The 121,896-nt window shown below is 34.8% G+C and overlaps 1 protein-coding gene across 5 annotated transcripts; it reads left to right on the top strand.

Moving 5' to 3' along the window:
- Positions 1-17,515: 17,515 nt before the first annotated feature.
- On the top strand, positions 17,516-113,044 carry LRRC4C (leucine rich repeat containing 4C). Of its 5 annotated transcripts, none has more exons than XM_031553516.2 (5): positions 17,516-17,595; positions 18,748-18,885; positions 59,755-59,887; positions 90,934-91,042; positions 109,669-113,044. In XM_031553516.2, the coding sequence occupies exon 5, from the start codon at positions 109,711-109,713 to the stop codon at positions 111,625-111,627; it is 1,917 nt and encodes a 638-aa protein (XP_031409376.1). In that variant the 5' UTR covers positions 17,516-17,595; positions 18,748-18,885; positions 59,755-59,887; positions 90,934-91,042; positions 109,669-109,710; the 3' UTR covers positions 111,628-113,044. The 5 variants fall into 5 exon arrangements, with proteins under 5 accessions (XP_031409376.1, XP_010709571.1, XP_010709570.1 ...); XM_010711269.4 differs by lacking the exons at positions 17,516-17,595; positions 18,748-18,885 and adding exons at positions 24,559-26,484; positions 77,206-77,274; XM_010711268.4 differs by lacking the exons at positions 17,516-17,595; positions 18,748-18,885 and adding exons at positions 24,559-26,484; positions 77,206-77,313.
- Positions 113,045-121,896: the final 8,852 nt, after the last annotated feature.

The following is a 121,896-nucleotide window of genomic DNA, read 5'->3' as shown; positions in this document are numbered from 1 at the left end:
AGAAAGTTCGCATGCTGCTCTTGTGGCTCTTCTTTGATTTGCTAGTGGTAAAAGACCAAAGTTTCAGATGTCACCACCATCAAACAGCAGGAATGAACATCTGCTGCCCTCATAAAGTTCTATTTGATATCTTTGCTGATGCCACCGCCAGTAAGCCTGAGTATGGCTTTGGAGATGTATTATACTGAAGAATTGTCTACAGCAGGTGGCCAAATTAAAATTATTTACTTGTATAGCACAGACACATTCTTAAATATACATAAATTATTTGAATGAAATGCATAATGTGGAGGAGGAGGAGGAGAACTGTGTCTTAATTTAAAAAAAAATATTTTTAGAAAAGATCTGCTTAAGAAGAAAAATCTGATAATAGTAAACTTTTAGTGTATTCATGTAGTAAAGTGGCTTTTTTTTGTTTTGTTTTTTGCGTAAGTAGGAGACTAATTACGTACTGTGCTAGTAATTCTCCATACACTTCACAATATATAGATATGAATATATATGCAAACAGTCTGCGTGTGAATTACTACATATGGGCTATAAGTAATAATGGAGAAATTTTAAAAAATGATACATATGATCTGATGTTTTACATTCCAGAGAACTTTCATAAATCAATCTCCTCACCTTATTCATGAGTATAACATATGTATTGTTATGTCATTTGACATCTTAGTCAGACTCATATATCAAGCTTATAAGGAGCCTTGATGAAAAAATAGAAATGAATATACCTTATAAGTAATTGTTGCCTTGGCTAATACTTGATTAAAAAAAGATATGTGTGGAGATGAAAGATTGGTCTATGTATTATTGTAATTAATTGCACTTATCTTCATCTGCTAACAGAAATTATTATAAATTGAGCCAAAATAAAATTCTGAGAGAATGTTCTATGGAAACATTCTGAAGCAGTGTGTTCTTGGACTTCTTGAACCATGTTCCCTTAGCTAGTCACTCGAATACTGCCATTTTGAGACCATATAAATCAGGTCTTCAGAGAAATGTGTCTTTTTTTTTGTTTATCAAGTGCTTTTTCCCTTTACTAAATCTCAACATGAAATAGTGTTTAACATTAATAGTCATCAGCCACTCTGCATACAGAGAAATGTCCCTAGTTCTTATGCAAAAAATCCTCCCACTCCAGTATTTTCTGTGTCCACGTACCTTAATAGTGCTTCTGGTTTTTATCCCTAAAATTTAGCATTTTGACAAATGTGCAAGAGATCCCTTGACCATCTGATAGTCACAGTCAATTTGACCGTCAGACTTTATAAGTTGCTGACTTTAGCTGGTATGAAAGCAGGAAAAGTAACTGAAAACAAGTTCTAATTTGATTTTTTTGACTCCTTAACCTTTCCAGTGAGTTTCACCTGTGAATTCCAACTAGCACAAAGAAAGCCCAAGTAATTACTTTGTGATAAGAAGAGCAGCACTGAAGAATTTGCCTGGGGCTCAGAACACTGACGGTCTGATAAAAGCCAACAAAGTCCATGGCCCCGAAAGGCTGCTGAGGCTGGATCTGCTCTAGGATAATACGCTTAGAGGAAAGGTCAGGCAGTTGTGCAAAGCTGAACAGCAGATTGCCTCTCAGCTCTGTGGCAAGTAGTTTCAAAAACTGAGTAGGAGGCAGAAAGGGATTGATATAAATGAGTTAACAGATTCCCCTTTTCTTTAGACCCTCATTCCTCAGACGTGTGAACAGGTGTCAGTGATGTCAGTACAAACAAGTGAACTCTTATGTGAGCTTCATGCCTAATTGCAGTGGGACAGGATGATATGGAGCATCAGGCTTCAGGTCTGAAAGCTTACTTCCACCCTTCTTTTAAACAAAGTCATGCATTTATAACCAAATTAGTTCTTCATATCAGAAAGTAATTCTTGCTTTCTTCTCATCTTGATACCAGCATATTTCTAGGGAAAAAAAAGAATGTTCTTGGTAGCATCCTTTTACAAATCAGCCGTCCAACCTGACATTGTTTCTATTGTCAACTGCTGAAAAATCATACAACCTTTTTAGCTTTGATTTTTGACAGGATAACACCTGGATAGTTCTAACAGGTGAAGGACACAGTAAGTGGATTTAAAACATTTTCAGTAATTCTCTATTCTGAGTGAAGTCAGGAACATAGCCAGGTGCCTTCAACACAGCCACAGCTTTCAGTACTAGCTTCCACAAGTAGTGATTGTACAGTAAATAATGGAGGATTATGGAGGATAATGGTGGAATTTTTCTAGAACTTGCTACATGATCTGGTCATGTGTGGAGCCAGGAACTGAACTTGATGATCCTTATGGGTCCCTTTCAGCCTCGAATAATCTGATTCTATGATACAGTGGCCTTCATTTATTTGAATGTCCTAAGTCTATGTAACCAAGGAAGAGGGATAAACTAATTAGAAAGATTACCAAGACTCAGTTATCTTTTAAGACTTATCTCTCCTTAATAATCTTTCTTTAACGGTGTATTTTTTCCAAGACAGAAAAAATTACTTGGAAGAATTTTGACTGACAGGGAAATTTTGTAACTTTTTTTTTCATTTTTTCTGTTTAAATATGGTGATTGGTAAGAATTGTCTATTAAAACCTGATTAAACTCAGACCATAAGAATATCTTTCTTGAAAGAAATATGAAAAAAAGGTTTCATATACTATTATTTTCCTTCCAGTACCCTCCATATTTTCAAGCAATCTTGCATTGTTGTTCTCTGTTTCTTCTTTCTTCATATGAGTCAGGGCAGATATTTTAAAAACTAGAGACTGAAGAAAGTTTCCTTTTCTACTGAAATAACTGAGTCAGAAGGAATCACATTCAGTGGGTGAGTTGTGACCCAACCAGTCACCATCTTCTTTTCTGAATCAGCTAAAAGTAGATACCTCTAAAAATTTTAGAGAAATCATGAATTTGACATCACCACTGCTTTTATGTTAGCTACTAAACAGTCACCATCAGACAGTGAGCGCTTAATCTACCAGGATTTACTGAATAATGGTTGTGACTGTAAATGGGAAAAATACCTTCAAATGGGTTAAAAAATGTATTTTTCATGTAAACCCTCCTGTTTCCCAGTGACTTTAAGGGATGAAGGGAAAAATTTGTGGTAGTCTGGGTTATTGTTTGCCTTTATTTCTGTCTTGAAGATCAAATAATAAGTTCTGTTGCCGATTCAAATTACTTCAGAATGGAAAATTCTGCTGTTATTTACACTGTGAAAATGATTTAGTTCCTATGAAGTTCTCTTGAGTGTAAATGAAAGCAGAATTTGGATAACTCTTAAACAGTTTCTGTTTGTACAATCAGAATTTCAGTTTTACTAGTATTATCTCAACACGGAGCTCTGAAAAAAGCTGAACCGACTGGGAGAATGTTGTCTGTGCTTGACTGAAGAGTGAAAACAAAGTAACATAAGAGTAAAATGGGGGCAATGATAAGAGTAGTTGGTAAAGGAAAAGCTGCACTTCCTTGGAAACTTTTTATTTGTGTTTGCAAAATATACTGATTATTCACACAGAGTAAAGAATTCATTTTCAACTACATTTCAAACATTTGTTGAAATTTGTTCACTATGACTTAGAAAGTTAAGGCATTTAATTTGCATGAGCAATCTGTAGATGACCTAAAATGGTACTTTTCTTCTGCACATACGGGGCATTGCTGATGTGTGGGCAAAGAGAATGTCACTGTTAATGCTCCAGTGATTGTGAGGCTTTTTTGTATGTCTGAAAAAATAAAGGTTGGTATGTCCACAGGTTAGTGTATATGTCAATAATGTTGAAGTGACAAGGTGGGACTTGGAAGTTGAAATAGCATATCAGATTAGTTGTATGTATGTTGTGAAATCTTCACTGGACAGAGTGGATCACAGAGCTGTGATATTCTGTTTTGAATTAGTGTGATGTATATAGGGAAAATAAAACCTCAGACTTAGAAGGAAAAGTTTGTTTTGTGTAAAATTTGAACGTGGTTAGAGGTGTTCTGTCAGAATAGAAGAATTGTACTCAAAAGCAGCAGTGAGCATTGTTTCATTTCTGTTGTCACCTCTAGGTCAGTGTATTTGAGATCATGAGTAACTTCTAATAGTGACTCTGCAGATACTTATGGACTCTAGTGTTCATGCATACACAGCAAAGATTTTAAAAAGCACTCTGGTGTCTTGAAATGACTTCTTCTCGGAATGTGTGTCTGTGTCAGTGCTAAATGTTCCTTTCCTAGCAGAGAAGTGCCATGGGCATTTTTAATTGAATTTAGGAGCTGACAGAAAGAGCCAAACTGTTTGCTGAAATCCTCCTATCTGCAGCACAAGTCTAGCAGTCAGGAACAACAAAAGCTTCTGACATTCAGTAAACCCTGAAAAGAGGGCTCCAGAGGGATTGCTTCTTGGAGTTGAACTGTAACCTTTTTCTCTATGGGTGTCACAGTGTTTGTCTCACTTCAAAAAAAATGCTAGTCCATGCAACTTGATGTTTCCTACAACACAGGCATCCTTCCCTTGAGAGGTAAGCTAAATCTACTAATTTATTTTATATATGAATTAAAAAATGCTGTGTTCTTGCTGGGATAAATAAACTAACCCCTCTCACTGGTTTATTAGTAAAGGTCTTTCTATATTACTAATACTACAGCAATGCATATAGTAACACACTCCCAACTATCAAAATGTGATTGTTGGATTGCCAGTCTGTATTGTAAACTGCTTGAGAGAAAAGCATTAGTGCTGTAATTGTTAGGGGAATAACAGGTGCTATCCTAGTTGCTGCAGGTGAATGGTAAGAAAATAATATGGACGGGTTGTTGCCTGTGGGAAGTTTTCAGTTGCCTGATATTTTCTTAGAGGATTTGGGAACATTCTCTCAGAAATATTGTTTACGGATTCGTTTTTAATTAATTTCTGTACAACTGAACTAAATAATCAGCACTTTTTACCAGTTGCATTATTTAGTGTAAAACGATCAGATCATCATTCATATCACTTATCTGTACCAAAAATTGCATCAGAAAAACTGCTTCACAAGGGAAATGAAATATTTTCATGTTTCCTGCAAAAATAAATATATCAGTGTCTCAAAGGTAATTTGCCTATTCATATCCTGTAGACATTAACCCTGGTAATCTGGAGGAATCCTTCTGTCTCAGACATCGTACCGGGAAGATTTCATCAGAATTACAAGAAAATTTAATATTTTCCATTAAATGCTGTAATTTCGACCAATTTATTAATACTACTGTAAGCTTGGCAATTTTTTATATCTTGTTTCAATGATGCTGGTCTATGAGATTAAAAGAATCAACTTCCTATATTCTTCCTTACTTGGTTTAAATACTTCTGAATAAATTTGAGTATTAACTCCCAAGATTTTCAGAACAAGAAGAAATTACTGATCTTCCTAAGTGGACTACAGAGAGGTCAGTTTACTTTCCAGTTTACATTGTATAATTTTGATTAAAATTATCCCGTATAGTGTAGATATCCATGTCCCAGTTGGTATTTATTCTTGCTTTAAGCCACACACTACTCGACTGAAAACTTTTTACCTATACATTCTGCTGTTTTGATTGTAATGATGGTGAACATTTGCCATCTTTCCTGTGCACTTCAAAGTTGGTAACTTTATCATCCCTACATATGCCAGATACTGCTCCGCAGCATCTGGCTGTTAAGCTGTTTAATCTCACTGGGAGAATCTTGGTTTAAATCCATGGCTAACAATCATATAAAAATATGTCCAAGCCAGATGCCTTTCAACTTGTGTAGTTTTTGATACTGGGTTGTCTACTTCTCAAAAACTCTCCATGTAAATCTATCCCATCTTGAAGATTTTCTGGAAACAATTTTTGTTTAAATAGATAAAATATTTAATTGGCTTTCTGATCTTAATAAAAGTTTGAAGATATTACTTATTTCTCTGGCTTCATCTTGAGCTCTTCTAGACACAAGATTTTTGGCATTAGCTATTTGATATTTCAGAGTATTGCTGATTGAGCACTTGTGATTATGGTGACCAAAACTACACATGTTAACATAATTAAAAGGATAATTACAAACAACTACAAAAACGTACTTGTATGTGCATATATTTGGATAACTATATTAAGTTGCTCAGAAATTACATGAACATAGGAAAAAAAAAGTCAGGATCTTGTATTATTGCTTCCTCTGTAATGATAGTTCTTAGAAAACCATTAATGCTGGAGTATTTAACATGTTGCTGTAATCTAAAATTCCATTTTTCCTTTTAATAGTATTCTTTATAATTTTTCAAAAAGTGTTGCAGAAATTCTTCTGCTTCACAGCATAATCAATCATTCAATGCTAGGAAAATTAATCTCTTTTTTCCATTTAAAACAACTACAGAAGTTGAGAGAAAATTAATTATATTTATTTACATAAGTTTGTTTACATTTTAAAATATTTTAATTTTAATTATTTTGGTTATTTATTATCAAATTTTTGACTTGAAATTTATCTGTGAAGTCAGTAAATGGCTTTTTTGTTGTTGTTGATGTGTTGATCTTCATTTCTAAAACTACATAGCTTTTACATTTTTAATTCATAGATGTTCTCTGCTTAGCTTTTACTTCTCAGAAATTTTCCTAAATAATTCTCTGAAACAGATTTTCATTTTTTCTTTACAAAAAGTCAGATTTTTTGGCTTGTTAAATTGGAACTGTTTTTCCCCCAATGGTGAAAACTTTTTCACTGCAAAAATGAACAAATATTAATTGAATAAACAAATAGGACATCATTAGTTTTATGATCCAAACATGGAAAGTGAAGAAAACAAAATTAAATGCACTTACTGAGTTTCCGCAGTAGCTCTGAATCTTTATCTTAAGGCAACCATGTCTGTTCTTAACATATTTCTGGCCTGTGCTTGACTATCAGCAGGAAGTAAATACTAACCTGTGCAACAGAAAATCAAAGCAGTACCCCCGGGGTCTTTGAAATGTGTATAACTTTAAATTTAATTAGATAATGTTGTGTGATCCCAAGCTGTTGCTTATTCATGAAAGATTTGCGAAGTGTTCAAGTCATATGGTAATTCTCTGCTTGCCTATTACACATAATATGCATAGGTAGCTCTGAATTATGTCTCTTGAACATACAACAGACAAAGTTATATTCAGATGAACGTAAGAATTCGCCTTTGCTTTCTAGCTGATTTCTTTTGCAAAAGATTTTGGGTTAGAGGAAAAAAAAAATTAAGGAAAGAAAAAAAAAAAGGTGGAATAGGATGGGAAGGCTTTAACTTATACAGGTTATATGTAGGTTTTTAGTAGAATTTAACTACCTAAAATTGAACTGTGACCATACAATGAGCCATAACATCTTTTCTTGTAAAAGGTACTGCAGCTTTACTACACAGCTCCTACTGCTGGGACAAAGAACAAGCAACACAGTATAATATTCTGCAAAGCCATCACTTTGCAAATAATTTTCTTGTCATATAAGTCAGTTTTTGAGGGAGAATCAGAAAAAAAGTTTTTGCTATGAAAAAGTTTCCAAGAGAGACACCTGAGATCTGGCCAGACCATCGTTTGTGTATTGAATGACAGTCACAACATACAGGTGTTTTTTATTATTATTATTAATTTCTTTATACTTTAAATTGGCAACGTTTCAGTATTATAAAAAGTTTTTTTAAAAGCATATTTTTTTTTAGCATATTTTACTACAGTTATTTGTCCTCCAATGTTGTCTCTCATAACTTCCCAACATAACATTAGTACCTTTTTCAAAAGAGCAAAGAGTGAAATTGAAGAGAAACGAGCAAGGATCATTTACTCCTCTATACCAGTAGCTTTTTGGCTTTATTTTTTAGAAAGTTACATTTTCTATGGAGTACTTTAGAGAAAAAATCATTTTAAATACTACTAAAGATGTTTTTTACTTTGTTTTTACAAAGCAATAGAAAGAGGTATACTTCTTTCTGCAGTCACTGGGTTTTGAAGTGAAAGATACAACCTCAAAGTGATCATTAAAAGAGTTAATATTAATCATTTTACTTACTGGGTAGCCTTCGTTTTTAATTCACAGAATGCCAGCTGAAGTTAATTCTCTCTTTTTTTTTTTTTTTTTTTTTTTTCTTCTCAAGTACATTTGTGATAGCTTTGTGTTGGTTTTGGTGGTGTTTTTTTTTTTCTCTTTCTCTCTCTCTCTCTTTTATTTATTTATTTATTTATTTATTAATTATTGTACTAGGTATTAGAAGCTCGTGTTATGGATTTTAATGTGAGACTTACAAGGCTCATGCTAATTCTGTCTAGACTGTTTCTATTCTAATTGTCAGAATGTGACCTACTGTCATCTCTGTCAGTACCTAAGCAGATTCTCCTATTCATGTCATATTAATTTATACAAATTTAATGATTGTCCTGCTTCAGTAACTGGACTTGCAAGACACATATGGGAGATCTCAACTAAGCCAAAACTAATTTCTCATCCAAGTCAAGAATATATCAGCATGTTTATTCAGCTCTTTGTAACCCAATGAACTCAAATAAATATATTTTATTTTAGTTATCATTAATGTGTTCTAAGATCTATTTTGCAGAGTTTAACAAAATTACTCAGTGGTGGTCTACCATGCACCAAAAGTGGTGCTTTTAATGATGAGTGACTACAATACATTTTCATGCATGCAAGCATAGAAACAAAAATTGTATTTGAATCCTGAATTGCTTTTAGTATTGAATAGGGGAAAATATTTTACTTTCAATCCATTCCATGATGCTACATTTTATTTCAACTCTTGCTAGAATCTAATGCTTTTTATTTCTTTGTAAATGTAAGCATTTTTCAAATCTTGTTTGTTGCTATTTACTATGTTTCCTTATTGTTTATTAGCTAAATAATAAAACAGTTAACTAAAAATACTGGAGTGATTACCAAATGTTTCAGACAGCTATCTATAAAATCAACTGTACTTCTTGATTATTTAGATCCTCTGGAGTACCTCAGCTATTTCATAATGAAACTTCCTCTAAGTAATGCAGCTTCAATTCTTCTATTGTTTTCATGATCAGTATTGTTTATGAAAATAATATTAATGTCTTTATGGTATAGGATATAATATTTCTTAATCATTGCTAGAGGAGAAAAAATGCCCTGAGTTACCCAGTTTGTAGGTAAGTTTAACAGCAACAGAATTATATGGATAGCTTCTTATTCCACTGTTGGAATAAGCTTGTCCTGAAGTTTCTCTGTGCTTATCTTGTATACTTAAGGGTGATTTTCAAGGAGTTGAAGACTAAAACAAATGCATCCAGAGATGGTAAATTTTTCTTTCTGGCATACTTGTCGAAATGTTACATGTTTTATGGAGATTATGGTTCTGTAGCAAGATTTGGTTATAGTTTGTTTCTGGTTATTCTTGTCACAGTACAATTCAGTGAAATCTAAACACATTACTTCTGACAAGGAGCAATGTATATACAGGATCAAAAAAAGCCTTGAAAATTAGATGCTTAGGCATTTACTCAGTCTTGATAAACATGCATAAATGGATTGTGAAAAAATTCAGAATGACATTTATGGGACATAAGTTGTAAAAATACAAAATTAATGTAGAGATTCAGAAAGCACCTAGTTGTTAAAGTCTTGAATATTCCTTGCCTACTCAAATGTTCTATGTATGTCATGATTTTATTTGTTACAAATTATTAGATTTTAATTAGTAATCTTTAAATTAGAAAGTAAGTTTTACATAAAAATAACTTGGACTTATTCAACATGTAGCCTGCTACTGACTTAGCAGTAGGAAATCTTGTTCAACATCTTCGTCAGTGACCTCAGTGAAGGCATAGGGAACACCCTCAGCAAGTTGCTGATGATACAAAGCTGGGACGATTAACTGACACACTGGAAGGCTGTGCTACTGTTCAGCAAGGCTTGGACAAACTGGAGAATTGAGCAGGGAAGCACCTGATGAGGTTTAACATGAACATGTGTAGAGTCTCACACCTGGGGAGGAATAACCACTTGCATCAGTACAGGTTAGGGGTGACCTGCGGGAGAGCAGCTCTGTGAAGAAGAACCTAGATGTTCTGGTGGACAACAGGTTGGCCATGAGCTGGCAGTGTGCCCTTGTGGCCAAGAATGTCAGTGGTATCCTGAGATGCATTAAAAAGACTGTGGCCACCAGGTCGAGTGAGGTGATCCTCCCCCTCTGCTCTGCCCCGGTGAGGCCACATTTAGACTTGTGTGTCCAGTTCTGGGCTCCCCAGTCCAAAAAAGATGTGAGTCTCCTAGAAGGAGTCTGGCAGAGGGCTACAAAGATGATAAAAGTCCTCGCTTTGATGTTCAAATTAAGGACAAGTAGAGAATACTAAAAACAGCAAATTCTCAAACAGATGTTTTTATACTTCAAAATTCCAACTCTTTACGCTGAAATTTATAATTCTCCTGAATTTTTTTTGTTTGTGTGCATAAGTGAATTTAATCTGAATATTTTTCATAGAAATCTGTTTGAATATGAGAAAGAACTGCTTTGAACATAAGTGAATGTCTCATTTTATGAGGGTTGTATTTGGACTTAATTTTCTGAAAGTGAATGTACATTTGCAATTAGCTATGACTCACAGAACGTTAAAACTCTGCAGATTAGTTTAATTGTGTATAAAAACTGAGAAAATGTAAAACTTAGAATAACTTTTCTAATAGCATTAGAAAAGATTTCCTCAGTTAAAAAAAATACAACCTTCTGTCATGTTAACACTACCACATTAGGTAAAGCAAGAGAAATCTTTAAAACATTTGTTTTAAAAAGTTTATTTGAAGTGAGAGCAAGCAAGTTTCTGTGATGAGGAGGTGGAACTGAACCCCAACCAAGTTAAGTGATCTATTCAAATAGTTTAAAGAAATCTATTTTTTAGTAGGAAACTGAAGAATTTCTGAATGCTAACCTACGATGCTAATTCAAGTTTTTGAATATTACAGTTCTCAATACAAATCTTTGACTTGTGAGTTGGCTTTTACAAAATTTTAACTTCTAGTTTGCAAATATTACTTAAAAAGACTTGTGGTAAAGAAAGGAAGTGTAAGAGTAAGAAAATTTGTAGGCTGACCTAAAAAATTATTTACTAAGTAAAAGAGAAGTGAAAGTAGAGAGAAAGGAGAGAGAAAAAAGACCGTCACTGACCATCTACCATAAGTTGATTGATGTCCAACTGGTTCCTCAGGGAAAGGTGGGTAACCTCCGCAAACACCCTTCCCTTCTCTTCCCCTCCCCTCCCCGCATTTTATGTCTGAGCATTAAGTTTTATGGCATGGAATCTCTCTGTCATTGGTTTAAGTCACCTACCTGGTTTTGACCCCTCCCATCCTCTTACATATTCCTCAATCTGTTCACTGTGGGGGGCAGAATGAAAAAAAGAGAATGCCTTGATGCTGTGCAAACTGTTCTGCAGTAACTAAAACATAATGTGTTAATGGCATTGTGACTTATCATTGCAAAGAATTGAAGACATGGAAATAGAAGAAAGATAAATGTTTCCTTCACGTGGAAAGAAGTGATTCTTATTGAAAGTGGTCATGATGTATAGTGGATTTAGGCTGTAGCAAGTTTTTTAAAAGTTTAATATTGTGTATCACTTTATGATAGACTGAAATATCAGACTGTATATATCTATCACTGAAGTCTTTCTGAACAAGCCGGGAAAAATATCTATCAAAAACTATGATTGTTGACCTTGTAAGAGAGGCAGAATAGTTAAAATAATAATAATAATAATAATAATAATAATAATAATAATAATAATAAAATTACCTGCTGGATGTCCTCATTTTTTGAGTTCAGAATAAGGCAGACAAGTTGTAGAGTCAAGATAATCTATCTTTCTATTGCAACATTGCAGACTTTCAGTATGACTTTCTAATGGTGTATAAATATAGTTATACTGACAATCAAGGTAAAAATCCATTCATAATTCTGAAATTGTGAAGCTGACTGGTTTGCTCTCTCACTTGGAAATTATTATATATTTCTGCTTTTTTCTCGCCTGTCTTCACACTCTCAAATTATACAAAAATGCAATGATTTTCCCATAGATTGCAATGACAATAATAGGATAAGTTAATTAAACTGGCCACTTAAACTAAACACCATAACTTTTGAGAGGAAAATAAACTGCTTGTGGTTATCTGGGAGCTGATCTATGAAATAAAGTGCAAGTGTAGCACAAAGCCATTCTGAAATAAATATTCTGTTTTATATATGTGTGTGTGTTTGTGTGTTTTTTTGTTTGTTTGTTTATTGCCAGAGGAAATGAATTGGTTTTCTCTTGAGATCTTGAGATTGGCTTTATGCCAATTGTTAGAACATGGTCAGTCCAACAAGATGTGTGCAAATCCTGCAGTTCTAGTGACAAGATCTGGAAATTTGAAGGCAGATTATTGTTCTGCACAGGCAGGAAAAAAATGTAAGTTTATGATATGTCCTTACATGTGTTTTTATCCTAACACTACATCTTGTTCATTTGAGTGGCAGTTGAATTGCAAAGTAATATACTGAATTAAGTGAACGTCAAAATGAAGTTGTTCTTTCCAAGACTATGAAGCTCAGTTGAGAAGAGATATTGACTTTGTTTTCCTTTGTCAGTCAGAGCAGGACTGTGATTACAGAAGGCTAATCTTTGTTCCTCTTTTCAGGCTCTTGAGCTGAGGCAACCTTGTATAACTTGTATAATATTTACATTTCCTTCTGGGAAGTTCTAGAGATCTTAGGAAAGAAGGAGACATTGTTCTCTTCCTAGTAATCTTATTATTGAGATTGCTATCATAGCCAGATGACCACTATGCTTGGTGTATATCAGCCTTTCCCTTACAGTAAGCCACAACAGCACCCTGGTATCATGCAGAGTACATATTAACTAGACAAGATTCCAAGGAAGAATTTTGTTTGCATTAGAACTGTAAAGGAGCAGGTAGGATTTTGCCTGAAATCTTCAGGGGACTTGCTAAAATCCCAAGAATGGTGACAGTTTATTTCCTAAAGTATTACTGGGCAGCTTTCATTTGTATTATTGCGGTAAGTATTGCAGATTTTGTGTTTTGTAGACATACTTACGTGTGTAGAAAGTTAATAAGAACTATGTGTATGTTGGGAACTGTAGTCTTCAGAAGTCTCACTTCATATTAACAAAGAGTATGACTGCATCTATTTTACTCCTCTACAATGTGACTCATAATACAGTGAGGATCTGTAGGAAAATAACTGTACTGCTCTTAGCAATGTCACTGATACAATTGTTTTGTTTTCAATCTATGAATTTGCAGCAAAATCATTGGCACTTGCATTTCTACATTTTGTCTTGTGTTCTCCCAGTAACTTCAACTTGATTTTCATACATAATTAAGACAAGATAAGGATGGAAAATATAGGAAATGCATGCATAGAATGCGTGCTTTATAATTCGAGGTTTTACAAATATAAACGCTTGGAGAAGTTTGTGTTTAACCTTTTTCTGCTGCAAGGTGTTACCCCATAAAACCATATTTGCCTTCCGGAAAGTTTTGTTAGAGTGGTTATTGAAAGCAAGAAAAAAAAATCAAGAGTTGACTCATACATTTGCTGAGCTTACCTGGAATGGTAGACACAGAAGTTCATAAATTAATGTAAGACAAAAGACTACTTTTAGATCTCACAGTGTTCCATGAGTCTGTGTTCGTGTCTTACATATATTGGAGAAAAAGTCATACATAGCTAGGAGTTTATTCAACTGAAATTTATACCAGTGTCATCTTTAATGAAGTGTGTACAGAAAAAGCTCTCTGATGAGTCAACATGAAGTAAATGATCCTTTGGTAATACAGTACGGTACACAGTTGCTTTCATAAACAGATAATAAGAAAGGAAACAATTTGGTCTCCTTTAGTTGTAGCATTATACTCAGTTCTATTTCAGTTTCCTTAATGCTATGATAGTGCTGGCAAGCGGCATTGTAAGACCTCAGCAGAAGGAGAAATCTCTACTGTTTGTCTGTCCTTTGGCAGATAGTTTTTGGTAGTTGTTGGGGAAGGCTTGAATTTATATACTAATCCATAATAGAATTTTCATGTCTTCTGATTATTTCATTTTTTTCTCAGATGAAATCTGCTAAATTTCATATTTATTTATTTTCTCTAGGTTGATGCTTAAAGCTATAATTGCAGGGAAAATTGTTCTGACTCTGCTTGACAGGAGCAGACAAAAATGTGTGTACGCGTGTGTATACAAATGCATACTTATGTGTAAATATAAGTGCGTAAAAGTACAGCAGGCAGTCATGTTGTATAAGAGAACAAATAATTCAACTTCTCTAGTGAAAGTATTTCTAGCAAACCCAATGTTTATACTTTCTTGTCAAATAGGAACTGACAATTAATAGTTTGAAATGTTAGAAACCTTTTGGAAACAATTCTTCCTATTGCAATGCAAATGCACCATGCACAGCCATAAACTATCTTACATTTTCTGCTATTTTTCAAGCGTCTGTTGAAATCAGAATATTTTAATAATATATTAATAGTTTTATATTCATATTCTAAAATTGCCTATAACTAAATTTCACTTTCTTTCATTTTATCTGGATTGGTTCTGAATTAATCTGAGATGTTATACCCAACATGCTGAAATAATATAATTTGTCTCTAAAGTTGCTTCTTTTTTCCATTAAAAAAACAGTCAATTTTTTGTTCTCGTTGATTTTTTCTTAACAAGTTTTGCTGAGAATCACTGAATAACAATTCTGAATATATATTAAAAAAAAAAAAAAAATCATAGCTATTGCTATTGAGAATATGAGTATACAAATGTTTTCTAGTTCTCTGTCCAGCATTTATCCTGACCTTCTCTTACCACCTTTGCCAGCAGCATCATTGTTCTAATATATTCTCTCCCTGCTCTCCAAGTATTCACTGATCTAGGAAATGGTCAGACTAGGAGGGACTTATTTTGTGTTGTTTAGAACATTAAATTTCTGATTAAATTATAACATTAATTCAGGTTCCTTGGTATGATAGTCTTTTGCTGACACCCAGTTGATAGCTTGTGTTGCCAGAACGATTCAACAGCAAGCAAAAAACCTGTGCTTGAATCCTGACAGAAGTATTTCCCCAAAATGACCTGTGTCTCCGCTATCCCTCTTGGTACTGTTCTCAGAATATGCTTTCTGCTGTGCATGGTTACAGTTAGAGTGACACACCATGCAATGAATAATAGCTTCAAGTAGTTAGTACTTACTTCCCTCTCACTCTTAGCACCTTACCTAACAAACTCTTCTACTCCCACACTGTTGTGTGACAAAGGCCTTCAGTGTATATACTTGCTCTCATTTAACAAAAGCAGAAATCCTTGCCATTCTAGAGCTTAGAATACAGGTCTTCATTAGTACGATTGCTCTATAAATATCTCATTTAAATGTCTTACAGAATCAAATCCCAAAAGTTTGCACGAGTGAAATACAGAACTAGCCCAGAGCAAGCATCAGTCAGCTTGTTAAAGGTGGAATATATAAGATGCCAGTATTTCAAGTTTTCTGCAGCAAGGTTTATATCTCAGATATTCTCTGTATCTTAATATTATATTCTGTAAATAAATTTGAAGCTGTGAATATATTATCTATTGTATTTTCTTGTCTGCACAGAATAACCTCAGTTAATATAATAACCTAAATTACAGGATTTGGGGTTTTCATTACTGACCAGCAGGTTTAATAACTGACTCATCCTGCCATACTCAGCCTCCCACCTAATACCATCATGACAAGATGCTGTTTTTCTTCTGTTGAAAGGAAGTAAGAAATAAAAATTAAGACTTTTTGAAAATGGAATAGCCACAAATAACTTGGTGTAATTAAGTTGAAATGAATGGTGCTGACTACCTGAAATATTCCTTAGCTTTGTAAATTACACATTTTCTTTACACATTTAGGATGTGTTGTTTTCTCATATATTAGCAAACAAACAAATGGTGCTCTTGCTTGAAAGGCTTTTAAAGATGAAGACATATGGAGTTAGATGATTAATGCACTTAGACAAACTGTAAATCCCAAAATGTTCCAATCTACTTATTTCAGCAACTGAATGCCACTTAAAATCTGTCCTAGTGGCTTTGTTGGTAGAACAGACAGATTTTGTAATGTTTTGCTGTCTTTCGACCTATACTTTAGCAAATGAGCTAACTTCAGCAAGCTCAAGTTATTTTCTATAAAGCATTAGTTTAACAGGAAACATGACATTCTGCCGATAAACTAGAAAACTTTTAGGCTAAAATAGTCACAGACCAGTCTGCATCTACTTCTCATTGTAGTATATTCATTTACATATTTAATAAGTACGTTGTAATAACCAGAGGTAATGATATTTTATAATAAATAAATTAGAAAGATGTCTGTATTTTAAATGTCACAGATGTTTGAAAAACTCTTTTATGAAAATATCCACTTCTGTAGTGTTTGGGACTATTAAAAAACAAATCCATACTAAGCAAGGTTGAAAATAACAACATTTAAGTCTTACCGTGTCATTTAATAATTATTTTAATTCTTAATTGAATGCTAAGGAGAAATACTTGTGTAAAAATAATCACTTTGGAACCAGTTATTTATTGCTACTTGTGTTCATTTATTTATTTTCTCCTATCAGTGATATAAATTGAGGAGGGAGGGGGCAAAATATAAAAATAAAAGAAAAAAGAAAAAAAGCAAAAAACCTTTATTTCTACATCAAATTAGGAGTAGTTTGATGTTATCAGTGTTTTTGTTTTAAAATTATTAATTTTAATACTAATCTCAGGCCATTTCTGGGAAAAGTTTTTAATACAAAATTAAAACAACTTTATACCGTTCTTTTTGGTAGTATTTGCATTACATTTGTACTTTGGACCTAAATATCTCTTCTCTTCCAAATTTCTAGAATAGGAATTCTAGTTAAGTGAGCTTTATGTACTTTAGAACCACAGATGGTTAAGTCTTGCTTTTGTGAATGTGCTTTTCACACAGAATTACTGAATGGCTCGTCCAAAACTCGTATTTAATTTTAGCTGGCTCCTCTTAGGAGAACCCATTTTAAATGGAGCTGGATTAACAAAGTGAGCTTTTGAGAATAAGTTCCACTTGAAATACTTTTAATGAAAGACCCTGTCCCCTGTCCTCCCAATTTTCACTGAATGTATTTGTATATAATTTTTGTAAAATTTGAAAACTTCACCCTAGTATCCCAGTTTTCTTGTTATTACCCATAGTTATTGCCCAAAGCCGAAAACTTTGACACCATTACCACTTCTCCCTTAAATAACAGTTTGTGGGTTTTTTCATAATGTTGGAGATAATTTACATAAATACAAAGGAGATTAAAGCAGGTAATATTGTTAGGAAATGCATTAGCTGGGAGAAATGTATAGGAAAGAAAGAAAACTATTGTGATAGATGTTCAACAAAATCAAACTCTTTACATCACTTTTATTTTTTTATTCTTCCAAACAATCCTACATCATCACTGTACAGCTCCTTAAAGTAATGTTTCATTTCTTGCAGGATTTTTACCTTCTTCATCACCAGAAATCCCCTTTAAAAGACACTCCTGCATAGATCTTGAAGATCAGATTTGATTCAGTAAGGTAGGTTTCAGTTTAAAATTCCACCATCCACACTGGGAAAGAATGTTGGAGAGATTACACAAAAACTGAGTCTGAAGTGTAAAAAAAACAGATAAATATATAAAATACACACTTTAAATAATCATTATTCTAATAATCATTTTCACCAGTCATGACAGAATTTTTAAATTCTTATGAACATTTCCATCATACAATCAATAAATCATTAGAAATATTTTCTACACAACTTTCTTTAGAATTTCTTGTGGAATCCTATCCTAAGGGGAACAAAGATGTATAATAAACCTATTTGCTCTTATTGTCTCCATAACATGTTTACATATTCCCCTTGTAACTTTTTTAGTACTTGAGTGTAAATCTATTCTTTTACTCTTTCACTTTTCGATGAAGTGAATATTGTGGAACTAATTACTATGGAATACTTAGTCTTTATGGAAGTGATGCTGGAATAGACTAGAAAGACCATTGGTCTGTTCTAGTGTAGCAGTAATCAGGTAAATTCCAAACTAGATGATCTTTAAAGTCTCTACCAACATAAACCATTTTATGATTCTGTGATTCTATGATTTTTAATCCACTTAATTACACTGATGCTGAAAGATCATTAGGTACTTCAGGTTTCATATGCTCTTTAAAACATCATACAACTTTCATGGGAATTAACGGGAATGTGGAGATAAAAGTGAGAGATGGAAGACTGCATGAAAAAATTTGGAAAACTCAGGTGAAAGTTGTTTTTTTTACCAACTTATACCATATTTCAGAGCACTTATTAGCATAAATATGGTGCTTACTGCCTTCATTCTTTGCTAGATCCTAAACTGTTCTCTCACTTTTTAATTCATCTGATTAGGGTCAAATCAACATCTGTCAAAGTACATTTGTATCATACCACATTCAGAAATCTTAAATTATTTAGTATCAGCTATGGATTGCTCAGATACTGAAAAGTATGATAATTATTTTTAGTATTTTTTTCCTGTTGGTTTGTTTGTTTTCCTTCTACTGCTACATTTTTTTCCAATTTGCTTTGCATGTTATGTTACACATCATATGTTGATTTGGTGTCATATTTCATGCACTCAGGCTGTGGAACTCTTCATATTCCGAGTCCTTTTAACACATTCAGTAAATATAATTTCTATTTTACAGATAGAGTGACAGGAGTACAAGACATGGAATAATCTATCCTGAGAGCATGCAAGCACTCTGGAAATACAAAACCTGTGGATCCTGTCTATGTATTTTTTGATATTCTCACCAGTGTCCACAGTACTTGAAGGATTGATGGTAAGAAAATAGGTTATTATGTACACTATGATTGACATAGTAGAGTTAAGCAGAAAATGCATTACAAGAAAAGTGTAGCAGAGTTAAATGATAATTTGAGAATTAAGTGCTAATTTGTCTTGTATTTACAAATTATATCCAGATTTACTGTGTAGAGGAAACTGAAGATATTTAATTGGAAGAAATTTATTTGAAACTTATAAGTACTTGAAAATAGACGTTGAAAAGAAGAGTTATCTTATTTACTACAGTAATTATTAGTAACAGTTATTTGTACTGTGAGCTATGTTTTTTTCCTCTTTCATTTTGACAGTGTTCTCTATCAACAATGTCATTGCACAAACCATTTCTTCTCTTACCCGCTTGTTGAAAAGCTATAATTAAATTTGCTTTAGGATCTTGCATGGTTAAAGCGTGTCATTACCCTTTTTCTTGCAGTAAAAATTTAGAAATCTGCTATGTTAAATTTTCCTTGTCTGGGAGGTCTTTTCTGAAGCTCTTTTCCCCAAACTAAAATTTCACTTTGAATTTATCTAAACATGAGAATGAGGCGGTACAATTTTGCTGCTATTATTTTATTCATTATGTTTTTGAGGCATATATAGTTAAGATTTTATTTTCAATAAAATCAAATTGTGTTTTCCAGTCACAGTAACCCCACAGTAGAAGAAATTAAGATGTCTGATGCATTTATCTTGATATCAGAATGTCATAATCTTGGTATTTAAAATTCACTGAAGAAAAAATTGCTCTCATGATGTACAGATACTAATTCCAGAGTGATGTATCATTTGTGTCCATGTCTAGTTGTCTATATTCTTAAATTTTAAAGTCTTAAAAAAGTAACGGTAAGTTACATGTGTTTTTCATTTTATTGACAAAATTGAGGTATTAGATGGGTCATGACAATAAAATGAAAGACCATGCTCTATTGTCATTTACAGTTGCATTTATAATTGAAATCAAACAGGTTATCCTTCCCTGTGAATTTACAGTCAGTGATACTTTGTCCTGGTGAGGAAATAGTTTGTCTATAATTGAATTCTATGCCTGGAATTAAAGCTATAGGAAAATGTCAGGATCTTCAGGACTGTGTTAGAGGGAAGTGTGTTGCCTAATGGTCAAACAAAACCTCTGTGTTTCAGTTTGTACCTACTGCTTCTTGTCCTATCAGTGGGCCCTAGAGCCAAAAAAGAGACTGGCTCAGTCCTCTTTGCACTCTCCCTGTAGGTATACTTTGATGAGATTTCCTCTGGGCCTTCTCTTCGCCAGATCTCTCAGCCCTTCCTCAAAGAAGACATTCTCTATTCTCTCCATCTTTGTGGCCCTTTGCTACTCTCTCTTGCACTGGGCAGCCCAAAACTGGACAAAGTACTGCAGATGTGGACTCATCACAGAGATGACACAGCAGAGTAGAGGAAAACCTGCTGGCAGCACTTTGCCTAATACAGCTCAGGATACCATTAGCCTTCTTTGCAGCAATGACATGCTGCTCACTCATGCTTAGCTTGGTGAATTGGTTGACTCTGCTGTAATGGAAACACTGACAATAAAGCGAAAAACAGAAAATCTAGAATGCTTTTCTATATAGAATGTTGCCTTTTAGTGATGAGTTGTTAACATCAAAGATGTTCCTAACTGAGTTTGTTCAGTAGAAGTAATTATAGAAGCTTGTTCTGTTAAGCCAACTGGACAATTAACAATTTCTTTCAAATTTACACAACAGAAAACAACATTCAGTTCTATCTTTACCAGAAATAATAGATACTATGGTATTATGAAAAGATGGGCTTATTGAACAATCAGTTGAACTTTCTGTGTGCTAAAAGCACATATTGTGGTTCTACCCAGATCTTCCTGAAGGAAGGATAAACTTATTTTTTCTAAGACTCTATGACCAAGTATAAATTTCCTATCAACTAAAACTTAAAACTAGAACTGCAAACATCAGATCAAATATAAGTGAAGATTAATACATGAGCACTATATTCATCTGCTAATTTTCATGATTTTATTTTCATTTTTTCCTATATCAAAACAATTGAACAATTATCAATAAAATTTCATACACATGTAAATATGTACCATGAGCTTAAATTATATTACAAAAATCACATTCTCCATGTGACATTATTTTTGAGATTTTTAGCATCTACTAAATCCGTTAATTAATTAGTGAGCTATACTATAGATCTCCACAGATAAAAGTATCTTTGTCAGCATTTTTTTGTTCTCCTTTGTAAGCAGTAGGCTAAAAGATGATTGAAGCTCTGTCTCCACATGCAAGTAGATTTTTGTCAGCAATGTTTAATAAAATAGAAAGAATAGTATGTTCTACAGCCTTGTTTATGATTTTTTCATATTTATTTAAATGAAGGCAGGGCTGCTATTGGCTTGGAAGAACTTGGGAACTGCTTTTCTCTTTATATAAGCGTAGTGGTCTGACTTTTCCTTGAACTTTGTTTATTCTTATTCAGTTTTAAGATTTTTCTTCTCCTTTATTTGAAACTAGATGTCACTTTTCTTAGACTTGAGTCATGTTTCTCATTCACCAAATGACTGACAATTCTGTATCCAGTCTTTTGCATTAGTTACTTTCAGTGCTAATCACAGTCAGAAATTTTGTTCTTCAACTCTTATCACTTATCAATAGGGAATTGTTATGACAATTGGTCATTGTCCATGTTCGTTGTGTGAACATTTGCCAGTAATACATTTGAGATTTCACACTGTACTAAGGATCAGAGAATCTTACTCCATTAGCTGAAAAACAACCAAAGTTTCCTTGCTAATCTATGCTTATCTTTTTTCACTCTTTCACTGTTTACATTTTTGACTCATGATGATCTTGGTCCAGAGGAAGAGCCAGAACCTAGTGACCTCCACTGTGTGACTGGAATTTTGTACCATAGTGTCCAGGGCACTTCCCAGGCTGGGAAGACTAGATAACAGCTGCTTTTCTTAACACTCACCTTCACTCGAATGTGGCCAATAATGGGGAAAGAGCATGAAAAATAGCAACTACTCAATTTAGGAACAGAACAGAAGCCCTCAGGATATTTCCTTTTTCTCACCTTGGCACTGCTTAGAAATATTGTGTCACATGTGTTGTCCAAAGATTTCCAGGGTTCGTTCTTGTTGAATATCAATACATTGTTAAATGAAGTTTGTGAACAGATATGTATAGAATTATTTTGATTACTCAGAAAGCCTTCAAAATAGAAGATTGAAAGCAATGTACAAATAATATCATTTGAAGGCATCAACATGCAATGAACTACGTAAAGTCAAACAAACAATTTAGTCCAGACCCAATGATAGCTTTTTAATATCTCATTAGTGAATGATGTATTGTGATAACGCTTACAGATTTGCTTTGAATAGGTTTGATGCATAGGTGGCATTTGTGCTTGAGAAACAGATAATAATTATAATTATTTGGATTGTTTAGTAAATATCATGCACCTTTTCATATAATATATAGAGTCATCTTATGATGTCCCAAATAAGATTGCTTTAAAAGTATGTTAAAGGTATGCTAGGAGAATGTAATCACTCTATTTTCTATGCTTATTAGGTGATAAAAGCATAGCTGGGATATTAAAAATAACAAACTTCAGGATAGAAGCATGTTGCAGTCGATATTAATTTTGTGTTTAGTCCTGTCAATGCAAGAATATCTTCATATATATTGCTTAACTACTGGCAATTTGAATGGTATCAAAATGCAGAATATGCATATTTCTGACAGAAATGAAATATTTTGTAGCTTTTTGTGAATATAGTAGTTTGTATGCACAGAGATGCTGTAGATTTGCAGGTGCTTGTGTCTTAAATTCTGATTGGATCCTTAAAAGCTTTGTGTCTTCTGGTTTCACTGCCTATATATATATATTTAAATTCAGTTATAGCAACCTTCATATTTACTCGCAAGTTCTTTAATATTACCAGGAAGTTGTTAAGGCACTTTTTAAAGAAAAAGTGGAGCTGTGATGTTAGGCTGTGTTAGGCTGTGATGATTTTATCATTCTGGGAATATTCTTTTCTTTTTTTTTTCTTTTTTACCCACTCCCTTCTTTTTTACCACCCCCCCCCCCCGATTTAAAACACGAAAAAAAAAAAAAGTCATAAAAACTTTGTAGGCCCAAAATACATCATCAGCATCAATGAATCAGACAGGAACAAAATAAGCTCAACATCTGAGAAAAAAGATTGTTAGTTGTCAGCAACCTTATCTCATATCACGTTCCCAAAGTCTTTTTTCAGTGTACTTGAAAGATGATTTTATTTGGAATATTTATTATAGCTACACAGCCTTTCACCCATGGTAGGAAATTTGTTGTTGTATTAATGTCAGTGATAGTAAGATCAGATGCTAAATGATATTATGGTGGTTAAAGACTTGGTTTCATTTCCTCATATCATAGAACTTTCTCACCAGAGAGCCCACTGAGTCAGTAGAATAAATCTGAAAGTCAATGTTAATGATTCAGTAAAAGTGTTATTTACTGAATTCAGCTAGTTTATGGGTTTTTTAATTCTACAGAAACTTTATGATATGGCATATAAGTTATTTTTTTTTCCTTTATTTTCAAGTATGCCAGTTTCACACCATAGATTGCAGAATGAGTAAGGATATCAAACATAATTTGACTTCTTGAGAGAGGATTCAGAAAGTTAGCTGTATCATTATGTGCATGGAATAACTCTGAGTTACTGCTTAATATATGAAGTTTGCTATAATTACCATGAAAGCGCCTGACTAATTCTTTTTTGGGGGTTGTGTGGAGGAGTTTGATCTATAAATAATTTCTTTCTAATTTTGAGAGAAATACTGGCACATACATCATCCATATTCTGTTTCCTTTGATCCTGCAGAGGGTAGCACGTCCAACTTTATGCATGCAAAGTTTTCTGTAAAAATTATTTAGAATTTAGATCCCTGTAAATATAAGGCATAAGCCCAATTCCAAGCACTTTATGTAAACATATCTTGGTTAAATGACAGCAAACATGTCAGCACCTTAGGAGCCCAGATTAATGACTTAGTTTAGAAAACTCAGAAACCTTGGTTAGAAGTCATGGTAATCAACCTGCAGTAGATTTGCTAGGTGAGCCTAGGCATTGCGCTGTTGTGTCCCCATGACTTAGCAACTAGCTGGAGCAGTTGGACCCACTAAAACCTTAAGGCACTTTGTAGGGCTTTTGACAAGGAGCATCTGCCAAAATGGAGTTTTTAGTAACTTTTTTGTACAAGGTTTTATGTACAAGTTTTAAACAAATATTTATTCCTGTAATTAGAAAGCTGATTGTCTCTATATACAAATGATTTCCACTGTTAATTTTTTTCTCTTTTTTTGCAAAACTATATTTCATTTCATTTCACTGTCATACTTCTATCTCTGTGGCTATGCTGGTACCTGTGAATAGTGGTTGATCTGTCAGAATCAGACAGGCTTTTAAGAAAATGAGTTTTGACATTCCATTCCTTAAGATGATCCCTTGCTTTTCAATTACTGATTTCTGACTTGGAGGTTTCTTAAGGTAACTCGGAGCTTGTTCCCACACTGTCAACCAGGTGGCAGCAGTGCCACGTCAGAATAGTTCCAATACCCTTTCCCTGACATCAAGTGTTAATGCAATTGACCAATCAGTGCTAAGATGATGGGAGGTAATTGGGTAATTGTATTTTACTGATCACAAGCAGAGAAAAGAAGGGGAAGGGGGGAGGAAAAAAAAAAAAAGAGAGAGAGAGAGAAAGAGAACGGAAGGGGTGAAGGAGGAGTATAGCGAGGAAGACTGGCCCCGGGACATTTGCAAATCCTAGTGTGCCTTTGAAAGGTGGGGAGTCAGACAAAGCCAGAGCGACAGAAAAGCGGATCTACTCCCAGCTGCAACAACAGGAGCTGCCTGGAACTGGATATCTACATAGATGTGTACGTACGTGCACACACAAGAAGAATTCGAGCTGAAGCTAATGGTAGGGAGAAAGGATTTTGGCTGTGCAAAAAGCTATGCGTTTCAGGCATGAAACTAAAAACTGAAAGAAGAGGCTGTGCTCCCGGGGATGTGTCATCTTGGAAGGGAGAGAGGCAGGAAGGAAGGAAGAAAAGGGGGAAGATAACTGGCATGTGGAAGACGATGGGATTCTAACTCACTGCTGTGCAGAAGGGAAATCCAACTTGTAGATCTGAAATACACCGGGCAGAGATTGCAAATGTGATCGGAGCTGCGTTGAAACAGAGAAAGAGAAGAAAAGGGAGGCAGAGGCTGGAGAGCTTTTATCCTTCTCCCTCTCTCTTTCCCTCTCTGCTCAAAGAAGAAATAGAAGTTTATCCGTCTTGGTGCTGCTGGATCTTTATAGCTGCTGGACAAAAGATGGAGAGGAAGCTGAAATGAAAAGCAGAGGGAAATCAGTGCTTTCGAATCAGAGCTAAGAAGACAAATCACGCCTCCCCAGGCTTCTTTTGTGCCCCATCGGGGGAGTTTTAACATCAGAAAGATTTTGAGAAGTGTGGGGAGCAAAGGGGAGAGTGGGCGTTAAAAACACCCATCCTGAGTGTTTAAAAAATAACAAGAGGATGGATTTATTCTTGACAGCTGGTGGGAACCTTGAATTTTTCTCTATTCCCTCCCTCCTTCTTTCCATTTAATGTGAGATTATGAAAATGCAGAGGAGTTGGAGAGAAGGCAAAAGGATATAATGTGGAGTTGGAAGCGAGGAAGAGAGTGCTGATGCTGTGGATTGCTGACTTCTTGCTGAAATCAAAAATCCAATTGCGCACTGGGTTGTGATTGGAAATCTAATCAGATCTCTGGAGAGAAGGGAGAGACACTAAAAGTTATTGTATTGACATATACAAATAAAAATTTAATTGCAAACGGAGATTCTATCCTAAAGGAGTGTGGGGGATAGGGAAAAAGAAGAATGGGAATCCCCATTCTAACGTGGAGACACACAGATTGGATAATTGATAGTGCAGCAAAGAAGGGGGAACAAGAAAATTGCCTGGCAAGACCTGGATCTTAACAGTCACAACAAAATTGCATTAAAATAATACAAATGGAGGGCTGCTTAAACAGAAATACAGCTCTTTCTGCTCTCCAGAGAAAAAACAAATAGTGAGCAATGGAGAGCAGAGAAGCTAGAGTGGCAGAAAACCTCATAAAAAGGGAAGTAGGCAAAGGATCCACTGTGGAATGAAAAGTTTCAGAAAGGAGAAAGACCATTCATCCTCTGCAATAATTTTTCTTTTTTTTTCTTGGTGTTTTAAACCCCTCTTCTCCAGTGGAGCAAACATCATTATTACCACTACAGCAATTTTAAACAGAAAAGTTGAACACAACAGAGAAAATAAAGGACAGAGAAGAAAAAAGCAAAATTGCTGGTGGGAGATAGTTCAGCAGTGTTGGGTTGGATTGGTACCTGCATGGACTGAAATTGCTTGGAAATTGCAGTTGGATATCTTTTATTTTTGTTTCCTGTCTTGTTTTTAATTTTGGTTTGGTTGCTGAAATGAAATAGTTTTCATAACCCCTCCCCCACCCTGTTTTTTCATAACCACTCGGATTTCCAGCTGGATAGTCTTTGAGGATATAGTAAGTACACTTTCCATTTTATTATTATTTTATTATTTCTTACAGGGAAAAAAATAATAATAAAAAAGCCCCATTTCCTCTTTTTCTTCTACCTCTTTCTTTGCTCTCTTCCCCAACCTGAGTAAAGAATCCAATTGAATTTTGGTAATGGCAGGGGAGAGGGATGGGGGGGAACTGGCATTGGGAAGGGAGAAAAGGAAGAATGAGAGCAGAACTGAAATCTCACAGTAGCTCAAATATTCTTGCTCGTAAAACTCCAGCCTTGGTAGTGTGTTGCAGATACCTGCCGATGTGGCTTTATGGCATCTATAAATGTTCACTAGCAAAGAAATCTTTTGAGAAAGCCCCTGCAGTGAGTGATGAGTGCTGCCTGATTGCCCAATCTGTAAAAAAAAAAAAAGATGCAAGTTGCATTTAATTGTATGCACAAAGGAGGTTTGTTTATTTATTTATTTACTTGTTTAGTAAATGTTTAAAATAAACTCTGATTTCAGTGCTGGCATCCAGTCTGGCATTGCAGATCAATATGGTGTATTAACAGGAAAATTTTATAATCAAGCAAGGAGGTGAAGTATGGCTTTTGGCAGGAGCGGGGGCGTGTAGGGCAAGGGGTGGTATAGGGAGTGGTAATGGTTTTTGAGGAGGCAGCTCTGAGAGAAATGGAATATTTTACACTCCATTGCTGAGAACAAATAGTAACAGGCAGAGAGAAGGCATTCTTCTGTTCAAGGGGAGTTTAGAGAATGGCTGTACTAGCCACTCATGCCCTCCAGATCTCCTAGGAAATTCTTTGCAATTTTGTGGTGAATCCTCCAGTCTCCCCTAGGACTTTCCTGACAGTTGAAAAAGATTTACTTTGATTGACGTGCAGTGAGAGGATACAGTTGTGTTAAGAGATTTTTGCTGTTATGTTGATAATGAAAATAATAGAAAGTGGCTTGTAGATGGTGGTGTTAACAGATTAGCAATGACATGTAAAACTCCAGTAAACATCTCTCCCTTTCTTTAGAAATCTGATGTGGGGGTGTGGAATGAACTCAGGATAACTTGTAATTTGAAATAAAGATCCTGTTTTCCTGTGGAGGATCATGCTACTTCTGTCCACTCTTTTGGCATGACTTTCTACCTTGTAGATAGGAAGTTTTTCTCCTTATATCCTTCTTTTCTTCCTTACCTCCACCATCCTCCTTCATAAGCAGAGCCTTGAAATGAAAATATTAGGCCAAAATTGGTATAGAAGGAGAGAGAAAAGCACATAGTTAAATGAACCACCAAAGTTACATGGATGTTTCTCTCAGGCAAGGTAAAGAACTAGCTTTGCAACTAATTTTACTTTTCTCTAGCTGCAGTATTCTGGAGGAGGGGGAAAGAAGGAGCGATGGGCGAGATGCTGATAAAGATGGATCATGATTTTACCTTTTTTTTTTTGTCTGGCAGCATTTCCTTCTTCTCAAGCTTTCTATGTGGAGCAACACAATCCAGAGCTTCAGCTTCCCTGGATAAAAGCTTTAATAAATTCTTTTCTTTTTCTTTGCATTTCTGCATTTGTGCATGTCACCACTGTTGCTTCACGTAGATGTCTTGAGTTTTTTAATGTAATGGAAATGAAACCTTCTGCTTCTCAAATGTGCCCATGCACTTCTGTTTGGAGGTCATGCTTCTGAAGTGTTAGATACTTGTAAAGGATTAAGATTTAGTGTCCAGTTCTGCTCCTAAGGAAATCTCTGGGAATATTTGTTCAGCTATATGAATGAATCAGACCCTTTGTGCTCTTGTATTTAGAAAAAGAAGGAAGCAGGCACAGCAAAAATTGTTTCTTCCAGCTCCAATTTCTCTCATCCTTCTCAGTAGCTAAATCAGTTTAGTATGAAGTACTTTAGCCTCATTTATTTCTCTGGTCACGTTTCCTGGTGGGATACTAAATGGATAAGTTTGTCAGCATCTGAAAATAAGTACAAAATTCTGTTCTTCACTCCTTCATGTATCATTATAAGCCTGTGCCTTATTGTGGGCTACACTTAGACCAGCAGTTGCTGTAATAGAACAGCTAAATTTATGTTAAGCTGCTGCTCAGTAATTACTGAAGGGAAAAGAAGCTGGCTAAGGAAAAGGCATCTCCAAGCTTTTCCTTGGATTGCTGTCAAGTGAACACATAAACAGAAAATCTGATAGAAGAAATCTGACTTTTGACAATAGGATGCTGCCATAGGTGCCACATTCATTTCTTACAATAACTAACAGGAGGATTTTCTTGATGTGATAAAGAAACACTGGAAAAATTAGGCACCAGTTTGGGCTGAAACAGGCAAATTTTGTCAACATTAAAAAGCTATGGATGCTTCTAAGTAGGCAAGTTTCACACTTCAGTGAATCATTCATTTAATACAGTAGCCAAAAGACACATGGTACAACCCAGAATTTAACTCATTCAGTCTCATAATAGGAATGAGTACAGCATTTCTAAGCATTTGCGCTTTGGCTTATCCAAAAGCATCAAACTAAGCATCCAACTAAATGAGGAGCAACACATCTTGTCAGGCAGAGTTAAGAACTGGCTGTCTCTGCTACTTCCCCTCCATGTGCAGGGAAGTACAGATGTGCCACTCAGCAGCGTGTGCTGAGTCTAGAGGCTGTTTCTTCTTCAAAACGTGGACCATCCATTTGGAAATAACCCTGGACTCTTGGACTGTTTTGGAATTTGGTGCTGCAACCAAAGCTTTATTCGAGACTCCTGCTTCACTTGTAATTGTTCTCCAGAACAGTTTGAAGTCACAGATCTCAGACTTCAAGTTCTCTTGACAAACTGCATGTTAATACTGTATGTAGTCCATGCCTTTTCACATATCAGGAATGATTCACACCGATCAAGAATAGGAGCATACTCAGTTTGCTGGAGCAGCAAATTATGTATCGCAGTATCTCTCAGCCTGATAGCGCTGAGTGAAAAATAAACGTTCACATTGGCTGAGACCAAAGAAAGAATGCTGTAAATGTGAACAAATGTAAGAAATTGTAAGGAAATGGAGGAAAAGAAGGGGATTTCCAAAACATTGTCATAGCTCCTACACATAGGAATTAAAATGATTTGTCTGTGACCTTAAAAGTTGAATCTCTTTCCACATGAAGGTTCTAGCTGTGGTGATACGAAATGGAAAGATTTTGCACAGGACCCAGAACAGGCTTTTAGCATATTTTGAGAGCATGGTTTGGGTGACAATTCACAAGCCAAACTGTCCAAGAATGAAGAGTAAAGGAGTGCACTGTGCACAGCAGCAGCATGTGAGAGCCTCCATCTCACTTGTGCCACTGTGCTTTCACTTTGCCTTTTTCAGATCCCTTTCTTTCTGATTGTCTGTGTGGGAACAAGGGGAGATAAATGAGTACTAGAATTAGTGCCACTTGCAGTCTGGGAGGGAAATGATTCTGAAGAAATGCAATTAATTACTACCCATTAAATTATTTCTGGAGTAGTCAAACTGACTGGACTTTTGGCCCACGTTCTGCATCTCCATCTGTCCCCTTGCCACTTGCCTTGTGAAATTGATAATGAAAAACAAGCCTCCTTCAGTATAAAGTGCTGCCCCTCCAGGACAACTCAGTTCAGGAGGATTTAGCAATAGCAGCAGTCATGGTGACCTGGAAGGCAGCCTTGCAGTGTTCTTTTAATTCTAGGAACATGGGCAAGGAGCTGTCCTGAAGAGCTATTCATAGAAAGTACCTTGCCTCTGCTTGTAATTACTTGCTGTAATAGCAGAAGAAATTGAGGCTCAACTTATGACTTTTTGAACGGTTTATTTAATGATGCTATTTAGAAAAGCAAGGTGCCTGTTTTCAGCTTTTCTATCACGGTTGTTTCTCCTCTTGGGGCTGGAAATAGGGATGCAAAAGGCGAGATGAGTGTGCTAGTGGTGTGTTTCAGTTGGAAATGCTGTGATGCACGGAAATGAATTGATGCACAGTTCCTGGTATGGGGCCTGGATAGTTTGCAGTCGGTTAGAGGAAAAGGCAAAAAATCAGGCGCTTGTGCATGCACACAATAAAAGAGAATCAAGATCTACATTTGGTATCCAAGGAGGCGGGAGCAGAATCCTGCAGGGCTTTCTGTTCATTGTTTAAATGTTGCCATAGCAATATCTCAGGGCACAAGTTACATGTTTTCCACTTCTTGAGTTGTGCTTTTCTTCCCCCTCTCTTCTCTCTCTTTCTGTTTCTCAATCTATTTACTCAACAATTAGGAGTATCTCTGCAGAACTTTGCAAAACAATCAGAATAGGATGTGAAAGCTGCATTGTCTGTCCACTTACATCCATTCCTTGTCATTTGCTAATTCATTGAAAACACAATTAGGTTAAAATTGTTGGATGGAAGAGAAGTGGGAGGCTCTTGTTGTTAGGACATTGAACACATTACAATATTTTGTGTAGTGGTGATATGTTAATTGGATAGCTGCAGGCAAGTGGAGTGTAGCAGTCACTGACAATTAAAAACAACAATGGACTTACCAGGACTGAATCTATTTATTGGGCATTTCAGATATATACCACAGCTTCTGTAATTTGAAATATTTGCACCACCTAAGAACTCTTGAAATTCTGAATTCGGTATGCTGAGACAAAATATACCCTTGTTGCTTGTGAAATGGAGAGAGGCAGTATCAAAGCACGGAATAGTCTCCCATAGTATTTGCTGCAGAGCTTGTACTTGTTATGTCAGGGCTGAGGGGGTGCAATGTAGCAAGAAAACCAAGAGAATTAAAAACAAACAAAAAAAACAACCTCAAATCAAAACAAAGATAAACAGACTTCCAGCCATGAGGCTTTTGCATGCAAGTAGTCAAAGCTTACTTAGGAGTATCACAGGAAAATAAATAAAATGATTGTGTGTTTTTCTGCAAAGCCAATTCAGGGTGTTGTTTGTGTCTGAGGAATCTTTCAGTTATTTGGCTATGTGAGATCCATCCAATTCCTTTGCAGTAAAACAATCTTCAGAAATATGGATGCAGTTTCTCTTCATGTTTGTGTAGGCAGTATAATACAAATTGACTTCCTGGAAGCCTAGGAGTCAGTGCTTTTTCTTCACTGTGCATGTAAGAATGATTGCGTTAAGGGTCAGATCTAATTCCTAAAGCCAATGACTAACTTTTAAAAAGTATTAATGTTGTTCAAATCTCTAGCACGTTTTCATTTTGCTTACAAACCTTTCTCTGCTTTCATGTCAATAATCTCTTTGCTTGTATTAGAAAGGAAATAAAATCAAGAACATAAATAGGCTGTCATTAATGGGGTGAGTGTAATGTAAGTAGTAACAGTGCAGGTTTCCTCACACTGCTTATCATTATACCTTAGTAATGATCTTAAGCAAAAGACTGCCTAAGACCTTATGTAGGCACTAAATCTGGAGTTTCCCTGGTGTGGATTCCTTAGCATCCACACCAAAGGGTGGCCAGGTGTGGTGGGGATGGAGATAATTATGTCACTTCTAATTCACTGTGCTACTGCCCACTCTTCAAATTACTGAAGCCCATAAGATTCCACTGGTTTCAATTAAATATGTAGTAGGTAGTTTAGGATGAAAGTTTTGACATAATTGGGTCTTCATCAGCTATATACCAGCATTTTGATTTCCTTTTAATCTCCAGAACCAACAATTAGAAGGGAGATGAAACAGGCTGCAGTGATAATTTCTCTATAAAGAGGGAATTTTGTTTTTCAGAGAGTGTATTAAGAGGAATGTTTTGATTTTTATTCACTAATGCCCATTTTTCTATTTCAATGCAACACTACAACATGCTGTTGTGTAGCAACTCTTCCATGCAAACAATTTCATTTCCTTTACATGGTGGGTTTTTTATTTTTCCTTTACCCAAGTATAAAGCCTGTTCCAGTTCCAGAAGAAAACGACAGGGCAAAGACTCATAGACATAGAAAGGGGATCTGAACGCCATTTTGAATTCATATTCCAGAAGCTCCACATTTCTCTCTGAATTTCTCAACGTTTCACATTTCTTTTGTAGTTCCTGATGACATTCCAAGTAGGAATGTTTTTTGTTTTTTTTTTTTTAATCCATGTATGAGATGGATTAATGAAATAATTTATTCCCTGTTGCTGACATGGTAAAACCTCAGTTTATATTATCAAAACTAGCAATTCTGTAAAATGTCATATTTTAGGGCTGAATTCTTAGTCACTTATTACCAGGAGAATTTGGCGCTGGTGTAATCTCTGTGCACTGTCCGTTGACATCAACAAGAGAATATTGTGATGTGTCATAGTAAGTTTAATAAAAATGGAAAAGAGGATTCATTTTTTTAAGGCTACAGAAGAAGCTCTGCAAGGACAGGAAAGGGTTAACTTAAAGGACCACAGCTTTTTCTCCCTCAATGCATGCAGATTTCAAATGAAGTGTGCAAAAATATATTAAATTCTACGAGCTTCTTTGCCAAAGGGAATGCATGTTGTGCTAAGGATTTTTAACTTAGCTGTTTGATTTTATATGAATTTTCTCTGCCACTACAGTATTTGTGAGCCCTTATTGGCGAGGCAGGTTCTTTTACAAGTGGTTATATATTATTTTTCCGGAGGCAAGCTTTTATATTTATGCCATCACTTAAAGAACTGAGGTTCGTTTTTGTTAGGGTTGTTGATGCCACAACTACTACAGGGGAAGGATGATGAACACATTAGCCTTTTAGGTTGCTCATATGCAGTGCACATTCTACTTCTTCCCTAAGAGTTTTATTGCGTTTAACGCCTATATGAATTTTGTCTGTATATGGTGCAAGGAATTAAAAACCATAATGGATTTCTCTTTAGGACATGAAAGAGGTAGAAAAATCTCTCCTCAGTGATCATTCCTGTTGATACTTGTCTTTCTGTAATGTGTATTTCACTGAGTAGTCTGGTCCTGAGGATTGAGTTATGTACATAGGTAAAGTCCTGGAGGTATCTGTTGAAAACTGCTTTATAACCATAGCAAGGGATGACTTAGTCCTTAAGTACCTTTCTATAACTTGTAGAGAAAATAATTATCTTTTTTAATAGGAAATTTCAGCTTTGGGACTATGTATGAAAGTCTCATATGGCAGTAGCAAAATGTTATTAAGATTTGCACAGAACTGTAGATAGTAATTTTCTATCACAAACAGCATTGCATCTAATTTAATGTATAATTCTACATAAGATTTTTTTTTTTTTTTTTTTGTGGCTAAGGAAGAGGAAGTTGATGGCTTCCTATAGCAAAGGAAAGATAAAATAGACTCAGAAATGCTACTTCAGAAGGACTTGTCTTGTAAACTTGACGAAAATTATGGGAAAAATTGGAGAAACCATTTAAAAAGATATCTTTGAATAAAAACTGAAGTTTTTGGGAATACATTGTTTTGTCAGAGAGAAGAATCCATAGTGTATTATCTGTCTTTGATACAAAGGAAAATTAAGCCAAAAAGTAGCAGTTAAGAATCAAAACAAACTAGTATACTTGGAAGGGAAGGAAGGAAAAAAAACAACCCATATAAATAATAAATTGTAAAGTGAAGACAGCTGATAATATATAATTTACTGAAGGCATTCAAAAAAATTCTTGATAGAAGAGAAAAGATGTATTTGGATGGTGGGCTGAAGGCGTACCAGAAATGAGGGACTCTTTACGCTCTTCTTATTGCTGCTTTAAATACAGTCTTCCTATGAAGAGATATTGGTAGTAGTGATGCAGAAATAGCAGAATTATTCAATTTAGATTTCCATTCTGTATCTGGAAAAATCGTGACTAAAACTTCTTATTAGGAAAAGTAAAAGGCAAGTGAAAAGACACTGGAAACCATCTATTAGGATACATATTTTAAAATCAACAGTCTTGTTGTCCTCACAGTAAAGAATGTCTTCCTGATATCTAGTTTAAATCTACTCTCTTCCAGTTTAAAACCACTTCCCCTCATTGCTACAAGCCTTTCTAAAAAGTCCCTCCCCAGCTTTCCTGTAGGCCCCCTTCAAGTGCTGGAAGGATACCTACTAAATAGTTTGGAAGTATTTGTCAGATATTCAAAAATAAATTTTATGAGGAACTACATTTTAATAGATTATAAAGGGGTTGTAACACTTTACAATATTTGTATCAATGATTTAAACAGATAATTGATGGGAGATTCCTGACTGAAAATAACATTTAATGTCACTGACAGAAAATAACACATTAGGTGTAGGGTGCACAGCTGACAAAATGACCTGGATAAGAACAGCTGTTAGTATGGGCATGTGAAGGTAAATGGAGTAAACTATGTGAGAGTGAGTGGATGGGCGGATGAGAGGAACAGAGCAAAAACTGATTTGACACTGCCAGGGATTTCTTCGTGTCACTGTGACCTTAAGAATGTCTGCTTGTGATGATTCTGCACTGAATACTACAAGGAACCAGCATCCAACTGGTGGAGTGACAGAACAGGGTGCTGCAAGCAGGGACCCATGCTTTGTGAACCTGTGTGTGAACCATGACTATTTTCTGCTTAGCAGGTGCATTAGTAGGTAGCAGGAAGCAGGTTGAGGCCTTGGAACCACACAAAGCTGGACTACAAATGCCTCAAGAGGAGAAGTAAGCAAGTAAGGGAGCCTGGGGACACAAAAGTGGGGGTATGCCTGTAACCCAGATGGCCTATGAGAGTATCTGAGTGATATTATTTCGGGGAGTTGACTGTGTAGGGATGTTTAGGTGTTTTGAGGGAGATATTATCATTTTAAAGTTTTGAATGGTGCTTTTTCTGTTTTATTTCTGATCCTGAGTCATTAGTGACTGCTGGTTAATAACATTAATTAATTAGTAAACAGTCTTGAAAATGATGTGATTTAGATCACATAGATTGGATTTTTTTTCCTTGTAACATTGAGTAAGTATTGACAGCGTGATAAATGACAGTTATACAGAGTAATATGGATACAAGATATTATGTATAAAAATCACAGATGAATGAGAGTGATGTATCTGTAAAAATAATTCTGAGAAGGATTTGAGATTATAAAAGGCAAGCAATTCCACATGAGCTCCCACAACAAAACTCTGTTTAAAAAGGCTGTGTTATGCCATTGTACAAATAAGAGAAAGAGTAATGATTTCAACAGAAAAATTGGAATAGTTTGTACATTTCAGTTTGTAAACATTTTGAAAGTTACATTGGAAAGAAAGAGGAGACATAAATACATAATGCTGAAGAAAAAGGATGTAGATGTTAAAAATTTTCTAATAGTAAATAAAATAATAAGAAGCAATAGCTAGAAGCTTTAATCTCATAAATTCAGATTAGAAAACAAGGATTGATTATTAGTTCTGAAAATAATTCACCATTCAAAAAAACTTCTTGGATTTCATATCCTTAGACTGACTGTCTGTGGAAAAGTATTTTACATATTTTTACATACAAGAAGTATGTATTTCTGAGTTTGCTGTATTTGAGAAGGTAGACTAGCTGTTTCTGAGGTCCTTGTAACCACAGCCTGTGATTCTGCATGTAGAAGGAAAGCAGCCTCAGCATTCATAACCAAACTTCCATTCCTGTCATTAACTAATATGTCCACTTTCCAGTGTATAGAAGAGCCCACTCCATCATTCCCCTTCTACTCAGATTGCTAGCAAAAGGCCCAAGAAGTTTTTGAGTGAAGAGCTTCTCTGTGGCAGTAACCTGACTTAAGCTTAGTACTTCAGACCTCTATCTGTTTAAATTGGAAATAAGTATATCTTTTGATATTTCTTAATTTGTCAAATCTGAGACATTTTATGGAGATTTATTTTGAAGACTATGCTGGGGGTGAACAAGTACTCATCACATGTATTTGTTTGTTCATTCATTAACCCATCGGTTGGATTATTGCCGCAAGTAAACTTCTACCTCCTTCATACTTCCCATGACAAGCTGAAGAAGAGTGGAAAGATTTGCAAGCTTTGGGTTTTGTATGTCTGAAATATTGACCCTTCAACCACACGAGCCTCCAACCCAAAGAAGTCCATTTGTTTAAGCTGAAATCAGACAAAATGTATGGGGTTAGACCTGCTTTCTAGCTGAAGATTCTGTACATGAATCCAGATAGGAATTGTTACCACATCATTCTGTGATATATCACCGGTAACAATGGACAAAGGTCTGCAGGAGTTGTCAGTGTTTTAATTAGCATTTTGTAAATTCAGACTTCAGTCTCCACTCATTTTTCTGCATGTATATAGTGTGGTCATGGATTTTCTGGAAAAGTAGTTGCATGTCTCTTACTACTCTCACAAAAGCCAGTACTTTCCCTACTATTAAATACTACAAAATTGACCTTTAAAATCAAAATTACAAAATTTTCTCATAAGGTTTTAATTTGTACTCTCTGCTCCTCCAGGATTTTGTAATTTCATGAGGCACTCTCTTCTTACATAACATGCATTTTCTTGCTCTTGGTTTATGCAATACTTATTTATTTGATTTTGAACTGAATAATAAATTATTTCAATTTAGCTGAAATTTTGCATCATTGTGCCAGTAATTTATTACAATATTAACTGTTTGAGAGTTGGAAGAACAAGAATAAGTCTAGCAAAAATCTGAGATGTTTCTTTTTCTCCCTAAACTCCCTTCTGTGAGGTTCTTTTCAAAGCATATTCTTAACATGGAACCAGCTAAAAGACTGCAGGGGCCAATATGTATTCAGTTTGCATGCTAAGAAAACTGTCTTTGCTGTTCCTCATTTCCTGACTAGAGTTTTTTTTTTTGTTGTTGTTGTTTTGTTTTGTTTTGTTTTAATATTATCTGTCAATAACTCATCCACTTCCAAGGACTCCAAAGTTCAGAGGATCTTTTTCTTGTGAAAAACTTCTATAGAAATAGCTTATATCAAATTTTTGGGTGAACATGGCAATTAGGGGAGGTTTTGAGGGCTGTTGAAGATCCAGCAGTTGCCTTTTTATGAGCATTTCTATAGCTCTTTTAAATTAAAAGTTAAAAAACTTGTAAGATATGGTGCTGTTCTTGCCTTCTATTCCATGCAGGTGAATTTTTGGAACGTAATGATGCCGCATTGAAACGTAGGGAATTCTATATTGAAGAAAAAATGTATTACTGGAGTTGTCATTAATTTCAACAGTTTGGGTTGAATTACACCTGCTACTAAAATTATATATTCGTACAAGTTAAGACTGTAGACTGTCCTTGAAGGTTTGGAGTAAATTTGGATTTATGATGTGTTTAATATGATAATTCTTTGCACAAGTGGTTGCATTATAGAAAAATAGCAGGGAAATAAATATATATTTAAATATATATTTAGCAAAGCACCTGTTTCCATAAATCTCTCTGTGTAGGAGGGGGAATAGAAATCTCCACACATTAGTAGTCATGTGGATCTCAGAAGAATTATAACAGTGACTGTATGGCAGCTGGGGAAAAAAAAAATACTTATTTGAGAAAAGTTTAGAACTGAAGACTTTCTCAAACCAGTAACTAAAAGAAAACCTCACCCCTGAAAAGCAAGAAAAAATATCAAATCTTGTATCAGATCTTTCAGTCTCTTCATTTCAAAAGATTCTTTTTAAAAGGCAAATGGTATTAAGAGAATTCTGCATTTAAATATAGTAGAATGGACAGTCTTGTGTACTTCAATGGTCATCACTAGCGATTTCTTGACTCCTGTCTTTTTGTGGAATCTAACTTATTCTGTGAAAAAAAAAAAAATCACAGAAACTCTTTTTACTCCATTTGTGTATTGAAGGACAGAGCTTTCCAATTTTGATGCAGCTAAAACAAATTTTAAGTGTTCAGAAACCAAAACCAGTTTAATGTGATTTAAGAAATGGGGATAGGATTTAGAAGAGGTCTTGCAAAATTACTTCACAGTTGCATTAAAGATCCTTTAATAAAAGGTATTTTGTAAGAGTAATTTTACTGCAATCAGTCTCACATAACGCACAAAGTGGTTAATAAGGGAGAATAACAAAGAAACGTGCATCTTTTATCCTTAAACATTCAGTTCATGAAACAATTCTAGACACATAGGTCAAAAAACTTATTTTTCCATTCCTAAGAAAGATTTTTTTCCTGATCTGCCAGCGATTTACTGATACTGTAACTATTTTATATTCAGACTTTTAGTGATGATGTTTTTTCTTCTCACTCACTTTGCCTCAGGCCTAAATTGAATTGAATATACAAACAAAAAATTACTCATTTCTGAAAGTTTAACAGGATTGCACGTTTGTCAACTCTTACTCTTAAGAGTAATTACTTTCAAACATGATCTTATTGAAATACCTGTTGACATTCTAGCTCTTGAGTGAATGAGAAGTATTCATTAAAACCTCTCCAGATGTTCTACATGTTTTACACTGAAATTATTATTCATTTATTTTTAATTTTTACAATGGACTGGTTAAAAATCACAGTACCCAAACTCTTTTCCCTAAACATTGAAATTTTACAAAATCTGTCAATGTTACAGTAGTGCAAAAACATTGAAGATAAAAAGCAATTTTTGTCATAATTTACAACTTTGAAGACTCCTGTTTGCTTTATATGTGAATTTGTTCTGCATTTAGTAGATGAACAACTTTCCACTGCTGGATCAAAGTAAAGCCCCATAATGACATAATGATTTTGTTTTTTTCACTGAACTCAGGAAACTGGTATCTTTACTTTGTCTTACTGAAAAGATGGGAGTAATTCAATGTTGAGATAGCTAAATGCTGAGTACAATATCTATCTACAAGTGATTTAACCAGTTTTGGCTGTCTTAAACTGATGCAGCTAACCTTAAATTTTGTGGGATGTATTCAGTCAGGACAATGACAGTACATGCTTTGCTTCTCATATGTTGAATTTGCTTACATAGACATTGCAAATCTGTATGGGAAGGCATGAAGTCAGCAACTGGCATTGCTTTTGAAAGAGTTGTACCTTCTTGAAAATCTAAATCGAATTGTCTCCTTTCAACCCATCCTCTCCTTATGCAGATACTCAACCCCTCTTCATATGCAGACAAGCAGAGTGCTTCAGAGAACACACGGACTTAAAAATGTGACTCAGAGGTCAATAGATTCAGACCCTCAGGCAAGGAAGTGAAAATCACAGCTAAGGACAATTTACTGTGACCATCCTGCCCCAGGAGTCTCCTAGCACAACCAAAGGGTTTGGCTATGTCTCAATTTCTCACATTGTCAACTTCCATGAGTTTGCGTAGGAAGGCATGACTCCTACTGAATTAGAAATATCTCTGATGAATAAAAATTACTTGTTTGAGGAAAGGTTTTCAGCAGCTGATCTTTGCCAAAATTTAAGGTTCCTGTAGCAGGTTCCCGTGTTACTATTCCGGTACTGATTTCTGATTATTAACCAAAAATTCAGTAAGGTGAAATGTAGTCAGGTATCTTGTAGAACAAAGAAAGGAATAATTCAATTATAGGTTCTTTCCTTTTTTCCTTTTGTTCCCCTTTTTCTTTTTTTTTTCTCTTCTCCCCTCCTTCCCCGCCCCCCCCCCCCCCCCACTCCCCAGCTGTCTGTTGAGGTAACAACACAATTAAGACACCTAAATCAATAACGCCAATGTGCTTGCTTTTGCTTGGCACATCAAGTATCTTTTAAGAATTGTCTTTAACATAGACTCTTTGTCTTTTTGTTTTAAAACATCATTTGAATAGCTTTGGCAAATTGCTTAATTGTTTATTGATCCAATAGTTATTCAGCTTATTATTCCATGGCGCTTTTTTTGTTGTTTTCTTGAACATTGCTTCATCTCATTTTAAAACTCCTGGGTAAAGCTTATATCAAACCCTTTGTCAAAGTTTTGTGCCTTGCTTAAATTCCGTGTTACTGAAGTGTTAAGAATAGAAATTATATTGAAATACCCCAACAGTTAATATCTACACAATTAGAATTTATTTCTCACATTGTAGGCAGAAGATAGTTATGGTGAATTTTGCTACAGTCAACTCCCACGAGGTCATATTTTATTAAACTGAGTAAATTGAATGAGTCAGAGCCATAGCTGTCTAGGAATTTAAACAAAATAATTGACACACTATCTGCCAAACATACTGTATTTTTCTTTGTTTTTATAGTGTGTGGTAGGGTAAAAGACGTCTGCATAAACTCTAGTTGATGAAGACAACAAGATGGTGTTTTTTTGTTTGTTTGTTTGTTTGTTTGTTTTGCATTTTTCTTTGTTTTACATTCCACAAAACAAATCTACTTCAAATATGACTGTTCTACATCCTGTATTCCCTTCCTATTTGTTCAAAGAGTAGGAACTCTTTTTGGATGAAGAGTGGAGGAAATGCAAAAATCCATTCTCACTTCCGGAGGAAAATATTCCTTTTAATGTTTATTGATTTTTCAAATCCATCTAAATTACGTCTGTAATAACAGTCATTCTGTTTTTATGCTAATAGTATGTGTTCAACAGAGGACTGAAGGTAGAAAGCTAAAGGAGTTCTTTGAATTTTACCATGGCAGATATCCTCTGCTCCCTGAATCCATAGATGAAAACAATTGTGCTGTAGTGCCAAGAAATTAGTATCCTAGTACAACTCTAGAATGCTATGAAAACATAGCATTGCATAACTGTGATTCCACTGAATGGACTCATTATGACTAAAATTGTCTGAAGTTCTATTGCTTTTTTGTTTATATCTGGCAGAAATCAAGCTATCTAACGATGATATACAATAGGTTTTTCTAAATATGGGTGAAAAACTAGAATGTTCTTCAGAGCAAGTATTGGCTACAACAGAATTGAATGGAAAATGCTGGCTTTAATTAGTGATACATTCTTGTGTTGGAAAGTGGTCAGTACATCAGTCATCTTTAGATGGAAGCTTCTGTTGCCAGATGGAAAATAAAATAAGTTAAGCATTTCTTATCCCTCAAAACGTTAGTGCTAAAGTAAGAACCTATACGTTTCTCTCCAAAAACAAGGATACATAGTATTTAATGCTTTGGGACAAGCAATTCTGAATTTCAATTTTATGTTTTGAAATGTTATGTTTTAAGTCTTCCCTTTCCCTTCCCCTTCCGCTTTTTCTATCTCTTTTCTTCTTTTCTTTTTTTAAATCTCCAGTATTCCAGAAGGCAAAGAATTTAGCTACCATCACTATCTGTAGTAGCATTACTATCTGGGTAAAAGCTGAAGCCCTCGAACTAGAGTTCTTTGAGTAAGGCAACTAAACCTATATCTAAATACATTTCATGCATTGTTCACCTTTGCCAGAGAATCTAAGTGGCTACATTTCTTATGAAGTTCAGCTCCTGGAATATTAACATTTTTGAGTCCTAATATAATGTAAATCATGTATTTCATCGGAGTTGTCTTTCAAATTAAAAAAAAAATAAATAGTGTTGTTCAGTTTTATGTTCACCTTTTCCAAAGATTATGTTGTTAGATTATATGTCATTGTGCTTGAATAGACTATATGATAAATGATCACTTTTCAATCTTACGGTACAGCCTATGCAAACATGTACTAAATAGAACTGATAAATGTAGTTTAGCTTAACTGTTCAATTGCATTTATTGCTAGATTCAATTTAAATATATACAGCACATCTATCCTGTCAAAGTCCAGTTCTGTTGTGTAAGAATGTATTAGAATGACATGCACAGCATTTCAATGATGTACTTTGTCTTTATTCCTTACCTGATTCTTTTATAAGATCTACTTCAATTTTTCTAAGATCGGGGTATTGCAGAAAACATACATAGTAATTAATTGTATTAGTATCTACCTGTTTTGCATTAAGAAAACTGTAAGGAGATTTAATATCGAATGTGAAATCAAGAAACAACTGTCTTTCTTTTGCTGTGTCCCAGAGCTTTCCAAAGGCCATTGAGTAATCTTCCTCACATTCCACATGTATGCATGAGATCCTATCTAAGACCTAATGGAGCACCCTTATGCAGTAAATCATTTTTACAAAGGCTTTTAGTAAAAACTAATTTCTCTGGAGTTGTCTTTTTTTTTTTTTTTTCTTTTGTAATTTTTTCCTCCCATAGCTTCTACTGCTATTGTGATAAGATAAGAATGGACTGTAGGAATTTTGGAGTCATCAAGATGCAGTAACCCAGAGGCACTGGTTCTAAATGATGCCCTTTTCATGAAAGGTGAATATTTCATGCTTTCTTTTGTGAAGGGTAGTATAACTGCAACAAAATTTAGTACCAGTATTGCATGCATTTTTGGTATTATATATCATTATTTATCTAAACCAACTGTTGATTAATAACACGTGTAGTAACAAACAGAAAAATACATTTAATTGTAACTTAAATATATTTATGAAAATGAAAAGGTTATCAAAAAGTCTTAATTCATGACCATAAAACTGACACACACAGGAATCACCCAACCTGAATATTCAAAACATTTTCTTTTGCCGGTATAAATGGGAGTAAATTAAAAGCTAGACTTAACAGTTAATCAGCTTCTTCAATGAGGAAGAAATATTCAAGAACTATCCCAGGAAGGGGATTGTGATTTAGTTACAGTTCCTACTCAGATACTGCCTTGTCTAAGGAAAGCAATTTATTGCAATCTGTTCATTTTTTTTTTGCATAACTCTTTTCTTTGTTAGGAATGCGTTAAGACTCTTCTGCTCTTTTTGTTATTTTTTCAATTATCCTTGCTGGAAAGGAAATATCTAGAGACTTTGTGATTAGGATAGGACTTGCAAGAATCAGAATGCTTTACTGGATCAGGAGTAGATCTCTCTACCATACAGTGCTGAGCAATGGAAGAGAAATGCAAGCTGCTATAATAAGCCAAGTGCAAAATTGGATTACAAGTCATTAGAGGCTGTAGTTGTTCAGCACCTTTTAGGCCCTTGGAAAAGATTATTAAACAAATGAAAATGGTTTTAAAACTAAGCATTTTATTCCTTTCAAGTAGGGGGTATTATTTCTTTAACTTCTAATTGTTGTGCAAAATAATGGATTATATCAAATTCAAAATTTATTTATTGCCCCTATAAATGTAGATTATTGTCTATGCCCTAAAACATACAATCTTTTTTCCTGTTTCTGTAAACTGGGCATTTATATTAAAGCTTATTTTTTATACTTTTTCTGTGATTTCTGGTATATATTTTAAAACCAGAATTCCTAAGAAGGACCTTCAATTCTAAAATGATATTTCAGGTTATATCATTTTTCATGTTTTAAACTATTCATTAATTTGACTGTATATTAAGAGAAAGTATTTGTGGATGTGTGTGTGCAAGTGTTTCTTTTGTTATGACATCATAAAATCAGGTAAACATTGGTTGTGAAAGGCCACTGGCAGTCATCAAGACCATTTTCCAACTACAGTGCAACTATTACAAGCACCAGGTCATATTAAGTTTTACTTTAGTTTTGTTGTAAGATCCTTCAAGAATGGATGTTCTACAACGGTTCTTGTTCCTGTGATGTCACTCCTCCAATGGTGAAATTGTTTTTCCTAATATCCAATCTTAAAAACTATCCTGCAGTTTTTGGCTGATACCTATTTTTGATCTGCCATGTCTGAAAAGAGTTTGCAGTGGTCAACTATAAATCCCATTAAGTAACTGTAGTCTGCTCTCAGAGCAGCACCCTTTAACCTCTGCCAGGCAAAACAAACCCTGTGCCCTCTACCTCTCCTCTTAGAAATGTGCTCTAGACTCTGACCCTCTTGGTCTCAAGCCTTTCTCTGAAGCCTTATTGAGTTTCTCCACGTTGTTCTTGAACACAAGGGCCCAAAACAGTGTTTTAGATGCAGCCTCAGTAGTGCCAGGTAGAGGACAATTAGTAACTTTTCGTGCTTTGCTAGCCATTGTACTCGTAAGTGGAGTGGCAGACTTGCAGTGGAAGTGGGCTGTACTCAGTGAAAGGGTTCATGTTCAGCCTGCTATTCAGTATGATCTCCAGGTTCTCTCCCCCTTGGCTACCACCTAACCTGCCAGGTGTCAGGCTGTACTGAGCCACTGTCGAAGCAGGACCATGCACTTCTTGTTGAACTTCAGGATGTTTCTATCCCTAAGTTTCTAGGATTCCGTTGTTACAAGAAATAAAATAAACAGTAGCATATGAGGATATGGTTCTGGTTTTTGATAGTTTCTTTGTAGATCCAATACATTAGTTTTCATTTCCCTTTTTCAATAAGGAAAAAATCTGTGATTTTAAAAAATATATAAATTTTTTAGATGCCTTAGTAGAATCACCTCATTTTTCTTTTATTTGAGAGTGTGTAATAAAGATGAATCTATTCAAAATTTTTGTTTGACTGACTGTTCTAACCGTACAATCAGTGGCAATCATTACCTTTCAACACCTGGCAGTAGTTAAGCACTTAGGCCCAAAACATGGCAGCTGAAGGGTCCAAGGGCTGGATGCTCTGTTATTTGAGTTGTTGTTTGATTCCTTATGTGTTTTAAAGCAAGGCTTGCTTTAGATCATGACCCCAGTATTGCCAGTAATATATATTATTCAGAGGATTGGAAGTTAACTGCGAGTAACATGCTGAAGTTGAACTGATTAAATAGAAGACTGCCAAGTTGGGACCTTGTGCAAAACAGCTTTTTGAAGTGTTCTGTAAAGAGGAAAAAAGAACCTTCTTCTTAGAATCATATATGGCATCTTCAGAAAAACTCCTCCTTGCTCCCTGCGTAGTCACCATTACATGTGATCTGCATTATGCTCCCTACAGTTATCCAAACATGAGTCCGGGCAGAGGGAATCACTTCTTATCTGTTCCTGGAAAGTGAATGAGGCTTTGAGACAAGTTATGTTCAGTCTTTTTCTTTTGTTTTTTGTTTTTTCAGGGAATCAACCATTTATCTCACAATAGGAATTCAAAGAGGTGGTGAGGATTATGTGAATTACTAGGACTAGACAACTGTCAAATTCTGCTTCACTAGAATAGACTGACTTATCTATTCTCTTCGTCTTCAAGTAAAATATATTTTCTCTTTCTCACATCAGTTCTTTCTTGGTATCTTTACATAAGGCTTATAAACACATCAGGTTTTGTTGTTGTATTAGGTGTGGAAAATATCAGTACAGGTAATGCGTCTTTAAAGACTAATACATTTCCTTCAAGCTTTTTTACTTACAGTTTTTCTGATGGACACTGGGTTATGCTGAAAAAAAAGCAAAAGTTATCATGCAGCAGAATCGCTAATGTAGCAATATACTAGTATGTGAAAAAAATCAATGTTTAACAGGGACCACCAATACTTAGTTCAGTACATACAGTTATTCAGGAATACCCAGATTCAATTCTAAGTACTTTTTCTAAGTTCTCATCTCCCGAGTTCCTGCTGCATTTAGATTCCTACTGCACAAAGTGTCTGTTTGTTAAGAATTTATTATATGCTTTTTTTTTTTTTTAAATTTCTCCTGCATGCACAGTCTGAGATCTGCAACGCGCCTGTTATTACACTCTCGAGTGTGTCTTCAGTGCAGTCTGTGAACTGTTGATTTTCACCATATTATGCAGTACTTAAGATCAATTTAGTAATGAGAGAGAGAGAGTTAAATAGATCAGTTTAAATCATACTTGCAGGTTATCAACCAAAAAAACATTTTTCTGGAGTTGAAATGGGAGGAATGGTAAGAGTTTCTGAGAATTTAAAAAGATACTTAAGTTATGCCTCAGAACTTTTTGTATGCAGAAACCAATTTGAACAAATTTAATATTTAGTCCTCTAAAAGCTTCTGCTCTTACATAACAGATACCACTGTCAGTTGTTTTATATAAATATTTCTGTTACACTTTCCCAGGCAAAAGGCAGTAGAAGCTCTAGTAGAAATCCCCAAGTAACTTTTAGTACAGATTATAAATAAAATGAAAAAGTTAGGCAAACTGAATACAAAGTGAACCTAATCTTTAATTGTTATTTCTTTATTCAATGCTTTCATTGGAACCAATATTTTTTGCATTTTGCTGACTAAAATGAAATTTCCATTTGACTTGATTAAACATAATAGATTGTGGAAGGGATGGAGATACGAAATTCTTATATTTTAGGGACTATGAAAGTAGATAATGATATATTTTTTTTTAATTGAGCACTGATAGTATATTCATTTAATTTAAAAAAATAGCAGTTGTTGAAAGAAAATGCAGTATGTGACTATCTTTGTATTTTTCTTCCCCTTGCATTTGACATTTGAGTGTGCCTAGGGAGGTGAGGAAATGAAAGAAACAAACAAAAAAACTACATATTGAAAAAATATATGAATGCAACTTTAAAAATTCATTGAAATTTACCATATTTCCCCTTTAGCATTTCAACTAAAACAGATATACAAGTACCAGATATTTCTAGTATTTCAAATACAGTTTCCCAGTAAAGGGGAACATTCTTTGGAAACATGTAGAGGTAAGTATTTATTTTCTTCTGGCATCAAAAGCTTCTGAATCTTACTTTCATGACTTATGTTAGCATAAAATCTTTTTTTAATAAAAATGCTTGCAGGTCTGTAAGCTTTTCACTAACTTTGGGAGAGCCTTAGGCTACTATTCATGAATGAACTCTGTATGTGGATAGAGGGAAGTGAGAAAAAGTCACAGTATTTAGCTTTTTCTCCATCTCAAACCCATTTATCCATGTACTTTACTTTTATAAGGTCATTGAGATATTACTGTGATGGGTGACCTTATAAAAATCATATAGCTGCAGAAAGCTCCATTTTAAAGGAGGAATGTTGAACACTTTGTCCAGATGTTACTTAAAATAGGTTTTCAAATATAAAGAAAAAGTCAAACATGAAAGCATTAGGGTAAACATAGTGAGCATATATATTCTTTCCTTAAAGCAGGAGGAAACAGGGGGAGATGAAATCTGTATGTATTCTGACAACCCTTTTAAAAGAAAAGAGAAAAAAAAAAGACAAAGAATTTTTAAGAGAGAATGATACTCCAGAATGATTGATTAAAGGTAGTAATCTCAAAGACCAAAAACAAAATAAACAAACAAAAAAAAAAAAAAAAAAAACCCACAAATACAGATCATCTAGCCTTTCAGATCTGTATACATTTTTTTTCTTGCAATCTCATACTTCATCTACTTTATTTCCAAATGTTTCACAATTATGTTTCACAATTAGTTTTCTTTTGGATAAATTTCAGGCTCCTGAAATGTTTTTTCCAATTTCCAGTTTATTACATTCATTTTGTTCTATCATTCTTACTTGGCGGTTCACTCTCCCAAATCATACCAAATATAGATTTTCCCCCTCAACTTGCGTAATCTTCAGATATTCATAAATATTAAAATCACACCTTTTTACTTAGTTTTGTTGGACTGATTTGTCCTCATAAAATAAATTCTTCTAATCATTCAATCAGTGTTTCATCTTTGAACATCTTACTTGTTATTATCACTTTGGTTGTAAGATGATTAGACAGGGTATTTCTGGACTAATAGTTGCATGAGACTAAATAGAGTATATGATCAAGTTGATGGGATAGGTTAATGTGAATTACACTGGTAGAATTTCTTGTTCATTCAGTATATTGCTTTCTTCACAAGCAAGGTAGAAACATGACAAATCTGTGGTGACTGAGGTTTTCTTCTCCTTAGAGACGGTCATTTCTTGTTGGAGATAAAGAGTAGTTGTAAAGGTCGGTTATTTGGCTTTCCACTTCCCTGGAGCTAAAAAAAAAAAAAAAAAAAAGCTGAAATTGAGAGAAATTTCTGGTTTTGTCATTGTCTGATTTAGCTTTAAATCTCTAATGAAATTTTTTCTCCATGTGATTGCCATTAATGCAGTATTACATTTAGTATATCTGTATTAGGAATGCATATTTAATTTAAAGCTCTAAAGTTAGTTAAACATTCATACCTGTTATATTTAATACTGATTAGTTTACATACAAAATGTTTGTCACAGCATAACAAAGCATAATATCAGCAGTTCTGTAAAATTCCATTAATGAGATCTTATCCATGATAGCTAATTATGATCATGCAAGTTCTTAAGAGTTGGTTAAAAAAATGGCATCCTTTTTCAAATGAAATGATTGCCCTATATATTTTAATGATTAGTGTTGGATATGCAGGCTTAGAATTAACTAATTTCTGAAAAGTCTGAATTTACAAAATGATAACACTGCACAGGTTTGAACTCATTGGGAGTTTAGTGGCTCTGATATTCAGGTCATTAGGTTTCTGGCACTGAATACCAAAAATCATTTTTTTTTTTTTAAGTCTTTGATAATATCTTTATTTAAAGAAAAAAAAATTGTAAAAAACAACAACTTGGTTTTAATTTAACCCTTTAGGCAGTTAAACTTGTAATAGTATACAAAGATAAGAGTACAGATGAGTATTTCATTTATTCTATTGCATTGTAGTGTGTGATTTTGATTTTATATGTAAATATATAGATGAAGAACATTCTTTGTGAGACAAATTGGCCTGAACTGCAGTGTTTTATACTTGTGGCTGTATCTCTACTGTGATAGACTTTTTTTCAGAAACAAGAAACAAACAGTTTCTGCTCAAATTTAAAAAATATTAAAAAAAAAAAATTCCCCGAACATAATGCCCATCTAATCTATTCAGTGAATTGCAAAAGAAGGAAGAAAAAATGTTAATATTCTTTATATTTCATGGAAAAATAGGGGAAGGACCAAAATGTATTATATATTACACAAGTAACCCAAGAATGTATTTAATATACATTTTCCAATACACTCTCACTAACTGCAGACATTTGCACTCAATGGTTATCAGAATGACATCCTGTCAAATATACTATGTGAGCATTGTATTTATGAAATGACTGTGGTTCAAACTTCAGTGTTTTCTTTATGGAATTCATGCAGTGATTATTATTATCAGGTCAGTCATTTCATGGCAGCTGAAGTCCATCTGTAACAGGTGAGGCCATGAGTACTTTCGTCCAGTTACAGTAAAGAGCAGGAAGTCTTTACTGGTGTTACAAACTTTCATAATCAATTGAAATAAAAAAGTACTCTTCTTTCCTTTGTTTTTTTTTTCTTTCCTCCCCACCTCCCCTTGTTTCTTACCAATTTCACTTGTTGGTATTATAAAGTTTAATTGATGTACATATATCCCATGTAAATATAAGGGAAATCAAAGAAAAGCGTGTGGTTTTTGCTGTTCGCTTTGCAATATGTTTATAATACACTGTGTTGTGTGAAGCAGCAGTACTGTGTGAAGTGATAGCTTGCTAATGTAACATATATAACTCAAGGATGGTAATTATACCATTAATACTATTGTTAGCACTAATAACTCCCCCTCAAACAGATGACCAGTAGGTGAGAATAACTGTCATGGATATCATATGTACCACACAATCTCTTGAGAACAAAATTCCTACTGTTACAGAATAAATAAATGCTCAGTTTAGTGCTTTCTGTTTTTGGCTAGCATACAATTCGTGTTCTTAACTTTAACAGATTGTGCTGTCCTTTCTTTACCTGGAATTGGAGAGCCTGGCTCAACACTGTATTTCTGTCATACCTGTTTTATCTTTATCTTGCATTAAATCACAGGATCAGGAAATCTCTGTCCCTTAAAATGACATTTTATACCTAAATTTATTCTTGTATTTTGTGTGTTTAAGATTGTGGATGAGATTACTTTCTGTGCTTCTAAGTGAACTTTTGCTTTTATTGGAATTTTATGGTTCCTTCACGTAAGACATGCATGATCTCAAAAGCAGACTTCTCAGTGGGAAAGCAATCTTTTCCTGCATTTCTCTATTCTGCTGCTGATCTCAGCAACTGAACACAAACATCTGATAGCTTTGTTTTTAATGGCAGATCAATGATCTATGGACTTTAGCATCACTGAGTTTTGTTTATTCTTCTGATTGGCATGTTTCTTTGTCATGCAGATCTAGTCTTACTTGACAAGAAGATTCCAGTATGTTCCAAAAAGAGTTAAGTGAATAATGGTGTTTCATTTTTACATTTAGCTTCCTGGGACTGGATATTCCTGTATTTTTAATTTGCTAGACCTTCATTTTCTGTGTTTTGTATTGTTTCATATTCCATTCACCTGTTACACTGTTAACACTGTAACTCTGTTGCTTACATGGTAATGTATTGAAAATGTATCTGAATTGAAAGTACACGCGTGGAATTGTTATAGTATTAGTATATTAATATAAGTACTAAATTTAAGTACTAAATTTGATATTTTATCAGAAAGACATGATGAAATTCAGAACTCTGATATTCTGATACCTAATTTGGTGAGAAATCTAACATTATTTTTAATTCAGTGTTGTGGTTTAACCCAGCAGGCAGCTAAGCACCACACATTTGTTTCCCGCCTCTGAGTGGTATGGGGGAAGAGGATCAGAAAAAAAAAAAACCACCACAATAGAGCAGAACTTGTGGGTTGAGATAAAAACTATTTACTGAAAAAATAAAAAGGAGAATAATAGTATTAATTATAAAAGTATGTACTTTCAAATCAAGTGATGCACAGTGAAGTTGCTCACCACCAGCAAACTGATGCCCAGCCAGACCCCAAGTAGCAGTTGCTCCACAGTAAACTCCTCACAGTTTTTTATGTTTTTTGTTGGTTCTTTTTTGCAAGATGTCATATGGTATTGGCCAGTTTAGGTCATCTGTCCTGGTTCTGTACCCTCCTGGCTCCTTGTGCCCCTCAGCTTCCTCTCTAGCAGGACAGTGCAAGAAGTTTAAATGTCCTTGATTCTGTGCAGCCACTTCTCAGCAACAACTAAAACATCAGTGTTATATCAATATTGTTTTTTCTCCCAAAGCCAAATAATAGCATCATCTCAGGCATTATGAAAGAAAAAATACCCACCTCTGTCCAGCTGAAACCCAGATACTTAATTTTCTTTTTAAATTGGTTTTGACATTGTGAGTAAGTAGCTGAGGACTTCCTCTTCTTATGTGCCAAGTATGCTTTTGTCCATTTGATTTTAAGGAGCAAAGAGAACTCTTAGGATTTCTCACATTTTTTTGCTGGAGAATCATAGAATCATCTAGGTTGGAAAAAGACCTTCAAGACCACCAAGTCCAACCATCAACCTGACCTACCCAGTCCCATCAGTAAGTCTGTCCCTTTGTGCCCCAGGACTAATCCTGGGTAAGGATTTTCATTAAGAATCTAATTATGCATTATGCTGAAAATCTTTTATTCCCACTGAATACTACTGAAGGTTGCTAGGCACCTCAGAGTCAGTGAATATCACAGCTTGCTTAGCACATGGTACTACATATGCCATTTGCAATCTCTGCTTAGAGCAGACTTCTACTGCTGTCACTGTAGATTATTCAGTATGGTTTGGGAGTTTGTTTTGCTCTGCTTAGAATGTGATTCTATTCCTTATAAAATTGTAATATTCTGTGGATTGTGATTCATGGATCTAGTAAAACCAGATCACTGAAAAAGTGGGAGAAGAAAGATTTGAGATTTTTGTATGTTTACTTTCCTGAACATTTCATACAAAATCTCTCCAGAAGATCAAACCAGCCAATGACTGACACAATATGACAGTAATAAAAAAAATTCATTTTCTTGCCAACATTGCTTGATCGTTATTCTTTAAATATTGTTTATTGTGACATGCTATTCCCATATAGTCTGTGTAATGCTAGCAGTATGCAGGATGCACTTACCACGAAATAAGCATATCCCCAGAGCCTTAAGGCATTGAGCTACCCTTTTGTTCCATGTAACTTATTGCAGAAGTGCTCGTGGGATGACATGCTTTACTGTGTGCTACCTTATTGCTTTATTATTAGACTTAAAGGTCAGATGGGCTTGACTTAAATTCATGAGAAAACAATGCTGTACAAAGTTGCTTTCCTTCATTTTCTCTCTACTGGAGGACCTGAATATTTTTCTGAGATCTGCAAGGGTATTTTTTTATTGTTTTCAATTCCCATTGCGGTAATCAATGAGATGTAAAATTGCAGCAGTTCCATGCTGCCTAGAGCCTCTCCTGACAAAACTCGTTTGGTTTGTCAGAATGCATAAAGCACTCATAAGACCATAACATTAGCCCCATTTCTCTTTAATGTGACTGATCACAGAAAGAAGCCAGCTCTTAAGGAGATATTTTCATTTGCTTAATTAACACTGCCATAGCTGTTGTACAGAAAATTCTTTCTGTATTATGAATATTTCTTAGGATGTGTATGGGGACCATTATTTGTACATATGATACATAAAAATCAAGAAACCTGTAAACTATCTCTGTAATTATTTCACTTTTGACAATTTCATTCACACATAGGAAAAAGTAAAGGAAACTCTGTATAATATTCTTTTTTTTTCCACATATTTTTGTCTGCTCAGAAAAGTAGTTTGTCACTATGCAGTCAGTAATCAATTGAATTATGAAAATGTAAATATATATATATGAATTCTGAATATATAAATTCATTTGCTAGTTCATAAGAAATTATTTTGCAGCATATGCTTAGGAGGAAGGAACTCTTAATACTGTGTTTTGAAAATATGTGAAGTATGGCATGTAACAAAAAAAACAGACATGGTTTAGCCCCAAAGTGTTTTCCTACGGGTGTCATTATAGTTGGAATGATTGTGTTGCTTATGGCATTAGCAATGGGCCAGAAGCTTCTTGTCTATGCCTCTGACGCAGATAACTATAGTCATCATTTATCAGTCCCTTGGAGGTGTTTATAAAATGCTCCATTCTCATCCCTTTACTATTAGAAAAAACATCAGCTTTATATAATGACATTTCTCTTGACTACCATAGCTGATAAGAAAATAATTGAATGAATGTTTGTAAATCAGGTATTCTTTTTTTCTGCATTGGTTATTCCTTTAGCATAGAAACTAAGAGAATTGTCAGTTTCTGTCTCATTTTGAACTGTATTCCAGAACTGTATGCCCATTTTCTTTTGCTCCATGTTGATTTTCTAATGAATGGATGAATGAGTGAGTGAGTGAATGAAGAGGCAATGTTATTGCCATTTTCCAATCTTTTACTAATTAAATTCTTTTGACAGCAAAAATAATAATAATCCTTAATATAATTTAAAAATAGCATTATGGCTTAGTTTACTATGTGTGTTTCAAGTATACTAGCTATGCCTCAACTAGCAAGTCAGCAGATAAGAATTTTTACCTTACTTGGAATTAATCTCACAGGTATAAAAATGATGTGTAGCTGTTTACTTAAAGGATAAAATAATATTTAATCTTCATTAATATAAGACAAATCATAGCCTTTGTATCCTTCTGAAAGTAATCTGTCAGCTAAATTCTGGGCATATCTAAGATAGCTTGGGGAAAAACTATTTTTTTTGTGTAACACCAGCTAAGTGATATTACCTTCTTTTACAATATCTTGAGGTTATGAAGGACAGAAAATACATTAAATAACGGAATAGATCTTTCACATTATAAATTTATTTGAAATCGTCTAACATTGGAAATGCTTTATGACTGAGAAATGTCTGTATGAAGTAGTGAGAAGAAGTGTCCTGTATCACCTACAGACAAACTCCTATTTGTTTTAAAGCTGATTTTTATAAAAAACAACAGCAACAAAATTTCAACAACTGCGTCCTAAGTAGGTAAGAGATTCCTAAAATTATTAGATAAATAACTTATAAAACAGCAGAAGAATATTATTGCAAAAGAATATGAAGAATTATTTTATAATAATAGGAATAATTATTAATACCTTTAATTTTAATTTTGAAAAATATTTTAGATGCTTTTAAATAAATGAATTCACATCTTGTGATTAAAATAGGTTTCTGGAATTCAGTAAAAATGCTTTTAGAATTTTTATTTGTTTGTATGTCTTTTCAAGACTACCATCTTTTTTTTTTTTCTTTTCAAGATAGTGATCTTTATCTATTCCTTTGATGATCATCAATTATGGTTGATTATAGCATAGGAGACAAGGCTTGGGACCCACTGCAAAAGTCCCTGAAAGTGTTACTAAGCTGATGGTAGATAAGGGGAAATGGTAGAATTCAGGAGAATGTAATAGCACTCATCCTATTGCTTTGTACACCTGAGAATCTTTTTTTTTTTTTTGTGTGTCGCAATCTGTTTGTTTCATATCAGCCACACTGAATTTAGCAGTTGAACTTAGCACTAAGCTATTTATTGTGTTGTATTTAATATGCTAGGTGACACTATCAGTTGGTCTTCAATCTCTTTTCTTTCTGTCTGTGAATGTTACATTGTGTTGTACCAACACAGCAAGGATGAAAGCTAACACAAATGCATATTTGTGTATACAGCACCAAAATGTGTATTCATAGACAAACCTTGTCAAGTCTTTCATAAAAAAAAAAAAAAAATTAAGCAGACAATTGTCAGACAAGTGTCTGAAGACTATTGGCAGTCAAAAGAACTAGTCATAAAATGACTATTGGCAGGGGTAAATATTTTAATGGCATTTTGTGTTTATAAACACATACACATTAAAAAGACATTAGACTTATATCTTGCTCTGAAATAAATCACCCACAACTTAGTACTAGTTAGGTTGAGCAAAACAAATAGTCTAAAGTATTGGTTCAACACAGATAAACTAGTTTATTGATTAGATGTACAAAACATTACCTATCAATAATACATGTATATGAGTGAATTTATTTGCTGTAACAGTCACATAGAAAAGCATGGAATATTATTTTAGAAATTGGTATTTATACCTTAACTTGAGTTGTTTTGGAGAATAGCTGTGCAGAATTACCTAATCTCCATCTGCTTAACTCAGATGCAGAAGTGTAAAAATATCAACATACCAGAGTTGCAACTATTCTTTGTTTTGTTTCCATCTGGTATTCTTGAAAGAATTAAAATCAGAAGTGCAGTACAGAAAAATTATAGGACTGCTTATAGGACTGCTAGAGTGGAATAATCCTTACTGAGGATTTTACTGGGTTAAAGATCAGAAAAAAATGTAGTTACGGCCTTCCTATGAATAATCAAGGATTGTGGACATTTGGCCACTTTTTTGGTGTATATAAGTTATAATTTGATAAGTGTATAGAATAAAGGAGAGCTCTGAAATAACAGAATATATCAACAATTGAGAGGAATAGAAATTGGCAGGAGTGCCTTTTCACATCATCAACAAAACACAGATAGCTAGGTTTCCTGCACAATGAGTCAGCAGTTATTTGGAGGTAAGATTTAACTTCTTGTTTAATGGTAAGAATGTTTATAAAGATACACTTCTACATTTAAGAAACTGTGCAGAGTAGCATTCCCTCTCTGTACCCTCTGGGATTGTTGAAAGTCTTATTTGGAAATAGCACCCTGCAATTTTCCTGTTTTATTGACTTTACTCTTAATTGTTACTTAACATAAATATCCACAGCTCACACACATTTTGTGAGTGATTCAGATTCATAAGTAAAAGCATCTAATACTCTTCCAGATAACCCTGAATAACCAAAACTTCTACAGGAGCAAACAGATGAGATGTGGGATCTGCACTCTTATGGAATTGCAACTTGGACTCAGTTGTAGTAACATTAATCATCTGAAACAGCCCCCTTTCGTTTGGTAGTTGAATGCTGCCCTCTTTGTGATATATTTGAATATCTGATAGCTGAATATTCATTAAAAATAGGTGGAACCGTGTAGCTATTTGTTTTTTCTCCTCGTTTATTTACTATGTTAACATGGTAGGACATACTACTATGCGTTTTTTTTTTCTCTAGTAAGTCTTTCTTTTACTCCAGATATTTTTCATCCCATTGTAATTTATAAAAAATAGCAGTTTTGAGAACAATTACAAAAGCCTGATTATAATTTCAATGAGCTTGTGTTACTTACTGCCCTAATAAATTATTAGATAGAATTTAAAGACGAAGGATCTGTTATACTGGCATAAGTCTGAAGTAAAATGAGTGCACTTAAGGAAATGAACATTGGACTGATAATACTGAGTTTACAGAAGATTTCTTGCAGTTCTTCTTGGCAAGCTATTCAAGCAAGGATTATGCTATATATTAACAATAATTTTCCTTTTGTATTTTTCTTAACACTTTGTTTCCCTCACAGTGTGCTTTGTCCAAACATTCTTTAACACTGCATTTTGTTGTAGTTCATATTCAGAAAGTTAAGCTATTTTGCATCTCTCTTCTTTTCATTGGAGGAGAGAAAAAGGGAGAAAGGTGGCCCAAATCAATCTTTTTGGTATACTTCTTTTTTTATTTTTGCATGGCAAGTGAGATTTGCCGGCATAAATATATTAGATTTCACACATAAACTTAATCATAGTTTTCAGAAATAAGATGAGACTTGACTTCTTGCAACTTATTCTTCAACGTATCTTGAGGGATTTCTCTTTCAGTAATTTTTGCTCATTTCCACAGTTTCTTCTCCAATAAGTACTTTGGCATATTTCCCATCTTTTTGCTTTCTATATGAAAGTCTATTGTTAGAGATTTTATATAAAAGTACTTGAAAAATATCTTTATTTTCAGTTTTCAACTTTTATGTTCTTGGACTTATTGAAAGCTGCTCACTAAAGTAAATGGGAAAATAGATACTCAGGTATATGCTTCTGATATTTTTATTAGATTTATTTCCAAGAAGTGAATTGTGACTATGCTTTACAAGAGTAGGAAACATCAGGCTGTCAATTTTTGCTTTAACAATTATATTGTGTGAAAAGTGAATATAAGTATGAGGAAACTGCTTATTAATAAGCAACTACTTTATTTTGTATTATACTTATTATACTTGGAATTTCTTGTATACTTGTATACTCTCAGGAGTATAAATTGAGTTTTGTGAGGAACTATAAACTTATGTCATTGCTTGGAATAACAGAGGTAAAACAACTTAGAAAATTGTCTCTGGTGACTCCTTGAATAGAAAAATTCTGTTTCTCCTGTTTAATGAATCCCTTAGCACATCTATTTCCATGAATGTTTTCACTGCTCATAAATACCTCTATAATGAACCTTTTTTACCCAACAGATTATTTTTGCAGTAGTCTGTATTTTATTTTGTTGGACAATATTGCAATTCAGGTTTGTTTGTTTGTTTTCCTTTACAATATTAAGAATTTATTTAAAATACATAGTTTGTAGTGTTAAATTTGGGGTAAATGAGCATTGATGCCTTGCATAATCTTCTAATTGTCATGGTCTCAGCAAGTCATGAATTAATCTATGTTGATGTAAACACTTTTTTTTTTTTAATTATAACTGAAAGATTTAACATGGTGGTTATTTATTCTTTTATTCTGTTTAAAATAACCTTTATGCATAGCTCTACTGGTAAACAGCAGAAAGTAGATGGTAAGAGTCCTAGTTTCGGCTTCATTTTCTATCACTGATTTGCTCTGCTCCTTTACTCCAAATTACACCTACAGGTCAACTTAATCAGAAAGAAATGTAATGGAGGGATCAAGGCATATTGTCATCTCTCAAGAGAAATATTTCAAGTTGTATTTCAAGTTGTTTCAATTTGATCTAGAAATAAATAGAAACTTTTCCATATGAGTTCAGTAGTCAGAACTAGTGAGACTCGAAAGCCATGTCTTTGACATGCGACCACAAGATATAACCAGTGATCCTACCTTTAACACATTATTCTGAAAAAAAGATTAGGATTCATCCTTGACCTTCCTTTGTTGTTGTTTTGGTGTGGGTTTTTTTTTTCTGATGAGAGGAGTGTGCTGATCAGGGTATAAATTGATCTAGCAGTATTTACAAAGTGGTATTTGAACAGAATTTGCAAGAAAAGAAGTATTTTCTTATATAACGTTAGTACATTTTCTGTGCAGCTCTCAGATTTGAAAAAATAGTAAAGTAAAAAACCCTGAGGAAATAATCTCTTCCAAGAAAAGCTGCTGAGTAGTTCATTGAGAGACAGTCCATATCTAGTTTCAAACTGCCTATTATAAGTAGTCCCATCTCCTTCCAAACCCCTTTGAGTTACAGACACAATTGGAGAATCAGAGTTTAATCTCTATTTTTCTCCAGTGCTTGGATGATGCAGGAACTGCTAGTGACTCAGTACAGCAGCACAAACTCTGTCTTCATCTTACGTAAAAGATCCAGACTGCATGAAAGCAGGAGCATTACATAAGCAGCTAGAATTTCAGGGTGAAAAAGCTTGTCAAAGAATCAAATCAACAGGGAAGGTAAGAAATATCAGTGACCATTACAACAAGATTTTCTTACAGAGATTCATCTTTTGTCTCATGGAAAGTGGGATTTTCTTAGTTCCCAAGTGATTTCAAAGAGACAGGTACCTTTCATTGCACAATCAAGGACTGTCCTTCACTGAGCCATTGAGGTGACGCATATAGGCTCCAGTTTTAAAAGGAAGAAACAAACAGCTCTTTGTTTCTGTATCCTTCCTATAGACATCCTCATAAATAAATATATAAATATAAACTGCCCAGAATTAGTATAGACTAAGAAAGCTCTGTGGAGGTTGCTAGGCAGCCGAGGCCAAAGGAATAAAAAGCAGTTGGGTCTTTGAAAAGCAGAATCAGTGACGTATGGGTTATTTGGAGTCACCATTTACTCCATTGTCTTCTATCATAAACAAGAAGCAGTGAAATTTATATTTCTTTAGTAAATGAGCAGTGATTTTATAAGATTTAAAATAAAAGATCTGTTTTGTATCTCATGCCTGTAAGTGTTTACAAGCTATTAAATTATATATATGATAACAATTTATAAAGTTTATTTATTCATTGATTTAAATAGGATAGGCCCAATTTATTCAGGCTATAACTTGAAAACAATTTAGCAGGCTAATTCATTTTAAATTTTTTGTCTCATTTTCATCACAATTTACATTCAGTTCTCCAAGTTAGGTTCAAATGCTTAGGGGTATACCTCATCATCAAAAAGTGTGTGTTTTGCTGCTGCTAAGGATAGGTGAAAAATGTCCTTTTTATCATCATGCCCTGGATGTATGTTGAAGCTACTCATTATAGAAATATAGCAGTAACACACACACCCTTCATATTACTGTTAAGCATTTAAAAATGCAGTAGGCATTCCTAATAGGCAAGATTTTCATATGCAAGATTAGATGATCACACTGACTAATTGCTTCCTTTGAAATCTCTTCTGGTATTTGTGTGTTAAAGTCTTCCTGAAATTAACTGTGCTTTCAGCAATTGTGTTACACATGCAAGTGTGATGAGGGAATAGCGTATCTTACAACTCCTACCTTCTCTGAAAGTATAATGACAGCTCCTCCATATCATATTTTGGTCTGCATTACTTATTATTTCTCAATGTCTTTAGATTATCATGTCTCTAGAAGATTAAATTGATGCATCATAGATTTTCAAAATGTGTTTCTTTCACAGGGTGAATGCTGTGGGGTGGTCCAGGCAACTCTGTGGAACGTTCTCCAGTGGACTAGTAGGATGAGAAGATCCAAGAGTAGTTTGGGGAACAAGGAGAAACATCACCTCTCATGACGGTAAACCTACCGAAAAGGTAATTCACGCTAGACGGTTTTTGCACAGCCTGCTGTTAAAGCTCATAGATATAACATGTAGTAGAAAACAGTAGCGAATGCTGTTTGAATTTTCACACTAAGTCCTTTGACTTTCTACCTCTTTCCTTGTGTGAGGGAGAATTTAGAAGCTATATCGTACAGGACTTTTCTTGCTTTCCTTTGAACATGTTCAATAACATAAATAAGAAGTTTACAGCAACTTACCAAAAATTCCTTATTAGACTCATGAAAATGACAGTAATATAAGCCATATGAAAAATTAGAATACCAGAATATAGCTTTACAAGGAGATTTAGAAGCTTTATTTTTACTCGTACAGAATCTTGTTAGGTTGACTTATTTCATTCTTTTCTTAGAAGCTTATCTGGTGTCTTTTTGGAGACACTCTTCCTCCCCTGAACCTTAACTGTGGATATTTGTATGGCTAACACTTAAGAAAGTCAAGAGAATGTGAAAACTATTGATCTGTAGCCCCTCAGCATTACTGTGATGCTTCTTCCTTTGTTCAGTCAAGAAGTACCAGTCAGTGAACATTAAATTTCTCTGTTTTCCCAAAAGCTCATCTATATGGAGTATAGATAAGCCTAGTTAATTTTTACTATGTCCCTGCAACATACATATTTATTGGTCTTCAGTTAAAATTAAGTTTATTAAACACACAGATTTTGTGTACTCATCCTTAACCAACCGTGTCCTATGATGTGTTACACAGTATCTGACAAGCTGATTTTTACTGCTTTCATTTATTTATGTGCCTTAATATATATAGAGAATAAGTACATTAACAATGGGAAACTACACTGGTGGAAAATCAAATGGGATCTTCGATGCAGAAGTTTTCAAAAGGTACTATCCCCACATCTTGATAAAACATCATTTAATTAGGAAAGCTTTTTCTTAGGAGTATATATGATTTGGTTGATTGAATAGTAGGTTAGGCTTTCAAATATCTCTGGGAAATACCTTCTCTTTTGTTGCTAGTAAACTCTGTCTAGCTCTCTGGCGCTTATTAATTAAAACCATCCAGAGATTGCACTACTACAATTCATAAATTGCTTCCCTGCTTCACCAGGTTTGGCAGCTACTAGAAAACAGGCCGATCTACACTCACATAACTCAGTGAGAGTTTTGTCTCTGTATAATCTGCAGCTAGCAGAAAATGAAAGTCTAAATCATTCAGTTCTGAAAAGAATAGAAACTGCTTTTAGGAGAAGTTATGAAAACACGTGTGTATGGGAACTATTGAGTTACGGCCTGAACCACTGATTGATTACCTGAGGAAAGGACTGAATCAGCCATGGGAGCACAGGTGAAGGCAATTCACCTGCATGATCGGAAGGAGTGGAGCCTGGCTGCACCTCTCCTAGACCCCATTTAAGGACTGACTGCCACAGGGGAAGGTTCTCTTTGTGGAGATTCCTCCTTTGTGGAGTCCTTCCTGCAAACCTAGATCTTCAGGTACAGGTGAGCATTCCTTCCTTGTTCGTTTCTTTTATCATAATCTTTCTTGCTGTAACACTAATTGTAATGACGTATGACAGAAGAACTTCTTGATATAGGGAAGAGAAACTTTGCCTCCCAGATTTAGACAAATTGGTTGCAAATTGTCATATATTTGATTTCCACACAAGGTTCTCCAGACCTATTTTTTTTTATCATGTAGAAGAAATAAGTTGGTACTTTTTTTTTTTAATGAGGATGCATAGTGTTTAGGGAAAAAAAAGTGTATGAATTGGTCACAGCAATTTACTGTAAACAAAAGACAAGAATAGCTTGCTAGTGGTTGGAATCATTGAGATCCAAGCTTTAGTTCTAAGATGTGCTTCAAGTATTTTCTTAGTGCATTCTTCTGCCTACAAAATAAGCGTTTGAAAATGCTGTAATTTGTGCTTGCTGTTGCTTTTGTGATAAATCTAACCTCCATGTCATAGAAAGCAAATTGGGTGTCAGACTTTACACTAGGTAAAGAAACTACTCTTCAGGATAAATAGGGAAAGAAAGTGAAACTAGATGTAATGACATTGAGATCTATTTATCTGCAACATACTAAATAGAATTTGAACTTAGTCACCCTTACTCTTAATGAGAAACAGGCTACTTAGAGGATTGGCATTTCAGTCTCTGATTTACTGGTTAAACTGTGTCAAGTGGACTAGCCTTGGAAAGACCATTCTGACTGAAAGGAGAAGATAAGAATGTTCTTTTAATGTAATTTGAGAACTTGATGGTAAAAGGTAATTTATATTTTTGGTGAAAGCCTTTTGTTTTCCTCTGAGTCAGTGATATTGATCTGATATCAGTACTAAATATCTCTACTTGAAAAAAATAAATGTGTAGCTGTGTGTATATATATATATATATATATGCACTATATATATATATATATATATATATATGCACTTAATGTTCTGTTTTTATGTGATAAATACTTATCTTTGATCTATTTTAAGATGAATGGTCTTAACATTTTTTTTTTTGTGGCAATCAGTGTTCTCCAGCAATGTTATTTGTAAGTAAATTCACAGTAGTCAATGCCTGTTCTGTTTTTCTTTTACCTTCCTAACAGCTAAGTAATCAGCTTTGTTCTATGTTTTGTGGAAAAGTTCAAGCCTTTCGAATTACTTTCATTTAAGTACAGCTTCAAACATAATGAAAAACTCCATTTGAGACTGAGGCGTGTCCTAGGGTTTGGAACAGCAGAAGAAATGAGATACTCAAAGCAGAAGTGCTTTTGACCTGATAGCAATTAACATAGACATGTTTAGGAAAAAAAAGGAAACTTTATTTTGAATGGCTATAGATACTGACCTATGTTTTCACAACTAGGTATTACAGTCCAAAACAGGGATATTATTTTCATGCAAGACTACATAGGCAGTGTCCATTGCTAACAGGCAAAGGGAATGCTCAACTAAGTAATTTTTTAATATTCTTTGTATCTATGAATGTAAACTGTGAAGCTTCTATTCTGTTCAATATTTTCTCTTTTAACAAAGAGTGCTCTAGAAATCTTTCTTAAAGAAACCTGAGATAAAATCAAAGTCAGTAACCCTCAAGAAACAAGGGGAGAGGAGAATTTAGTAGAAATTCCTTTAATATTTCACAAAAAGTCCTAAAAATTGTGACATGAGAAGAACAGACCATTGGATCTTTGGAATGATCTGAGAAATCAAACATAAAGGAGCTAGACAGGACGAGGCAGTCCTCACTGGCATTATCGTTGCCTCCCTGCAGCTGAGAATACTGTATGTAATGAATTTTATATATTTTGTGAGGAAAACTGATGCCTTCATGTTTAAACTTGCTGTGTCAAATTCTTTCTTCATAAAAAAAAAAAAAAACTGGTAGAAAAGTTCACCTCTTCAGTGTGTCAGGGTGCAAGCTGTTTGGTGTCTCTCTTTTCTCCCTCTCTCTAGAACTACTGTTTTGTTCATCTGCTACTTTTGTTTTTCATTGTTATTTCTCCATTATTATTTGTTTCTTTGGACTACTATTCTGTCCAGGACTACTCGTCCTGTATTTCTCAAATCATGTTATGACAGGTGGCAGGGAACTTTTCTTCTGGTACTGAAATTTGGGATTCTTTATAAGGTTCAACATTCTGGTATCTTCCTGAATGTTTTGTTTGCTGTCCTGTTCTAGACTCCTATACTGTAATTTTTAACACTTATTTTAGTGGGAATTTTGGTTTATAGCTGATCTATGGTATTAATCCTTATTGTGAAGATCCTGATCAATAACAGTAACCAGACTTGCATATTACCAGATGAACTGCCTGGACTAAGCAATATGATTACTAAAAGAGCAAAGTGAAACTTATTTACATACACAAGGTGTCTGACTACAGTTAAAACTCCCAGGGCATATAAAGCATATCAAAGTAGCTGGAGAAGAAAGTTATTCTTGTGGAGGTGTGTGAAAGTTGTGTGATTTTATGAAGTATGACTTTATGGCCTTTGAGCAAAAACACACTGAAAGGCGTTTACATGAATGTATAATTAAACTTAATTGTAAGCATAAAATAGAACAACATTATGATTAGGATGATATTTTATATTGGGTTTGTTTGTTTGTTTTGCCTTGCCGTTCTCTGTTTGCTTGCACTGTTTAAAACTTAAAAGTTTTGCTAGATAGAGCTTCTTTTTATTTTTAAACCTCTCTGGCATTGAGGATTAAGATGAATCACAGTGAAACCACAGGACCAAATAGAGTTGCTAGAGGTAAAAATTCAGAAGAACATGTATGCAGGTAAATAAAAGGGAGCTGCACCTTGAGACACAGGTGCTGAGAATGCTTCCTGCTGCTCTGTAAAGCATCAGCATGGAGACTGTCTGCCAAATATCAGCCTTTGGGAAGGAATTCCCTCTGGCAGAACAGTCCTGTGTTCTTCCTGCTTAGGAACAGATGGCGAAGAGACAGCTCACATCACCAAGCAGACCTGGATATAATGTTTTTCTCTGGAATGAAGATTACTTTAATCGAGTAAAATGTTCTTTTCAGCCATACAGATATTTGAACTGATTTAAGTTAAATATTGTTTTGGGGGCAATACCTACATTTTATTCTGTATAGAATGTAGTAGCTGACATAAGTGAATTGAAACTAAGTTGAGAATATAATTCTAATATGCTAAAGTAGTAATTTATACTGGCCAAATAGGCTATTATATACTGTCATTATATTATATAGTGTGGCACCAAAAGTAATGCCTCCTATTTAATTCTGTAGAAATTACAGTTGGTACAGAGAGCACAATAACGCTATTAAATAGAACAAATTCTCAGCTACAAAACCTATTTTTCAACACAATTAATGCCATTAGCTGTGCATTCTCACCTGTGATGAACAAGAGCCTGCATATCATACCTGTGAAAAACTGCATCAGTGAAGCTGACCTGCTGTCACGCCGCTGAAATGCACCACACACTGCCTCACTGTGCTCACATCCACTGTTTGGTTTCCATAGGTGTTCAGCAAGCATCCATGAATGTCACTGGGTGCAATTTTTTCTGTGTGGAGGAATTAGGTGGTACACCTTTTCTTCATATGTGCTTCCACGTCAGACACCGTTTTGTCTGACCTCCTTGCTGCTGCCCTCTGTCACACAATAACAGTGTGACAGAGTATTGGTGGGAATGTTCAACCTTTTCTGCAATACCACCTCTGACATCATTGGCCAACATAATAAAATAGGAGGTATTGCTTTCAGAACAGCCTATGTATCATTTCCAGTAGTTTTCTAACATTATTATGGTATGACACCATCTATAATGAGAAGAGCTATATGAGCAAGGAGTAAAAAGATGCTCAACATTATTCAGACTCCTGCCATAATGAGGGTACTAGTACCTTTATTTAATCTTCTTGACATATATCTGTGATTTTTTTCTGTCTGTGTTGATTACAGGACTATTTGGCAACTTCAGTCATTAATTCCTTTTGATGCTTAAGGAAACGAGATGCCTCCCTGAACACAATAAGCCTTTGATCAATACTCAGAAATACACTACATCATAATGCAAATGGCAGCACTCATTAAGACGTTAAATAACCAATCAGCACACAAATGCTCAATTTCTGTGAACACTGCACTCAGAAATGGCTTTATTAAGCAAGACATCATGCTTAAAACGCAGTATTTTCTAAAACTGAGTAGATCATTTGTTTATATTCACAGCTTGTGTTTCTTGATCATTATTCCTATTTTTACAAGCAAACAAGTTGAGGCACATAGATGAAGGATTAAGAAGTTTAGGAATTAGGACTTTTTTTCCACTAGTGCAGATCTGAAAACCACTGTAATCCTTTACTGAAGCAAAATATTAAATTTAAAATGAAGATGAACAGTAAGTGAATTCACAGTAAGTGAATGTCTATGTATTATAGTACAAAAAGAGAAAAAGTGAAAAATGGGTCTCATGACAAATGAAGTTGATCTATATTAGCAAGAACAACTAAAATTCAAGCTGCGCGTAAAATGTATGCATCCAACTTGAGCACAAATGGAAATCAATGGATTCACTTGCTTAAATAAAAATTATAATTAACAAGATTAACAAAAAAGTCCATAGTGGGCTTAGGAATTTGTGTTGAAGTAATGATGATGCCATTGCTGTACGTGCCATAGTCTATTGTATCACAGTCAGGTCATCAGCTTCTACTAGCTAAAGATCCTCTTCCATATTAATTCAAGATAAATTAGTAGTTTTCACCTTTCCTGAACAGTGTTATGGAAGATTTTCTTCCTTGCTTTTTTTTAATTTTTCTATAATAGCATCAGAATTCATTTTGTCTAATTGTATTTCAGAAAGAGTGCCACCAGAAATGTTTTCTAATGACCTTTCCATTGTCCCAATTAACAAACTGATGAAAATCAAATAACAGATGAAGATCAGTAAGAAAATCTGAATATGCTAGAACCACAGACATTTGCAATACTTGTATCGCTCTTTTTATTTTCTGTTTCGGTTTGATTAAAATCACAGTGTGAGAAATGTCTTAGTTGAAGAATAAAATCTGATTTTCAAAGGATTTAATCTGGTGGGAGGAAAATGTAAGCATGATCTTCTATTACACACCTTATTTGAACTTGCATGTGTGGTGGTTTATGTGGTGAAGTAATATTAAACTGAATAGGCCAGATACCAGCCTCTGGTTGGTATCATGACCAGTTGCAAGCAGGATTTAACTCCATTCTCCACCACTCTCTGGGCCTGGCCTCTAGCCAGTTCTTTACCTAGCGAAGAGTGTACCTGTCCAAGTCATGGGCTGCCAGCTTATCCAGGAGAATGCTGAAGGAGACAGAGTCAAAGGCCTTGTTTAAGTCTAGGTAGACTGCATCAGCAGCCTTTCTCTCATCCACCAGGCAGGCCACCTTGTTATAGATGGAGATCTGGTTGATCAAGCAGGACCTGCCTTTCATGAACCCGTGCTGACTGGGTCAGATCCTCCAATTGTCCTGTACGTGCTATGTGAGCTCACTCAAGATGATCTGTCCCACAGAATTTCCTGGCACTGAGGTCAGGCTGACAGTCTTATATGACATGATGAATGTGAGCCATCAGTGTGCCTAGATAACCAAGAAGGCCAGCAGCATCCTGGCTTGTATCAGAAATAGAGTAGCCAGCAGAAGCAGGGAAGTGATTGTCCCCTGTACTTGGCTCTGGCCACACCTCTAGTACTGCAATGAGTTTTTGGCCCCTCAGTACAAGAAAGTCATTGATGCCCTGGAGCGTGTTCAGAGAAGGGCAACTAAGCTGGTGATGGGTCTGAAGCACAAGTCTTATGATGGAACTGGGATTGTTTATTTTGGAGAAGAGGACGTTCAGGGAACACCTTATCGCTCTCTACAACTCACTGAAAAGAGGTTGTGGCAAGCTTGGGGTCAGCTTCTTTTCCCACGTAACTAAGTGACAGGAGGAGAAGGAATGGCCTCAGGTTGTGCCAGGGAAGCTTCTGGTAGAATATTAGGAAAAACTTTTTCCAAAAGCACTGGAATGAACTGCTCAGGGTGGTGATTGAGTCACTGTCCCTGGAGGTGTTCAAGAAACATGTAGATGTCGTACTAAGGAACATGGATTATTGGGCAATATTGGTGGTAGGTGGACAGTTGGATTAGGTGATCTTAGCAGTCTTTTCAACCTTTATGATTCTGTTATTCTGTGAAGGACTGACGGAACTCAGAAGAGCTTTTTGTTGTCTATAATAGGTAAGTTTGTTTGAAGAAAAAAAGTTAAATTCCTTCAGTTCATAGTGAGTTTATAAAACCATTGATGTGTGTATGCACAGTGTCACACTGAGAATGCCGGTTACTTCTAATGTCCTGCAGAAGAAAAGGACAAATTGACTATCATTGTTTCATTTTCTACTTAGAGAGGCTACATGTTCCCTAGTCATTTCCGAGTCATGATTATGAATGTAGTGTATATAAGAAATTATTCTGAACATGATAAATACATAACTGTGTTCACCCTTATACTTCTATATGCATATCCATATTACTTATAAGTCTTCAAATTAATTTAAAAGCCTACCAATAGGTTAAATAATCTGGAACTTTCTATCTTAAGGATTTTAACCTGTGTTACTCCTGTGACAACTGCAGTAGAAGTTCATGCATTAGCAACTCTGTTTTCTGCTTTCTTCGTTTTCTCAGAAAAGCCTCACTGAAGTAGAAATTTGCCATTCACCTTCTTCCCTCTTCTGAAGCAATTTAGTTCGTATGCAAGGAATTGCAATATTTTCTGAATGCTTGTCTTTGTAACTGGGAGAACACATTTTTTGAGGGTAGCGTGTTTCAGATGTAATATGTACAGACTTTGTCCTGCTGTTATTAGGAAGTTTAAACTCTGTCAGTTAGAGCCCAGAACTCCCAGTGAAAACAGCTGGAGGTTTGTGCAGTGAGGGGGAATCAGAATGTTGAGTTGAGTTCAGCTATGCATCTGAGAAAGGAGGGTGCTTCCATAGATCTGTTTTCTCTGGAAGTCCTGTAACTTGTTTGTTTTTTAATACTCCTTGAGTTTCTTTCCAAAAGAAATGAGTACATATTCAAAATACATTTTGGTTTTACTTTGTTTTTATTTATATAATTTAAAAGATGAATTAATTAATCTGTTTTTCTCCTCCCTCAATTCTGTAGAGATATTTTTTTTGTCTCCTTTGATGTACTCTTACTCTCCTCACTGTGAATTTAATCAATGCTTCTATTTTCATTTGGTCTTGCAGTTCTGTCCTTGCAGGCTTCAATAGCCTCATCACATTTGGTTCTGATAAAGGACTTGTGGAAAAACATGGTAAATGTTCTTGGAAACAATTCTGCCAAAGTCTCACTGATTTCATTCACACCAAACCGTTTTTTCCTTGTTTTTGCTGACTTTCCCTGTCCTTCTCTGCCCCCATTAGGTACCATGTTTAACTGACACTGTCATTCTGTCTTCCACATTTGTGTTCTAGTTAGTAGTTTGTCATTCTTCTTTGTCCCCTAGTCCTGAGATGGTGATTCGTAGCTCATTTTTTTTAAGTTGATTCTGTCCCTATTTCTTGTCCATGTTTATGAGGTTGTGTGATGAAACAGATTACTGATCTGTTTTAAAATTAATCTGCCTTTACGAGGAGGCTTGTTGTTGATGTGGGAGTTATAACTTGATTCCCTTGAGATCTGTTGAGCAAGTGGTATTATATCACCACAATCAAATGATTGTTCAGGGGATGGAAACAGTGTCTGGGGACACAGGAGGCAGGAGCTCCTGAGAAAAGCACTGCTGCAATGAGAAATGGCTGTGGAACAATGATCTATTTGTCTTGTCATTTACCCCAGCCCTTTTACTTTGTGATTGCACTTATGCAACTTTCTGTAAGTTAAGGGCTCTTTCAGCTCATTTAAGTGATCTCTACCATTCAGTAGTAACCAGTTTCTTCATAACAGAACAAAAAACAACTATAATTATTGACATCCTCACTTTGAAGGAGCTGAACTGTTTCCAGCAATTAAGTTTTCTAGGAAGTGTAAAAATTGGAATAAGTAATAAAAGTCCTTCTTATTTCCCAGACTTGTAGGGCCTGAGCTGTTCCTCCCTAAAAGCTTTCTTGTTAAACCTTTGTATGACCTCCAAGAGATTTATGGCTTGCAGCTAGAGAAAATATTATTTATCCAGTGCCCTTGCTGGTCACAGATACCACCTTTCAGTGAAGAAAACGTGTCATCTGCTTTTGTCTTCTCTTTTTGAATCCCAATAATACTAGGAGAAATGCAACATGCAGTATTTATTTTACTAGAAGATTTATGGCAGGAGTGTGAAGCTATACATGAAGCTCATTAAGCAGTTAGATAACTAGGCACGAGAAAACATAAGATGGAAGTAAAGGAAGTAAAATCCAGAATCTCATGGCAAAGATGACATCTTCTACGTACTACTTGATCCCAGTTGATCTTTGTAGGCTTTTTTACTGAAGAAGATGCACATTTCATGAAACTGTGGCAAACCAGTGTTGCCACAGGAGGAGTTGACTTCAGTTCCACTGTAAGTATTATGGCTTGTCAGGCTTTTTATTTCTGGTGAGAATAATGTAAGATGTAGAAATTATGTTTTTAAGCTGGCTTTCCAGAATTTGTGATTCTGCTCCTTTCACATAAATTCATTAATTCTGGATAAACAAGACAGCACTTTCTTCTCTTAAAAATTAAAAAAATAATAACTGCATTACTTATAGTAGCATGAATAGATGATTTCCTGACTTTCTGTTTCCTTTATAGTCATATATGGATAGACAGTTTTTCTATCTTTATTTTAATTACTGTGTGTTTCCTTTAAAGAATGTCCATTATTCTTACTTTAAGACCCGTGATTGCTCTTAAGACTTTGCAAATCTACCTCAGTTAAACAGAAACATATCAGTAATGACCATTAGATCCAGTGCTGTAGTTTTTGTCACTAACACAATACATGAGCTGCTGTTGAGGCTTTTTGTCTTTTGTCTTTCTCCTCTGCTTGTGCCATGATTTTAGCTGTTTAATGGTTGCTTTGCTATTGAAATCCACAGGGGAACATATTCCCAAATATTTCTCTAGCCTCGTGTAGAGAAATCTAAGAGCTCTTCTCCCCATGTTCCCAGCAGGAGCTTCCTTCTTTTTATGTTTCAGCTACTGCACACACATACTTACATTTGACTTCTTTGGCAAAAGCCAACCTAATGAACTATCACAGAGTGTGGATAATGGCAATGCAACCTCATCCCCTTTCCCTATATAATTTTTCTTATCTATTTGCAAAATCTTTCTGTGTGTGATTAATTTTGCTAATCTTAGACTTTTAAATTAATCATTAATTACTGTATTTAGTTATTACTCTGAGTGTTTAAGAACTGCATGGTCTTCTACTGTCAATGTTTCTACATGGATGTACTTGAATATATTTCTATAAGATATTATTGGGTAAACAACTACTAAAAATTTACTTCACATACAGGTCATTCGGTAGAGTATTTTTGTCTTGGGGAATAACTGTTATGTTTCATTAAACATTGTATTGTTTCGTGAGACATCACATATTTGGGAAACAATGTGTCAAACCAACTGAGGAATATGGACCTAAAATGCATGCTTAAATTCTTTCTCAGCATCTCACTGGAGCTGATCCCAAACTGGCTCTATCTCAAATGTTCTTGCTGTTATTGCTTACCAGAGTAAATGATTCCCACCAGAAATTCTAAACTAATTCCAATGCTGTAAGACATCCCTCAGTATAAGAATGTGGGCTTTGAATGAGGAAATAAAATGAAGTATATTCACTGATTCTTTTTGAGTTTGTAGCAAGGTAAAATTTGATACTTTCATTATGTAATTATGATGAGAACCATTACATGACTGGTTAAGTCGTGCAATATCTGCTTTCATCTTTCTAGAGAATATGAGGGATGATTTTTCTTCTCTAAAGTTTTACTTCCTGATACCGTTTATATCAATGTGTTCAGTCACATAATTTATTCAAATAATGAATTTGACATAGTAGTTCTGTATGTACAGCACATATGATGCGGTCAGATAAAACTTTGAGAGTTCAGGAGAAAAGCTCAGGGAAATCAGATTAAACCCTAGATCAAATCATTTCCTGTAAGGCTTTTGCTACTTCAACACATATTTCATCTTTGGAGGGCAGTTGATGTGATAGGATGAGAGGAAAGAATGTTGAGTTGCACCAGAGGGAGTTTAGATTGGATATTAGAAATAATTTCTTCATGGAGGGTATGAACAAACACTGAAATAGGCTGTCTGGGAAAGTTGTGGAGTCCCTTCCCTGGAGATATTTAAGAGATGTGTGGATGTGGCTGACACCAACAGATATGTTTTCATGACAGGATTTGGTAAGTCAGGCTGGCAGTTGGTGTTCACAACCTTGAGGATCTTTTCCAACCTAAATTGTTTGTACAATCACCTGATTGTATGATTCCATTAAATAATTTGTGAGCACCAGGACGCTCACAGAAGTTTTGCTGCACTTATGTGGGTAATAAGAAATCTGATAATGTGAGGATCCAAATATTCTTGTGTTGTCTCAACTTACAAGGCTTTTTAAGTGATGAGTGGTATCTAAAATTCAGACTTATATCTTAATGCTGTTTTCTATGTTGCTTTGTCTGGAGGCTCAACTCTTTGGCACAATATATACGAAAGAGGAAAAATTAGCTGCATTTTGGAGCCGAGACAGAAGAAAATGATTTTTAGATAAGCTTATCGTATTCATTTATCTTTGTCATAATGCCTATTACACCCTCAGTTCGTAAAATGCTTGGACCTGCACTTAATTGATAAGTTTATCAGTAGTGCTGCTTTATTCATTACTTCCACAATGTAGTGAAATGGTCATGAGGCAACCTCAAAGCAAAATGATGATATAGTAAAAGATAATATGAAAAGGATTTTTTTTAATGTTTGTTTTCTTATGAGTAAAAGAAAAAAAATATACCTACTATCATAACTACTGAATTTGGTATGGGTTGCTTAATGGCATCCTGTTCTCATGTATATCTTCAGAAAGCGTAGGTTGAGGAACTGAGAAGATGGTGTCCAGAGTTGTTTGGACAACATTTGAGAGCATTGTGACCAAAGGGTGAACATCTAGAACTGGATTCTAATGGGAAAGACTACAAGTGCAAGAAAACAAGATAAACATCTATACTGTTTCTTAAAGAGATCTATGATAATCCAGATTTAGACTTTTGGAATTTTAAAATTTTACTGTTTGCTTTAGTGATATATACAGTGTAGATGAAAGTATTTGCTGCAAGTATTGTTACAGCAAAAATATATGGTGCAAATGAGTATTTAAAATGACAGTGGTACATACAAGGAACTTGTCAATTTGTAAAAATCTGATCAATATCATTTCTTGCATGATATTCAGGGAACTGTGTTGAAAGGAAACAGTGCTAATTGTAATGAAACGTGACTTCTCCACTGTGCCACACTACTGTAAACTGCAACTGACTGGTTGCTGAACTGGTGACATGTTGTAATTCAATTTAATGGATTCCAGCACTTGCTCAAGCAGCTGTTGAAACCTCCCATTGACTGCCCCCTGTGTCATCTTTTTATCTGTCTGCTTTGAATTTCAGCTATTGTTTCTTCATTCTGCCTCTACTGAGCAGGTGGATGGCTAGCAAATGTCCTCTATCAAAAATCCCAGTATTGCATGTAATTTCTCTACCATTTTCAGGTTCACATTAGACTCCTGTCTAATAACCAAATCACACTTTACAGATAAAATGTGTTATTTACTTTCCTGTTTTTTTTTTTTTCCAGACTTGATCTACTCTTTGCTCCTTACCAAGTTTTGATTCTTTACTGCAGTTTTGTGTGATGGTTGAAACTTGTTCTCTTTTTTTTCCCCAAAGACATTCTTGACCAAAGAGAGTTTAATTTCCTCCTCTCAGCTTCCAGGAAAACTAAGATGGCTGTTTGTTTTTTAATTTTTTTTAACCTTTTTTGATGTTATGCACTCTTGAATGTGCCAGTAAAGCTGTCTGTGATTGTTTGTCTTAAAAATTAATACCGTATACTTCTTTCACTGGATTATTGATAATGAATTAATGAATTCATTAATTAATGCTTAGAAAAAAAAACTTCCTTTGTAGTGCTCATTTGGAAAGTTATGTAATAGTTAGAACATAAAATTCATTTCATTTCCTGGATTTAAGCCCCAAATTGTAAGGGTTATGGAGTTCCTTTTTTGTTTTATTTTTCACACATGGCACTTCATGCAGTGTCATACCTATGTTAGGTCATTTCTCTGTTCTACGAAATTATAATTGTTGTGTATACATGTATCCAAAATGATATAAAATATATATAATATTGAATTGCATAAGAACCACTTCAATTCTTAATTATTAAATAACCCTCTTGAAAACTGTAGATTATTTTTCTTTTGGCCTTGTCTGCAGTTTGGAAGTAGGAGTGAAAATAAGCTTTTTGTAGGCTAGGCATATTTCCTGAGTCAGAGTCTTAAGTGAGCCAAACATAAGGAGGATTGCTTATAAATACTTTTTTTTTTTTTTTTTTTGTACCATGAAATATTTAAATCCCAACTTGCTTTTTTAGTTCATGCTTTTTACTAAAGGGGAAAAAAATACCATACAAATGCTATATGTTTGTCATAGCCTCAAACACAGCTAAGTCTAGGGAAAACATTTTAAGAATGCAGAACTCAGTTGTGATAGAAAATACCAAAGAACAGTTGGTTGAATCCAGACATAATTGTAAGTAGAGTTTCTAAACTGATGGAGTCTGAATTTCAGCAGGTTCCTGAAGTTGAAGTCATCATTCCTATTCTGATGACTATCATAGATTACTTAAATATCGTAAGTAAAGAATAATTAGTAAATCAGTTTCATTCCCATACTAAAATCCACTTCAGTTTTGTGCATTAACAAGAGTCTAGCCTCACAATGTAAATAAATCTCATATGTAAGTAAAAAATGACTTCATTAAGTACTTGTAAGACCAGGACTCAGGAATGGCATCCTCCTTGGTTACAGCAAAATACTCTATTTTATTTATAGCTTATTTATGCTTTTAGCTTGCCATAATTTCAAATGATTCTATTACCAACACCACAAAAATTAAGATGTAGGACAATTTAACAGCTAAAGTGGCTTTTCAGAAAATTACACAAGTTATTGTCATCATTCACAATTTGTCTGGCACCATTATATTTAATATAAGATGGCTAACATCATTAAGGCTGAAATATTAGCCCATAGGAGGGGCAGACAAAGGGGCTGTAGTTCTATGCCCAAATGTTGCTCTATCGTTTCTATTTGTCAGGCAAGAAAAGATCGCTCCAGAACTGAGGAAGAACGTTTACTTCTCTTCACAAATATAGACAGCCCCAAATGCTGTGAGGCTATGAAACTAAAAGAATAGAAGAGGCAAGAGGTTTGTAATATGTCTTCAAACAACATTAGAATTATTTGAGTTTAGGAAATAAAATTGGGAAAATATTAATAGACTTTCAGCGAACATTTGTAATATTGTAGTAAGAATTACTCTGCCCATCTCTTATGCTCCTTTACAAATATTGGAATCGCAGTGTTAGCAGACTTTAACTAAATCTTCACTACTCCGCTGAGAGTTAACTTCTTTAACCCTGTTGTAATGAAAGCTGTGCAGTAAAAAGTTATATAAAATACTCTATGCCTTTTGTTACAATTAGAGACTGCTTCCTAATCTTCTGCGAACATTGTAAGGTTGAAAATGGAAAAAAATATAAATGCATCCTTTTTTCTATATTTATATTTAATTTGAAGTGTTTCAATAATTGTTTATGTAATCATTTTATTACTGAGATACATTTCTGTCCTGATCAAAACAATTTCATTATAAAGTCGCAAGGTCTAAAATATAATAAACATTTTATAAGATATGAGGTGAAAAAAAATAAATTCCAACCGAACTTTTATACTTTAGCTGTAGAGTTTGCTCTTCCAAAACAGCTCCTTATATAAGTGTAGAGCAGGTTTATAGTAGGAATCTAACTCTTTGGTTTTTGACATTTTCACGTGCTACTGTTACCTTTGTTGGAAGAATACGTCTGATATTTCAGTTTTATTTAAAACCCTACTTTTGAGGTTTTTTTCTCAGTTTCCTGTTATTTGGGAAGCAAACAGTGGAAAAAAAAAAAAAATAAGAGAAGTTTTATTTAATATAACATCTTTCAAGGAAGGCACTGATTTATGGAAATGGTGATATAAAATCAGCTGTAAAGTAAGCCACTGACAGAATAGACATAGGCATCTGATTTTGAAAATTTTGACCCTGGTTACTTCTGTGGCAATGAAAAATGTTAGTCCATAGGGGCTGAGAGTCCTTGGTCTTCTACACTTCTTTTTTTTCTAGCAGCACTACATTAAACTATTATTGTACAAAAGATTTTTATTGATGGAAAAGTATAGTTGAAGAGATAATAGGTATTTAAAAAATAGCATGAGGAAATGCTGTGCAAGTGGTAGTTTAACTCCTGAGACTTTTTACTCTGTTTTTATTATTCTTTGTAGTTAAGTATTAATGGAGTCAGTGCCACTTAAGCAAAGGCATTTGTATCATGTCACTAGCCTATATGGAATTAAGGAAGAGTGAACTTCATCTCTCTAAGTAAGCAGCAGATAACAATGCAGAGCGACACAGAAATCATTGAATTTGCTGTCAGTGTTTGTGATACTTGCTAATTTACATGGGCATTTTCAAGCGATTTGGTGGCTGGGATTCCTTGGGGGCAGTTCACTCAGGCGCTGAAACTCAATCAATGTTTAAATGGTTTTACTCTTCGAGTGACTTAAAAAAGTCCTAAGTAGATGTTTTCATAATTAATACAGTAACTGCAAATCATGCAAGGATCATTTATTTTTCAAAAGATGATAAAACAGCATTCTCATTTGGCTGGGCATCTTGCACTGTGTTTGTTAGTACTGTGAAGAAATGTAAAATGCAGATTGTTGAATTAAGACAAGCAATTACTCACTGATCTGGATGTCTCTACTCCTTCTTTAGTTGATAATGCATCTCTTGTGGAGGAAATATAATGATCTGGAACTCTGAGATCTGAATTCTTCTCTCCAGTAGCCTGTGCAGCATCTCACCTTTGCCTGCTCTGATTCCCCTTGGGCTAGAAACAGGACAGGCAATGCCTTTTTTTCAAAATAACATCTAATATAACTGTTTTCCAAGATGCAGTATGTTGTTTCCACCCTATGGAAAATCCTATTATTTTTTTCCTTCTTATTGTTCTAGGGATGTTTTAAAATATGATTGTTAAAGTTTTTGTGCAGTGCTAACATATCAGTAAAAGAGTGTAGGGATGCTGCTTTGCTCCTGTTGTTTTTTTAACTCCTGATAATGTACAGAGAAAAATGGGGTGCTAGATCTTGATGCAATAAATACCTGCGTTCATTTGATTGCTGATAAGGTCTAATAAATGTGGAATTTTAGGGCTATCTGATGTCTCCTTTCATGATAGGAAGGAAGGTGATGTTCTGACAAAGGCATAAAGTGGGAGCGAAAGATAAGTCATCTGTTCCTGCCTCATTGATTTCCTGCATGCTTTTGAAAGGATAGCTGAAGTCAAATAATCCTTTTTAATTTTTGTGAGCAATAATTTTCTTTGGTAAACTGTAGGCTTCATCATTGCAAGCTCTTGCCCTTTTGTACATAATGCCTCTTTTTAAAAATTTTCTTACTATACATGAGATAAGTAAATAACGTATTTACATTGGATTCAAGTATTTAAATATATTTCTCTTGCAGAGTTTCTGGAGGGCAAGATGCAAAATGCAACTCTAAAAACTTCTAGGCATGTGGAAACCTCAAACTGAAGTAAGAGGAAAAGAGATTGTCATCTCAGACTTCTTTCTAGTAAGCTCTTGAGATTGTCAGCACTGAAAAAGCATCTTGGAATGAACAAAGTTGACGTCCGCTTAAAGCTGATTCAGACTTTGTAGAATGAGTATTATTGCTTGACCTAACATTGCTGTTGTCACCTATTTTACCTACCCTTTTGATTCCTGTTTATTTTTTTAATCTGCCCTACTTGTGCAGTAAAGCAGGCTTTTTTTTTTTTTAAATCACAGTGTCTTTTGACTGAATCTAAATAATATCCCTCCACTTCTGTCCAGTTTAATACCTTACAGCCTCATAGATTTACATTAGCAAATTACATTAGCAAATGGTTTAATTTGTAGAAATCATAGAATTGTTTGGGCTAAAAGATACCTCAAAGATCATGTAGTTTCAATCCCCCCGCTCCCATGGGCACAACCACCTTTCACTAGATCAGGTTGCCCATAACTCCATCCAGCATCCAAGAATGAGGCATCATCAACTGCTTATTTGTATTTTCAGAATAGGTATATGTATTAATGAAAAAAATGCTACTGTTCAAAGAATTAAGAGTGGCACAGCAGTTTGGCATATATGTTATTGCAGGTTGTTACTTTTAAACAATGGAAAAAAGATTGTTTTTTTTAACTGAGCATGAGATATTCTAGTTCTATATATTTTGCTTTAGTAATGGAACCGTGAATAAGACTTAAATAATTCCACTCAATGCAAAGTCTGGGTGGAATTCTTTGAGTGAAGACTAGGAGCTGAGCAAACTCTGTAAGAGCAGTCATATAAAACAGCTTATTGCTAAGATGCAAGCATCCTGAAACCATGATCTTAGATATGCAGGGCAATATAAAGTATATAGCTAATTCCCTCTGCTGGGCTTGTTTGAAAATCTTAGCTTTAATGTAATTAAAGAACATACTGATCTCTAGTTGCTTTAATCACTTGAGTATCATGCACCTACCTGACAGTTTCAGTGTTTCTGCATTACCTCCATTTTGATTAGACCCAGTTACATTTAATTAGCAGGTTGTTTGATCAATTAGATAATGAACCTTAAAGTCACCTTCTTGCTTCAAACAACAATGAACCGCTCCTCTAGAAAGAAAAGGAGAGAAACCTGTGTAAGTAAGCTTTTAGTGCACAAAAATATCCAGGCTATTTTGCAACATAGAACTAAAAAATATTTTAAACTCTTAAGAATAGAAGATTAACAATTCAGTGAAATTTAACTCCGAGGCTTCTTAATGTGAATTATCTTCTTCTGTTTATGTCTAGATCTGTGTTGAATAGGAGAGAGGTACTTATCATTGAACCAGCTTTGCTCTTGCTTCATTGATTTCTATGTCATCAGAATAAGACTAATGTTGAGTGACTTCAAATGTTGCATGGTGCCCTTGCAATGCTATCATAAAATATTTCTGTCTATTACATAAATAGCAGTGAATAAAAGCAGAAATGAACAAGCAACAGCTTAGTAGAAAAATCAAATTTTGAAAAGTGTAAGTTCCTTTTCAGACAACTGGAAACTGATGTATTCATTTTATCTCTGGCATTCTGTTTGTCTGTACTATTAATCTATTTATTTCTACATTTAAAATATATTTTCTAAACTTATGTGATTCTAAACTTATGTGATTTTTACACTTTCTAAATATGAAACTAGCATGCTCCAGAATAGAATTTTCTACTTGGAAATTATTATCAAATATTGCTCTTTATTGCCATTAAAGGCAAATTCAGAATCACAGCTTCTTTGCACACATGTGGGAATGCTTTCAAACTGCACGTGAAATATAACTACATGGAATCTGGTTGACTCACAAAGCAGGACAGAACTTTAAGGACATGTTTGTGGCCTTTTTCCTGCAGGGGAAAAAAAAAAAAAAAGAAATGCAGTCGATAATCCAGCTGTAATTATTCTGAGAATTTTATTTTCGCAAGTAAAAAATAAATACTTTTTGTGCTCTCAAAATACAAGTGGCCAGCAGTCTATTTCTCTTTGACATTGCTTAATGATGTTGATTCAGCTTTATTTAGAGGGAAAGCTGAATTAATGAGCAATTTTGGTTTTGCTTCAAATGCAATATTGAAAATGACCTGAAATTTAAAATCGTCCTAAATTGCTATTCACAGTAAACTCACTCCTACCCTATAAGAGCACAAGATACATCAAGCTATATACCATTTCACATGGGATCTTAGCCCCCATTTTGTCAAATTAGTGGAACTAGTAACAAAGCTGTGTTAAGGTTCATCTTGTTTTTTTGAGAAGGTCATGTTATGCTATATGGTAAAAATAAATATTAGAAAACAAGAAAAGGTAAGCAATTTTGAGGAAATGGCTGATCTATCTACTTTTAGATTTTGTTCCACATTTGTATTCTCCTCTGAAACTGTTGACAGTTTGGATAATATTCCTCTATACTGAATTTGGTGGATAAAAGCAAAGAAATAGTATTTAAAGCAAAAGAAGTATTAATTAACATGTCTCTTAAAATTTAACAGCTACAATCATAAAATCAAGAATTCAAACACTAAGATAATTTCCCTGTGAGCATTTAACTTTGTCCAAGAAAATACTTAAACAACAATCAACAAAAACATTTCTGACAGCTGTTCAGTGTCATTTAAGAGGCAGAAACTTAATCAATCCAGAAAGAGTAGGAATAGGAAGAATTTGTGTGTTCACCATGCACAAGTATGTTAAGTTTGTTCAAATATACATCTGTATAGCACTCTCAAAAATTTCTGTTCTTTGAATTCTCTAGTCATGGAGGTTAACTTTGAAACGTTGTGTGGAGAAAGAAATCCACTGTTATCTATTTTTCTTATTTTACTAGGTAGCAATGTATAGGGTATAAACTGTTTAGGAATAGGAAAATAAATTATTTCCATCAATTCTAGGATTGGGTAGGGTGGAATACTAATATTATTCAGATATTTTGTTTGCATTACAATAATGAATAGTGCATTGTCTGGCAGTGTTCCACCAGATGTTTGTTTGCTTTTTTTTTTCCAAGCTCCAAAACCACTTGTCTATTATTTTATTCCTTTATAAGAAAACATCTCCATTGATTCAACAAATCTTTCTATACTGCTTGAATTAAAGGAGAGATTTTGAGGGGTGTATGTATGTAAATATATACATATATTAAAAAAATAATAATAATAAAGGAAATACCTTATTTAACAAGCTGGTACCAGTAACATTAAAACTTCCCAGTTCCCTTCAACCCAAGCTTTTCTGTGATTCTTTGATCCCACTCAGTATGCAGACACCAATCCAATTAGGAAAGGGTTAATTATGTTCTTGTGACTCCATCGTCAGCATGTTAAATATTTGGGAGTTCTGTCTTGAACATCATTCACTTCTTGTGGGATATGCCCTCCATTTGCATTTTGTCAACACTTCAGATTTAAGTTGAAAATTGATGCAGAAATTCAAAATCAAAAAGGTACACCTCTATAAATCTCAGTGTTGGTTATGTATTAGCTCTTTCCATTTTCTTCTGATATCAACATGCTGTCTCCTTTTTCGGTTCACTAGGAGTCCTTTCACCACCTAAAATGTATTATATTGCTAATATTTCTGGTCTCTTGCTTCTGATATCATTTCTTAAGATCTGTATTCTGTATCCTTTTCCTGTAGTAGCACAGAGTGGATATGTAGGGAGGAATATAGGAAAAGAATACAAGCATAACAGTATATTGAATAAAAATTAGGACTACTTTGGGATTTTATTCTTGAGCTGTTCTTGGTATTTTTCATTCTAATAGCTTGTATCTGTACAGTATTTGGTGCAAGTTTACTCAAGTATCTGTTTTATCAGTATTCTCATTCTACACACCAAAGATCTAGAGCAGATCAACTACCTAGGCTTCTTCCCCTAGCTAGCTATTTGTCCAGTCTTTGAGTATTTTGAGCCTAGATGAATATATGAATGAAAAGTGGATTTATTTTTATCAACTCTTACTGGATTGCTTTCCCCCAAAAAACTACATGTTTTCTGAAATCATGTTTCTTCTAGCATTCTGATACATTCTCTTTAAACATCCGAAAGCTTTTATAGGGAGAAACAGCAAAAGCTGGTCAATTCCTGATTTTTTTCTGTATAATATTTTTATTTTATAGACTTTGATTATTTTGTTCCTCTGCTTATTTTTCAGAATCCTAGCAGACTTGACCATGTCCCATGCAGAATCTTTTCCCAGTCTTTCATCTTAGCTATTCACTGTAAACATTCCTTTGTTTTGTATCCTTTTAAAATGTGGCGTAGTATTCAAGAAGTAGGAATGCTAAGCATTTTAAAAGGGACTGACAATGTTTTTGTTTTCTATGTTTTCTCTAGAGATTCCTAATATTAATGTATTTTTGATTGCACTCAAATAACATTCATAGACTTATAACTTCACAATCTGCCTCTGCACAGCTTTTCCTCACTTCACAAAATATATTTTTCTGCATTATCTTCAACTTCCTGCAGACTGTCCCATTCTTCTCACACGTCATCATTTATCATTAAAACTAACTGTACTGAAACTCATTACTGGAAAAAAAAAAAAAAAAAAAAAAAAAGAAAAATAGGAGCAATAGATATTAATGGAAGAATGAAGTTTACTTATTTCACGTGACCTAGGGAGTTGAAGATAATTTCAAATAAGTGAGGGTAAAAATTTGAAATATTAAGGTTCTTGAGCTGTTGAGTAAACCAACATCACTCCTTCTTACGTAAGCCTTTGTGCAAAGATAGGCAACAAAAACCTCTTGGAGATTCAGTTTAAGTCAAGCCTATAGAGCTTCAAAGTTGCATGCTCCAGGGCCATCAGGCATCTTAGTTTGCAGCAGATAGAAGAATGGTCTTAGATTCAGCCTCAGAATGATGCTGACACACTTTCTGAGCTTCCAACTACATTGAAAGCCTTAACAAATTTGCCTTTTTGCCAAGGATTCTGTTAAAAAAAAAAAAAAAAAAAAAAAAAAAGTCTTGTAAAATTCCTGACCAGTCTTAGGATTCAGCCCACTAAGCATAAGATCAAATGTAGGAGTCGGACATCATCGCTCAGTGAGGCTTGTTGGTATTTTTAAATATGATTAAAAATAACAAGGGGATATTTACACACTAGCTGCTTCTACAGCAAAAAAAAAAAAAAAAAAAAAGGTACAGAACATGGCCAGTAGACATTTTCAAAGTACAGATAGCATCATGACTGACTAGAGTAAGGTTATATAGTTTGACACTTAGAAATAATATTTCATTATAAAATCATAAGAATTGTCAATAGCAGCACAATGACTCACCAAGGCAGGTAACTCATTATCATGACCTAAATATAAAAGAAGTAGGATTGGCGCTGTTGAAGAGAGTAAGGCATCCTGCGGGAGGAAAACTACCAGCAGTTAAGTTTACAGAAGTCTATTGAGAAGCATGTATATTTTTAACTATTGTTTTGTTATTTTCTATGCAATAATAAAGCCTAATCACAGGAAAGGCTTAAATTTTTGATTCTGCCTTGTGTTTAGTGAGTCCTGGGAAACATGCCTGCTCATACAGTGTTACTAATAATAAAATAAATTATTAAAGCTGACAGAATTTTTATAGCTATTGCTTGTGCTTTATGTGATCTCCACTTTCTCCAGCTTAGGCAATGAACAAAAAACAATCGGTTTCTGTTTCTCTTATTCATGTGCCAGCATAATGCTATTATTTGTAATCATAAAATTGCAGGAAATTTTAAAATGCGAAGAAGAAATGGTGAAAAACAGGCAAATAATCTCTTGGGTTTAAATTAGATTTTCTGTTGACAGTATGTTCTTGTAATATTCCTTTCTTTAATGGAAAATATAAATATCTAAATAATAACAAAGCCTTCAATGGCTTTTCGTAATTAAGATTGACATCACTCTTCATGATGTTTCTAATAAACAAAAATACATTTGTTTGTATGTAGGAGAAAGTTATATTTTTAACCTGAGATCTTAAACTCAAAAAAGATTTACAAAAACAATTGATAAAATAAATAGTCTGCCTGGAAGCTCAAAAGGAAAGGAATTAACAAATACAAAACTAATTTTATCAAACAATTCTATATCCTATTACGTTTTTGAATGTTTGAATCCTTTTTATATGTGTTGTCAATAAAACACACTTTAGAAATAAACTTTGAGCATTCTGTGTTTAGGTTATTAGACTTGTGTTATAGATGTTAACTTCTCTAGAATAACTAATAAAATAGATTTTGAAAGCTAGGAACTGATGATAATGTAATCAATTCAGTCCGGTAAGTGTAAATTTGTAGAAATTCTAGGTAACAACAAATATAGAGATGGATTTTGACAATTGTGGTCTAGAGAATATTGTTACACATTGTTATACATTCTCTTGTATCATATTTTACTGAATATTTTGAATGCTGTTTAAGGGATATTATAAGTAATGTTGCAGAGTTTTCATACAGGATTCACCTATGTGCAGGTATATATGGGAACAGTAGAGGAAATGACTTCAAACTTCAATACGGTAGATTGAGGTTGGATATCATGAAAAAGTCTTTTGGAACAGGTTGTTCAGAGAGGTGGTTGATGCCTCATCGCTGGAGACTTTCAAGGCAAGGCTGCATAAGGTCCTGGGCAACCTGATCTAGCTGTTGTTTCCCTGTTCATTGCCGGGGGGGCTGCATTAGATGACCTAAAGGTCCCTTCCAACTCTAAGGATTCTTTGATTCTATGTACTTAGGCTGCTCTAAAAGTAATGCATCCTACTTATTTTGGTGGAAACTAGAACAGATACAAAGAGCACAATAGCATTATTTGAGGAAATTCTCAGATACAAAACACTATTTTTCAGCATTGTCACCACCATTAGCTGTGCATTTTTTTTCCATGACTGCAGTCATAGGAATTCAAATTGCTTATGTATGCCAGTTTTACTCAACTTAGACCATGCTTAAAATGGCCATTATCTGACTGCTTTATTCCTCGTTATCCTTACCCACTTTTGGGGTATGAATAGCTATTGCTGCAGTATGTGATTTTTTTTTTTTTTTTCTTAAGCTCTACCAAGGGAGGATTCTACTGTGCACAGAAATGTCATCAATTTAAAAGGATTCTTCTCTGTATGAAACAATGAAACTACAAATTATTAAAACAAAAACTGAAATGTCACCTTAAACTAATGAAAATCCATCATTGGACAACACAGAGCTGACACTTCTGTGAGCCCCTTTAAAACTCAGATTAAGAAGAGAAAATTAAGCTTGAAATGGAGAGGAAACAAAAGCATCTCTCTTTTCTGTGACACAAGTTGAGAACAGTTTGCTGATTATTCTCAGACAAGCTGATCTCAGTGGTCCTCACAAAATTGCTTTAAAAGGCTGGCAATGTTATCTAGTGCTGGAGTGGAAAAACACTGATATAGACATGAAAGCAAGAAGAAATATAATTTGATTACAATTTCAGCTGTCTGAGGAGCTTCACCTTTCAGATTGTAATGAACTAGTATATTCATCACAGAATCATAGACTGTCTTAGGTTGGAAGGGACTTCAAGATCATCTAGTTCCATCCCTGTGCCATGAGCAGGGTTGCCACTCCCTAGATCAAGCTGCCCGGGGCTCCATCCTTGAGAATAGAATATCTGTTTGCCTTGCAGCTGATCCACAGCTTTGCTCCCATGTCTTTCCTGTAGGGACATAGCTGCAGAACTGCCTTACTAGCTCAACCTCATGGTTATTCTAATCCAGTTTCCTATCTCTGAGAGTGGGTAGTACTGATTGCTGCGGTAGAAAGTATATAAAAAAAAAAAAAAAAAAAACCTGCACAGATGGCTCTTATAAAATAACCTGTGCATGCTGGAGTTTTCTTTTAAATTCATTTAAATATATTACGGCCTGCTTAGAAACTGAGGTGTTTCTAGCTTTTAAATTCACATAATTAAAAGTCAAGTTTCAGATCAACCCGGATGTTCACAGTATCAGCAAACACCCCCTGATCCCTGTGTTTAAATCTAAGTCATGAGTAGTGTTCGCCAGGGGTCATTATTCGGCCTGTCCTGTTCAATATCTTTATTGAGCCCTCCTAGATGAGGGGATTGAGTGCACCCTCAGTAAGTTTGCAGATGACATCAAGTTTGGACTAGGTGTCAATCTGTCTGAGACTCTTCAGAGGGATCTGGACAGGCTGGATCACTGGACTGAGGACCGTGGGATGAAGTTCAACAAGCCAAGAGCTGGGTCCTGCACTTTGGCCACGACAACCTCAGGTAATGCTATAGGCTTGAGACAGAGTGGTTGGAAGACTGTGTAGAAGAAAAGGACCTAGGGGCATTGGTTGACACTTCGCTGAACATGAGCCAGCAAATATGCTGACCATAAGGTGACCAAGAAAGCCAGTGACATCCTGGGTTGTATCAGAAATAGCCTAACCAGAAGAAGCAGTGAAGCGATCGCCCCTGTGTTCACTTTTGGGCCCCTCGCTAGAAGAAAAGTATGAAGGCCCTGGAGCATCCCCAGAGAAAGGAAACAAAGCTGGTGAGGTGTCTCAAGCACAAGTCTTACGAGGAGCAGCTGAGGGAACTAGAACTGTTTAGAGTAGAGGAGAGCAGGCTCAGGGAACACCTTCTCGCTCTCTACAGCTCCCTGAAAGGAGATTGTGGCTAGGTGGAGGTTGGCCTCTTCTCCTGTGTAACTAGTGACAGGACAAGAGGTGATGGCTTTAAGTTGCACCAGGGGGTTGGATATTAGGAAAAACGTTTCTGAAAGTGTGGTCAGGGATTGGAACGAGCTCCCAAGGAGGTGGTTGAGTCACCGTCCCTGGAAGCGTACAAGAAGTGCTCTGATGTTGTACTAAGGGATGTGGTTTAATGGGGAAGAATTGGTGACAGGTGTATGGTTGGACGGGATGATCTTGGAAGTCTTTACCAACCTTAGTGATTCTATGATTCCATGACTGCTAATATTGGTGATACCTCATACTGCTGAATATCAGAGACCAGCTGTTTTTTGGGGGGGAAGGGTATCAGTACTCATAGAGGTTCCCTACTGTTAGGGAAGCGCAGATGTGGGGAACTGGAGAACTGTTTCTGAGCTGCAGCTTACTTGAATAAGGGTTTTAAATTTTCAGTAGGGACACTTCTGCATTGCTGAAAAACACTGCATTAGGCTGTGCAAGACTGCAAAGAATATATATTCATAATATTTAGGCCAAATCCTGAGATTAGGGTCTTCAGCTGCTTTTAGCATCAAATAGAAGTGGGAACTTCAACTTAGATAGTCTTTGCACACTCTATTGTTGCTCGCTCAGCTGCTTGTGAGAGTTTAGATGTAATTTTGCCTTGGGCATGGAGCCAGCCTCTGCAACGCTGAGAGAAGTGATAGTTCAGGGCTGCTCTTTTACTTCTTTTCATCACTGCTGAGTGTTGTTTTACTTTCCTCATTTCAGAAAGAAACTGATCATCCAGTGTGTGGGCTGTCATCAGCTTCCTCCCTTCCTCTCTCATTTTCTTCTGTAGTACAACCCAGGGGTGACTTCTAGGACTGCACAGTTTCCACACCCTGGTGTTCTGTCCCCTTGCCTGCAGTGCATGCCATGAATCCCCCTCAGCAAACAACTATTGCACAGGGTGCAATTGCTAAGGCAGCAGCTGTGCTTAAATAGAAATCTAGCAATCTGCTGTGTACAAGTAGAGGTTTTAGCTTAGTGGATCGGGTCGCAAAATGCGTGACATCCAGCATCTTGCTTCAAGCAATGACCCATACTTGATGTTTCAAATGAAGCTGAAAGTACCTAACAATGTAACTTGGGAATTGGATGTGGCAGAAGAAAAAGATTTAATTTACCTTTTCTGCTGGCCTATGAAACGAAAGCACAGTTACTTCTTTTATAGACTGTAGAGGCATCAGTCCCTTCTGTGTCTGTAGGGGGACTGTGGAACAATTCAGGTCTAGGAAAAAACATGGTCAGAGAGAGTACATGTGCAATTCAGACTTGCTGGAAAATGTCTTTTCTATCTTCCTATCTGAATCTACAGGCAGATTGGAATTGCCTTGGCCAAGATACCAAAACTTATTGAATTACATGCTGTTCAAACTAGCACACTGTGCTGTTAACATTGTTTCATTATCTTTTATTACTGATTGCAGGACCGCTGGTATGGAACACAGTGTGTTCAGATAAAGCTTCTCTCAAGCACCAATTTGTTGAAACAGTGGAACCGATAGGGATGTACCAATTAAGATAGCTTTAATGGGTTATAAAAGCACTGTCCATCCTACAGATGGTCTTAGATACTAATAGTGGTTTTCATGTTCTAGTCATCATGCAATTTTAAAAATAATTTAAAAATTTGTATTTGTTGTTATTGGCTGTGATAATTTTTCTTAAATTCTGTTTTCTAGTGAAAATAAGACTAAAATGTTCTCTATGTTGAATTTAATTTGATTTTCAGAATCTCAGAAGGACCACAATCATGGGTTAGAGAGAGAGATTTGAATTTTTAATCATGCAATGGTTCAGAATGTTTCAATGCATGCTGAATCTCAGCCCCAGTAACCTGTTCATTTTTGATATGTTAGTGGATGCCATTTCAAATGAAATGTAAAATCTAGAATCTCTATTACTTTGTCCACTTTGTGGACATAGAGATACCAATGGTGTAGCAAGGACTAAAAACAAACAAGCACTCAGGTCTTCATTGGAGAAAGATTTTCTGATTCATTTGTTGTTGGTTTTTATTATTATTATTATGCAGATCTTTATTCCTTTGTTGGTAGACTTATTTTCCAATTCTGTTCTGCCCAAAGGATGAACTAGGACTCAAAAATTTCATCAGGTAACATAACGAAAACATTGAGCTATTCACTTTGAAAAAATGTGGATTTTTCAGTCACATAGGAACATATATTTTTTCAATTCCACAAGATGCTCTTGGAGTAGATTTTGATTGATTCTGGGGACTGGAATGGGAATCTCTCATGTTTGTGTTTGGCTAAATACAGATACCACTAATTAGGAAATGCTCTTTTGGTTCGTTGTGCAGATATTAACTTCATTTCAGTGGAGGCAAAATCTTGGATCCTTGATTTAAAAATAGGTATTGCAGACATTCCACAGAGGAAAGGTCTTTGAAATATCTCCTTGGGTACATGTAGTTCCCTGCATTTGTGCTTAACAGTAGAGCGTAATTAGATTTCAAATTAACGTATCATGTGACTATCCTCAAACAAGACTAGGTTAGGGTGAGTTAATTTCCTCTTTTGAGACCTTAATTCTACGTTCTACTTCTATTTTAAGCATATCTGTCTGTGATATATGTATGACTCGTATGTTTATACGTATGTGTATTTACATCTCAACTAATAGAATAGATAGTTAGCTGACCTCAAGTCCTTGGCAGGATGAAATAGCATTTGTAAATGTCGTTATTTGTTTGAAACAAGCATCCAAAGAGCTGGTCCTAGCAGCTTTAAGACATGATTGTTCTATGAAATAGAAAATAGTAACAAAGACATTCATCTTCCCATTTCGTTACCTCTCCCCAGAAGCATTTGTTTCATTTGCATGGAACACTATTCAAGTTGCTGAATCCTAGTCTCCCAGGACTCTTTCAAAGGATTGGTAATGATTTCAGACCCTCTGTGTAAATATCCATTGCGCAAGATAATTCTGTGCTTTCTCAGCTCTATCATTTTTCATGTTTCTGCAGCATTAGTAAGAATTCAAAAGCAAAAAGACCAAATTAGAAATAGAGGAAATCATAATATGATTTCCTCTATTCTAACTTAGTAATAGATGAACTCAATGTAAGGTGGCTTTGAAAACTCCATGAAAATTACAACAGATAATGCAGTAAGTCACGAAGAGTAACCATCTCCTATCTTCAAAACTAGGTAAATACCTTATTCCTGCTGTAGGAATTGAAGATTTGATCCTGATGAAGTAGTTGGCCTCAGTCCTTTCCATCATCAAAAATCTATGTGTAATCTTTATGTGTTATGATACATGAGAAGATATATGTGAGCGGGAGAGAGTCTGGATAGAACTCTTAACAGGATTAGAAGAATAGGGATCTTGTAGAAACTGAATAAGACTGCATTTCTTTTCTTCTAAAAACATGTAGTATAATGAAACTCTTGTGGAAATAAAGCGTCTTTCTAATGGTTTTAGTGAGGAAATCATTTCTTCCTTAGAACCTAATTAGAAATTATTTCTTTTAGATAGTTATTTGGAGTTATCTTGTAGGATGGTTAAAATTCCCTTGTAAGGCCTATAGGAATTAAATTCTTTAGATTTCTGTCCCCAGGCTCTGCAAAAAGTATTTCCGGTCTTATGAAGAGTTTATTATCATCAAAGCCACTGTGTATATTTCAATGTATTGCATAACAGGCTATTGTTCAGTAAACTCTATTGGCAGAGTTTTTGGAATAGGGGAGGAGATGCATTGAAAAGAATAATAAAAAGTAAAAATCCAAGAATAAAAATAATACTAAGAAGACAACTTAAAAAGAAAATCTGGCTTCTAATTCAATAAAAATTAATTTCCTACAGCAAACCCTATGTATTTTGTCATTGTCTACTCCTCAAATTACAGACATATCAGGTGGTCAAAGGAATCATCAACAGCAAATAAGTGTTTCTATTTCATTCATAATTACAAAAGGGCATTTTACAAGTTTAGTTTGCAGGAATGCAGCCTCTTTAGTTATTGTTTTTTAATCCACATAAGTCAGTGGATCTGAGGAACGAGATATGGCTGTAGTGATTAACTGAGATTAGCTTTTTTTATTTTTTTTTCCCAATCTCACTCTGACCCTTTAGAAAAAAAGACTATGTAACTCTATGGTCTTGAGACAGGAAGCTACTCTGCCAATTTTCAAGATCAAATCAGCATCAGATCTGGCTGTGTAATATCTCCCAGCATCTTTCAGCAGCAGGGTGTAAATTTATAACCTTTAGTATTGCAACAAAACTTCTGCTACATGTATTGCAGGAATAACTTGGTCAGTTGTGCTATAGGAATATCTTCTTCATGTAAGAGTTGAAGCTAATTGCAAATGCAGCACATACCACTCAGGTTCCCTGTAGATGAAAGTAGGGTAAATAAAATCATAGAGTTTTACAATCATAAAATTATAGAATTGTAGATTCACAGAATGGCTTGGATTAGAAGGGATCTTTAAGATCATCTAGTTTGAACTCTCTTTCCTTGAGCAAGGTTGCCCCCACCAGATCGGGCTGCCCAGGGCCCCATTCAACATGGCTTTGAATGCCTCCAGGGATCGGGCATCCACAGCTTCTTTGGACAACCTGAAATAATCCCTAAACTGCTACAGAAGACAAGTTCTAATTCTAGTTGAAAATACAAATTCACTGTGTCCAGCTTGCAGAAAGTGTATGATGATGTTTTAATTGTATTGGGAAGACGTATTTTATAATTGCAAACTAAAACTTGAGTTATATTTAATTTGTCCTGAAAGTGCTTTTTCTCCAATCACCCGGATGGGAAGCAGAGACTGCAAGGTGACTCGGCTGAACAATCATTCACTTCATACTGTATTTTGAAGATCAGGGTCATACTTGTTTTGAGCAAAAGAGAAACCTGTTTATTTGATTAATGCTAACCTACATGCCTTTTCCTGTCCCTTGTTATAGCCATAGTGCATCTGCATCACAACACCAGCAGTTCATATGGCATCATTATATACTGGTTGAAAAACACTGAGTGAAGCATTAGGAATATGGGAATGATCTTGGCTCACAGGTCAGTATGTGAGGTACCTATTTTATATTTTCAGTCTCTAATTCACTCCTGTACCACTATTGCCCTGAGTTCTAAAGAATTCTAAGATCTAAATATATATTATGTTACCTAGACTATGCTTTTAGGTTTCCCTTTATTTACTGGTGAATGCATAAGTTTATTATGTTCTTTGTCTGAAGAGGAGAAGACGGACTTTTAGTGTCCATTTCTCCTGAATTTAACCAAAACTTGGAAATTTAATTATGGATCAATTCTCCTACCATCGGAAATACTTTTCCCTAATAATCCAGTCAGAGATACTCCAGTACACTTTCACTTGAGATGTTAGCTACAGATCTATTCTATAGCTTACCAGTGTATATTTGGTTTGAAAAAAAACAAACACCATTTTAACATAAAATTAGAAGAAAAAGAAAAAGTAAATTTACATGTACTTTTTGCTAACTCTAGATTTCACTGCACCTTATCTGAACAGTATAAATTTTAATTTTTATTACTGTTGGATAATCACACACGTCAATTTCGGTTTTAAAATTCTTTTCCTTATTATGTGTAGTTACAAAAACAGTTGGGCTATAGCATCAACATCATTTTTATACAGTTTTTCTCTACTTTCCTCATGCTTGTCTCAAAGCTCAATCTTAAAATAAAACAAAGTCCTCATGACATAGAGTAAGTAATTAAAGCTTTCATTTGTCATGTCATAAGTCTTTTTGGTTTTGATGAGGAAAAAATGAAACAAACTTTTCATCTAATATTATACAGTTGTCCACAGAGTTGTTCAAGTAATAAAATATGTATAGGTATGCGTGAGTCTTCCTTACATTTCTGTATGCTATGATTAAGCTCTGCGAAGCTACATACAGTGCTTTTTCATAGCATGTTTAATTCTACAAAACAAAAAAGGAGATCATTAACAGCGTTAAGGTTGGAGGCAGCCTGGGCTGCAGTGACCATGCCCTGGTCAAGTTTGTGATCTCACAGAATCACAGAATGGCCGGGTTGGAAGGGAGCTCAAGGATCATGAATCTCCAACTCCCCTGCCACATGCAATCCAGGCCATTCTGTGATTCTGCGAAAACTGGTTGTTATCATTGCTGTTATCATTGTACCTGATACAACAGGTACAAATAATTCATGTAGGCAAGTATAGAGTAAAAAAGAAATCTCTTAAAGAATGATTTGTTCAGTCAAAGGCCTTTTACTACAGCGAACTCCCATTTTATATACATCTTGGAAAATAAATTTCAGACCTTCAGTCACCTTTAGAGTAATTCTGAAGTGCAGTTTCTTTGCAGTCTTTTTAAAATTTCCAGATTTTGTAACCAGCTGCTTTTAATAACAGAATAATAATAAAATCTGTTAGCAAAGCCTTTTTAAAATTTCCAGATTTTGTAACCAGCTGCTTTTAATAACAGAGTAATAATAATAATAAAATCTGTTAGCTTATGACTTGCCTTTGTATGAGTAAGAAAGTAATCAAATATCAAACAGTACAGATGCTGTTTTCTAATACAGTCCTGATAGTTTTATAAACTTGGTTCTAACTCAGTTGGAGTGTGATCAGGCCTCAGTAAGATAATATATTCAAGATAATGGAAGCCTATGATCTTCTTCAGTATTCTTCATTAATTTGTGTCTAAGATTCATTTGTATCTTTAAACAGAAAGGCGCTATTTTTGCTTATTGCATAAGAGAATGGGCTATTTGTAAGAGGTATGGCATTTGCCCAAAGGGACAAATGACAAGCAACAATGTAATAGAAATATGAAGAAGCAATCATCCCAATTTCCCTTTTGAAATGCTCCTAATCATTTCATTGGTAAATGACACAAGTTATCCTTGAGTGAGCTGACCAGATAAATAGGGAAGATAAAGTGATTCATTTGTTTTCTACCATTCAAAACAATTGAATATTTAGTACCTGATTGTGAAAGGAAGCTTAAGGCAGACTTAATATTACCTAGATGACAATATTTGTGAGACAAAAAAATGTAGGTTTGATCTTTGAATATTGATCCTGAATTTATTAGTTCTTTATGGTATGTCTTTGGCAGGTCATAATTCATCACCAAAGGAGTAAAAAAAAATTGGAACTTTAATACCATGTGCTACTTAATATCTTTATTCGAAAGAAAATACTGTCATGGCTATCAAGCACTGAATTGCTCAGAACTGTCATCCTATGCCTCGTAGAAACATCCTTTTGTTGATATTTTGTGGCACAAATCCAGTAGTCATTCAAAACAACAGAGACATAAAAAATTGTGAAAAGTTGTGAAGGTGATTTTTTTTTCCCCATGCTGTTAAAACATTTTTGAGAAATAATAAATTGGATATTTTTATATGAATATAATTAATAGGTATGAATCTACATATATTTACATGAATATAAAGAATAATCAGTACATATTTAAAAATTAATCTTTTTTTGAGACAAGTATTTCATTAACTGTGAAGAAACATATGTGGTTATCCTTTTTTACTGTTTGTTTTTTACTGTCTGTTACCAGCACTTGGATAGAAATTCAAGATGAGGAGTTTGATAAGCTAAATGGATGCAGTGAGACAGATCTTGTATCAGTGTAGGTATACTGAATTATATAAGCTGTGGATGTGGTCTGTAAATTTGATTTTTGATAGCAGATAGTATTACAACACAGTCGGGATTTTCTACAGGCAATCTTCATGCTATATTTGTAAGATGGAAGGTCTTCACAAGGCCTCTCCCTGGGAAAGTTCATATAAAAGTCTGGGAGAAGGGAAAGAGTGAATGCCCAAACTAATCAGTAGTGATCCCTTTGGAGTCTGTGTCCACCTATAAAACTGATGTCTATGTTATATGGTGTGAAATTAAGAGAAAATTGTAAATTAAGTCACCTATTATTTCTTGTAGTTTGCATTATTTTATTTTATTTTATTATATGCATTATTCTATTTATTTTATTATATGCATTTATTTATATTATTATATGCATTATAAAGAGAATTATAGCAAATCTGTGTTCAAAATCCTTGAATCAATAATACGAATAACAGAATTTCAAGAAGAGGACTGTAGTAGCCTCATACCAACTTTCAGGTGTACTGTCTGCTGTGACTGTGTTGTCTGTTCAGCTGTCCCTAATGAAGTCATTTCTCTCACTCCCAGTATGTTCTTACTTTGCCTTTCAGTAAAAATTGGGAGATAAGAATAGTGAAGTGCAATTGAATTTAGTCTAGTAAGTGCCTTTCTTGCTCATAAGTACTGCTTGTTAAATTTCATTTTGAAAAATGAAGCTGTATTTAGTGTAAATGTGAGGGATCCTAGTGAGAAGAAAAGCACCCCAAACCATTAAAAGAAAAAAAAAAAAAAACCTGCTCTTTTTGCTGCTATATAATTTTAAAGCTATTTAGCAATTTGTACTATATTTAAGGAAAAAAAGATTGCTGACAACTTGGACACCAGACTGAAAGTAAAAGGAAAATTTTTTACAGAGGCTTTTATACCCTTTAAGAAGAAAAAATAAAATTTGCAAGTTCCTAGCAGACCTTTAATTAAATTGGAATGTTGCTATGCCACCTTAATACATTAGGGAGAAACTATTAAGGATGTTTGCTGACTGCAGTATACTGCAGGTTACATTGTTAAGCTTCTTTGTGGAGCAGAAGCAAACTCTACTAAATAACTTCAATGAGTGATGGTAGGATGCAGCTTTGCTCTCTTTGTACTTGTTACCTATATAGAGGACTTGACACCCCAGTACTTGCCACTGTCTGCAGTCTAAACAGCAGATATCAAATTTTTGTAGTTCTCACCAAATGATGGCTACTCTCTTGCAGCATTTGCCTTCACATTTAAGAAGAGAGAAGATAATTAATGGCTAACTCTTACCCTAGAAATATGTCATGTCCTGGCTTACTCAAGACAGATGTCAAGAATGAGAGATTTTCTAGCGCATCCTTCTGCAAGTACTGTTAGATAGCTTGTCAACATGCGTAAGTTACTGTTGACTGAAGGTCATAGAATGGTGGTCTCCTCACGGTGGATACCCAGGTTTCTGGCTGAGCTGAAAAAAAGGTCTACTGCATCTATTGAGCAAAATGGAGAGCTTCAAGAAGCTGTTGTAAGAATTCCATAAAAGCAGATTGTTCTTCCAAGCTAATCCTACAGCAGTGCTCTGGTGCTGTACTAACACAAATGCTCCTCTTTAGTATGATTCAAGCGAATGAGTCAAACCGTCTTTCCAAAAAACTGTTTCTAAAACAGTTGGAAAGTTTACCATAGTACAGTAGGTCAAATTTGAACACAGATATATAGTTCACATTGTGCCTTCAGTCTGAATTGAAGGCAGCAGTCTTCACATGGTATACTGCAAAAAAGCCTCTGTTTCTCTCAAGAAGTAGCTGAATGTAAGTAGAGAATAAGATAATTCTGATATACTACGTATGTTATCTGTCAGTTTAGAACTTAAAGCTCACAAACTTCTAGTTAAAGTATTAATGTAGTATAAGTATAGGTACTTCTACATAAAAATACAACTGTAGTATAAGCATAAGCCATTACCATCTATTAGTCACTGTAAAGCCTCCTAAATTTAATGTATGCCAGACATAACATATTATAAATGCTGAAGATAAGGACCTCTCTTGATTCATCACAGGTAATGCTTGCTGTTTTCAGTTCACAGCTACCATTGCAACTCTGTATTTTATGGTGGGAAGGAACAAAAAGAAATGAAAGGAAATGACTCATTTCAAAAAAAGAAAAGGCTTTTTTGTTGTTGTTTTGGTGTGTTTTGTGGTTTTGATTGCTTGTTTTAAAGAATTAAAACTGAATCCAGTATTTACCATACTTTCAGATTTCAGCAACTGGAAAGCAGATCATCTTCATTATGCACTTAAAAAAAAAAAACAAAAACATTTGTCTTATTTTTATCTTTTGATGCCTGATTTATAGAAGCTGCATTTTCTTAACAATTAGCTGTCTAAAGCTCCTGATATTCCTCACAAGTAAGTGGATTGTTTAGAGGATAAGGTTCAGAACTTCATCTAGATTGAAAATAATTCTGGTTTTGTTGAATGGGGTAATGGCAATTGAATGGAGAACTAGAATAAATTTAGTCAATTTCTGTAGAATTACATAGAAAAATATTGCATTCACCTTTCTGGAGTGGAAAGAATTATAAAGAAAATAAACTACGGAAACATCTTTTCTTTCTTTCTTTTTTTTTTTTTATCCTCAGAGATATAGAGGAGATCGCATTATTAAAAAAAAAAAGTTTCCATCATCTTCTCTCTGACAGTCATAGCTCAGGTTTCAATCTATGACTGCAATATTAGAGAAAGTTCTATGCATGTTCTTTATCTCTGATACCTAGCCACTCTCCTGTCTTCACTGAAATCCTTCTGAGATTTAGATTCCAATCTAGAAATCGGGGCTAATACAAGGTTCCACTGTGAGATGTAACTTGCTGTAATCTTCACTGGTTCTACTTGCTGCTATTATGTCTTGACAGTTCTTGAGATTTCTATAGTACAGAGCATATGGACAGCAATATGAGTGCAGAAATGAAGATATTTTCCCCAGGTTACTTGGATTGAGGTTTTAAAATCATTCTTGCAGTTTAACATCAGATATTGGCAACCAATTGTGGTAATAGCCACCATTAGGCGCACTTGTGGATATAGTGGATATAGTTAGAAATATCAGGCAAGTAGTAAAAGATACATGTACTTGCTTACATGCACACAAAAGCTTCCAGACTAAGTGGCCCACTATCTGATACAGGTCTGTAACGCAGAAAAATGCTGGGGATATATACGTTGTATAGTGTCAGTATTTCAATGCAATGTTAGCACTTAAATTGTTTAGCACTTTGTCATTGTTATTTTTAGCCCATAACCACGTGGAGCTGGTGTGAAGTACACTGGTCTGATGATACCAGAAATCTTCTGCAGCATACTTTTGGAAGCAGGTTTGGAATACATTATCAACATATTTGTCTTCTTGAAGTATTTCAATGGCCCTTAATAATGACAGTCTGAAAATATATTTAGTGTACTTATCTTCACACATTGTTCTGCAATAGCGAATGTAGGTAAGAATCCAGAAAACAGTTATCAACCGGAAAGATCTGGATACAGCAATATTTTTGTCATTCAGCTGTATTTTTGATGTACTTACGCTGGAGCAATAGTTAAAAATTAAAATAGAAAACATTTTTTCCTGGTAGGAATAAATTAGAAATAGTTTGAACTATATTTAATAAAGAAAATTAGGTATACCTGTGCATAAACAAATTCAAGTACTGATGTGCAAGCTTCCATATTGATATTGACTTTAACTACATGACTAGATGATATTTTTCTCATAGGAGCTCCGTGTCTCTCAGCATACAAAATCAAAAAGCAACCTAAATTTCGTACTTGCATATTTATCAGTAATATGTTCTCTTTTTTGTTACTATTTTGTTACCATAAGAATGTCAGCTGCTTCAAAGCTGCCTAGAGTATGTACATTTTCAGCTATTATTGTATCGGCATATCCCTTGCACAGAACATTGCATCTGTAAATGGTTAAAAATTTACTAAGTTGTAAGAAACTGAGAACAGCATTTTACAATGGCAGATATTGAAGATTCTTAGTAATAGGTGGTATCAGTGCTGTCTCTGATTATAGAATGGCTTGGATTGGAGGGGACTTCAAAGATCATCTATACAAGTCAGCATAGAAATTCAAAGTTTTACTACAAATAAGCATACTTATATTCTTTGATAACACCAATTATCAAATGTATTCTGCTTTGAACAGACATTTTTCACATTTATTTTGAATCTTGGATTCCTCGCTTGCTTTAAAGCATCTTTAAAGTAGCAGAATAATTGCTTGGAATCTTTTAATAATCCAATCTGTTAATATCTTGACATTTTATAATATTAAATGACTTTTGTTTCAAAGCACACTGTCACACACATGAACTTTGCCTTTTTAGCTAGCTCAGTTACTACTTTTACTTTATTACTTTAATTAAATGAAAATTAAATTTCCATCACACTAAAAATCTGTCCTAAAAGTATGACATCAAAGTCCAAGTGCTTACATTTGCCAGTGAAGCTGGCTTGGTGTACCAAATTCTTATTCTCATATGAGATAGAGTCCTGACTGGTGAAATGAAAAGTTCTGATTGATTTCTGTAGGAATCAGTTTTTACCATGGTTATCCCTCATAGATCTTGTTAAAGTGAAAGTCTGTGGTCAACCCATGAATTTAGAATACTGTATCAGTACTTCAGAATCTGAATTGGTAGGAGGAAGGAAGTAGCCCTCCTGTTACTGGAAATTTTACCATTTTGTTTAATTATGTGGTTTGCTCCGAAAGTCATGTCTCCTATTTATTTTCATGGAAACAAAATCAAAGAACATAATAATACTGTTTGATAAAGCCAATTCTCATCTACAAAACACTATTTTCCAACATAGTCACCACTATTAGTTATGCATTATTGACAGTGAAAAACAGGAGCCTGCATGCCACACTTGTAAAAACCTGCACCAGTAGAGGTGATCACTATCACTGTCGCCACTGCTGAAACACCACCCACCACCTCACTGTGCTTACATCCACTGTTTGGTCTCCATAAATATACAGTAAGCGTCAATGAATGTCAGCAGGTGCAATTTTTTCCATGTGGAGGAACTCAGTGACACACTTTTGCTTCATATGCACTTCCATGTCAGACACCATTTTGTCTGACTGCCTCTCTGCTTTTGTTGTCACATGACAACAAAATGGAACAAAATGTTGGTGGTAAGGTTCAGTCTCTACTGCCATACTATGAGCATCCGCCTCTGACATCATGGGCCAACATTCCTATGGCAGGAATTTTCTTTCAGGTTCTTTTAATCATTTATATTTAAAAACTAGTTCAGAGCTCGCCAAAACCCTCTCTGACTTAAAGTTTATACGAAAGATTTCCGCAGCCAAGAATCAGAAGATCATAGCACATATATTGGAGTGTCTTGGCAAGAGTAAGCTTTGGAGATATTATACAAGGAACTGGAAGCAGTACATCCCCAGTAGTCCTTGCCTATTCCTACTGTAGGAAGGACTGAGCTGAGTCTCAGGTGATCCAGTGTTACCAGCATCTGTGGCTTGTTCTCTAGGTTGAAAAGAAGAACAATTCTCCTGAGATATCCAATGAATTTCAAGTAGGAACTCATAATGTATGTCTTAAGCAGTATATGCTATCAACTGCTAGTGGCAGATAATTATAATGCTACTTGTTTATCTGAACGCAGTTCTTCTGTTGGAGGAAAAGAAAGAAGCTGCAGTGAGGTGGGTGTCAGTCTCTTTTCTCAGGTGACAAGGGATAGGATGCGGAGAAATGGCCTTGACTTATTCCAGGGGAGGTTTAGTTTGGATATTGGTAAGAATTTCTTTATGGAAAGGATGGTAGGCATTGGAACAGGGAGGTGAAGGAGTCCCCATTCCTGAGGCAATTAAGAGACATGTGGATATGGCCCTTAAGGGCATAATTTATTGTAGTTTACTTGTAGTGTTTGATAAATGGTTGATCTTAATGATCTTAAAGGTCTTTTCCAACCCAAATGATTCTGTAATTTTGATATGTAGATAAAAACATCAAATATAAGATATTTAATGCATTTCTGGAAGGTATACGAATATTATGATAAGAATAATACAGGAATCTGCAGAATAGGACAGAACAATTTCTAATATTTAATACAATTTAGTTTTAAATGTCATACCATGTTGGTTTTCTAAAGGTTGAGTAGTACACACTTCAGTGTGTACATGAAGTCCACGTTTGAATGGAAATGTGATGCAGGAGTTCTGGCTCCCAGTCCTGCCTCTGCTGCTGACAACTTTCATTCCAGCATATCCGCTTAGTCCCCTGTGTAGTGCTGGGAGCAAAGTTCATCCGTGCTCTACTCACATGCAGACTCTCTTGTGCTCTTGAGGCTAGGCTGGAGCTGCACTGTGAGACATCTTAGTTTAAGGCCAGTAACAGAGCTAATTTGTGGTTATTTTTTGGACCAACACCCAATACATCTAGTCAGCATGTGGTGTGAAGCTCATGTTTTCAAATTATCTTGCAGATACGTGCTAAATTTTGCCAGCTACTTTCATGCATTAATTCATCAGTTTATTCAGTCCTGAACTAGAATATAACCTATCTCTTTTTCAGAGGTCTTGTGAGGATGTGTTTAGGTTCAATGCCTTATTAAATCAATCCAGTCAATGGTGGATTGTTGCCAAAATTTTCAGTGGGTGCAGAAGGCTCTGCAGCCCCTACATTCATGCAACTCCCAATAACAGAAGTATCAGGTCAAAGTTTGTTGTAGAGATCTAGGAAGATAGTTGTAGGTAATTGTTATAGTCCCCCTGAGTCATCACATAGTTTCACTCTTAATTTTATTTCACTAGCTGCCTCCTAAATTGAGTCATTTTCCCACTTGTAATATTCAAAGGTGTACAAATAGTGTATGCAAGAGCACCTGTGACCTATTCATTGCCCAGCAGTGATAGACTTGGTAATAATGTGCTTGCTATTCTGTCTGTGCTGCACTTTGGTAAAATCTAAGGTTTAATTGAAATACACCCTGACCTTGGTTTTGATCATGGGGCATAGAATAGACATAATTGCTATGAATCTACTGAGAGATATTATGGCAAAATGTCATATTGCTAATTTTGGCTGCTCATACCCTTTTGGGGGAAAAAACAAACAAACAAACAAAAAAAAACAGTGAACCAGTGAACCTAAGCTCTCAGTAAAAAAATGTGTGGCAGATTCATAAAAGTCCTAAAACAAGTAATTTTCCAAAAAATTAGCTTCTTACAATTCTCTGTGCCTATTTTTTTTTCTCTCAAAATGCTATCACAGTATGATAATTGCATTGCCCCAACAGTTTCGTAGTCCTTCATAATTAAATAAACAGCTTGTAAATTGCAGACCACAGAATGCCTGTGTTCTACTCTTACCTTAAGGGGTTTCCATAGTTACCAAGGACAAGAAATTTGACCATCAGTTGCCAGACTCGAGGCTATTCACAGCCATAACTTTTTATTTTCTGTCTCTTTTTCACTTTGTCTCTATGTTTATTAACAAAATGAGGGAGTAATTTGGACTCAGTTAGCCACTACAAATGTAGTGATGTAAAATGGACTCTGGTGCTTTAGTGTGCTAGCTGGATGTGTTTCTCCCAGGTCTTTTGGAATAATGCATACTAGCAATACAGTCAAGGTTATGAAATACTTATCCAGCACTTCTCCAGCTCAGTGTCAAATAATTCATGTCTTAAAATAGGAAAGCATCTTTCTTAACACAGTGTTACAGCGTAGATGTATTTAGGCAGATGTGCCTTCTAATTGATACCAAAAATAAGCATTAATGCAGACTTTGCATTGCTACTTTACAATAATTTGCTTTTATCATTCAGTTTGCTCCGTTTTGCGTATTACAAAATGTATTTGGAAAAACTGTACTTTTTAAAGCACAAACACTATTCCTTATACCAGTGAAGTAGACAGTCCTCTGATCTGCTTATCTCAAAAAAAATCTTATTTTTTTTCTAAATTAATTCAATTTTTACCAGAGCATGCCTGCTGCCAATGCATAGAAAGTACTGCTAATCCACAAATATATTATATTTTTATCAAATTAAAATATTTCTATCTCCTAGATTATGTTAGCTCCTGAGGTTAAGAACTCAGTAATGATCAAAGGATGTTTTGTTTTAGAAAAAGAAATATCCACCATTAGCATATTCAGTAAATTAATATATATATATTGTAATTTAGAAAAGAATGTTAAATGCTATTGGTTTTGGCTTTAAAATCTGAACTTGCATTTCATAAGAGTTGGATGAAACTTTCATAAGAACAAATATATAATCTAATATCCATTTCTTCTGTTTGATCTTCCTTGTTCTGGTTGTATATGCATATGGTTGTGTGAGCATTGTTAGACTATGTGGTGTTTTGATCTGATGTTTCCATCATTTCTATCTTATAGTTTGTGAGTACGGAGGCAATTTGGGAAGGAACAAGGGGAAAAGTCTTGGAATCCACCAGTCACGCTTTTTTTTTGCCTTTGCGTCTATACAGAACACATTTTAATATCCTGTAGACATAACCTGACAATTTTTACCTGTTTCTTTAAAATCTTGTTGAAAATGATTCTATTTATAGTGTTTAATATTTCCATGTAACAACTAATAATATGCTACCAAACTAAAACTGGTTTGTTTGGAATTAAGTGTTATTGTAGTAGTAGCTTTAAATAGATGTTGTCTTAAATCACTACTAGTCTGTTAGTCTGTTTAAAAAAAAAAAAAAAAAAGTACCACAGTGCTCTAAAATAGTGACCTTAGTGTGACTTAGGAATGAAGAATACAGTGGTTTGGAACACTGCTGTAGGATACCATATAACTTTTTACTAAGGGTTTCTTTTTTATTAACTTGTTTGTGGTTCACAGATGTCTTCTAAAGTCATTTTGCTTTGATAATAAACCAAAAACAGATTGAGAAAGCATCCTTTCAATAATTACATATATATTGCAGTTTAATGGTTGTTCACTGATGAATATCTCTTATAAGAAATACATACCTTCAGGTGAAATCCTGAAAGTACTTGTATGACTTTTGTTTGTATCATGGTTGGCATGTAGTGGCATGTTACTATAAGTAATTAAGAGAATTACGGTATCCAGGCTCTTGCAAAATGGCTTCTATACAGTGTGGTTCACTCTACATAAATATCTGCCTAGAAGAATACACAAGATGAAAGTAAAGTAATATGTTAAAAGAAACAATGTTTTATGTTTATGACTTAGTGAAAAGGGAAGAGTGAAATACGACTTGAATAATCTGAGAGATTGGTGTTGTGATAGAAAACGTTTTTATCTTCACGTAATTGGTTTGAAGCGAGCCCAAGTCAATACAGAATGCAAGTTCCTAATGTCTACATGGGATTTCAAGAAAATGAATCCAAATTAACTTTGAAAAGAGACTGGCTAAACTGCATTACATTCTTTTATGGACACTGTTAATTGAAATTACAGTGGCCTTGATTCAATTTAGTTTAAATTAAATTCTAAATAAGAGTGTCCACACAAAGATTTAATGCAATATAATTAACCCACTTTAAAAGTTAATTCCAATTAAATTTCTAGAATGTTTCTGGGTGTACTATTACCAAGCTGTAATGTAATGGCTTTTATGAAAGAATTTAAGCTCTTTTATAGTGAAAAGTTCATAGATTGCTTCCATTTACACAAGTGTGAGTAGTCTGAAGAGAATTACTTTTTTTCTTTTTACCTTTAGGGTGACATCCTCACAAAGTATCACAATCAATAAAAAAACCCAACAAATTACTCTTAATAAAAATAGTATGTCCTAAAGAAATATCAATTTCCTGATATTTCCTGTGGTTATCCTATAAAATAGCAAATGTTTTCAATTGTACTGAGGATACAAAGTACAAGTCAGACTTGGGAGTAAAAGAAAATGTATAAATAAAGGGACATGCAAAACTGATTTAGATTAAACTCTCATTTAAATTAAACTCTATAAATCTTAAGAAGGCATACTGGAGGAAACATGAAATCATGTGAAATAAAGCTATTTTCTGTATACCACAATGAAATAAAAGAATGGAAAGGCAGAATGGATCAAACTTATCCTTGATTGAACTCCCCTGCAATGAATGGTGATTCAGGAGGATTGGATGTGTCCAATCACATTTATGTCTTTCTGTTTAGTCTGCTAGTGATTCATTTAAGTCTTAGAGGGTTTTCAGAAGAGAACCGGAAAGCATTTGTGATACAGCAATATCCACTCTGCATCCTACACTTACATGCTTCAAGGGACTGTAGGAAATCTTGACTATGTCCCAGAATGAAGCAATGAAACATGCAAAGAGGAAAATAATTTGTGTTGCGAGTTTTGATTTATCTGGTCTCACATGTAATCAGTTTGCATTGCAGGGCTGCCTATCTAGCCCTTTTTGGCCTCCACTGTATTTAACTACAAATAAAATAACTAACAAATAGATAAAAGCTGCTGGGCTTTGAAACCTCACAGGCTTTTAGGCATTGTTGCAATGGCTCCCTAAGCTGCTGTTGAGACTTTTAAAGTCCTATAGCACTGGAAAGGGAAATCTCACTTTTTAGAATAGAGGAAGGGTTACACAGCTATATAGTTTCAGCGATAAAAAAATAAGGCTAGGAGGAAAGAATCATGAGATCTACATTAACAAATCCATTTGCTGATTTTGTATAGTTATTATTGTGATGCTCTATAAATAATATAGCATGGTTTTCTTTGTCAGTGGCAAAAACAAGGAATTTAAAAAAATGTCATTTTACTGTATATGAGCATGCAAAGTGTTTACACTTCAGCACTAGTCCACAGAGGTTCAGTCAGGTGGAAAGGATTTCAGGTCAGAAAAGGCAGGAAGAGGAACAAGAAAGTATGGTGAATGAATTTGAAGCAGTGTGGTTCCATCAGCTCAACCCTTCACAGCCTTATGGGGACACAAATCTGAGGCTGTAGGAGCATTTGCAGAGTAGATGTTGGTGGAGGATTTCTGACCGCAGTGGATCTCCCTGCCCACAGGTCAGTCTGTGATCAGGGACGAGGGCTGGCCCTTGTGTGTTTTACTGTTTTGTTCAGGTAAAACAGATTGTGTGCTTGCCTCCCAGTATCTACACTGCAATTTTCTTGGCCTCCTGTGCTGGCATTGCTGCTTGAAGGGATAAGTCTGAGACCCTGAGAACATTCAGAGTTACTCAAAAGAGAGTCAAAAGAGTCACTTCTGCATAAGGTCATCCTGGGCTTTAGACCTATTTTATTACTCTTCTCCACGCTGTGTTTCATACAGAAACTATTTGCAGTGCTGCAGTGCTGATGTTACTGGAAGAGACTTCCCAGCATAATTAGTTGCTTAACGCTCATAGATCCTCTTCATATGTTTGGAAATCTGCCATTTAATTTGCTACTGTAGAGTGGCTTGTTTACTAAAATGTACAGATATCTTTGCAAAGGGTTTTTCTCTCAATAAGCTCTTTAAAAGGGTGTGGTATACAGCATACATAACTGTGCCATATAAAGTGAAGAAAAGGTGAGTTTTCTGAAAATATCTGCACATTTACTTACTAAGTTGTAAAAAGTGTCCTCATCCAGAACTTTTCTGGCATAAACTTGAGGGAGTATTGTGAAGATTTAATTGTACTATAATCATTTAATCACCTGATATCTGATACTTTCTTACCATATTTTCAATGCAGTGATATATAGTCTCACATCTCATTCTTTTTTCAGTGGAGATGTACAGCACCAATTGAAGTGTATTAGATTATGCAGTATCATAAACCATTTATTAAGTTAAAGCCATGGCCTTTGCATCATGTTGCCCTGCTGTTGAGATTGTTACTCCAAGGACTACAGATTAGATAGAAAGCTGAGTTGCCAGAAGCACCAGCCAGTGATCCAGCCAGAGATCTCATAAATTTGGGAAAATATCTTTGCCACCTGCATACCATACCAGATAGATCTTTCGGAAAGGTGTAGGAGTTCTTTTTTTGGAATCACAGTCCACTGTTAAAGGAAAATCCTACAGTGATTGCAGTGAGTATAGTCACTTTATACTAGTAAAATAACAAAAAGTGATGAAAGTTTAATATCAAGTCAAAGACCTAATTATAAAAAATGGGGGAAAAAAAGAGGGAATAAAAAAAGGAATGAAAAACGAGACACCGATTTCATTGCAAGGCCTGGGAGGAAGGCATCTTGACATCTCTGCATACACATGCTCAACAAAGTTAACTTTCAATAGCGTAACAGCTGTATCCTTCAAGCTGCCTCTAAGAAGTCTGCAGAGATAGATTAGCTTTGTCATTCTTTACTCCATCTTCTGCATTGGAGCTTAAGAGAACAATGCTTTTTGCTTAGAGGAAAATGTGTACTGCATCAGGACTAAGTATCAGTTAAGTAGAAGAGAAGTAGAAGAATATGCATATCAGGGGTCCATTTGAGTGAAGATTTTCTGAGTTCTGTGGAAATAGAGGAAAAAAACAAACAAACAAAAAAAAACAACTAAAGCTATATATTTGTATGTATTTGTCTCTATGTGACCATAAAGAAAAAAATATATTACTATATAAACAGGCTTTAAGAATTCTGATTGTGTCTGGGCAATAGTCATAACAGTAAGAGTATTCTCAGCCTTTTAAACAAATTTTAAATATATACAGCAGAGGGCACTAGTGTTATTGGATTGACCATTGAGTTGATATTTTAGTACTAGACAGATGAAAACAAATTGCTCAGAAGACAAAGGGTTGTCAACATAGACTAAAGAAGCTGGTTGATGGTCTGTGTTCCATGTGTGGATTTATAAAGCTAAATCTTTGTCCCTCTAGCATAATAGACAGATACTGAATAACAAAGTATTCTAGTACTGAATTCCAGGTGAGTCTTTATGTAAAGCTTATTAACATACTTCCATAATGTTCTTTCAGACTTTAAATTAATTTTCCACTGTGTTTATGCACTGGCTACTTTTTTTTTTTCCAGGGTGTTTCCACACTCTTTAAACTTAAAGTGACTGAGACAATACTTCCTGAATACTTAAGCTCTTAGTGATGGAAAGATGCAAGTATAAAAGAAAGTGCTGTTTTTTTAATATGTTTCTTCTAACAGAGGAATCTCACCACAGTATATTAGCCTCATGCAAAACTTGCAGGTTGGAAGTGAGGATTTTCAGGAGGTTGCCTGGCATAGCTTCTGCTGGCCAAGGTGACTTTTTAATATGATCAGATCCTCTGTACTTCAGTATTGTATTCAAATAAAATGTTTTTATTATTATTGTTTTTTTTTTTTTAACCCATGGAGCATGTGTGCAGTGATGGAAAAAGAAGAATTTCTGAATAAAGGAGTGAATTAAGAGAATAATGGGAGATGGTGAATCAAGAAGTTGGAACAGGAAAGAAGTGCTTTGCAGGTCTTGCAGCATGGGGTGAAATGATTGGCTTTATGGAGGCTAGCAAAGCAGCTGAGCATAGTTTATGCATGTGCTGGTTGATGTTGAAGACATCTGCTCTCTCAAGTTTGTTACGCTTTTATGTTTGTATGACCTTAGTAGTGTTTGCTACACTTTCTTGTTTTACTCATCCAGTAGTTCCTCTAATCCTTCAGGATATCCCATGTAATGGAATGAGAGTACAAAGTAGCAAAAAGAAAGGTAGAGAAGTCCTATGCTCTGTTGCAAAGCTGGCCATTAACAGCAAATGGTATAAGACAGAACATAAAACAAAGCTGTAGCTCTATAATCCACATGTGCTTACCTGGGCCACACTAGCTATATAAGGACAACAGTCAGCTCTGAAGCTTGATAGAGCAGGCTGAGTTCTTGTCTCAGTTACAGTGAAGACAATAACATTGTCCCAATGTAGTAGAAGAATAATTAATTTGGCGTGGTTCTGCGTCTGTTTTATTACTCATTAGTGGAGTCACTAAGGGATCAGGTTTAGAAGGGTAGAAAAAATGAGGCAGGAAAAATGATAAACCTGCACAATAAAACAAAACTAGGGACAAAAAATACAGGTAAAATAATAGGAGCTATCACAGATGATGATTAATAAATATTCAGCATCAAAATTCATGGATTATAGATCTTAACTAAGGAGCCTGAAATCAATATTAGATTCATTGATGTCTGACCACAACAGGTAGATTCCTCTTCATGGAATCCTTTTCATCCCCCTTTTTACAGATAGTTTTACTACTGTGGATTTTTTATTTAAGAAAACTTGTCTCTTAGTATGCTTTGGTGATTAGTTTAGGATGTTTATCCCTATATTTAACAAGCAAAAGCTTGGGATAGGGATAAAGACACAAGACCATCTTCTGAGTGATAAGCCTACATAAAAACGAAGGTGTTAAAGCAGCCACCCCTCACCAGAGTCTAGTATGTCACCCGAAACCATAAAGCCAATGGTCAAGAGGACTATTATTGGCAAAAGGAAGGAAAGGAGAGGCTGGAGCACTATAACATCTAACACTACAGCCATGGTGTTCTCCAGAATCACATGACAGAAGTTAAGCCACAGAGAGGGAAGTTCAGTGACTTGCTCAAGGTTGCAGAACACATTAGTTTCATGAATCTTTCATACAAGATTGATGTTTTATAAATAACACTTACAGAGCAAATCAAACAAACAGCCCAGATCTTCCAATTTCCATTCACAGGTATCTGTCATTGGCTTTTTTTCTGCAGTAAATTATTAAATGTGAGATGAGAACTCTTGCCAGCTCTGAACCATTATAACAAGTTCAAAAAAATGCCAAAATGAATTCTCAAAACATACACTGTCTGAATATATAATTAGAGAGAGTCTTTCATTAAATGAATTGCTGTGAGATGCAAGTTAGTATATATTCTTTACAGAAAGATAGCTTCTTCAAACAAAATGAAACAATTCAGAGCCTGGAGTGGAAAACCTTTGCCTTTTAGTATTTTATTTTACTGAATACATGTATTATGTATCTGAGTGCTCTAGGTTAGAAATATGCTCTAAACTTGCTGTAATTTATAAGACTTCACTTTTGGCTGATTTATAGGAAATTTCATTAATCTCTACAGCAGAGGGACCTTGTAGAAAGAAGCAGATTGAAAGTGAACTGAAGGATAGGGGCTTGAAGAATTACCACAAATGAATCAGTACTGAAAGACTTAGAATGGTAATGATCATTTTTAGTGTAAAAATCTTTTTCCTCCTTACAGTAAGATCTGTAGGGTTTTTTCTTTTAGAATACTAATGAAATTGTCAACCCTGCAGCTACACAGATATTTTTCAGCAGTTAACTGGCTATTCTTATTTCTGTGTTGGGCACACATATACTAATGAGTTTCTCTGCTGCTGGTGCCAAACAAAAGACTTGAAGAGGAAATATCGTGAATTTGAATGATGCTGTTTAATGATAGGGAAGAACTGGTGATCAGTGTGTTTCTTTTGTATTTTGTGATTAAAATCTAAAATAGGGAAGATATTGCCCTAACATTTCCATGATCTACTACATCTAGTATTAAAAGTTTTATTTTTATTCAGACTCTAATGTAGGAACTCCATTTATAATGACAAACAGTTTCACCCATTAAAAAAGACAGGAATTGTCACTCCCTCTTCATATTATCAGTTGTCTGCATTTATTTATAATGTGTCAAGAAAGTTGAAACCTTAAACATTCATGATTATTATCTTACTTTTTCTGGGGGGAGGAGGGAGGTGCTAGCCAATTCTTTCAACTCTCTTTTTGATTTAGAATATTTCTCTTAAGTATGGAGTGCTGTTGAAATTGTTATCTACCTCTGCCATCATACCACATGCATTATATTTTAGAATGAGCAGGAAAAGTCTGGACATTTCTTATCTCATTGTGAATTACAGCTAGCGTAACTGTACAGGAACTGACATATTAGACTTTGCATAGCTATTTGTGCTACAATTTGATTAAATTGGGAGGGTTGTGTGAAAGGAATTGAGAAGTCTTTATTTGGAGAGCACATTTAAATATTTGGGATTAATTTAATGTCCTTCTTCTCCCTTCTTTCTTTCAGACTATTCAAACTCCAGAAGGACCAACACTAGATAAATTATGAATGTTGAACAAGATGACCTTACATCCACAGCAGATAATGATAGGTCCTAGGTTTAACAGGGCCCTATTTGACCCCCTGCTTGTGGTGCTGCTGGCTCTTCAGCTTCTTGTGGTAGCTGGTCTAGTGAGGGCTCAAACTTGCCCTTCAGTCTGCTCCTGCAGCAACCAGTTCAGTAAAGTGATTTGTGTACGGAAAAATCTGAGAGACGTGCCAGACGGCATCTCCACCAACACCCGGTTACTCAACCTCCATGAGAACCAGATCCAAATCATTAAGGTGAACAGCTTCAAGCATCTGAGGCACTTAGAAATACTGCAGCTCAGCAGGAATCACATCAGAACAATTGAAATAGGGGCCTTCAATGGTCTGGCCAATCTTAATACTTTGGAACTCTTTGACAATCGTCTAACCACTATCCCAAATGGGGCTTTTGTATACTTGTCAAAACTGAAGGAACTTTGGTTGAGAAACAACCCCATTGAGAGCATACCTTCTTATGCTTTTAACAGAATCCCTTCTCTCCGGAGATTGGATTTGGGAGAATTGAAAAGGCTTTCATACATCTCAGAAGGTGCCTTTGAAGGTCTGTCCAACTTAAGATATTTGAACCTTGCCATGTGCAATCTGCGAGAGATTCCTAACCTCACCCCACTTGTAAAACTGGATGAGTTAGACCTTTCCGGGAATCACTTGACTGCCATCCGGCCAGGTTCCTTCCAAGGGTTAATGCATCTTCAGAAATTGTGGATGATACAGTCCCAGATTCAAGTGATAGAAAGGAATGCTTTTGATAACCTTCAATCACTTGTGGAGATCAATCTGGCACACAACAATCTAACACTACTGCCTCATGACCTGTTCACACCACTTCGTCTAGAAAGGATCCACTTGCATCACAATCCTTGGAACTGCAACTGTGATATCCTTTGGCTCAGCTGGTGGATTAAAGACAAGGCACCTTCTAATACTGCATGCTGTGCCCGTTGCCACACACCTCCCAGTTTGAAAGGAAGGTACATTGGTGAGCTGGACCTGAACTACTTCACGTGCTATGCTCCGGTCATAGTGGAGCCACCAGCAGACCTGAACGTCACGGAAGGCATGGCTGCAGAGATGAAATGCCGGGCATCAACCTCCTTGACCTCTGTATCTTGGATTACTCCAAATGGATCTGTTATGACACACGGGGCGTACAGAGTTCGGATTGCTGTGCTCAGTGATGGCACATTAAATTTTACAAAGGTAACTGTGCAAGACACGGGTTTGTATACATGCATGGTGAGTAACTCTGTTGGGAATACTACAGCTTCTGCCACACTGAATGTGACTGCCCTGGATAACCCCGGCTATACATATTTTTCAACTGTCACAGTAGAGACTGTGGAACCTTCTCAGGATGAGGCACAGACAACAGAGCAGGTTGGGCCCACACCAGTTACCAACTGGGAGACCACTAACATGACAACCTCACTCACTCCACAGAGCACAAGGTCAACAGAAAAAACGTTCACCATTCCTGTGACGGACGCAAACAATGGGATCCCAGGAATAGATGAGGTTATGAAGACTACTAAAATCATAATTGGTTGTTTTGTGGCTATCACTCTCATGGCTGCTGTGATGCTGGTAATTTTCTACAAAATGAGGAAACAGCATCACCGGCAAAACCATCATGCTCCAACACGGACTGTAGAAATCATAAACGTGGATGATGAGCTTACAGGTGACACACCCTTAGAGAGTCACTTGCCCATGCCAGCAATTGAGCATGAGCACCTAAATCACTATAACTCTTATAAGTCTCCTTTCAACCACACAACAACAGTTAACACAATAAATTCAATACACAGTTCAGTGCATGAACCGTTATTGATCCGAATGAACTCAAAAGACAATGTACAAGAGACTCAAATCTAAAACGTTTATGACATTATGGGGTGGGGGTGGGAAAAACAGAATATGGTTTATAAAACAAATGACACAAATGACTGGGCTTAATCTACTGTTTCAAAAAGTGTCTTTACAAAGAAAAAGAAATTTATTTATTAAAAATTCTATTGTGATCTAAAGCAGACAAAATTATGTGTATTCCTCAGAACCTCTTTTTGCTGCACTTATTTACCCTCCTCCTCCCCTTTTTAATTCCCTGCCAACCCTGGTTCCCATTTGCCATATTTTTCATAGGAGATCTTGATTCCCTACACGAACTGGCCTAGGAAATTTTGTAAGAATTCTGTTACACTTTGGGAATTTTTATGGTGAATTCTAGTGGTGAGATTCAGTCTATTTTGTCACTTCTTTTTCTCTTCTTTTGTTTTCTCATGCCCTTTATGAAATTATTCAACAGGGAATGGAATATTAGCGGCAACTTTACAAGTGAGCAAACATACAAGCAAAACTTTTTTTCCTCCATGTAATGATTTGAATATTTGCTCTGTATTTACCAAAAGGAGCATTCTGTGAAAAAAAAAAAAGGAAGAAAAAGTAAATAATAAAATAAAATTAATTTACTTGTGAAAACCTATAAAACCCATGATCTTTTAAGAAATTCTAGAATCAGAATTTGTAGTTCAAACACTAAACTAAGATTATAAATAAAATACTGTTGTTTTTTTTTTCTGTACTTGCATATAGTTCATTTTTAGTGTGGCTTTAAAGATCAAAAGCTTGTTAAAATTCTTACAACATTCTGCTTTGATGGTCCAAAAAGTAATTGCTTTAAAAATAATAATTGAAATATTTTGGATCATTACTGAAGAATAGCATAGTTTTCATTTTAGTGTACATAAGCAGCACACTAGCAAACAAGGTTGCTTGAATTTTAATGCAAAATTATGATTATTTTCTTCTAATGGTGTTATCAGTTATCTTTTACATTACAATATGTATTCCACAATATCAGGAAAAGTTATACAAAAAGTTTCGGGTATCACTGAATTTATTAGACAAAGCTGAAAACTATGTTCTTTTTTTTTGTTTGTTTGTTTGTTTTTTTGCTATCTATATCTGTCAGTCAATAAGAAAATTCATTTTCTTTTCATTGTATCAAAGGTAGTGGTTCCCAGTTTAGTTGTTGTGGTAATTTTAGACATAAATATGAATATGTTTAGATATCCGTAAGATCTATAGTCAGAGCTGTATCTCTATGTACAAAATTAAATCAAAATTCTTTTGAAGTTCTAACTATGAGGAAATCCAAGAATTTTGATTAAAAACAAACAAAAAAATCAGAAAGAACAAACTTGGCCAAATCAGCAGAGAAAATGACTTGTATGACAGTTAGATTGCCTATAATCAGCCTATTTTAATTAAAACTCAGACTTGTTTACCAATAGGAAGTGTACATCCTTTTCAATTCTGTTTATATACATTCTCTTGATTTAGCTTACTGTTGTAAGAATGGAGTATACCTTTATGTTGAAAGCTAAAAGGAAGTTTTTGCATAAGAAAAAAAGAGATTCAGGATACTGTATTCTTTCAAGCGCAGAAGTTCTTCCAAATTAAACTACTTTATATATTGGCAACTAAGTAGAAGCATTTTAAAACAATTTAGGTTAAGAAAAAGAATCATGAATTAAATACCAATTCTTTTCACTGATTTCATTTAGCTACTCATACTTTTGAGATTCAGGATCCTGTTCCAGGTGAATAATGTACTTAATTCCTAACAAAATTTCTTTGGACTGTTCTGGTATGCTACAGCATGCAGGAAAAAGATCCTCCTGAACAGTATACTTCTCTAAAATTAATGAGGAATATCTGACAGACAGGTTGAAGGGGTAAATATCTCTTCTCAAGGTTGCAAGTGAATGTTGCAAGAATGCCTGATTTAAAAAGGACACTGAAGATATGTGACAATGAATCACACTCTGCAAGGAGTCTGATAAGTATAATACAGAATGAAACCCAAAGTTCTATAATAATCTCAAAGAAACATTTGGCAAGACATTATCCTTTGATGTACTACATGAAAAATAATATCTACTCTTAGAGAATTTTAATAGAGGACAAAGGTGGACCTGAATGTAAAATGCTGAAGTAGTGATTCCTCTCTTTGCCTACTTCTTCAAAGAGCATTACAGAATTTTATTGCTGATTTCTTTTAAGCATTGTGATAAATTTTGTACAGAAATACAAATACATAGCTATTTGTACTTTGCCCATCCTTATGGTTACCAATATTATGTACATGGCCAATGCTCATCTGACAATTGAAAAAATTGTTTGCAGAAATCCTAAATCTGTAATCAACAGGTTCATGTTAAGAAATGAAGGCTACTATTTAACAGCCATTTTCTAAAGCACTTATGATAAATGGTTTTATAAACATGTAGTTTTTACTAACTCCTAAAGGTTATGTTTTGGAGGTTATTGCAAAGCAGGATACAGTGTCAGTGACAGTAATACAGTGAAGTAATGCAAAATAACATCTGTGACTATTTTAAACAATATACACATTCTTATTAAGTATTAATCAGGTTATATTGGCTAAGTGAATAATACTAAAAACAATCAAAAAAAGCAATATATTCCCATTTGCTTATTATAGGGATAAAGAAAAGGTATTTTAGTATGTTTGCTTGGGATAAGATATATATTAAACAGGAACCATACTAGTTATGACTTTCTCAACATCTTCCCTGTCCTTCTTAGAATTATAGAGATTATTTTTGCAGATTATTTAAATACCAGAGTTAAAAAATGTCACAGCTTAAACTTTAAAATGAGTTCTGCAACAATGTGAAAGGTGTGCTGTGCACTCTCTTGTTATGGTTTTTAAATCAAGCTAATGCAGCCTGCTGCTACTCCAAAGACTATGGTGTTAAATATAAAAACTGAGTCTTCTGTATGGCAGAGGACAATTGATAGTAAACTCTAATGAACTATGTCTTGCAGGTAATGTTCTGGATGAACGTTATGCAAACAATGCAAAAGAGTTGTGTGAAAAAAAGTGACCTTACGAACTATTACAATTCTTAGTGGGCTCACAAGAAGTTATTTTTCAGATCATATGATGAGATTTGAAGATGTTTGCCTGTTGTCCTATATGAATACAAAGAACAAAGCATTTTCTGGACAAGTCTTTAAGTTTTACAAATCTTTTCATATACAGAAATAACGTGAAAAGCAAAACAAGTGAGTTCCATTCAATTAACTATACAAGATAGACATTTTATTTTACTTTGAAAAGGGCTAAATGTATGAAAAGTGTTGGGGTTTTTTTGTTTGTTTTTTTGCTAAAATATTCTAATGCATTAAAAATAATATGTAATATTTTCAAGATCCCTTTCTCCACTGGTGGCATTATAGGTTAATCACAGCATTTGAGAAAAGATAACCAAGTTAACATTCAAATGTACTAGCTTCATAGTCTTTTAAAAGTATTTAGTAACAGCTTTTATATGCTAGATACAACCATTCCTGTAGCCATTCAGTAATGAGTGGAAAATCTTTCCAATCTATTCTTCCTATTTTCCCATTTTTTTATGAATCATAGAATCGTAGAATGGCCTGGGTTGAAAAGAATCACAGTGATCATTTAGTTTCAACCCCCCTGCTATGTGCACGATTGCCAACCACTAGACCAGACTGCCCAGAGCCACATCCAGCCTGGATGAGCTAAGTATATCATATTTTGAAATTGTCATTTTTTTTCTAAGTCCAGGTACTGAAGGACTAGGAAATCTTAGGAACTACCTTGTAATTTCATATTTTAAAAAAGTAAACAAAGAAGTAGTATATTCTTATCTTGAAGATGTAATAAGTAGAGTTATACTTCAGTATTTTTCTGTTTTTCTTACTATAACTATTTCATATATCTTTTTCTCATTCATGCAGATGCACAAGAAATCTTCAGCTCAAACTTATACATGAAATTCAGTCTACAGTTAGGCTGACTATAGTGGTCGACAGTTTATTTTGGAGGTGGTATTATCTATTGATACTGTAGTAGAATAGCATAAACAGCTACCACTACTGAAATATAGTAATGCTAGCAGGGTGTTCATGAGAAGGGAATGGGCTTGAGGAGACTCTGGAAAATCTATCTGTTAAATCTTCAATGTCTGCTGGTATTGCATATTCCTTTTGTGGTGGTGTCCCATGGAAACATTGTGTTTGTGTGTACTTTGGGGCGGAAAGAGCATGGTATGGTAGACAAGCTGTGAGATGGGAACAACTTCCTTGAGTACTTCCCACCTAACAGCACAGTATAACAACTCAGCTTCTGACATGCAGCACATGGCTTTAAATGAGGGAATTATTTTTCTTGTTTATTAGATTTAAGGTTTAGTGTGCACTAAACAACTTTAAATCTTAAAGAATTAAAAAAAAAAACAACACAGGTCTACAGTGTAAATTTTACACAAACAACAAAGTCATCATACTTCAACAGAATGCTAAACTTGTTTAAAGAAGTCTGGGTAAGTCTTTGCAGTATTAAGAACACTTAGGAACAAATGAGGTCTGTACTGGAGTAGTTACATGCTTCTGTTTGCTTCAGAAAGAATAAATCATTATTTGCTTAGGGGAGTTTTATTGGACAAAACAGTTTGTTTAATTTGTCTTGGTTTTAGTTTTGTCTTTTGTACTTTAAAACGTATGCCTAGGATGTTATTCAGAGTAATCTCAAAAGGGCTAAATCGGTGAACCCTGACTGACTTTTATAACAGATAAGTATATTCTATACTGTAATTCTAATGATATTTTCAATTTTGGAATGATGAGGATACTTTGCAATGATGACATCATCAGATGATGATTTTATGGCTATCTTTTGTAAAAGAAAAAGGAAAATAATGTCTATCATTTTTGAGAACATAGAAAACCCAATCTTATGCAAAAGTAGAAAATAGTTGGAAAAAAAAATTGGAACATTATTGAAAATAACAGTAAATGTAATGATTCCTGGAAGTCAGATAATCTAGGTGATCTTTACATCTTTTCCAATAGCACAATAAGAAAACAAAAATTTGAGTGACTTTTCTATATATTGTTAAAAATGTTAAAGATTTCTGGCTGTCCTAGCCACAGATTTCCATTTTCATTTGAATATCACAGTACATGTATGATGTAATGTGGTCTTTCAACTGTGGAACAGTTTCTCAGACAGTCCATCCACACTTCATCCTTTGCAGGTTCATGTTTAACATTCTCTTGGGCTGTCCTCGGTTGTGAAATGACTTGTGCAGTGAAAGATTCTTCAGTTTCTTTGATCGTCTAGTTCAATAGCAATATATGCTTCGTGTATCAGTTTGGAGAAGAATTATCAGTTTGGTTTTGTATGGATTATATTTTCATCAGATTTAATATATAAATGGAAATTTTATTTTATTTTGGTAGACAATGTTGAATCCTATTAACTTAAAAAGTACTTCTGATCCTTTCACAGAAGTTTTCAAACTCAACTAAATTACAAACAATAATAATAATAACAAAATTAAAGATAACCTATAGCTGTGACCTATGGGTTTAGATGTGTGTAGTATTTAAAAAATGATTCTACAGGTGAGATAAAAGGAACAGAAGGAATGCGTAACAGAGAATGCATTAATAAAGAATGATGGAATAAGTTACCTGGGAGAGAATCTGGTAAAAATCTACTAACTGGAGTTAGTAGATCATAGCATTAATCCAACTCCTATGCATAATTTAATTCTTAATGCATAATTGAATTTGATTTAATTTCCTCATTTAATTTCTCAAAAGGATAGATACTTGACTGATCTGAGTCAGTGGGAATCTAAGCTCTTTTTGTGACAGTACCCATTGCCCTGTACTTGGTTTGCCATTCACGTCACACTGTTGAACTATTCTCTGAAGCAGTCTTCATAAGGCACTCACCTCTCCACCCTGTCTTCAAATTGAATTCCAGTAGTCAATGGGACAGAAAACAGGTCAGTGTTGTAACACTAAGTAGAGCCTCTGAAGGTCTGGTTACTAAGTGTTTAAGTAATCTAAATCCTAAAAAGCTAATTCCTATTTTATACTGCAAAGTAGGTTCATAAATCATTTATGTGTTTTTGAATCTTGTATATGATTGTTTCTTATCACCTGCCATGTTAATTAACTATCCATCTTTGAGATTGAAATATTGTGTACTATTAATTAAATAGTGTGTAGAAGCTAGTACAAAAAAATTGAATTTTTTTTCTTTTTCCCCTGTTGGAACACAGCTTTCTTTGTGATGAAGTATTTGATCAAATTCTGAAGAGCTAGAGAAAGAATAGCAATATCTTTGAATATCTAGGCTATAAAATTATTGCAAATTGTATAGAACTACAGTTTTTTAAAAAATAAAGGCAATAAATAACAATGCTTTTTAATTCCTAAAAAGCAAATGCCTGAAGAAACAGTGTTTCCTGCAGTTTTTCCTTTTATTTTTTGATAGTTTACTTTTGATTTTTGCTCAAAGTTGCTTCTTCTTTCTTCTACAAACAATTATGATTTAAGACAATGAAAAGGGAAGATTAAAAGATGATTCTATAGTGAAGTTTGTGAATGTGCAAGTTTTACATGTGCTTACCATTCTCTTCATTCATTCTACTTTGCTGTCAGAAAAAGTTAGGAAAACTAATTACAATGTGCTTATAATTTTTTTTTCTCATTATTTTCCAGTTTTTTAATATGATTTTTCTCCACCACTGATCAAATATATTTTCTTTGGATATTATTGTGTTATGGATTAGAAGCCTTTTTCCTTACCTCGTTCTACAATCTCAGCCTTCTAGTTTTCAGTCAACATATTTTCTCAAAAGATGAGTCTTTTTTTGTTATTTTTTTTTTTTTCTTTCCATGATGCATTGTAGTAGGATCTAAGTCTGAGCTGTCCTGCTACATGTCTTCCCTGACTTCCTGGCAGGGCTGAAGTTTAGTTTCTGCTATCAGTCCATATCCTTGTATCATCATTTAGTTGTATCGTACTTTGTGTCTTATTGAGAATCAGTCCCTAAAGCATACTACCACACACTGATGCTGTTTAATGGAAGGGTTGAGGATTACAAACTGTCCAGCATGTGCTTCAAGGCTTGAGACAAAACCCTGTAAACACAGAAGTTTCCAGGCTTATGTGGTGATTGGGGTTTGGGCACAGAAAAACAGCAGAACAGCCTGACTGGTGTAAGGAATTCATCTCTCGTGTATATTGGAGCATAGGAAGATGCTTTCTCTGAAAAGAGCGCTCTTTCTCCTCTGAAGATTGTCAGACATCTACAGTAACAAGGAAATGCTTGTTTCTAGTAAGCTGTTTTCTTAAAATTTCTGAACTCCATTGATGACTTAGATTTCTGCAATCATATTTCATGCGTTGTTGATGGAGGTGCTGCAAGACTGGTATTTATTCAACACCACTGATGTGTCAGAGCAGCCTGTTTTTAAAAACAGTTTCTTTTGCTGACCACAGTTAACTATGGGTCTTTTATAAAATAACTGTACTTAACTGATAGCATGTTTATGAAAACACATTATTATAAACAATGCCAAAATTTTATCGTTATGCATCTGCACATCATGGCATCTAATCTACTCATAGTGGTCCTTTTATTTATTTTAAATTTAAAGTTGTAACCTGTCATGTTGCTATAACAGCTTGGTAGAGGGAGATATTCTATTCTTTGAAGTTATTTATGTCCTAAGTGAAATGCTGGGCAGAGAATTGTATTCTTCACATTGCTTCACTGTGACAGCGTTGCAGCTTTGACTTTAAGGATGTAGCAGAAGTGGATGAGAGGCATTCGGTTTCAGTATCTGCTCCTAAGCAAACACTCTTCTGTGACAATTGCAGTTCTCTTTAAGAACATTTATTCCAAGATACAAACTCTATTGGACACACTATGGAGTAATAAATATAGTATTTCCTCCTCCTGAGTTTGGCCTTGGGTTAGCATTATAATTAATTCAAGTTTCTATCAATTTCTCTACAAACGGTGAAGCTGTAAAATGATAGCTAAGATCCTCTCTTAGGAGGGTAAGTTATGCATAAGTAAATTAGTCATCATTGTACCTGTTGTTTAGATATAAACTGCTCTCTGCACATCTTTTACAGTAAATTCCAGTAGTCATGTTCAGTAGTCATGTTTCATTACAAAGTTACTTGGTAAGATTAATTCTCTGTATTCCATTTCTTTTCTCAGGGGTTATCCAAGGAATGGCAGAAGTAATGTCAAGAAGAAAGAAGTTGGTGGTTTTGCTCCAAGGTCATATATGAATCCAAATAATATTTGTGTAAAGAACCCATGAAAAAAAAAATCTTAGAAGTGATAGATCTTTCAAGGCATGAAGGATTCAAAGCAAATATAAATCCCCTGCTTTAATGTGTATATATGCACAAAGGTATGGATATAAATAAGAACATAGGTATATACATACATAGCCTTGTAGCTCCGAGTCTTCTCTTCAGGTTTCTTTATGTATAGCAAAGGGAAAATGGTAAGCCACTTCACCAAGCATTTCAGAGTACTCTAGTTTAGGGATCCAAAAGCGGAAGGAGGTTAAAGTCCTTTTCATGTGGGAGGAGTTTACCAATAGGTTATGTGATTATCACTTACGAAATCTTTCAACAATCTTTTTAAACAGCTTCCCCATTTGCAGAATGTACTGGGAAACAAAAATATAAAATGTAAATAATGGTCATTATTCTATTGCTATTATTGTTGAAGTATGGTTTTTTTCTTTGCATTTCTCAATCATTCACTGATTCTCTAAGGATTTCAAATGGAAGGATGAGCAAGTAGTAATCTTCAAATAAAAGTAACGTATGACTTGATGGTTTTACTTGATGAATATGTCACATTTTGTGCCTGTTGCACACCTGAGATATTGCTGCCAATGTCTGTGGCCATAGACAGCACACTGATTGTGTGAGATGTAAATAAATACTGCAACACACTCCTTGTTTCTCTTGTAACTTTCCCAAACGTTAGCTTTGGGAGAAAGGGTAAAACAGACATTTTCTGTTCTCTAGGGAGAAAGTGAAGGGTTACAGGAAAGATAAAGGCACAGCAGCATGAAAGCTGCAATCAGAAGAGACGAGAGCAGCTGGAGGTATGTATTTCACCTGGGAAAGCGGGATGAAATAGTTTTCCTTCTGTCTCCTAGGGAAAGGCTTTTCTCCAGTAAGTAAACTTTTGCAGATTGTTTTTTTTTCCTATTAGCATTACATTCAGCCTTATATGTTTCAACTTTATTTTTAGTATGGATTGTAAAGTGTTGTACCTTCAGGAAGACTGATTCAACTAATGGGCAAAAAATGGGTATGGAGAAGGAATGTAACACATTAAAGAGCTAGGAGTTGACTGAAAGAACTGTGTGAATAAACAGATATTCATGGATATATCGGTAAGGAGGATTGCTGTTATTTATTGCTTCTGCAAATCTTTCCATAATGGTCTTTCAGGCATTTTACAAACGCTTATTAAAAATTTCCCTTTCTGTCATCTGTTAAAAGAGGAAAATTGTAGTAAAAGTTGTGTGAGTTGTTTCTTTTCAGTTTGTGAGTGCTACTCATACCACAGTGAGTGGCCAGAGAGAGTGTATCTCAAATGCTGGGCAAACACTCATCCCTGTAGAGAAGTGGGGCCCGTTCAAGAAGGGGAGACTGCAGTGGCTGTTATGGTTCATGCTTGGAAAGGGAAAGAATCTTGCTGAAATCCTGCAGCAAAGAGGCATTAAGCTTTTCCTTTCTGTGACAGAAAAAGAAATTGTCTGGCACCTCAGAGATGCCACAGTGTTTGCTGCTGGCAGTTCAGTGTACCCTCAAAGTCCATGTTGCCTTTGATTCCTGTTAGGAAAGCATGATATCTATTTTAAAATGGAGTAACCTGAGACAAATACCAATTGTAAATTGTATTGTGTCACGTCTTTCAATGTGTGAATGCTGTACTTACTTCTGTGCCCTAATATACATTATATTTCTGCTACAATATATCAATACTTTTCTAAGAAACGTTTGGATAGTTTAATATCCAAGTCTATGGCTTTATTCTTGTTGTTAAATCTTTAAGCTGTCATAACTGACAGATCATTTGATCAAAAAGGTGTTACTTACTCTATTTTGCTCTTCAGGACTGAAGAAAATTCTTTGAACAGCTGAGGTTGAATATGTTCCTATAATACATTTCTTCATACAAACTGTTTCCTCAGCAGTGGATTAGTGACACAGCATAGAACAGCATTATGTTTTAGAATAAT

This window comes from Meleagris gallopavo, chromosome 5 (assembly GCF_905368555.1).
Source record: "Meleagris gallopavo chromosome 5, MGAL_WU_HG_1.1, whole genome shotgun sequence".
Taxonomy (NCBI): Eukaryota; Metazoa; Chordata; class Aves; order Galliformes; family Phasianidae; genus Meleagris; species Meleagris gallopavo.
Note: the sequence above shows the minus strand (reverse complement) of the source record. Positions and strands in the feature narration are given on the sequence as shown.

Excerpts from the sequence above, each read along its gene's own strand:
- LRRC4C (XM_031553516.2), top strand. The coding sequence starts at position 109,711 with ATGTTGAACAAGATGACCTTACATCCACAGCAGATAATGATAGGTCCT.